Below are 111,668 nucleotides of genomic sequence, written 5' to 3'. Positions count from 1 at the left end.
GCTGCTGCCTCGTCAATTACTTTCCGTGGTTTCTATAAGGCTGCAGCACAACTTGTTATAAAACGGTTGCAGCTTTTCGATTAGGGAATGTCTATAAAGAGGCCATTTGCTTTTTTTACATGGAATTTACAACTATTTTTACTCATTAGATGGCAAAATGGATGGCTTACGTGAGTCACGAAGTTCAAAAAACTTTTTTTTTAGAACTTTGTGTCTAATCAATGATATTTTTACGACCGCTCATTTTGAAATTTAAGAGACAAGAATGATTATGATCTTTTTGTATAAAAAGCAAATGGTCTTTTGTAGATAAGAGACAAGAATGATTATGACCTCCTAATATAAAAGGCAAATGATCTTTTGTAAACAATCCCTCCTTATTATCCATTAAAAAATGATCTTTTGGAAAAAGTCCCTCCTGATTATCCATTAAATCTTCGAAATTTTTTGAAAGCGGTTTTGGCTCTCAAAGTATAAGGTGGTTTTTCCATTGAAAAAGAAGAGGGTATCAAAATTTTCAAGTACAGAAGAAACGACAAATGTTCAATGTTTTGTGTTCCCCGAATTTCAATGTAATGATTTGACAGTAAAGTACAAAGCAAGTCCCCATGAAAACCCCAACATGGCAACAATTTGGGAACTGAACCACCAGATAAGTAGTTTTGGATTCTGATGTAATGATTTGACAGCAAAGTACAAAGCAATTTCCCCATGAAAACCCCAACATGGCAACAATTTGAGAACTGAACCACTAGATAAGTAGTTTTGGATTCTGAAAAAGTGGTTTTGAATACGTGAGAAGGAGTTTTTAAACCAGCAAGGTGGTTTTCTTATCAGTAATTTGATGACTGGAAAATTACTTTTCAGTGAGGTTTCCTAGTAACGCAAGGATGAGCCGGTCGGCTGCAGGAACTAACTTACACAGTGGAAGGTGATGAGAAGGGATAAAAAAAATTTCAATTTCCGCCTCTTCTTTCCCATCCCGCTGACAACTAGATCTTTTTCAGATCACCGGAAAGTTCTATAATTTCCTTCTTTTTCGGAGGGTCGAGAATCAAAATGCAATGGTGTTTAAAAAGCCCGCCCATTTCACATGAAGCAGAGGCCCAGAATCTCTTTCCAATTCTTTCGGTAGAGAGAAGTCGGGGGTTCCCCTTCCAAAAATCCTCACTTTCAAATTAATTGATGGTGAGGAAGGCTGCCGAACTACTTATTAAAGTTGCACTGCAGCCTTATTCGAACATTTCCTTACTAAAATTGAAATGTTGATCAGTAATCCCAAATGCCCGCTACTCAGTCATCTTAATTCCTCTTAGCCAAAAGATTTTATACTTGTGCGGGAGTATATTGTCTATTTAGTATTTACCCCTCGGATAAAACCCAATTAAGAGTGATTTTAGGATCACAAATTTTATGGTTATGACCTCTTCAACCTATGGGTTAACTTCAACAACAAAAAAATCCAAATTGCACCCTCTATGATTAGAAAAATAATGTCTCAAGAGTGAAAAGAGACCATCCAATTTTTGGAGGGTAAGATTTAAGTGTTCGAATGCTCAAAATTCAAAATTTGTTTCCTTGAAAACAATTATCTAGTGATTTGAAGTTTTGTAATAATAGGATAAGAGACAAGGAAGTAATTAATATTGACAGTCAAGAAATACCAAAAGTGTTTCCTCTCTATATTTTAGATCGATAATCCAAAAAAATGGGGAGTTGAAGAAAATGTCACACATAGAATTAGAATTAAGTGGACAAAGTAAAGATGTACAACTTGAGTTTTATGTAATCACAGTACACCATCTTAAGTAGATGTTCTGACCGAGGGAGTAAATGTACACTGCTCCAGGGGGAGCATATTATTCTTTCGACAAAAGCCAGATTGAAAAAATCATTCGATGTTGGAGTAGATGTATACTGTGCTCCCAGACGAGCATAGTATACATTCTCCAAAAGCTAGAATAACCCCTCGATTTGAATTCCATCTCCTCGCTTGCAAACCTCTTCGAACCACTGAAGCAAGCAACTGAGCCCACCTCAAACACATTTGCTCGTTGGCTTCTTCCCCAAAAGACCAGAAGACCCAACATTCGGATTTCGCACCCTGGGCTCTTTCATTGGTCTCAAATGTTATTTGATTGAAATTGATTAGTACCCCCGCTAAAATTTCTAATGGTGTCCTTGGATAAGATTTTTAAAATTTAATCAAAATAGTCCGATATTAAGTAGTTAATCCCTCGAGTCGTTTGAGAAATTTCCGTGAAAATTGAATCAAAGATGAATTATTCGTACTTGTCAATCTTTTCATCAGCAACATAGCTTTCATTTATTTCTTGTCGCTATAAACTGGATAAAACCAACTGCTGTCTGGTGATTAGAACCCAAGAAAAGAAATGAGAATGAACAGAAGCTCAAAATCGTTTCCTCAAAAATATTCTACAGTTCACAGCCATTACATACAAAATTCACTGATCAGTCCAACATCATCACATTCCATCTCCAATATCAGCGTCGACCTGAATGGTCTGGATTAATTTAGTCAGTATCTCTTACATCCCACCACACTAGCCATAAGCACATTGATTTTGAATTATAGAGGTATCTAGTGCAGGCAAAATCCTTGCCCTAAATACACGAGCTAAGTCTACAATGTCACCCTGGTTTGCCGATCTACGGTCATCTCTGCGTTTTCTGGTGATCCGGTTTGTTATATCAATGGCTGATCTTGACATTTCTCGGCTGCTTGTTAAGCTCTCCAAAACAAGCTTAGAGTAAGTGGGGTTAGAAACCAGTCGACACAAAAGAATTAAAGCTTCTCGAATAAGCAATGTCCTGTCCATTAAAAGATAAATAGGGCAAAAAAGTAAGAACCAACCACAGTCAAGAATAATGATTAGGAATAGGCCTCGGCCAGGTGAATTACATAAATGAAAAATAAAAATAAAATAAAATTTTGAAAAATACAATGAAGCTACTAAAATTTAAATAAAACCAAAAACAACATTAAAAATTCCAAATAAGGTTTAAAAAGTATAGAAAAATGAATAAAAAAAATGATTTATAGTAGGGGGCATATTAAAAATTCAAAAAAATAATAAAATAGAATTTATGCCAAAAAAAACTCACCAATATTTTCCAAAACATCCAATTTATATATAAAAATTTATAGAACAGTCCCATATCTTTTACAATTTTTGCAGTTTTTTCAATTTTTTTATGTGTCGAGTTGTACACAACTCGGGGTAACTCAGCCTCACCCTACTCTTCCGAGTTCGATTGGACTCGGGGGAGTTCCGTAATACTGGTCAAGAATAATTAGCAAAAAGAGAAATAGAGTTATTTGTCATTGATCTTAAGAGAATACAGAAAATTTTCCAAAAAAAGGTGTTTCTCATAATAATGCAAGGGATTCCTGCTTTTATTTTTCCAGAACAATGTTCTTCACAAGACAAGGTTAATAATATACGAAAAATATCTTTCCTAACTCAAATTTCAGTTTTTAGTTTTCTAAGCATTTTTTTTTTAACCTAAGGGGAACCAAAATTTCGAAAAATTTCCCATATAAAAAGAATTTCCGAAAACGAGATTCATCCCAGCTTTTGATTTTTCTGACATTTTGAAAGGAAAAGTTTTATATGACTATGTATGGAAAAAATTAGTTTGTGGGTCTTTGCAACGTTAATAAATGTATAATAAGTAATCAATAGGAGATTGATATACAATAATAGAGATTATCCAAAAGAGAGTAAGAAATAAACCTCATTAACATTTTTCATATAATAATTACAGCAAAATACAATTAGAAAACTAAAATGGATATTAAAAGCCAATGTCTCAGTGGATGGCAAGAAAAGTTCATATTACAAATGAACAGTAGAAGAATATTATTTATATCTTCAGAAACTTAAAATGCAAAAGATAAAATCCACCTCTCTTTGGGTGACACATTTGCAGTTATTTCTGCTTCTTCAGAGTCCAGTTCCGATGTCAATATCTTCAAGAGTGACTCTAAAAAGTTGACTTTGATAGAAATTGCACAATTTAATAAAATTCCAGTGCCACTTTTCCCAGAAGCCGCAATAAATGCCATGACATGGATTGCATGCCTACGAAGTATGCACTCCTGCAAATTTCAAGAGAATTCACAAAAAAGAAGACTCTCTTTCGATTTCTTGAAGGGACCTCTCTCTCTCTCTCTCTCTCTCTCTCTCTCTCTCTCCATTTTTCTAATTGTCTTCACATTTTTTCTCACCAGTTCTTTCTCTGTTTTTTCAGATTTCCTTTTCTTTCCATACATTTTCTTTCTTCTCAGTCTTGTTGCCATTTATTTGTTTTTAACCTTCTATCAAAATGAAGACCGCCACAAAAACCAAAAGGTGCAAAATAAAAAAGTCAAAGGTACAAAACAATAATGGGGCAGTGCCCTAAAAAGAAACTCATCTTCAAACTTGGCACTTTCGGTTTTTTTTTGCTTCAGCATTCAACCAATCACCTTGTCAGTTTTTTCTCAGATTTTTTTTTCTTTCTAAGCTTCAAATAGGAAATTTCTAATATAGAAATAAGATGACTTCAAAAGTTAACATACCTTTGTCCCATTCCCATCACAACACAAGCACTCTGCCAAGCCTTCTAGAACACAGACGAGTATCCTAGAAGCATCTTCTGGACCATGATGCGAATCATCTGCAGATCCACCATTAAAGAGTTTCAGGAGCCCTGGGCCTGAAAGGAAATCAGAAAAATTAATATTCAAACAAAAAAGAAACAAAGGGAAAAATGATTCTGCATATAGGGAGGAAATAATGATTTTCCTAAAGATTTGAACATAAAATTGCCGTTTGATTTTAGCAAATGAATTTCTCTTTTGTACCATAATATTGAAAGACGGAAAAAGTTTATATAAAGGTGAGGCCCTAAACAATTAAATAAGGCGCAATGCAAAATTCATTAGAAGAAATTGTTTTGATGCGCAAAAATCCTCAAATCAATCTCATTTTAACCTCAAGATGTATGAACATGAGAAAAAATGGATTTCAAGTCTTGAAAATAGTGCACTTGTAATGCGCTTTCTAGACCATCAATTTTCAAGTATTCGTAGATTTGCTCGATCTACAATATTTTTTAAGCTTTAAATTTTATAATTAGAGATGAAAATAAATTTCAGGACATCACAAAGATTTTCAGTACTAAAATGTCTTTCAATATTATTTGAAGGTGAGCCTCACTGTGATTCTGCAGCCTTATACAAACCCCACCCTTGAAAGAAAGATCTTAGGCTTTTCCTTATTAATGACATAAACCTCAAAATATACAAGGGAATTATCAGATTTTGAAGAGCTCACCAAACATCTACTCTTTCAACAGAAAATCTGCAACCACCACTTCAAAAAAAACCTATTTCCATAAAACGTTCAACAGAGAATTGCATTTAAATGTATATGATAGTAGGTGAAATAAGATTATCATTGGAAAAAACAAAGAAGATCAACAAATTTAAGTACATGGGCTAATCAAAATCCAATTTGAATGCAGACCTACAATTCAATAGCAGAAAAAGTAGTCGAACCGCCTGCAACCGAACAAGGATTGCTGCTTTCATCTTCAAAAGCTTTGAGATGTTCTCGAACATTGATACAGTCCCAAAGCTGCCATGGGAAGGACATTTCTTCAGGGAGGGAGGGAGGAGGGTGTGTGTGTGTGTGAGAGAGAGAGAGAGAGAGAGAGAATTAAGTTCCCAAAAACTAGTAGATAGACTAAAACTTACGTCTCCCTTTCCATGTTGGGTTCACTTCTCATCACAACCAAGTTCATTATGGATATTGCTTCCAATTGTACACTCTGACTCGTATTTGCCACAGCAGTTTGATGTAATTTCTCAAATAAACTCATCCAATTTATAGAGAATACATCTACATTGTTGCTCAGATTTTCCCGCTTGTTCTTGAATGGAGCTTCAAAATCTGAGCACTTCACCCTTGGAGAAAAATAATCTAAAGAGGATGCTTTCTCTGGGCCAAATATAAACCTGAAGCGCTCTTTCCATTTCTCAAAATTCTCCTCTCTTTTTTCCTTCAGAGAATTTGAATCTTGGCGATGACCCACCTCATCATTGCTCCTGAGATGTGTTCATGCACAGCATAAGTCTTAAGAGCAAACAAGCACTTGAGAATGAACATTCAAGGCAAAGCATACTAAAATTCAAACGACCATAAATCACCATCCATTGAAGGCAATGGATGGCAATGGATAGAGAGAGTGGAACCCATCAAATAAGGCATTCCCCAGTGGTTAAGTTAGTTTAATGGGACACATCTGAACTGAGTTTTGGAATCTGACTCAACTAGAAAATCAGTCAACTTGGGTACTAGTCACAAGTCATCAACTATAACCGGAACAAGAGATACGATAAGATAATATATGATTATCCAACTAAAAAGTTACAGAACAATATTTTCTTTGTGAGAAAGTTACAACTACAAATAAATAAAGTGGCATAGCTAGTTACATGCTCAAATATGTTACCTACATCATATAGGGTATCATGAATTTACAATAAATCAGTGTTGTGCTAGAGCTTGAACCTCATTTCAAATGCAAAAATTAGCACTTACCAAGGTCAGCCATACAAAGTTGAGCCACAAACACACAGTGCCTCCCTATGTGTGTGTTTTTTTTTTTTTTTTGATAAATGTTGACTTTTGTATTGCTATAGAGAGAGAGAGTACAACTTTGGGATTAAACCCAAAACTGTACTCTATCTCTGTATAGCAATACAAAAGTCAACATTTATCAAAAAAAAACACATAGTTCCTCCCTCACCCCACCCTACCCCACCCCACATGCGCACACACAAAAGATACGTACACTAGGCCATTGAAAAAAATGAAAATCTAATCAGTCTTTCCCAGACATACACAAAGGATATATCAGGTTTATGACCAGTGATTAGGAAGTGATTAACTGAACAAAGTACATTACAGTTCTTGTAGAAGTATATTTAGGAAAATTTACAAATCCACAAGAAGCAGAGATAAAACGGAGCATAAGGTACCTTTTCATATATTTCGTGTCAAAAGCAAGAATGTAGTGCAAGATGAAATGCAGAATACGTAGTGAGCTACAGACAACATCAACCTGCAGGAAATAAGAAGATAAGGTACCATTTCCGGCTTCATAAACCTAGTATTATCCACAATGTAAAATCACATAAATACTAACCACTGAATTCGTGCAGTTCAAATTTAGCCAGGAAGACAAGAAAAAATTTCTATCGACTGATAGGCTAATAGCATGATAAGACTTATGAAAGACAACATCTCCTATTAAAATGAAAATTACAAATGATAAATGGTTAACTAGCTCAGACCATTAGGAAGTATATGCATTTTTTTTTTACAATATTCGTAGTGCTAAAATTTGTGTAATGTATTATATCCCCCTATTTATTATTGAGAAAATACGATACTGCTTGGAACCATGCATTGATCATGTAACTTGAACTATTAGCGATTTCTCAAAATATCAGTACTTGCCTCGTAAATTTTTAAATGACTATTTTACCATGGTCCGGTGGCCAAATCACTGTACAACATGTTTAAAACCCAAAGGGTGATATAGTTGAAGATATTTTAAGAAGATACACTGTGCTTTCTACATTGGTGTACAATATAAAATTAAACGAATCATAATCTGTGAAAAAATCATGACACTCAGGGCACGTCTTTTTTGCGAAAAAGCGCTCTATAAGAAAGCGCAACTCACTAGCTGGTAAGATGCTTCCCCAATCTTTATCTATTTTTTATGAGAAAGCGGCTTCAAACCTATCTAGGTGTGAAAACGCTTCCAAGGCTGCTGCAAAGCTCTCTTGTGAATGAATTTTGGAAAGCGCTTTTAGAAGAAAAAAACAAAGTGAATTTCAAGTTTTTTGTTAGATGCCATGCTAATTTTCAACCAAAAAAAAAACTATCACAAAATGACGAGCATCTGGTCAATATTTTTTTTATATTTAAAAGTACCCCACAGAAGTAAAAGAATCTTGCAAAACAGCCTATCTCTTATGACTGTAATACTGTATGCATGTTAATTTCTAAATAAATAAATCAACTGTACACAATGTAATCATTTAAGTAACTGATTGAACTAGACAAACATACTAAACCAATTTTTGAACTCACATTTTCAAAGTTGCATAGGTCAAGTATGGCATCCACCAAAGAATCTAGCCCAGCCATCTCATTATTCATCTGTTGAATCCACAAGATAAAATAAACAAATAACTATTCTAGAAATTGATGAAAGCAAATCCAAGATAAAGTGTAAATACCAAAAAAGCAATCTAGATAATCCATATTCATGAGAAGAGGACGGAGGGGGGGGGGTGGCAGGGATGAGAGAGAGAGAACTATTTCTAGGCAGTAGTCAGGGTGTCAGGGGACATAACATGCTGTCTAGAATTCCATTCTCACCAGGTCCCAAGTTAGCATTCAGAGAGAAACAGTTTCCCAGCAGTAATCAGGGTGGCAGGTGCCACAGCGTGATGTCTAGAGTTGCAGAGAAAGAGAGGGAGAGAGAGCACATGAAGCAAAGTCCCCAACAATCAGCAAGTTTTTACTACTATTTAAGTGATGGAAATGATCCACCAATCCTCCATAATTTCATATTCTAGTAAAACTTCTTGCTTATCAACAGACTCGTGAGGCACTCCACATGTATAGCTAACTTTCCATTTATTTTAGAAAATTAAAGATCTGCATATTCAAAAGGCACATATAATATGTGACGTTTCAAGCATTAAGAGATATAAAAGTCTGGCTTGGGTCGAGATATTTACAGTGCCAATTGTTGCAGCCCTACATCCCAAGTTCGAATCCTATCACTGAACTACCTAAAGAAAGTATATAAGAGGCAGTTAAGTACAAAGTACATAGATTGTTTGGCTACTGCATGTGTTTTGGGTCAGCTTCTGCATCAAGTTCTATAAAAAGTTCCCACTTTGCATTTAGGGTTGGACCTGGTATTTCTATTTTTTTCACACAAAGTAGCAGCCATTCTTGCGTGTGTGTGCACCTAAAAGGGCTAAAAAAACTGGCTTCAAAAGCAGCCACAATTACATATTCTGGGTGCTATGTAAAAAGCCACCCAAAATACACATGGCACTAGTTTTGAACGACATCCAGACAGACCCTTACTCTTAACAATATGTACCATCCACCATTTTCTTCGAGCCAAGCTAAAGATGAGAGCTACCGATATTAGAGTACTTACTTTAGTTAATATTGCATAAAGACGACACACTTTTGCAGCCTCAACCGATTGACCAGAACCACCTCCTTTAGCCACAGGGTCTAAATTATCGGAGGAGACATTAGTCATGCATCTAAAAAGCACATGCAAATCTGTAGCACAAGTCACAAACAACTTTGACACTAAGTTATGCCCTGATCTATTATCAGTCGGGGAGTGCCAGATTTGGAGCAACTTGTTTTGGATTTCATACTTCTCAGAGAGGTCATCATTCCTTCCAAACTGACAATCACCCAAATCCATATCAGTCTGAACTCCTATTGCTTCAGTGCGCTTTGGTTGTGCACTAGTCTCTGGGCAGATATTGTCTTGTGCCTGAAGGAAGATATCTTCAGAAAATTAGCACAATGGAAGTATTTTTTATGAGCTCAATTATCAGAAGAACAAAGTCATTGTTAAAAAGAAAAAAATCATTCATAAGTCAGTCTCTATATCACTACAAACTGCTGTCCTTTGGAAGATAAGTGCGGCTAATTGAATGCACGGCATGGAAAAAAAAGAAGAAGAAATGGTAACGTCTTTAATTACCTGAGGGCCGTAAATGCCATGACTTGGCCTTGAAGCTGAAAGAAATCAGATATTAATTATACCCAAACAAGGCACTTTAGAGAAAGACTCAATCTTTGGGAATAAAATAAGAAAATATTTCATAATTCACTGGGTCATCACCAACCTTTAAAACCATGGACAGTAATGGAGATAGAGTGGGGCACACCATTTGGGTCATGTCTCCTCCCGTTGGGTTCACACTTACTGTCCATCACTTCAACAGATGGTGGATGACCCAATAAACCATGATTTTTCCATGGTCCATGGGATTCTAGCATACTTCCCCAATGCATCAAAACATAAATTTTTGAAAATCTAAACCTTAATTCCCTAAATATTTACCCATTATAACCATTCAAAAAAAAAAACTTTATTCATTACCACTTTCAACTAGATGCCGGCTTTTTAATTCCAACCCAGCAGATAAATTGGGTGTAGAATCCTTTCTATTAGGACCATGACTGTCAAACAACTGAGACCGTGAAGAAGGCTCTCCTATTGATGTATCTAAACTGCTCATGTTCGTCCTAGACAATCTTTTTGATGTCCCCTCTCTAATCCATGGGGTATTAACAGTGATGCTGATATTATCAGTAACAGGATATCCAGGCCCAATCTGGTCATGACAATTGCCTGTGGGAGGCAATGGCAAAGAAACCCGACAAGATTCTTCCCCACAAGCTTCTGTTTGTCTGCAATCACGCACTACAAATTAGAGTCCAAATTACCTATTTACATTAATTGGATAAACTGGAACCACAATGAAGGAAAAAATAATAATTAGGAAATATCAGCAAGCAATTAGCAGAAGAGCACTAAACACTTTGTCCACTCATGGGCATTTGGTCGTTGTCATAGAATAAATCAATAAATAACAGTTCTACTCACAAGCTTGTCCTCTTTAGTCGCTGGATTTCTGCTTCCTTTTCCGCAGTTTGGGATAAGGCATTTCTGAGCTGCTCATCCTTCTCATCTCTCCTTTTTACAAGCTCCTTGTACTCATGGTCCTGAAACCATGATATTTCATGAACAACTTGGTACGAAATTATATACATAAAAAATATTTTAAAAAATGATTTCAAGATTCCAATGCCAATATCGATGAAGGACAAGAAGAGTTAAATTAAAAATGAGAAAATTAACTTTTTGTTCTTCATCCTTTTAAGTCATTGTTTATAGACAGGTCTTTCAACCCTGTGGGTCAGGATTGCATAGTTTCATGCATCCATCAATCATAAGAAAGCATGATATATAACAAAACAATGGCATCATGAATGAAAGAGTTCGATTAATTGAGGTTTTCCTCTATGATAGTCAGCACATAAGGCAAGGTACACTTGATAATTATCTGCAACTGTTCATGGAAGAGAACCAATAATAAAACTAGAGATTCTAGTGTGAAGGAGTGATTGTTATTGACAATGGGCATGGTCTCCCTCCCTCCCTCCCTTCTCCCTCCCTCGCTCCCTTCTCCCTCCCTCCCTCTCTTCGTAGCACTAATAATAAGACTAATGATTATTGTGTGATGAAATGATAGTTATTGCCAACAGGCATGGTCCCCCTCCTCCCTCACTCTCTCCCAAGAACCTGAGGTAGCATTCCAACTTGTACAGCTAACTTTTCTAGCATTAACAAAAGCCTGTATCATATTAAACAAAACATACCCGATGAGCAAGTTGCTCAGAGAGGCATCTCGACTCTGCCTGCAAATTACAGAAGAAGCCAGTGTTACCATCATATAAGTATGAAGAATATTAAAGCAATATAATCGATGCATACAGACAATGCCATTGGCAAGCAACGTGCATCATAAATGTTCTGATTCTTTACATGTGCTTCCAAACTGATATGTTAACGCTTAGCAGGGAAGAAATCCTTTGTAGTTTTTTGATAAGTGGAAGGAACAAATAGCATATTAGCATCCCAAATATTTCCAATGCATTTTGACCTTAGCAATAAAGAAGGAGGGGCGAGGTTCACAGGAGCATTCTGCAGGGAAGAAAGACAATAATTTCTTTCATGAGGGATAGAAAGATGGAATCATCCCATATATTCCCTATCCATTTTGATATTAGCAATGATATATACTAGGTGGCACTTCGTAAAATCATAAATGCAGAGGAAAAGAAGGCCTATATGATAATAGGCCTCATATGCCTGCCGATGATGGAAGGCAACCATCTAAATGTGATAAGATTGCTTGAGGAGCTATCAGGTTGGTGCATATGTCCATGATGTTCCAAGCTCCAGCTGCAATGTGGTTTAATGTAGTCCTCAGGGCGCCAAGAAGTCGAAATAGAATAATTGTAATAAGGGACACCCAGAGGAATGGGGGCTAGAAATATGAAGTTAAAGGGGTTAGGAAGGGGACAAAATGATTTCATTGTTACAAAGTCATATATATGGATAAGGAAAGTCAGGGCTCATAACCTGACAAGGATATTAGTTACTTGGGGTAATGATGGATCACTTTGTTTCCTCATTCAATTAAAATTTGGAGGAAGATAAGGAAAGAATGAATGTGCTAATAAGAATTTTGAGGAAAAATCAGGTGGTTAGGAAACAATTGGTAAGATGGGCGTGTGTCATCCTAGAAAACGTTATATATCAGGAAAGAAAATTCCAAAACACCTGAGATGGAATAAGCTTAGTGTAACTGATAGTGTGATTAATGAAATAAGGAAATCTGGTAGAAAGAAGGGGCACATTCTCAGGAAAATTAATACATTAAGGGATATATAAGAGGGAGAAGTGAACTTAAATGATAGAAAAGTATGGAAATAAAAGTACTAGTGTAAAATAAGAAATGATAGAGAACCCGTTAACTAAGCAAGTACATGAACTACAAGGGTAGGAGGGTTGGGGTGAAAATTCATTAGAAAGGGAGACCTGGGTGGAAATACTAAAAGGTGGTTGGTAGCAGTCACATTGGGGCTATTTAAAGCAAGCCTGAGGATATTGAGAGATGAAAGTCTCCAATGTCCCCACCAGAGTAATGCATTTGAGGGGTACATATTAGTACAAAGTAAGAAGTAAAACTAAATGGATATCGTGAAACTTAAGAGGAGAAATAAATGTGACAAGGTTCCATAAACAGAGAAGGAGCTGGGGTTACTAAGACCATGCAAAGCTTCCTTGAAGTTGTTTATATAGTGTGCCGAATGAATTCCTATACACAAGCCCTTCGAAAAACCAACATGAGTGATTAAGGATGAGCATGCTTCCTTCAATGTGGAATGGTGACCACATATAGCTTTCCAAGGAGTTTCAATTGCTCAAGTCCAAGGCTAGAGAATGGGATAAGGATGTGTTTGTGGCATGAGAAAGGTCATACCCTTGGAATTGTGAAGATCGACAACAAGTTGGAAGAAAATGGGAAAATGTGACTTGGTGGAGAGTGTGGAGAAGAGAAAAATCATTTTGAGAAGCAATATTGTGGCAGATGAGATGAAGTAGTTTTAGCCTATACATACCTGTTAGAAACAGATAATTTCTACTTGAAAAGACTGAATATTGTTTTGCGTGGATTCATCCATCAAACTATTTAGGAAAAGTTAATAATTAAAGATTTCAAGCTTAGTTTTCACTATAGTAGTGCCCGAGTTCTCAATGGTTTCACATATGTAGATCCCATTTAATTCATATACAATAATGTAAATAACTCTGTTACTTAAATCAACAACATGAATCCATATCAAATGAATTACCAAAACAAGAGGCAAGATAATAGAATCACTGCAACATACAAACGCATGATTTCACAGTAATAACCACTTCCTAGAACTCAAAAAACAATACTAACTTTTCACAGAAATCACCCAATTAGCACAATCAATCAAACCAAACTCCATAAAGAACTAACCATCAAAGAGCATAAGACACGATAATATAATCATTACAGACATTCATGTTTATTGTAATAAATACTCACCCCACTACTGCAAACAATCAAACTAAACTCCAACATTGACAAATATAATGAATCCAAATCAAATGAATAACATAAAACTGAAATCTGGATCTCCTTCAAAAATTTCGAATTAAATAATTCATACCTTCAATGCTTCGATGTCCTTCTCCTTTCCCTCAAACCCAACTCGACCACGGCCCCCATTTCTTGGTCCCAATCCAGCCCCACCAAAACACGAACCATTGTTCTTCTTTTTGGGTTCTTTTCCTTTGGTAATCTCTTTAAAACTCTGTGAAAGTTCCCTCGGGGGAGAGAAGCCAGTACTAAAATCATCTAATATGGGTACTTGTGTTGAGTTTTGGTGATCATTTGGGGTAGGATTCGTAGGAATGAGAAGTGATGTGAGAGAAGGTGAAGGTGGAGGAGGAGGAGGAGGTTGTGTAGCTTTCTTTACAGCAATGAGCTCCTTTTCTTTACGAAACAGAGCTTCTATGAAATCCGGGTCCGTCCAATCACCATCGTCTTGGAAGCTGAAACACAAGTCCATGTCGGTGCATTTGTGGGCTCTCTCCCTCTCTCACGAGTATATAGATTGGTGGGTTTGATGTTTTCTCAATTTATTCATCCACTCTCTCTCTCTAATATAGCCGCTTAGCAGAACCTGGATACCTAATCGCGTACATGGATAATGGTTTTGAGCGCGGTTTGCAGAGAGTGTAGAGAGAGGAAGAATGCGCCATTAAAACGAACGCGTAGGTTTTGAATTTGTGTAGTGAGATATTATCGTTCGCCCTTCCTCTCTTATTTAGAGAAGAGGGAGGAAGAGTGTACAATGAGATGTCTACATTTGTACAAATGTAGTCCCAACTACTCTTCACTATTGGCTATTGGATGTGAAATTAGTTGGCCACCTTTTATACGAAGCTTAAATTTCAAATGAAATTCTTTTCGAACTTCGTAATATACCCAAACTATCCGATTTGACATAAGATGATTATATGTAATTATGACTCTTTTGTATTAAAGATAAATGATTTCATTATATACAATTCTTTAAGAGATTAGTGAGAAGGTTACGCACATGCCCCTCAGAATTATAGTTATTTAAAAAAGTAGCCCTATCAAAACAGATAAAGCCACATCTCATAACTCATTGAAAATTACAATTTAAGTATTAAAACTATATCAATCTTTTTATCTTGAACATAAAAAAACCAATTTTTTTAAAAAAATTATTATCGATATTGAAAATTGATTTTAGAGCTATAATAGAGATTTTTGTTGCCAAAAGTGCTTTTCAGTTGAAAATTTAAGGTGAGGCTTTATTTTATTTTCATAAGCCTAGGCCTTATAAAAACTCATCTTTTAAAAAATCTCATGTAACTTCTATCTTTACTGTTTTTCTTTGCAAGAGATTTTTATTGAGAACATGAAAAGGGTACAAATACAAGGAAGAGATAACAAACAAAAAACACAAAGAAGGAAGAGAGAGGTAGAACTTAGAGAGGTTACAAAAAGAGAATATTTATTTCGTATTTATTTTTAAATTTTAAAAAAATCTAAATTACGCTACTTTGGATCTTCTATTTTTTTTTGGCTCGTAGACTTGCTTCGGACCGAAGTAGTTCCAAATATGTAATTTGGACATTAAAGGTCTTAAGTTGGATTTTGTCTACATAGCTATTGATTTTATATCTTTAAAAGAGAGTCGCAATGTCCATTTCTTAAAAAATATGGATGATGAACATGCACTAAATAGGCCTTGACTTATATAAAATTGATATAAATAAGAATCTCGAAGACCCCATTACTCAATCTCCCTCAACAGTTGGTAAAAATGGTTCATTTGAAACTAGTATGCCACATAGAAGCAAAAGAACCAGGCACCCGCTACCACTTTAGATGAATTTTATGTGTTCATGGATGAAAATAATTATTCTCCAACAAGTGAAGATACAATAGATGAATCTCAAAGCTACAACGAAGCTACTAGCTCACATGATTCAGTTGAATGGATACAAGTTACAAATTGATTTCATTAAAATTAATCAAGTTTGTGAGTTGGTTTATCTTCCTAAAGATAGAAAAGTTATTGGTTGCAAATGGGTCTTGAAGAACAAGCTTAAATGTGAATAGATCTATATAAAAATATAAAACTATATTGATAGCTAAATAGTTTACCTAAAGAAAGGTATAGATTATATAAAGATCTATTCACGTGTAGCCAAATTTAAAGCTATTAAGATCATCTTAACACTAGTTGTATATTATAATTTAAAATTATTTCAAATGGATGGTAAAACAATTTTTTTGAATGGAGAATTAAAAAAATATATTTCTATGGAGCAATCAGAAGGATATATAGTTAAAAGCAATAAAACAACATATACAAAATTAAGAAATATTTCTATGGTCTAAAATAGTCGTATAGCGCATGTTACTAGAGGGAACAATTTTATAATCTTATATTTGTATGTGGATGGCTTTTTGTTTGCTTACAATGACTTTGGCATGATGAACCATAACAAGTATCGGCTCAATTCCCACTATGAGATAAGAGATATGAAATAAGTCTCATTTTGTACTAGGCATTAAGATAAGAGATAGAAGTTCAAGGTTATTGTTTTTATCTCAATAAAATTTTCTAGAGGGCATTTTAATACATTAAGGGATTGTATACAATGAGACCATTTACCTTTGGTGTAGAGAGATCACAATTACTTACAACTATCTGATGTAAAATCTGATACTTGGATGTCTCACAAAGTTCGAAAAAATTTATTTTGAACTTTGAGATTGATCAATAAAATAAATGCAGCTACCCAATTTCACATTCAATGGTCAATATTAATTGTGACCACCTTGTATCAAAAGTAAATGGTCTCATTATATATTTTCCCATAAATTAAATATAGAAAATTGTAAACCTGTTAATATACACATTTGTAAAAGCTTGAAATTACTAGAGAAAATGTGTCCTTCAAGTGACAGTGACAAAAATTGAATTGGAAAAAATTCCATATGCTGAAGTTGTAGAGTATATGATACCTGTCATATTATGCACAAGAGCTTATTTAAGTCATGCATTTGGTCCTAATGAGTAGATTTAAGAGTAATCCAAGATGATTCATTGGCAAGCCCTAAAAAAGATACGCAGATATATTTAGAAAACTAAAAACTACAAATTGTGCTTACAACCTAATAACTTAGAGGCTCTTGGGTACTCTGTTGTAGGCTTTGCAAGAGATGCATGTGATAAAAATCAACCTCATAATATGTAGTCATCTTTTTAGGCGGTTGTGTTTGTTAGTTCAGTAAGAAGTATGGTTGCATATCTCGGTGTACTATGGAAGCTGAGTATATTGCTTGTAGCATTGCTACTACTTATGCTATCTCGATTATAGACTTCACAAATGCACTAAAACTGTATATAGCCGACATACCAGTTTAAATTTTTTGTGATAATCAGACTACCATCTTATTAATTGAAATGGAGTCAGGCTCCAAGGGCAAGCATATTGAAATTGACCATCATTAATTGACTATCATTATATTTAGGATACATATTGTATAGAGCCGAAGCTCTAAATAATCAAAAGAAAGCACGCCTTCAAATAGTATCAAGAAATGTGGTTTCAATATTGGAAATTTGTGTGATCGTCTTATAAAGTATATTTTTAATCTTTAATTATAAAATTTAAAGCTTACAAAATAGTGTAGATTGACCAGATCTATAAAAACTTTAAAAGCTTGAAAATTGACAGTAAAAAAATGCGTTGCAAGATGCCCTCTTTCCAAAACTTGAAAATCCATTTTTTTCTTATGTCCATGCATCTTGATGTTGAGATGATTAGTTTGAGGATATTTGGGCATCAAAACCACATCTTCTAGTGAAATTTTTGAGGTGGGTTCTAATTTGATTGTTTAGAGCCTTGACTATCTATAAAAAAAATACTTATATTTATGATAGTATTGAAAATAATGAAATAACAGCAGTGATTTCATACAACGGTTGTGTCATAGTAAAATGCAACCACACTTTTAGAAATCCATGTGTTGTGGTATTTGTATGACCCAAAATTTTGAACACACTCTCAATAATCAATTTAATAAAAAAACTAATTTGTACCCTATATATGTCAAAATGAGCCCCCTCCAATAATGAATCTAGACCGTCCATTTGATGAATTTTAAGATATAGGCCTTTATGAATTCAATTTTTTTTATTTTAAATATTATTAATCTAATGATAATAACATTATCTAAAAAATTTGGAAAGAAAAAATATCATTCTAAGACCTAGATCTAAACAACTCATCAAAATGAATGGCCTAATATTAATTGGGCTAAAAAAATACTTTCTAGGTTTTGTTTTCAATTTTTTTTTTTTTTTGTGATTGTTCATTAGAATGAAAATAATGTATATTTTAAAATTTGGATCAAACAAATGGCCCTAACCTAGTTTTTGAAGGTTGTTGCATTGTATTATTATACAATCATAGTATGAAATCACTACCCATGAAATAATTGTAAGTTTTTACCATCAACTGATATAATTGGAATACCTCTGATAAAGGGATTAAGTGTTGAAATTTTTTCAAAGCATGTAAATTTGATGGGACTTAAGAATATCTAAGTTAGAAACTTGCAAAATAGATACTTTTGATGTCTTGATCATAAGAGGAAACACTACATCAGTGTGAAAAAAAATCATGTCAAGAGATGTCTATATATGTATATTGGTCATGAGATATGTAGCCATAATGATGTGTAAAGCTTAGTAACAAGGATATGCTCGTAAGGTTAAATCCATTAAGTGACAAGGCTTTAAGGTATGTCAATATGTTTGGCTCTAATGGTCAAGTGTGAGATGTGTAGCCATGGGCCCTCACATGTACCTTTGTGAAATTTTTATTTTTGTTAAACTACACATTAATTAATTACATTTAAAAGTTGCAAATTTTAATAAGAGAAAGTCATTCTTTACTATGTCCCTTGTGTACATTCCTTGCTCCTAGATTTTGGGGGCCACTTCGCATATATTTTAGGAAGGAAAGCTAAATGTTGAAAATGGCCTCCCCCTGTCAGATAAAGTTTCATGACCATTAAGAACACACCAAAAAAATTGTTGTTCTGGAGAAACCCTGGTTTCTTTGCAATATAAAATCTAATGCATTGCCATCAAAAAATAGGATTTTGGTGAGTTCATAATCTTCCTTATCCTTCACTTTCAAGGGCAAGGGATACTTACATTTAAATTGAATGCCGAGTTGAATAAACATGATAAGAAACTTGTGGGGTTCTAAGTTCAAATAAATTCCATGAATAGGCGTTTTGCCCAATAGAATGTAGTTTACAGTATGCTCTAACTGGAGTGAATATCTTTTTTTCCTATTAATTTACATGTACATGACTTCATTTCATATAATAATTGCATTTCAAATAGTAATTGGTCTTACTCTTGCCAGAAAAGCATCATGTAGAAATGTAAGTCATCGCTTGAATGTGTCTAGTGTTTGAAAATCCAGTGATCTGGATTGAGAATCACCCATATGGATTAGAAAATGGCCGGTATCAAACTAGTTTTGGAAAGGAATTAGTACCAATCCAGTCCCCCCTAAAGCTCCACTTTATAATTTTTTTGCCTTTTTTCTTTTAGGATATACAATGTTTTTTTAGGCTCCTCCTAAACTCCCAAACTGCTCACCCACGCTACAAAATAAACCCTCATTCTTTAATTTTTTAAATATTTTTTTTTAAATTGCATATTGAAACAGATTCAAACTGATATGGATCGACAATCTGACATGAATCTATGGGTTAGACAAGCCACCAACCGACTCATGATTTCAATCACGCCTCCAGACAAAGGAGTTAGCAGACCCTCTACCACAATTAAGATATTTTGAAAGCCGCTGTGTAGATTTTGCAAAAAAAATTTATAGCATTATACACTTATAATTTGTACTTGAAAGGAAATGAAAATTAATAATTAACATGTGTTCTATTGCTAATAAACTATAGAAGTTATATAGATACTATATACAATATTTAAAAATGTATTTATTATATTCTACAATCCTTAGTGTGGAATTAAAGTTTATACCTAAAACACCGGATAATAATAGACCAATGCATTGAAATCAAAAGATAAAAAGAAGGGTGTGGTTTTTTATAACGCCGAGGCTCTAAACCATCAAAATAAGGCGCGCCTTCAAATATTGTCGAAAGATGTTGTGTCAATATTGAAAGTATTCGTGATGGCCTGAAAATTTATTTCATATCTAATTATAAAATTTAAAGTTTTAAAAATAGTGTACATCGAGCAGATCTATGAACACTTGAAAATCTTGAAAATTGATGGCCCAAAAATACATTACAAGATTCACTATTTCCAATACTTGAAATCAATTTTTTTGTTATGTTCGTACATCTTGAGGTTGAGATGATCAATTTGATGAATTTTGATAATTGAAACAACCTCTTTTAATAAAATTTTGAGGTGCGCTTTAATTTGATTGTTTAGAGCCTCGCACTTATATAATTTTTTTTCATATTAAATTTTAAATCAATTTAGGAATTTTTGGGCTAGAAGGAATGCTGAGTGGATTTGGTGTATAAAGATGTGAGAATGTCTTCTAATATCTAGTTATCTTCAATCCCTCATTCTTCCCTGTGCATACTCATCTGTGCTTAAGCTCTAATCACCCACCCAAGCTGTTTACTTGAGCACTAATTACCCGATATTTTTACTTAAGCACTAATTACCCACTTTATCTAGTACATGAGAATGTTAATCTTTCACCATCACAAACCGAACCCCTTGTCATTATGTTTTTCAACTAGTTCAACAATAAAACTTAGGATTTTGTGTTGCCATGGCCATCCATCACAAACCGAACCCCTTGTCACTATGTTTTTCAACTAGTTCAACAATAAAACTTAGGATTTTGTGTTGCCATGGCCATCCATTGCTCAATGAAGCTCTAGCCCCAATACAGCTCCTCCAAACTCTTTATAGGCAACCCATACAGCATTTAACAGTGCCATCATACACTATGGGACCGTTTTATCTTTCTTACAAGGATGTAACTATTACTCTTAGCTATTAGATGTCAAATTGGATAGTTTGGGATATGTCATTAAGTTCAATATATTTTTTTCTTTTGAACTTTGAGTTTAGTTAGTGACATGTTCATAATCGCATGAAAGATAAGAGTGATTATGGCCTCCTTATGCTAAAAGTAATGAGAAATGTTTATATGATTCCCCTACAACATAGAAGTTATATCCTTCTCCTACCATCCAGCCGTCCAATTTTGATCAAGAGAGCCACTTACTGTTTGATCTTAGATCCGACATCTCAAAGTATTTTATTTTTAGCTTTTTTATACAAATTGCATGAATATGAAATTTGGTAAATTGCATGAATATGAAATTTGGTAAATTGCATGAATATGAAATTTGATACGTTCCATCTTCTCATTAAGGTGCACCTATAAAAAATAATAAAAATAAATTTTCAATAAAATATAATGACCAAAATACCCCTTAAAACTTTTAAGGGTATTTTGGTCATTTTATTTTATTGAAAATATTTTTTTATATTTTTCGCTAGTGCGAGTTTAATAGAGGAATGGACGTCCAAATTTGGTGTTAAAATAGTTTATAGAAAAAAATATATAAATAAACTGGTGTAGAGACGTGACATTGTGATTGGGACAATCTTAACCCTCCATTTAGAATTGACGGTTGGATAAAGGGGATCATATAACTTCTATGATGTAGAGGAAGCATACAAAGCTTGCCAAAAGTAATTGACTCATTGTATATTTTTCCTTTAGCATAAATGGGAGCTTTAAACATTTAAGAAGGTCAAAAGACGCTATACTCATACAAGAGTATAATATCTGTTTGCTCCCTCAGATAAAAACTCATGTAGGGTTAATTTTTGGATCCCAAATTTAGGTGTGTAACCTCAACTCATATATCAACCTCAATATAAAAAAAAATCCTAATTGCACCTCTATGCACTTGAGAGGAAAATATCTAAAGACTGAATAAAGACGATGGAATAAAGACCATCCATTTTTTAGAGGGTGGAATTTAAGCGTTAGAAAACTCGACTTTCAAATTTTTTTCTTTTGAGAATAATCATCTAGTGATTTTTAAGTGGTTTTTCAAAATTTCATAACGAAAAGTCCTCTCAAGTAGGTCTTCTAGTTGAGGGAGTGGATGTACACAATGCTCTCGCGGGAAGCATAATACCTACATTTAGAAAACAAGGTATCATCGTCTAGGGGTGACAATGGGCAGGGTGGCCTGGCCTGGCCTAGCCCCAAAAAACTAGGGCTTAGAGCCCTAGGATGTAGCCCAAGGTCAGGGTCAGGGCTGCCCTTATGGGCCCATTGCCTGTCCTACCATCGTCAAGACAAAAAAATACATAGTTTCAAAAGGTTAAAAAATAATAAGAGGGTGAGGTTTGTATAAGGTGTCATCTCAAAATTATGTTGAAAATGCTTTTTCGGTGCTGCAAACCTTATTATAATATAAAAATCAATTGTTACTTTTAATTATGAAGTTTAAATATCCAGAAATAGTGAAGATCAAGTAAATCCATAAAGATTAAAAATCTTGAAAATGAACGGTCCAGATAATGTGTTAGAAGATGAACTATTTTTAAAATTAAAAATCAAATTTATTTTTTTCATATTTATGAATTGTGAGGTCGAGATGATCGATTTGAAGGTTCTATAGCATAAGAACAACCTTCTCAAGTGAGATTTTTAGATATACCTTACTCCTACACGTTGACACCTTAAATAAATTTTTTTCTACTTCATTCATGACAACAATTTAAAATCGCGAATTCGAATTCGAATCACCCAATTTTTGGCATCGGTTTATATGTGGGCAATCCAAGCCTATAAACTCTAATTCCTTCGCTTTAAATATTTTATGGAAAAGTCGATCATCAGTCAGCGGGTGCATGAGACCTCTGACTCAACAATGTGTAGGGCTTATGCGGTGTAGTTTTTTTTTTTAAAAAAATTGCATTTTACACATTAAAAATTTTATTTTATTTTATTTTTAAAAAATCATCGGTCGAAGCGCATTCTAGGCTTTCACAGGTTCATTTACCTGAATTGACAAGCTACTTTCCTCACCTCTCAAGGGCAATATCGTCATTGTACAAATGGACACAATTCCAATAAAACCGAAATCTCCCGCTTAATTTTCGTCGCCTTTATATAGAGCTAAACCACCGCTTTCGATACTCGCATGTTTCGGCAATTGCAACGCGTGGAAGGACCGCTCTTCCGCCTTTGAAGTTCTCTCTCTCTCAATTTTTGCCATTTCTGGGAAGAAATGCATCGCCACAACGACCCAAACCCTTTCGATGAGGAAGAAGTCAATCCATTTTCGGTAAGTTTTATCCAGATGTAATGGATTTGCGTTGCATTTGCTTCTAAATCACCGTTAATTTGTCGTAGTTTTGGTGTTGCTGATTTGCCCTATTTTTATTTTTTACTGTTTTTTTTATTCCATATCATTTTATGCATGCCATTGTTAGTAAGTTCTATTTAAACGAAGACGATTATTCATCTTTTTGCTGAGAAATTCAGTTGTTTTTTCTCATCGTTTTTCATGTTAGTGGTTGCCCCTTATTTTTCTCATCCTTTTCGCTGGCATGGTTTGCTACCTGTTTGATACCTTGATCTGCCTATTTGTGGTGATTTTCTCAAAATGGAATCGAATTTTATGAGTTTCCCTTGAAAATCGCTCCCAGTTTTTCAACATTTTTGTGCTAATTGTTTGCCCTAGTCGTATTGGGAATCTGTAATAATGTCTTGTTTATGTAGCATATCTTCCCCTTGATCTGATAACCTATTTTTTGTTACGATTTCCTTTAATAGCATCATTTCAGTTAGGTTTTGCTTGAACTTGTCTGTTAATTCTCATCATTTTTCGTGGTACTCATTTGGCTTAAATTTATTCTCATCATTTTTCGTGGTAATACATATTAACAAGTTTTTCCCATGTCTCGTTTCTCGGCCCTTTTACTCCCTTGATCTACCCTAATTAAATTTATTCCTTGAAATTCCTCGACCAGTTGGAATTAGCCCATTTTTGTTTATTTAACCATGTATTTTGTTGATCTGCCACAGTCTTCCTCTAAATTATTAAATCATTCTAAGCAATGGATTTCACTACTAGGAGTGAAAAATATCTGATAATCTATCTATTATATATTCTACTGTGATCTGCTTGTTTCCTTGAAATTTTTTGTTAACTTCTAAACCATTCATAATTATTAACTTATAAACCATTTATGACATGGTTTTGTCCTAGTCGGGTGTAATTTTCATCAATTTTTCAACTATATTCAGAGCTGATTTGACCTTTTTTCTTGGAAATTCTATCAATTTCCTGACTGTCTGATGCTATAGATTCACATAATGTATTGAAGGCTCGAATTAGTTTATCCCCCATTTTATACTTGTTGCCGAGCTGTATTTGAAGATTTCTATTGATTAGTGAGCCATTTATGTTGGACAGATAGTTTTTACACTCAGCCTTTATTAAATGCACCCAGTCTGTACAATTTAAACCCCATCATATTCAAATGTTCTATCAGATGGAACATTCTGAATTGTTGTGCAGTTAATAAATAAGCTGGTGTAAAAGCTAGCAAGCAGTCTGTGTTATCTAGTACTTATGCATTTTTCACTTATCTAATAAAGAACATCACCTTTCATAAATACAAAAGAGAAGAAGAGAAAAAGAAACCTCCCCCAGGTGCGTTAAAGCTACAACTGAAATCATCCATTAGAACCTCTCGTTTTTGTGTTTACAATTTGCCTTTGTTTAATTATGCCACGAAGCTCTTATGCTCCTGTTTTTTGTTAACTAGGTTTTCTCTTTCTAGTCTTCTCATACCGTTCTCTTTCATATTCCATTGTCTTTTTTCATATCATATTTTTGTCAATCAAGTCAATGTTTATCGACTTATGAATTTGTGTAGTTCCTTGAAATTTACATGCTATTTGTTCTAATAACTGGAAAAGTACTTTCTTTGGGGGTTTGACTTGTTGAAATGGATGTCTAATTCATGTTGGCCAACTTTTTCTGTTTCAATTTACCTTTTTTCTGGTTAAATTATTTTTGTACGGTGGCAAGTGTGTACCATTGATTTTTTGTTTGACGGTGTATCATGTGGCTCTGAGTTATTTGACTCTTCAATTCCACCTAGCTTTTTTGTTTTTTTATTTGCCAAACTTGAAAGGTTGTTAGGTTATTCAAAGCAGCATTATCAGAACCTGACTGATGGAAAACTAGATCTTGAGAAAAACTATATTTTTAATGCAAGTTATGATTTTTTGTTTTACATCTTTTATGGTTTCAATAAGTTTTCATCAATTCGGATCATTTGATGACCGTTGAACTGCTAATCGAGACAGAGTGAACACTTTTCAGGATGGGATCTAATGGTGGACACATGGATTACTTTGTGAGAATTCTCAAAATATAAAGATTGCACTAAATTAACATTTGACATCAATTTTTTATACTTAAGGACAAAGAAAACACACCTGTCAAACCCTGGCTGCCTTAGTCCCCCAAAAAATGATGTTTTAATTTAATTCTAAGCCCGCAAATCATCATTATTTACATATGGTTCAGTTTAACTCACACAATAAGCCAAAGTTCAATATTTTGGTACTGGAGGATGACATACTTAGAAATGTGAATGTTATGTGATGCTTTATTTAACAACTGTAGTATTCGTCACATATTGCGTTTGATCATTATTTAACAAAATGTTCAGATTGAATAGTGGATTTGATGTAGGGAGAAGATGAAGATAGGAAATAAACAAACTACAAGGATAAAATAAAAATAAAGGATGAGAGATTGTACCATTTAAGTTTACGGGGGAATCTACCCCAAAGGTTGAGAGATTTGACGCTTTAATTAGGTCTGCAAGGGAGTCCTTAAAACGATCTTTTTAGACCCAAAATAAATTATTCTTATCTGATGTTTTCTTTTGTCCAACACATATTTATAAGAGAAAAACATAAAACCTCACTTGTTTCTTTCAACACCCTAACCACTATTAAATTCTAGTCCGTCATATATTTAACATTTAACTTCCAATTGTACCCCTCAATTCTCTATAACTAAAAAAGGACACATATATCACAAAATAAAATGACACTCAGACCTAATTTTAGTATCCTAAAATATAGTAAAATAAAAAATTAAAAGCCCATTACATCATTCTCCCAGGGTTGGGAGGAGAGCTCGACCTCGAGCTTGTTGTGTTCATCGCATCTTTTAAGGACCATTTCAATAGTTGGTGATAAGTCCTACTATTTGCCTAGATACTATGTCTTCTTCAATGAACCTATTAATCCAACACTTAAAGTGCAACTTGTATTGGAACGTTGGGATGTCAAGTATAATCTAAGACTTCTCCTTCCAGCTCCTTGTGAAACATGGGGAGATCGACCTTGATACTGAGGTCACTTGGATGTTTCTTAGGTTATGGTGCTTGCATCAAAATTTGCTCAGTACGTATGGGATTAGCCCCTAGAGTCGGTCATGGAGCTCAATTTATCCCTAGGGTAAGATTTGGTGCCAGTTATATGAGAAGTTAACCTTTATTCAAAAAAAAAAAAAAAAAAACCTATCGTAATCATTTAAACTGTTGATTTAATTCACCAATTTCTCTTAGAAGTTCGACGATTTCTCCTTGAAATTCTTGGATCTTGACTCAAATATCTTCCATGGTTTTATTTATGTCATGATTCACAATCTCCATGATATCCTCGATCATAAGAGTCATTTTTGGTGGCATTGTGATGCATGGATTTTCTGAAGCTTTGATACCAATTGATGTGGGGAAGAGGGAGGAAAAAAATGAATAGACCAAAAAAATAAAAAATAAAATAACCGAATGAGAGAATATACCTTCTCTCTGGGTCTGTAGGGGTGTCCACCCTAGAGAAATGTTTTTCATAAGGCCCAAAATAATTTGTTCTTCTTTTATTTTTTGTCTAACACTGCATATTTATAGAAGAATAACTCTAGAAACCTAACTTGCTTCTTAAGAAACCCTAACCACCATTAAATCCTTGCCCTTCATCTATTTAACATTTAACTTTATACTATACTCCTCAATTCTTTGCAACTAAAAAAGACGCATGTACCATAAAATAAAAATAGAACCCAAATAACCCTAAACCTAATTTGAGTATCTAAAAAACTAGTAAAATAGAATTAAAAACCCGCTACATCAGGATTTAATTTTTGGGCATTGGATGGAATTCATAAAAAAAAGGTACACCGGATGGAATATGGTAATTTTTTTGGATAATGATAAGAGTTGGATTTAACTAGTATGGATTCAATTATTTACTAAAGAAGTAAAATACTATCCAAATACAGCATTTATAGTCCAAATACATCATTTATACTGTTTTGGTAATTGTTGTTTTATGCAACAAGGAGATCCCTTTGGACTTAATTGTTTCTAACTCTTGATTGGTATGGTTTGTGCTAACTCTTCAGTTGTATGATTCATGAGTAAGTTTCAACTGTGTTCATTAGAAGAAAAAAAATGTTATTAATCCTATTGATAGTAATTTCATTAATTTCTCATGAACCATAGTAAAATGAAAGAAACTACATCATATTGAGGACATGCTCTTGAACGTTATAAGACGTAAATGTTGTTACAATGGATTTTAACGATCATAAAAACTGGAGGTCTGTTGATTGTAGCATATAAATATACATTCCTTCAATAGTTGTTATCAAGGTTGGATATTCCAATATATTCACATGGTAACTTTGGTTTATAATATATATAAATATATATATATATATATATATATATATATATATAGGATAATGAGTATTATATAATCAAAACATGGTTTCTATCATGGAATTTGGAATTATATTGGTAACTGGTCGAAGAAAAAGAAATGTTTTTGAACATCAGAAATATTATCTCTGGAGACTTATAGATACCATGGGAGAGATACGTGACAGCAACCATGAGAAGCTTTTTAAACTCCAAATACATCTTTAGAAGTACTAGTGACACAACAGATATTCCTTTTGGTTTGGGAGGCAGGGTTAAGCTCTTTCGTAGGGAAGAATGTGGATGTCTTGTGAAACAGGTTACCACTTTCCACTGGTTTACTTCCATATTGGTTCCACTGGTTTACTTCCATCTTGGTCTCTGCCAGCTATGATGTGACCTGATGTATCTGTTCCTCATTGCATTTATCATTAAAACAAGAACACAAAAGTATGATTGCTAAGTTGTGATTAAATTTTGAATCATTTAGACAAATTCCCCATAAATGAGTTTGCAAAATACATATGCCGAACTGTTTGTGGCAAAAATGTCATCTTTATTCATTCACTTGATGAGCTGGCTTCTGGCCAACCTACATTGCTCAAGGATTATATAAAAAGACTACTGTTGCTGGAGTCTGCAAGTTTAATACGATTGCTTGCCTCTAAGTGTGGAACATACCTTTTATCATTGAATTGCTCAGGAATGTAATCAATTTCAAATCTGTGTTTCTGTTGAATGATGTTTTAAATGAAGTTTCTTGATCGCCTTTATTGTCTGCTCATAAACCAGTGAACATGCTGCATGTCCATTTTTTATGATTCTTCTTGTGTGAAGCACTAAAATTAGTTGTTAACTCCTTCCCAAATCCTTGAATTGCTGATAGTGTTTCTGAGCTACTAGATATTGGCTGTCATTAGTATCTGATATGATTCTTAAATAAGTTAATGAGGTTGCAGATTGACTTTAAGAAGAAGAGGTAGTAACTTTGCAGATGGTAGGCTGGTTTGAGGTTCACAAAATTATGCAGAAGAAAGGTGTGGACATGTGACAATGTGCTTATTTAAGTCCTCGGGACATGCTTATTTCAGTCGAAGTGACATTGAATGTATGATCTCAATGCACGTTTGAAACTCTTATTTGGTTGAAAGCCATTTCATTTTATCGGCTTTATTTTAATTATTACTTTGTTATATTTTTATTTTATCTGGATAAACTCTAGAGTTACATTGATACATGTTAAACCGATTGGCTAATGTTATTGCTCCTAATCCCTGGTTGAAGACTTTAAGCAGTCTTTTACGCGGAAGGTCTAGCTGAAAGTGTTTAGAGAAAAGATTTAGCTAAAATAGGCTTGAGATCAGCTGTTTATGTTGTATTTAAATGGGAAGTCATTGGTTTTTGAGGTATTAATTGTTAATTTTTCTGCTTTATTTATGTGATAATAACTTGAAGAATGATGCAACTTGCATGGAATGTTAGATACTTGACACTTGTTCTTAGAATTGTGAAATGTACTGAATTTGAGGACCAGTTTACTTCTAGGATGGGATAACTAATAGGAATCTTTGCAGCATGCAAGTGCTCCTCCAGGTTCAAGATCCCGCCTTTCTCCTCTTGCCCATGAACCTGTTGGCTTTGGCTATAATCAGGATGCAACAGTTGACATACCACTGGACACAATAAATGTATGCTGTTATTTTCTGTTTTTATTTATTTATATTTTTTATGAGTATGGTACAATATATGAATATGTCCACTCTATAAAGTTTCATAGATTGTATTTAAATATGCAGGATCCCAAGAAAAAAGAGAAGGAGCTAAAAGCATGGGAAATAGACTTAAAAAGGAGGGAACAGGTTATTTTTTTTTTTCCTTTGAAGCATTTTATTTAATTTTGGCTTTTGGATTGAGTTGTGGAAGTAAGTCAGTAGCTTTATTTATTCATCATCTTTTGGTAATTCCCATGCGTTGATGTTCCAAAACAGGAAAGTCTCTAACCAAAATTTATATATTGCAGGATATAAAGCGAAGGGAAGAGGCTGTTGCAAGAGGTAAACCAGGAAGTTCTGGTTTGATGTGCTTGTTGATAAATTAGTTAGTTTTTTTACATTATTTTCAGTTTATATGGTTGAACTCATGGTTTGGATATCGATGATACAGCTGGAGTGGTCACAAACGAGAAAAACTGGCCGCCATTGTTTCCTATCATTCATCATGACATCGCAAACGAAATACCACCTCATGCTCAGAGGTTGCAATATGTGGCCTTTGCGAGTTGGTTAGGTATGTTGTGGCATATTGTTTTAAACATTTTGATATGATCTGCTATAGATAGATGTTCTGGTTTCCTATTTTCTGGCTCCCTCATATATGGCATTTTTGTTAAATAAAATTATGCTATTGGGGAATGGAACATTACTTGGGCAGTGCACACTAGTACGCAAGCTTTTGGTTGCCCCTAATCAAGGGTGATTTCTATTTCGTAGAAAATAGGAAAATGCAATCACTTTGCATTTTGGAATGAACTGTCAAGTTAGTTTGCAATTTTGCAATTGATATTGCATTTTTTTGTTACGTACACTGCCTATTTCTAACACAGCGTTGCCTTTGCAGGTATAGTTCTCTGCCTTGTATTCAATGTTCTTGCAGTGACTATTAATTGGATCAAAGGAGCAGGTGAGCATTAGTTTAACTTGTCATTAAATGTGGCTAAATACTTGGAGTTCAGGTTGTTTGTAAAATCTGTATTCACGGGGGATTTCTTATATTCATTGAAATGATGACAGGGGTTAAAATCTGGTTCCTTGCTGTCATTTATGCTTTGCTTGGATGTCCTCTTTCATATGTGTTGTGGTACAGGCCTTTGTACCGTGCCATGAGGTAAGATTTTTTCATTATGTTTTCATATAAAAGTTTGGTGGTTACAGATAAACTCTTTCTGGTTAGGTCTGTTCTCCTTGATAGACCATCACATTTGTCTGCATTCTGAGTTGAAGAGAAACATCGTATGGGTAATAAACGACATAATAAGCTGTTCTTATCTGTAATTAGCTCTGTGTCCTTGATTTCTTGAACATGGAAGACATGATAGCGAGGTTGTATGAGAACTTGATATTGGTGATATAATATCTTAAATTATTATATGTGCTTGTGACCATTTTAAGACTATTCCATGTTCTTAACACAATAGGAAATGATTAGAGGTTTATAAAGTTCTCTGTTTTCTAGAATTGCATCCTTATTTATTTAATGGCGACTAGCATATGAACCTTTTTCAGCTACTGGTATTAAATTTAGCAGACCAACCTGTGAGCCACTATCAATAGGTATAACAAACATTGGTGAAAGTGGATTCATTTTACTATTAGGAATGCTGGCATGAAACCACATGACCAGTAGGTGTTTCTTTGTGATTTGATTTGGCTAATGAACTTTCTCATTTCATATTATTTTCTATTCTTTCAACACGTAGTTCTTAGGTTATTTATTTGAGATGTTATTTATCAGCCATAGGTTAAAGTCTCCCACTGCTTTTAGCAACCGTTTTTTCCCCGTGGTGCGAGAAAAGGTTATCTGTGCCATATATCTCCTGTTAGGGATCGAGATGTGGCTGGTAGGCATGTCATTGGTAGATATGTTGGGAATCGCATGTTATAGGCAATTTGTTTTCAAAAACAGTTATTCTGATGTGATGCATGCTTGCTACAATGTGCAGGTGATTAAGAAATTTTTTAGTACTTTGTGACGTCACTAACTGGTGTTATTTATTGCTACTTATACACAGCTTTCTTTGCGTCTTTGATATGCGTGAGTTGGACATGGTGTTATGACATTCATAGATGTGGGAATCTTCTATATTTACATCATTTTGTGAGCTAGAAAGTATGTGATTTTATGATCAAAAGAAGACAAATTGAAACTAGAAAAATAGAAGATCAGTGGTAAAGCATATATTGGTAGTAATTGATAATAATATTTTGGTAGTTTTAGACTAGGAGTGTCTATTGTAAATTTATTTTTCTCAATTGCAGAGTTTCTTCTGTGATTTAACCCCATGGGTGTTTCAGTTTTTTTTTTTCCCCTTAACGGCTACGGTAACTAATTCGGCACCAAGTTTTTACATTTTGTTGGCTTGGGTTAATGTTGTCTTATCTACAAAAATTTTTAGTTTGAGAAACATTGTTGCTTTATTGATGGAAAGTAAAGTAACAAGAGATTAACACTGGTTTGTCTGCAAGACAACATTACTTGGTATGGATTGAGATACTCATTATCATGACCAAATTGGAGTGGGACTCTGGGAGGCTGACTATTTCAATGACATTTGGGATAACCCACAATTCTTTTAATCAAGGCATTTCATTGATGAATGTGGTCTAAGCAAGTTTTGTTTCTGATTATCCAGGACGGACAGTGCCTTCAAATTTGGCTGGTTCTTTATGTTGTACTTGGTGAGTTTATATGCACATGTGTAACATGGGGTAGTTCCCTTCCTGTCCCATTATTGACAACTGTTGTGGTGCAGTTTCACATTGGCTTCTGCATATTTGCTGCCATTGCCCCTCCTCTCTTTTTCAAGGGGAAGTCATTGACGTAAGTACTTTTTATTCGTTTTATTTTAAAACCATGTTCAAAGGTGTTGATATAAGTTCTATATTCCAATTGATGACTCTGCGCTTATTATCTCTTCTTGATGCTACACGCTGGACTATTTGTTGAATATATTTTGAACAGTTATATTATCTTTTGGGCAAGTTTTTTTTATGGATGGGCTGTCCATTTTTACTGCATTGAAGGACCCCCTTAAAAACTGTCCATTTGTTGGACGGCAGCTGCCACTCTAGCTGCAACTCTGCACTGTCCATTTGTTGGATTACAAGATCTAGACTTTTAAGCTCTCTCTCCCTCTCTCTCTCTCTCTCTCTCTTTCTCTTTCTCTTTCTCTTTCTCTTTCTCTCTCTCTCTCTCTCTCTCTCTCTCTCTTATGGAATTGATCACAAGGTGAATCGAGAGCAGTTTGCAATATTTCTGGTCCTATGAATCCTCCTAACATGGTTTTTCAGTGGTTCGTCAACACTTTAGAAAGGGACAGCCCTGTCCTTTGGAAGTATTTATTTGTTCTTTTATATTCCAATCATAAAATCACAGACTTTTACCTCTTTGGAAATCTTAGTTGGATTGGCATATCCTGCACTCGAGGCCATATCTCTGTTTTGGCTTCATATCCTGGATACATCAGTCCAAAAAAGTTGTAGTTATTTGCATATCAAACGATTTGCAAAATCCAAGTTTGGTAAATAGAGTTAGAGGAGTTAGAGGGAGAAAGGGTGTGATTAGAGACGAGTTACAGAGAGGGCATTGTGAGAGAGGGGGACAGGAGTTAGAGAGACAAAGAACACTATTAGAACTAGAGGAGCGAGAGAGATGGCCTGGTTAGAAAGAATGGAGTTGGAAAGAGAAAGGGCACTTCTAGAGAGAGGAGTTAGAGAGAGAAAGGGCACACTGTTAGAGAGAGAAAGGCCAGAACTATATAGAGATAGAAAAGACATAGATAGCAATGGCACAGTTAGGGAGAGTTAGAGAGAGAAAGGGCAAGGTTAGAGAGTGGAGTTAGAGAGTGCAATTAGCGAGAGTTCGGAGAGGGAAAGGGCATAGAGAGAGGATTTAGAGAGAGGGCACAGTCAGAGAGAGAATGGGCAAGGTTAGAGAGAGATAGGAGTTAGAGAGAAGGGGCATGATTAGAGTGAGAAAGGAATCAGAAAGAGCATGGTTAGAGAAAGACGGGTTGGAGAGAAAAATGAGTAATGCTCAATGGGTTTAACTGTCAAATGCCATCTCAGTTTCAGCCCTGCAGTACACAAATGCACCTCTTTGGGTGAGGTCCTCTTGGTATCCTTGTAAGAGTCGTAATGAAGGCAAGCCATCTCTTTCTATAGCCACAACCTGGGTGGACTCATTCATTCTGTTGAACATCCATTTTATTAAATTTGAGTACATCTAAAAAGAGGGATAATGCCTTTGTGGCCACAGAAGTCCCAGTGCATAGGGTCTGAAAAGCTCCAATATCATTTTCCTTGAAATAAGATTTTATTTGAAGCTCCAAACCCCCCAGATCTGCATGCATTTAAATGGACGCTCCAAACCTAATAGGGTGGCAGCTTATCTGGAGTATTTTTGGAGCTCTGAATAATTGTTTTGGGAGGATATTGTTTTTGGAGCAGAGTTGGATTTTGGAGTTCTTTTTGGGTTTCTCACTCTTATCACAATGTAATGAATGACGTGAGGCAACACTGGCTATTGTTGTTTCCCTGGCAACAACAAAGCATTTTTCATAAAAGTCATTTATGAGAATTTTAGAATACACAAGGTGAATAAGTCATTGTAGAATAGCAGTTTGATGCATCATTGTATTCATGCCAGATGCCTGGTTTTGATTACCCAGCAAGTTGCACATTTCCATTTATATATATCACATTGCTTTTATTTTCTTGTTCAGAGGTATTCTTCCAGCCATTGATGTCTTCTCAGACAGTGTCTTTGTGGGGGTAAGTTTTCCAAAGACTCTCTCTCTCTCTCTCTCTCTCTCTCTCTTCTTTTCCTATTTGAGATAACATTAATTTTTTCCTTCGAATTTCCTTTTTTCACTCTCAGATTTTCTACTTGGTTGGGTTTGGACTCTTCTGTTGTGAGGCGCTGCTAAGCATTTGGGTACTTCAGGTTAGCATGGGAATTCCCCCTTCTCTCCCCAATTTTGGAATTAGTGACTGTCACTTTCCTATATTTTGGAATATATTCACATAATGATAAAAGTCCCATGTAGTTTACGATTTAGAAATCACCAATTGAAGAATAATCCTGATTTTAGTTTTTGGATGGGGTTTGGGTGTGTCAGCTGGCACACCTATTCAAATGTGTTGTCCTCCAAAAAACCGTCTTAGATATGGATTTCAGACCTAAAATTGTATTGCTTGATAATGTCGATTACTACGGTCATGAATTTGAAAAACGAAAAAAGAGAGAAGGATTTTGAACTTCAATAGACTATTTTAAACTTTGTTTTTGGAGTTCAATCGTTATTCATTTTAATTCTTTGCAGATCATGATATTTGCACAATTTCTTGTGTTGTAAGATCACTAATCCGAGAGAAATTCATCTAAAGTGGGACCTAGGATGTGCTTTGTATTCTAGACTCTAAATCCATCTCTAAGATGGATTTTAGAAGGTTTTTTTTTTTTTTTTTAAAAAAAGGATGGATATTAGAAGAAGAGAACATTTAAACAGAACCTCATTTAAATTTTTTTCCTAGTGTTTTTTTTTTTGCTTTGCTTACCTTTACTGGCTTTAGCATTCGTTTATATTCAGCTTCAATTGTGAGTCAAATGCTTTGGCCTTTCTCATATATTCTACTCCGTTTCTCTTGTCTGTTTTTACTCTCTCGGATGCACGTTCATGCACACACATCAAAACTCTCTCTCTCATGCACAAATACACATGAGAAACTCCCCCTTGCCCCCAACAAAAGATAAAAGAAAAAGAGACATCAAACACATTTTTACTCTCCCCATAGGGTGGATGGAATTTTTTGCTTGTGTTAGGCAGCTTTTGCACTCTCACCCCTTAACGTGGGTGGAATTTTTTGTTTGTGTCGAGCAGCAAGTATACACATACTTCAGAGGAGCCCATAGGACGTGAGCCCTCCCTGTAAATGTGGATCAGAGGTTGTGCTGCTACGCTTCTCTGATTATTGCAATATGCCACTTCTCGAACACACCCTGCCACTACCCAAACACATTTCCATCATGGGCTCTCGTTTCCTAGTACTGTTGATATTTGATTTAAATTTGTGAGCTGTTTAGATGTAAACCGCAGATTAGTCTTGCTTTTTCTTGCTCTTTCTAGTTGCAGGGTGTATACGGGTTTTGTGTATCTATTGTTTTACTGCCATGTGCTGCGTTTTGTTACATTTAATTGAGAACACATTGAGCTTGGGTGGCGTAGAGCACTTGGCCCTTCTCTCTCTCTCTCTCATTCTCATTTTGGCAAATTTTGCCCCACTATTTTCCCCAAATAGTTGATGATGATGATGATGTTTATGGGGAAGTATAAGATCACTGTAGCATGGTGAAATGTAGGTTACAACTAACATCAGTTGCCGTTTATAGCCAGTGTTTTAAAAATTGGATGGTCTCCCACCATTTCGATTTAGATCGGCTGACAGCTCAGCCGGTTAGGTGAATTTATACAAGGTTTTTGAGATCTCAAGTTAATCTAAAAACAATGTTTTTATGATACTTCTGAAACCATGATTTATAGGGTGGATTGCTCCAATTTTGTGGGAGACTCGGACTGGTCCCCAGACTGTTTTAAAGCTGGCTCAGGTGGTTCTTAAGTGGGCTCAATGTCTTTTAAAATGCTGTTTACAACAATAGATCATGTGAACGCTCCCCTCCATTTTGTCAAGGTTCTCTTGTGGAATGATCATCTTTGAATTGAGGTGGCTGATATTACCATGGGACGGCTTGCTAAAGTCTGTCTTAAGATTTGAAATGGCTTATTCATGGGCTTTTTATATTTGAAAAGCTTGATTGGATTCTCCATTTTATGCAGATAAACCAAAAAAGCACAGGGAAGTTTTTATTAGTAACATTTGCATTGAAGATCCACCTTACCGAAACAAGCCAAAAATCATTTTAGAAAACTATATTTATTGTTGGATTCATTCATGATTTTGGTCCCTTTTAGGATTCCAAGTACGACTAAGTAAACATGGTTATTTATTAGACTTTGAAGTAAACTTGGGCAGCCTATACTTCCTAATACGTGGTTTGCATGCTAGGAACATGATACCAAATTCATTGATACGTTATCTTTGCTCTTTTATTTACTGTTTTGGAGCACATAGATATCTCGAAAAAGTGGACATGGTCGAAACAAATTTTTCATGTCAGATACAAATCCTTTTAACAATATTTGTTCTCATATAAAAAACACAAGCTTTCATTTTCTGGAATTTGCAAAATGAAAACATGTAGAATTGACTAAAGAAAGGAGATTTATACTATTCATTACTAAATGTAATTAAAGTTTATTAACAGTCTTAAATTATTACAGCATCTCGCATTTGGGTTGAGCTTAAGGCGTATCGGTCTAACCATGCCATCATGTAGAATACTACGTACGATCTTCTTTTTTTAATTTCTTGATTGCTTGTTCTTGATCTTTTGTTTCTAGATTATATATATATATATATATATATATATATATATATATATAGGGTGTTAGTATTTTTTTATTTGAAAAATACTTATATCTATTTAAAAGAACACTATGGTTTTACTGTTCTTTCCTAAATTGCTTTATAGAGAGAGATGTGGGTTTGAGTCCCACATTGAAGACGATAGAGTTTATTTAGCTGTATTTAAGAGCATGTATTCTCATGCAATATACTCTAAATACAAAAGAGAGAAGGTGCATGTATATGCGATAAAATTACGATTGTATTTGATGCTAAAATTTATGGAATTGTATATAATGAGACTATTTACTTTTCATTATTCCATTTTCCCAAGTACGTAAAAACAATTCAAATTGAAGTAAATTGATAATAATCTTTTCAAAAAGGAAACTGACCCAAATTAAATACCTACTAACCCAAATTCAAATATTCAGAATCTTATTCAATTTGGAAACTACTACCTACTCCTAATTCAAATTATGAATTTCCTAACATTCCACCCCCCTCTACAGATTAACCTTGTCGTAAGGTTGGAAATCTGGAAAGCGTTCACACCATCCATGATACACCTACCATGTCACATCCTCCTTAGGCAGGTCAGCCCACAGAACCAACACTTCAGGCATTGCACCATCTGCCTGTGAAGTATAGCTTCAGGTTGAGGAAGAGCTCTATCCTTCGCCAATGGTGGCAGCTCTGGTTCGGCCCAACCTCTAGTCCAAGCTTCTTCTCGCCTAATGATACATGAAACATCGTATGCAGTTTCGATCCTGTAGGAAGATTGAGCTTGTAGGCAACCAACCTAATGTGCTGAGCAATCAGAAATGGTCCATAATTCCGCGGGGCCAATTTAAGGTTGGGACGTAAGGCTAGAGAAGTTTGTCGGTATGGCTGCAACCTTAAATAGACCATGTCTCCCATTGTAAATTCAATTCTCTCTGAACAGTATCTATCGTGCTGCTCTTTCATTCGGTTACGAGCCATAGCTAGATTCTCTTTCAATTCCGATAGTATCTGGTCGCGACTTTGCAACTCTCAGTTCACCTCATCGACATATGTCATCCCTGGTTGGTGATTGTCTGCCATACACCACGTCGAATGGAGACATTTTTTCTTTTTGATAGAAAATAGAGACATTTTTGTTTTTTTTCTTTTGATAGAAAATGGAGACATTTTTATTGTTGTCTGATAAGCAATGTTTTACCACCATTCAGCCCATGGGAGCCATTTTGCCCCTTGTCGTGGTCGATTGCCAGTGAAACACCAAAAATAGGTTCCTAAACAATGGTTAAGGACCTCAGTTTGCCCATCCATTTGCAGGTGGTAAACGGTGCTCATTCACAGTTGTGTTTCCTACCATTTAAAATATCCTTGCCAAACCTCACTTATGAGCAACCAAAACCATACCCGCAATGGTTTAAAAAACGGATCGGTGACCCTGATCGGGCTTCCAAAAAACCGATCCGGATCAGCGAATCGGCGATTAGGATCGGGAATCGGGTGAATCGATCAGAATAAAGCTTAAAAAAAATTCGACAAAAATTATTAAAATTCATTATAAATATTGTTTTTTAGGAATTCAATAAAAAATGAGGGTACTCCATTAAGAATTTTCATGTTTTTGAATGAATATGCGAATATTGATATGTTCTTTCCCTGCATGAACCGCCATTCAGCATTTAATTTACAGTATTTCATGCTCATCCCTACACTGTTGCTGTTGGGACTCGATATGTGAATAATATGGCTGGGATAGGGTGGCCTCAGAATCATCATCTCTCTCATTTTCTCTTTGAATAATATGGATTTTAAAAAAATAATAACAAATTTTCAAAAAAATCGATCATGGATTAAAAAAAAAATCACAAATTTTCAAAAAGTTCTATCATGGATTACAAAAAAAAATTCGATCATGGATTAAAAAAAAAAAATCACAAATTTTCAAAAAATTCAATCATGGATTACATAAAATTCGATCATGGATTACATAAAATTCGATCATGGATTACATAAATTCAATCATGGATTACATAAAATTCGATCATGGATTACAAAAAAAAACAAACAAAAAAAAACAAAAAATTCAATCGTGGATTACAAAAAAAGGAAAAAACAGTTCGATCATGGATTACAAAAAACTCTATCATGGGTTACAAAAAAAGCAAAAAACAAAAAATTCAATCATGGATTACAAAAAAAAAAACAAACATTTCGATCATGGATTACAAAAAAAAAACAAACATTTCGATCATGTATTACAAAACATTCGGTCATGGATTACAAAAAATTCTATCATGGGTTACAAAAAAAAAACAAAAAAAGCGATCATGGATTACAAGAAAAGAAAACAAACATTTCGATCATGGATTACAAAAAATTCTATTATGGGTTACAAAAAACCAAAAAATTCGATCATGGATTACAAAAAAACAAAAACAATTCGATCATGGATTACAAAAAAACAAAAACAATTCGATCATGGATTACAAAAAAACAAAAACAATTCGATCATGGATTACAAAAAAATCGATCAAGTATTACAAAAAAATCTATCATGGATTACAAAAAAAAAAAAAAAAACCGTACGGACTCGCCGATTCACTGTTCGGACTCGCCGATTCCGTACAGTGAATCGGCGAGTCACTGTACGGAATCGTCCGGTTCTCTCTAGAACCGGATGATTTCCAATTTTTCAACCGATCCGGTCCCTTTTCGCGAATTCCAAGTCGAACCGGGCGAGTTCGATTCGACTCGGCGTTTTTTAAAACGCTGCATACCCGTAACCCAAGTTAATTCGCGAGGTTTCTTAAATCTGCTTGTGAGATAAGCATGAAATATGTACAGGATCATCATTAGAACCATCATACTTGCCGACCATTGATGAACTGATCAGATTAACTAACCAAATATTACTTCAGTCAGTATACATTGAATAGAGGCAAAAGCCTCTCTAACCGTTAAAGGATAGTAAAAAGTCATAGCAAAACCCGTAGTAGCTACTTGTACTATTCCCCCACACTTACTATTGATTGGGGCATCCCGTGCAACTTGGCAACATCACGAATAAAAGCATAGGCCACTGATACCGTTGTGTAGAGGTGGGAGAGAGCGCAAATGTGAGCATACTTAATAAGCCCATCCACCACAACCATTATTGTGCTTTTATCGTTTGAAAAAGGCAAGCCATCGATAAACTACGTCTCCCAAACTTGCTTAGGAATGGGTAATGCTTGCAGCAGCCCTGGTAGAGAAATTGTCTCCTTTGGCACATGTCACACTCTGCTACAAAATGCTTCACATCTTTTCTCATTCCATGCTTTGGACAACCCCTTGTAGGTCCTTTAGTAACCAGAATGACGTGAAACAAGTTTAGGAATGCCTCCTTAAATTGTAATGCGACTATAAGGGCCAATCACCCTTTGACCTACATAATGTGTACCCCGGAACAACCATCGGGACTAATATTAAGTTGTTGAGTGATGTCCCTTGTCTCGGCATGGTCTTGACCATTGCTAGAAAAACCGGGCGATATCACTAACAGTATGTGATTAGAGCAGAACCGGTCATTTGGATAGTTTTGGAGATTGATCGGTATTTAAAAAAAATTTCAAAAAAAAATATTTAAATTCCCAAATATAAAAAATTTCGTTTGTAATGTATTTTTTAATATTCTTTATATTATGATAAAAATTAAAATTTGTCTTTACCATTAATACTCTAATTCAAACATCGATTCATTAAAATATATTCTTTTTATTAATTTTCGACTTCATTTGAATGTATTTTATTTTAATCATTCATTATATACTTTTCATATTTGAGTAGATTTTTATTTTATATATTTTTTATTTTTTCAATACTTCTTTTTTACTACTCGAGACTTACCCGGTTAGAACGATTGAATCGATCAGCTTATCGGTTAGACCGGTTTGACTGCTTCCGGGCCCATATCCAGTTAACCATTCCGTTTCAATTTTGCGAACACGACACTCCCTTCCAGTATCCTTGGCAAAAGAGAAAACTGTGGCACGGAAATAGCAGCTGCAATCTCTCCTTTAAATTGCCAGGATAAAGCATCAGCTGCCAGATTATCCTTTCCCTGTACACGATCTCATAGCATACCTAAGGTGTAAACTTGCTACTTCAAAGAATGAGGTTTCAGTGATCCGTCCGTATTTGGATCCAATATCTTTGAAAATACCAAAATACAATACTAAATAACCTAAAATAATAATAAATTAAAGGACATAGGGGTCCCCATGAGGGCTGATGTCACCCTCATCTTAACCATGGAAGAGGGTGGCATCATCCTTACCATGGAGATGACATGTAGACATTCATTTAAGCCAGGGACTGTCTTTGATCGTCATTACCTCAAAACAATTTCAAAAAAACGGATTTTTTTGCCTAGATAAATCGAGAAAATTCACATAAATCCATAAAAATCATTTTAATGATTTTTCATCAAAACAAATTATTTTGACATTGATTAAAAACATTTACAAAGGAAATTAAGATCATTGGAGTCGAATTACAAAACGAAATACTCCACTCGGCTAGACCCAAAATCCAAAACAACTTTCTCACAATAACCAACATATAATCACATACTTATGATTTTAACCTATCAAAGTCAAATCGATGTGCGACTCTGAATCCCCAAGTTTAAATAAATTCCAAGTACACCCCCTAAAGGACATACACACAAGATGCAGGAGTTCCTCTCTCGATGCATATGCGTATCCCTATCCAGTGAATCCTTGGAAAAGCGGCTTCCCATACATTACGATTGTATATACATACTACAAAAAGGTTTGTAATAGTCGGGAATTTAGGCCAATACCCTCTATTGACCCTAATATTCCCACACATGATTTTTAGTCATCAAGCTCATATATAAATCGTATTGCCCTGACCCATTACTCAATCAAGAGGCACAAACATAACAACCGATCCTAACTTAGAAGTAACCCTCAACCCTCTCTGTACCTCCCATATATAAATCATCCTCATGACCTAATCGGGGTTCCATGACTGTTGGTCCTAGTATGTCCAGATCCTAAAGTCATGTTGCTCTCGTGCTCCCGCTGAAGTCAAAAGCCATTTGAAAATGTTGAAATTTAAGGCTAATTCCAACATATAATCACCACGTATTGAGGATCTTTCCATCATTTACATTGTTAGCTAAACTATTATGGGGCTTAAGAAGTTCTTCCAGCCCCATATTGTAATATACTTTCACATAAATTAATATGGTGGAGTAATTGAACAGATGAATATCTATAAAGTTAACATTGAGCATTTCATTTTTAGAAAATCATACTTAATGAGTTTCATTTAATCACATAACCTCTACTAATAATTATTATCACAATTCGAACCAATGGACAGCTCTCATTATCTTTACATCATGATTGATTGAACAGTGACACAAACCAGTGACCATAGATTTTATAAGCTCAAATGCATTCACGTGCATGCCAATAAGTGCCTAATATAAACAGCCAAATCTTTATAACGAGCCATCTCTTTTTTCATGCTTATCAATAGAAAGTGCAGCACACATGCAATATACAAGATAAATGTGGTTGAGATAATACGCACACTCCTTTTGATGGAAAACAATAGACTTTAAGAGGAGGTGTGTAAAAACCTCCATTGCATGTCTCCATGATAGATGATGATACTATTATACTATGCTATACATGCTTTCTTGCTCTGCATAACTTCAAGTCATCGTGTTTGCTTATAAAGTAAATGTTTTGGACGCTGGTAAGTGGTAATACATACATAAAACAATGTCCAACATGGCAAAATCATTAATGCTTGAGCTCACCCAATTGCTGTTTGATTTCAATTCGATGGAGAATTCTGTAAATCTCATGCTTCACCCACCCATAGGATCCACTCCCAATAAAATTTTCCAACATGAAACCTCTGATATGAAACGACAATGATCCTCATAAACCTGCTCTTCATAGACCTACCCTGGTTCCACGACAACAAAAGCAGTGCTAGGATTGCATTTTAAGTGAGATTTTTTTCTTCTTTTGTTGTTCAGCTTCAACTCAGAGGACCCATTTTCACCTCCCAAAATTTTCTCCACCGCCACTCATTTAGATTTTTATTCATTACAAATCATGTGGATTTTTTTTGTTACCATTTTTGCATCATCGCCTAAGCAAAAGGAAAATAGGAAGCATTCAGTACCAAATCACAGGGAAAGGTATACTTTGCCTACATCATAAATGACACCTTTATGGTATATTTTAATATACCACAAGGAGGAGATGACCTCATAATTTGCTCAACAAAGTGGCTATGCATGGTATGGAATTCAAGGTCAAGAAATTTCCATGTAAATATAAAAGACACGAATGAACCTTCTAATAAAATCAGTAAAGGGAGCGCCTGCAATCTGAATGTAATTCCCATTGTTAAGAGGGGAAAATATAGATGTGTGTCTCAGTAGATGAAACATGAATTCATCCCCAATCTGCATGTGAAACATAAAGCTACAGTTTAATGATAAATTTCCCCAATTTCTCAAAACAAGATATAATTAAGAATATACAAGAGGCCATTCCCTTGACAGCATAGGTAAAGGGATTGAGCAAAAAATCATGGCAGATTATGCTGAAGGAAAAGTAGATCTTAGTAAAACAGAACAAATACAGCTAAGCTTTAAAGATCCAGAACAGAAAGAAAGCAGATGAGCTCTTACCCTAGTTAGGAGAAGACTCCAGGCTGAAGAACAGAAAACATCTATCATGGGGCTAGAGCTGATCCACTGCAAACTAATGATAAATGATTAAGAGCGAAACCTTTGTCTCAACCAATCGCCTAGTAAAAATTAGACAACAATTCCAGTACCCAGTTAAAAATCAGCAGAACATCTCTACAATTTTGATAGGGAAAAAGGTTATATAAGGTTGAGGCCCTGAACAATCAAACTAAGGCGCACCCGAAAATTTCACTAGAAATTGTCTCGATGCTGAAAAACCTTCAAATCTGATCATCTCGACCTTGAGATACATGAACATAAAAAAAAATTGGACTTTAAATCTTGGAAATAGTGCATTATCTAGACCATCAATTTTCAAGATTTTAAACTGTTTATAAATCTACACTATTTTTTAAGCTTTAAATTTTAAAAAAATTATCACGGTCTATTTAGAAAAAATAACCCTCAACTTTCATAAACCTCGCCCACAACCTTTTTCTTCAATTTTGGGTTTTTTTTTCCAAAATAACTTTCACGGTAATCGTATTACCGTGAAGCACCATTACGGTACTGTAAAAATTAACCCATGTTATATGGAATTTTATATACCATAAGGAGTTGAAGTATTATTACGGCACTCGAAATGCCGTAATAGAATCGTACCCTATAAATCCTACCCGAAACCCTTTTCTCTTTTATGGTTTTGTTTGTATTTATCTCTTCTTTCTCTCTCTAATTCTTTTCAATATTTATCTCTTCTTTCTCTCTCTAATTCTTTTTAATATTTATCTCTTCTTTCTCTCTCTAAACCGCTGGAGAGAGAGATTTAGAAAGAGAAAGAAGAGATAAATATTAAAAAGAGTTAGAGAGAGCAAGAAGAGATAAATATAAAAAGAATTCGAGAGATAAAGAAGAGATAAATACAAACATAACCGTAAAGGAAAAAATGGTTTTTGGTAGGGTTTATAAGGTGCAATACTATTACAGCATTTCGAGTGCCGTAATAATTCTTCTACTCCTTACAGTATATAAAATACCGTATAACATGGGTTAGTTTTTATAGTACTTAAAGTACCGTAATGGTGCTTCACGGTAATACGACTACCGTGAATGTTATTTTGGTCAAAAAAATGCCAAAAATTGAAAAAAAAAAGTGTGGGTGAGGTTTATGAAAATTGAGGGTTTTTTTTTTAAATAGACAAAAGTTAAGATATATTTGTGATAATTTCCTTAAATTTTATAATCAGAGATATTGTGATAATTTCCCTAAATTTTATAATCAGAGATAAAAGTAAATTTTTAGGTTATAATAAAGATTTTCAATGCTAAAACGACATATTTCAATACTATTTGGAGGTGGGTCTTACTTTGATTGTTTAGGGCCTCAGCCTGATACAAACCACACCCTTTTGATAGATCATAATGAAAAGAAAAAGCTCTGTGCTTCAAGACAGATGGAGCAATAGGTCGCGCCAGATTCTCAGTTATCCAGATTGCAAGTAATTTTAGTTTCTCTGTGCAGAATATTAATTGAGCACCTTCTTTTGTGAAACGCTCAATTAGATCGATGGCAAGAATCTTGTGTTTTGTTTTGGAAAATGCTATATATTATTTCAAAATAATATCTCCTTTTTGTACCATGGTATTCCAGAAAGAGTAATGTGTTGGAAAGTATATTGTCTTATTTATAGAAAGATAGTGGGTTTATGTATCCTACATGGGAGAATCGATTGAGGGAAGCCTTTCCTTGTTTATCCTCTTCACTTGTGAATTAAGAACCAATGGGAGATAAGGTCTTCCAAAGCATGAGCGTGTGCGAAGGTGCACGGGAAGTTAATGGTGCACTTCGTACCTCGCACACTCGCATCGGCACATAAGGCACCCTTTTCCAAGCACGTGTGTGGATCGGGCTTGTGGCTCGTATTCTTTTCACTGCATGCCACTGATACATTGTGCTCTCTGGTAATTTGGTGGTCGAAAGGCATTCCGTGGTTTGATGCGCTCCCGTGAATTGTGCCCAACAAGTGAAGAAGTGCATACAAAGCATGCGCTCCGGTAGTTTGTGTTCCACTAGAAGAGACGTGCATAGGTAGCATGATAGTTGGTTTTTCGAAACGCAAAAAGACGGTGACTTTTGGCTCACACGTGTAAGACATGGTGGCTTGTTTCCAGGAACCTGAAGAGACATCATGTGACGTTGGCTATTATGGTGCATGTCAATTGCAGCAAATACACCATTCTGATGATTGAGATTTCAATAGACACAATTCTTGACCTAACGCTTACTTGAACAGTCACACGACATAAGTAAAAAGGCACTTTATCTCTCTATAAATAAGGACTTGTTTCTTCCAATCTTCATAATGAAGTTTTCTTACTTCCTAATGTTTTTATGATAACTCTCTCTCTAAAAAACCAACTCTGATGCTCTAGATCCTGTAGTACTTCTGCATCTGTATTGGCAAGATAACTTTCTCAATCCTCTGCTCCCATGTATCATGAGCACAAATTCACTTGATAGAAGCTTAGATGCACAATGATTGTTATCGATAAGGCATAAATATTGTCTTGAGAAACTTCCTTTGTTTCATTCATCATTTATTTTGCCCTATTTCAACCTTCATTTCAACAATTCAATATAATATTTCGGATGAAACATGGAGTCTGTCAAAATTATGAACACATTGTTTAAAAAGAATGTTATGAGATAAAGATTGAAAAATTAGGTTCATCACTCTCTTGGTGTTGTGCTTTTTTTTTCGGCTTCCTTTTGGATGCCTCCATGTAATATGCACTGAAGTAACCTAGATGAAAGGCCCTAGTGGCTTAATAATAAATCTATGTTCAATTCCTATCATGACCTTGCTATTTTCATTTTTTCTCACTTCTTTTAAGGGACTTTCTAGCAATAAAGTTCTTATTATCATGTGTTAAGCATATCGATATTGCTAACGGATTGATTGTTTATATAAGATTGAGGCCCTAAACAACCATAGTATATATAGATAATATATATATATATATATATATATATATATATATATATATATATATTTATATATATATATATATATATATATATATATATATATACACGCACACATATAGGGGCGCTACACCTGCGCTCGCATATACATGCAATTTGTATGTACGAGATCGCTCCTTGAGCAGCACTCCCATATACATGCAATTTGTATGTACGAGATCGCTCCCTAAGCAGTGCTCCAAAACGCTCCAAGGGTAGGGACCTTTAGCCTACTGCCAATCCAGGGCTCTCGCACCCACATCCGCACCTGCACCCGTTCCCGCTCCCAACAACTAAGATATAAGTTGAAGAAGGGGGAGGGACTCACCTTTCTAAAGTGCAAAAAAAGGACTACAAACAATAGAAGAAGAAAAAGAAGCACCACAACTCCACCAGTTCAACCATACCAAGAGCTTCATCGAGCTATAACATATTCCAAAAAAATCCAAAAACCCGAGATCCAAATAGAGCATCTACAAGCCCTAGTGAGCATCTCCATGATCTTTGCCCCCACCTATTATTGGATCCACATCGTCATCAGCATCACCATCATTGCCTATCACTAGATCCACATCATCATCAATATTGCCATCTCCATCGCCTTCAACATCACCATCACCATCACCATCACCATCACCATCACCATTACCATCAACTTCATCTTGATCTACATCTTCTTCGTATTCACCATCACATCCTAGGCAAACCTCTAGGCCAGCAATAGCATGAAGCTCTCAATGTGTAAGATACCTTGTCCATCGCTCAGCACACAACCTGTCCAACTCCATTCCGCATTCATTCATCTCAAAAGACAAAACTGTTATGTAAAAACGTTTTCGGTGGCAAACTCGTCAGAGAGGTCACTAACTTGGGATCTAAGGGCATCATTTTCCTGGTCAAGTGCTTTCACTTCTACTTCCCTCCTCTCTTGTACACGAGGATGAGAGGGGAAAAATGAAGGCCTCATGAGCCGTGATTACTTAGCCTCTTTCTTCCTAGGTTGTGCAGCACCTTCAAATTGGAGATCAAGGGCGTATAATTGTCGCCTCGAAAGCACTTTGGCTTCCAATAACAATGATAGTGACAATATAAATGGGGAGGGCATTCCCACTAGCTCGAAGCAACTCTTGTAGCACGTCTTTGTCTGACGTTAGGGCAGCAAGGTGGAAAGTCCGATTTGTTGTTCGATTAGCATAAGAGGAAGCTATGTGGAAATTGAAAAAAATGTATTTTACATGTCATAATCCAAAAGCAACCTCAAGTATCTAAAAATACATAAATATGAAGAATATCATATCTTAATACTATGGACGTATTAATACTATGGACGTATTGGTCATGATACCAAAGAGAAGGGCTATCGGCATTGCTTTTTAAGCATGCACAATAGCGCAGGTCACTATAGAATGAACCCCTCGCAATGATAACATCCCATGTCCTAAATTAAATGCTTTTAGGCGCTTAAAAAAGGATATAGAACATTTTAAGAAAGGATAACACTTTTGAAACCTAGCTTGGAGTAAGCTATTAAGAGAATGTGAAGATACTCAATTGAGAGTCCACGCAATAAGAACCATCCAAGTCCTAAATTAAATGCCCTTAGGCATTAAAAAAGGACATGAAACATTCTAGAGAAGGTATAACGCGTTTGAAGTTTAGTTTGGAGTAAGCTCTTAAGTGAGTATTTTCACGCTCAATTAAGATATTATTATAGCCACAGATCTCCAAAATGAATACTTTTTATCATTCATTAAGGAGATTAGATGAAAAGCAAAAGCCAAATAACATTAAAGCTTGCAACACGCACAGCTGTCACTAAGTCCAGAGTACAATGTTGTGTGGTACATATAAGTAAAAAAAAAACATATATATGATAAATCCATCACAAATCCAAGTCCCGATAGTACAACCCTTATTACAACATAAAGACAATTGTACAAAAGAGGACAACACTCGTCTTAAAAACAGTGATAAAACATAAATAAAAACTAAGAGATCGGTGAAGTTCATCTATCACGTCCTTAATAGTCTCTCTACATTCTTATTCAAAACACTATAGATTTCTTTGACAATCCTATTCAATCTTTCACTAAGATCATAAATACGATGCTGAACACAAATCAAAATAAGAACAAAACCTAAATGCAAGTACTATCAAACATAGAACAGTTTATGGATCATAGAGCTCAATTCTGTTATCACAATGCTTATTTCAGTGATAACAATATGCTCCTCAGTAGTCCACATAAACTTCGACCAACTTCATAAATCATGACATGTATCGCACTTAGGGAGGTGCAAAATTCCTCAACTCTAGGAGGATTGAGGAAGCAAAAACACAGAAGCATAACAAACACAAATATAAAATGCATGAATACAAACATAAAAGGTGAAAAAAAACTTGCCTTGAAACAGTGATTCTGTAAACCAAAATTGTGATTCCGTGGAACCTTGCATTAGCCTGGAGCTTGACATTCAATGAAGAAAACGAGGAATTTCATAGGGGGATAGTGAGCTGCTATATAGAGCAAAGCCCCACACTACACTAGGGTCGATGCCTCTATGCACCTAAGGAAAATTTGGAAGTCCAAAACCAATGTACAGTTACAGTCTCTAGACATGAAAATATGCTTGAGTGACCAAAGCAATGAATAAATATAAGTGAGGCACGAAGTCGAAAGAGTAAATTTTCTATAAATAATAACAAGATTTATATAAAACTCAAGAGTGATTTGTGTTAAAATGCATACTAAAAGTTAATAATTTAAAAAATAATAATCAAGGAATAGATTTAGGAAAGAATTAAAGTGAGATGCAGTAAATGCTAGAAATGATACATAATAAACTTTTTAATAAATAAAAGACATTAAGGTGAGTGCGACATCCAATAAAAGATTTTGTACTATCATCCAAAATTTTGACAAAAAAAAAAGAGAATAAAAAATGAAAAATGAAAAAATGATCACTTTCAAATACATTTAAATAATATACAAAATCCTCAGTTGTAAAAAATATAAATAGATGAAAAAAACATTTTGTTTAAAAAATATATAATTTATGAAATCTTAATAACTAAAACATCAAGTAATAGATTTAAAGAAGATTTGAAGTGAGATGCAATAAATGCTTGACATGATATTTAATAAATGAAGAATGTCATCATCTTCAAATACTTTTCAATAGTAAAAAAAGTGTATCAACACTAGAAACTATAAAAAGATAGACAAGAAATTTTATTCAAAAAATATAACTGATGAAATCTTAATAATTAAAGAAATCAAGGAACAAATTTAAGGAAGATTTGAAGCGAGATGTATTAAAAGTTCGAAATGATATTAAATTAATTTTTTAAGAGATAAAAAACAAATGGAATTACAAAATCCATAAAATATTTTTTACCATAAAACAAAATTTAATCATGAAATTTAGGAGAATAAATAGATAAATTAAAATACCATTGCTTTCAAACACTGCTAAATAATATAAAATAAAAAACCGTCAACTATGTGGAAACTATAAAAATATATATATACATATAAAACATTTTGTTTATAATTTTGTATGAAATCTTAATAATTAAAAAACCATATACTTGGTATTCTTTGTATTAAGGTACATTGAATTGTGGAATTAAATTATGTTGCTATTATTACTATAAGATGTCTCATAGACTGCACTACATATTAGAACTGAGTTCATGGATTGTATACTCATTAGCATACACATCATTTTTTTTTACAATAAAGTACATTGATAAAGTGGATTTAAAGTTTTAAACTGATGTTGATAGTCAGATCATATTACTATAAGATTTCTCGTTGACAATGCTACAAAATATAAATGCGTACATGGACTATATACTCATCAACATCAGTACCACTACAAGATTTCTCAAGGACTATGAACTCGTTACCATCAGTGAACGAGCACATGCATACAAGCCCTTAAAATAGATTGTACTGATATGGTTATGCAGAAGCAATACAATTTTGGGATTAGGGTTTAATGTTTAAATCTGGGTAGGTTATACTCGTATTGCTGCATAAGATAGATACGACATTTTGTTTAAGGAATATATAACGTACGAAATCCTAATAATAAAAAAACGATATACTTAGTATTATGTATATTAAGGTACATTTATATAGTGGACTTAATTTAATGTTGATATAATTATATAATATTTCTCATGGACAATGCTACATAATTGAAAATGAGTTCATGGACTGTATACTCACAAGCATATACTTAGTATTTTTTATAATAAAGTACATTGACAAAGTGGGAAGGTGTATAGTATTATTATAAGATTTCTCTTGGATTGTGTTCAGTCATTTGTTCACGTTTTGGAGGCTGATGGTCGTACTGCATATCTGTGGATCATACTGTATTATTTATAAAATGGATGGAGATAATGGCACCTACAATCTAGAGAGCTATGCCATGTAGGATTTTGTTATCTGTGGATCATTCATAGTTTTGATCAAAGAAAAATTTCAAGTGATCTAATCTAGCATGCCACAAATTGGTAACACTCACAAGATACATGGAAGAGTTCTCTATTTCATTACTTAAATCGGGCTTGAACATCACATTAGATGTATATCCTTTGACAACAAAGACATCACTCTCGGTCAAAATGGCCTTATCACATCATATGATCATTCAAGAACTATGAGCAAATAATCCGACACCAGGTTTATCCTCATCTCCGGCACATAAAACACGTTCTCCAAAGTGAGAACCTCACCTAAACAAAATGTCAGGTCCACTATGCCTTTACCAAGCATCCTTGCCAAGCTTTGGTTTCCAATTTAATTGACTTCCCATCCTCCACCAGCTCATAGGTCTTGAAATAATCTAGGTTATTACAAACATGAATGGTAACAACTGTGTCTACCCACCAACCTGAATCATTTCCAATTAAATTTGCCTCAATGATCATAGCCATAAATTTCTTTTTCGGTGGTTAAGTTTGCTTGGTTTAAGGCCTTTACAACCCTCTTTTCGTGTCAGCACACCTTAAAGTAGTGCATTAGTTTTCCCACAAAGGTAGCATATACCTTTCAGTTTACACTTTTTGTCTTTAGAGATGTCTTTTTGCTACTCGGGAAAAAAAAGACTTCTTGTTAGGAGCCTTGTCCTTAGACTTGTCCTATAAAAGGTTTGCCTTGGACTAGAAGTCCCTTGTCAGCAAAGTTTCCATGATAACATCCTTCTGTTTTTCCTTTTGATGGAGGTAACTTATGAATGATGTTCCCACTTGGAAAGCCTCATTCAACTCTATTCCACAACCTTGATGTTCACTTACAATAACCTGCAACTCATATACTTGACTCAGTATAGTTCATTTTTAGTGAGTTTAAAGCCAAGATAATTGGAAATCAAAAATATTTGGTTAGCTGACTCTTCAGTCTTGTACTTCATTTCCAATTTATTCCACACCTCTTTTGTTGCAGACAAAGACCATACATGTCGAAGATGGGGTCGTGAGTACGTCGAGGATGCGTGCATTTGCATATGAAGTCATCCTTAAAGCAATTCCAACTAAGTTTTGACTTTTCCTCTCGCTTTTGTGGTTGTTCCATTGTCTCTCCTTCCACTTGTGGTGGCCCCTCTAGCATAAGATCAGTGAGAACATAAACCACCATGACTGTGGTCATCAAAGATATGAGGTTTTGTTGCCACCTCCAAAAGTTCAATACATCAAAGCGGTCGATATTCATAACTTTGACAGACTCCATGTTTTACCCAAAATATTGTCCTAAATTGTTGAAATGAAAGGTGATACAAGAAAAAATAAATAATGAATGAATAAAAGGAACAAAGGAAGTTTCAATCTCTCTGATCCCAGGCATGAATGATCGCATTCTCAAGATAATATTAGCCGCTTATTGATAAAAATAAGTGTGCATCTAAGTTTCGATCAGGCATATCTGTTATTTGGATATATGGGGGTAAAAGATTGTGAAAACTATCTTACCAATACTAATTAACAAGTACTACAAGATCTAAAGCACCAAAATCGCCTCAATCTAAAGAGAGAAGGTTCTCACAAACACTTAGGAGTAGAAAAACTTCGTTATGAGGATTGGAAGTAACAATCCCTATTTATAGAGAGAAAGTGCCTTTCACCTACTATGCATAATTGTTCGAGTACGCATTAGGCCAAGAATTGCATCTCTCGAAATCTCAATAGTCAAAATAGTGGATCTACTGTAGCTGACATGCAACAGGGTAGCCAACAATCACGTGGGGCTTCTTTGAGTTTCGGGAACGTAACTGTCATGATCTATATGCGTCTTCACTTATGGAGCAGAAGGACTGGAGCGCACCAATCCACAGAAGCTGTGCATCGTCATTGATGGGGCTCAAATCACTGGTGTGCACCAATCCATCGAAACCAATGGGGCACAAATCACCAGAGTGTACCAATAGACCAAAACCATGCATCTACCAATGGAGTATAGATCTCACTTGGAACAACCCTAAGACCACCTTATGGCTTTGCTCATTGAGCCAAAAAGATAGACAAGCCACAAGCTCTTATGGCTTTGCTCATTGAGCCAAAAAGATAGACAAGCCACATGCCCGACCCGCACATATGCACAGGCAAAGGCGCCATATGCGTCAATGTAAGCATGCAAAGTGTAAAGTGCGCTATCAAGCGGCCTTGCATTTCGTACACGCACGTGAGCATTTGCACACTAAGCATACTTTACAAGGCCTTCTATCGTATTGGTTCTTAGAACACAAATAAAGAGGATAAACTCATATGTAAAGAAGGCTTCTTCATCCCATTCTTCCTTTCGGGATAAATAACCCATTACTTTTTTCTCTATAAATAAGACAAATCACACTTTTCAAAACACTATGGTACAAAAGAGATATTAATTTAAAATAACACAATATTTTCCAAAGCAAAATCCATCAATAGAGAGAGATCTGATGTAGAGAAAGAGGTATTGATGGAATAAGGGGAAGAGATAGTTAGCGGAATGGTGAAGACGATGCGATTTCAAATAGGGGTTTCCACTGCTATGTCTTGACCCCTCTTATGTGAATTCTTTAGGGGCTCCACAAGCGTGAAATTTTAGAATGTTAGAATATACATATATTTGTGTTAATTTTAGAATTTATTATATTTGAAAATATTGTAACATATTTTTTTATATACAAACATATGACATATCGCATGTTGAGAATAAACTTGTTCAAACTTTCAAAATTCAAACCATACAAAATTTAAAAGTCTAATAGGATATGTATTAGTAATAGTCTCCAACTCTCCATATTTCATAATAAGTGAAAAGGTTTAGGAAGCTTCTTCAAACCACAAAAAATACTTTCGATTCTCAGAAACCGGTATAGCTAAAGAGATTGAAGGTTTATGGAATTTTTCTTTTAACTTTGGGGGGTTTAAAATAACCCCCATAACCTATTTAAACCTTTTTGAGGGTCAAAGTTACCCCATTTTTCCTTTTGGGGTTTGTTTTAAAGAAAAAGCTCAAGTCCGCCCACCTAGGGGCCCACCTAGGCGCCCACCCAGGTACATCCACCAGTGTAGGGCCGCCTGGGTCTGGGCGTGAAGTATTTTGGTCTAGGCTGCCTACGTGGGCGCCTAGGCACCGGGCGGACCGTTTTTTAAAACATTGTATGTGATAGGAAAAAAAGGAGTGAAAGGTTAGAGAGAGATGAAATGTTTTCATAGGGGATAGAGACATGGGAATAAAAAAATTCAAAAAATCTTAAAACGCCTTGGGAGTGAAATCCTTTCAAATTAGGAGCACCCATGTCCTTTGTGGAGTTGCAATCCCCCATCCATAGGGATCATGATCCTTTTCAGCCAAGGACCTTTTAAATTAGGAATCGAGATCCCAGTAGGTAGGGATCGAGATCGCTTGACAGGAGGAAGGGCTCCGGCTCCAAATCGAGATTCCTAAGAGGGGATTGCCACCCCCTGGCCAAGATCCCCACAACTTATCACCCAAAGAAGACCTTTGGATTAAATAAAGGAAAAATTTCACATCAAAAAACCAAAAAACAAAAAAAAAGCAGCATATACGCTTTGGTTTCCTCCCTTGTTCTCGTTCTTATTGATGAGAAAAATTGAAAAGTCTCTAAAAATCGTTATGGTATGTTCATCTTCTGTATGTCCTACCTCTAACACTCTATCACACTTCATAACCTTTCTCCTTCATTTATTTCTTCATTTATAAAAGCTTTTAGGCAATTGCTATAACCTCCAAAGGTGTGGAGGGCACATGGCATCTCATCCTTCCTTTTGGAGCTTTGTGGTCCTACATGGCAAGGAATGTGGATGACTTGGATTATTGGACACATGGGAAACTTATAATTGACTTGGGACCTTCCCATCATGTTTCAAAATGAACAAAGTACGCTTGAGTCAAATAACAAATTTTTAATTAGAGTTCTCACATTGATCCCATGGTTAAGACATTTTTGGCTCATGCGCATTGATATGATACCACTATTTCTAACATATTTGACAGATTTTCCAGTGTATGAAATGATATAGATCTCTTCTATATGCGGCATACCAGGATTCTCCATCACAATTGAGTATTCAGCACTAAAGCCATCTTACACATAGATATTCGGCTATAAAGACATCTTGTGCATTGATGTTTGTGATTCATCCTATAGCCTAGTATTAGGGCACTTTATTTCACCATTAAATACTTTGACGCTTAAGGTATAGGACCTATACAATTATCTGCCAGCGAGTACTTAGGAAATCATGGGAGGAATCTACACATCCATTCCACCATTAAGATCTATGGCATTTGCGATATCAAACATGTTGATGTATGCCACCATTAAGCACTCGAACGCTAGGGTTGTTGAAAATTTTCACCTCCATTATAAATATTGTGTTTTGCCATAAAATACTAAATGTTATTTCAAGATAACGTCATCTTTGAAATATAATGCTTTGGAAAGTGTATTTTGTTTTATTTGTAGAGAGAGAAATAGTAGGTTATTTATGCCACATTAAAAAATGGGGTGAGGAAAATCATGCTTAAATATGGGGATATCCTCTTCATTTGTGTTCTAAAGAATCAGGAGAGAAGGCTATGCAGAGCACGCGAAACGTGATGTGCACATACATGTGCGAGGACTCAAGGGCACTTGAGACGCACTTTACACTTCACACGCTCACATCAGCGCAAGAGGTGCCCTTGCCTTTGTATGAGTGTGGATCGGGTTCGTGGCTTATATACCTTTAACCGCTATGAAGAAGGCCACCTGCTGGGACAAGGTACGCTACTAATAATTTGGTGCCAGCCAACAATTGTGGTAATTTGGCACTCACCAGTGGTGTGCATCCAGCGCATGAAGTGTTGATTTTTTGGGAACCCGAAGAGACATCTTGAAATCTTGTAACGGTTGGCTATCCAATTGCATGTTGGTTGCAATTGATGAAGCATTTTAACAATTTTGAAGAAGCAAAGAGTTACAACTCTTTATTTATCCAGCAAATTGAATACTCACATTAAGTGGAACTGAAAAGGCATTTTCTCTCTATAATTAGGAACCCATTTCTTCTTTTGACTAAAAAGTTTCCTATTGTCCTAAATATTTTTATGAGCTTTCCCTCTCTAGAAAAGATGTGACTCTGGTACTCTAGATCTCACAGTACTAGTGTATTCTGTATGACAAGATAGTATACGCAATCCTCTGTTTCCTTGTATCTTGAGGACAAATTTGCCTAGAGAACTCAGATGGGCACTAATTTATATCCGTAATGGGCAAATACTGTCTTGCGATAGCGATTTATTAGTTCTTGAAAATAGAGTGATTGAAATTCCTATTTTATTACATAACACAAGTTGTCTTATTTTGCCCCATTTCACCTACCAATTTCCAAAAATACAAGATAATATTTAGGGTGAAATTGGAGTCCATCAAGGTAATGAACATCGACTGTTTTGATGGGTCAAACATTTGGAGATGGCAACAAAAGCTCTAGCTTTTGTTGACTACAACCAAAGTGGAATATGTTCTTACTGATACTATGCCAGAGCTACCACGACAAGTACGAGAAATTGGAGAACAAGCATGCCTGCAATAAGAGAAGTCAAAGATTCACCAGACGTGGATCGAGGGTAATTTCATATGCAAAGGAAACATCCTTAATGTGTATGCACAAATCCCATCTATGACACATATGGGTCATAATCAATGAGAAAAGAAATATGAAATAAATTGGAGATCAAATATATAACCGAAGACTCAAGTAATCAAGGGTTTTTTCATTTCCGTTTATGTAGACTTTAAATTCACTGAAACTAAACCAACACTTTGCTGGAAATGGTGCGTGCAATGGGGCAAAAATAGAAGTTTGAATTAAACAAGGAAGTTTCAGTCTGTTTGATCCCATGTGCAATAAAATCCCTTTCTCAAGACAATATTTGCCCCTTACTGATAAGTATCAGTTTACATCTAAGTATCTACCAAGCAAATTTGTCCTCGAGATGCATGGGAGCAAAGGATTGAGGAAACTATCTTGCCAATACAAATACACAAGTATTGCAAGATCTTGAGCACCGGAATTGCCTCTATTCTAGGTAGAGTAAAAGTGGGGAGACTTCACATGTACGCATGTAAGCTTGTTGTTAGAAAAAAAGAGAAAACATGTCCCTTAATTATAGAAAGGTATAGTGCCTTTTCACCAACTATGTGTGACTGTTCAAGTACCCAAAATAATCAAGAGTTACGTCTCTTGAAATATCAACTGTCAGGACAGCGCATCTATTACAAGTAACATGTAATAGTATATCCTACTAGCACGTGATGACTCTTTGGATTTTGGGAAACTAACTACCGCACTGATTACATGTGCATCCACAATCACAAAGTGTCTAATTGGTATTTGGTAAACCAATTGTCACGTGCTTTGTACACGTCTTCACCAGTAGGACTTGAATACCAGAGGCACCCATCCATCAGACTTGCACATCTTCATTGGATTGGTAAGATTCTCCAAAACGCACTATTCCACAGGAACCATCTGATGCCGCACAACTCAATGGAGTGCACAATTCCACTGGAGCTGTGCAAGTTCACAGGAGGCGTACATTACCGAGATGCTACTCTATAGTCTTACATGGCAAAAATAAAGATGGGTCATGAGCTTGACTTGCACACATGCTTGAGAGAGGGGCGCCTCATGCACCAATGTGAGGATGCAAAGTGCAAAGTGGCCATCAAGTCGGTGTGCACGATCGCGTTCACACAATGTACATATTCCACATAAGCCTTATCTCCCTTTGATTCTTAAAATACAAGTGAAGAGGATATCCACATATTTAAACAAGGTTTCCCTTTTCCACATCTTCAATGTGGAATAAACAAACTATCACTTCTCTTTCTACAAATAAGGCAAAATACAATTTCCAAATAGATTGCATCTTCCAAAACATTAGTAACCAATAACAGTGGAAAACTAATCTAATCTTTGTTACCTCAAGAGGTCTAGATTTAAAGTGGTAACAACAAGTAGTTTGAGCGGTCATTGTATCACTAGACATGATTAAATATTTTACAAGCACCCATTTTAGATGGATCCATTTAATGGATAAGTCTAGTGGAAATATGTATGAATGGAGGTTGACTTATGCTCTTAATGATATCTATAGTTGGTATCAATTGGAGTGTTTTATGTACATGAGCACCCTTTATAGATGCACATATGTAAGTGTGGAAGTTAGGTTGCCATCTATGAGATTGGACCCGTTTCCAGAGCGCTTATGAGATTGAGATATAAGCTCAAAGCCTGTAAAACGCTACATACCAGAGTTTTTATGTTATTTGTATGTTGTGCTACTAATGTGTTAAACAAAAAACCTTGGTTCAAAGCTATATGCTACCATAGAGCTTGAAGTACTTTGTAGTACATACATTAAAGAGAGATTCAAATAAAAAAATACCTCCATATTATGAAAATGACATATGGTTGTTTAATATTTACATATTTCCAACTAAGTGAAAGAAATTGTTGTATTTGTTATAAAAAATACTAGGTTTTATTTCAAAATAATACCTTTTGTATTTTGTCTTATTTATAGATAGAGAAGTGAGTTATTTACCCCACATTGAAGAATGAGGTAAGGAAAGTCATGCTTACACATCGACGAATGAGTTAAGGAAAATCATACTTAAATATGGAGATATCCTCTTCACTTGTATTTTAAGAACCAAAAAGAGAGAAGGCCTATGTAGAGCACGCGAAGCATGTGATACACATGTGCTTGTGCGAGCGCACAAGGGCACTTTGCAACTCAGATGCTCACATAAGCGCACAAGGAGCCCTTGCCCGCGCACACGTGTGAGTCGGGCTGGGCTTGTATACCTTTTATTTTTGTGGGCAAGGCATATGGTGGGACAAGGGACATTATCCGTAATTTGGTGCCTTGGATAATTTGCTAATTTGGTGCCCTCTAACATTTGTGGTAATTTGGTGCTCACAAGTGGTTATGGTAATTTGGAGCCCACCGGCAATTGTCGTATGCCTCCACCATATGAAGCATGACAAATGATTTTTTAGTACCACGCAGAGACACCTTGGAACTATATTACTGTTGGCTATCCAATTGCATGTCGGTTGCAATTGATGAACCATTTTAATGGTTGTAATTAAGAATTTATGAGTTATTGATTTTTATCTATGAAGTGAATTGAAAAGTCGCATTGTGTTGAACTGAAAAGATATTTTCTCTCTCAATAAATAAGAACCCAATTTCTTCCTTGGATTACAAAGTTTTCAATTGTTCTCAAGTATTTTTGTGAACTTTCTCTCTCTCTAAAAAGAGGCAACTCTGGTACTCTAGATTTCGCAATACTTGGGCATTTTGCATTGGTGATATAGTATACAAAATCCTCTACCTCCTTGCATCCTGAGGATGAATTTGCATGGAGAACTAGATGCACATTGATTTATATCAGTAAGGGGCCAATATTGTCTTGTAATAGTGATCCATTCATGCCTGAAAATAGAGTTATTGAAGTTTCTACTTTGTTACACAACAAAAGATCTTTTATTTTGGCCGGTTTCACCCACCAATTCCCAACAATAAACACTCTAAACTTTGGTATACAGACTTGATTCTGCCGCTAATAAATTCTTAAAATTGTTTTAGGATAATGCTTAGACTATTGAACTCATTCCTCTATTATGCCATCAAGCCCTCGGTTGTTTGGGTTACATACCTATTCATTTATACTGCCATTAAGTGCTTAAAAAATAACTTGGGATGCAAAACCCATAAAACAACCCTCAGATAGTAAACCCTGAATTGAATGCCTAATAATATGTAAATAACAAAAATAGGGGGACATAAGATAAATTGTAAAAATAAATATAAAACTAACATTGGGAACAACACATATTTATTGGGAATACAACAGCAGCATATTAGAATGAAATCATTTATCTAACAATAGGATTTACCAACCAATGAGAAACTCAAAGATGTATGATTGCGATAATAATATCCTTTCAAAGCAAAAAGACTACAACTACATACAATAATGTCAAAATGTACCTTTTCATATTTTACACACATCACATTAGGAGAAGATGAAAACCTGTATGGAATGCAACTTTCCATGTCTATCACCCTCCTCACAATCTGAGATGAGAAAGTACAAATAAAAAGATTGTGTAAGAGAACACTCCTAAACTTTAACCACCATCAATAATCCATAATCCTTTTTATCCAAAGTCCAAAGATAAATATGACTAAATCCTATCTCATATTTTTAGTTTTACTTTTTTTCCCCCTTATAGATGCTAAACACTTTAACGTAAAATGGTACTGTGGTCACATGCAAGGGTATCAATCAAATATACATTGCACAAATGACCAGCACATATTATCATGTACAACTCCCATAACAGTCATACATGTGAATGCTTATGATCATACCATGCTCAAATAGCACACATATAACACCGCAAGAATCTAATTTATACAAAAAATATATGAGTTTTAAAAGCGAAAAATTGCCTCTTGTAAACACTGAAAATATTGAATGGCAAGAGTGAATCTGGCAATACAAGATAATTGAATAGAATTAAAAGTCGTATGCATACTGAGAAAGCACATTATGGAAAAATGATCACGATGCTTGTGTAGAAAGAGGAAAATAAATATCCTAATATGGGCATCATTGAAAGTGTTAGGCATCTTGTATAGTTTTCATATTATATTATCATCTGCAATTGCATATTACCCATTATAAACACCCAATTTCACTTATAATTCACAATAAAAAATTCAATAAGACCTACATTCCAACTATTTATTCTCTCTACATTCCAACTATTTATTCTCTCTCTCAAATGAAAAAGACCAGCATTTCAGCAATATCCCCATGTTAAAAAAGAGACACCCTGAGTACCCAACATTCTATTTTTCTGGCAATTAATATAGTTCCCCCAGTCCTAAACCACCATTACACCCCGAAATCACATTAACCCAAACACATAATCCAAATAAAAGAACCCAAATCACAGAGAAAAGACAACCAATACTCACTTGCTCCTGAGTCCACCTGACATGAGGACTAAATGGTAAAGATAGGTCTGGAAGCAAATGAAGAACAGCAAATGAGCGTGAAATTAGGGCACGATAGTCCGGGGGGTCCCCATCTCTGAGGATAAAGGCCATGGGATCACCGCTGCAACCTAAGCACCCACGCCCTTTGCACCTGCAACCTGTGTGAGCCCCTAGGGTTCCGCCATTTTGAAGTGGAAGCATGGATAATATGACGTTTCCTAGGGTATTGACATACTTGTCGCCATAAACTCTTCTCATAAATTCAGGAACTCGACGCTTTCTTTTCTTCCTTTTCATTGTAGCGAGCTCTGGTTTTAAAGAAATGGATGTCGCCATGTCTAAAAAGTAGGCCCTAAGTTGAAGTAGCAGGGCGCATTAAACTGTTATGGAACGCGCCGAAATTTATATAAGGTTGCAACCTTGCAACGCATGGCCTAGACCAGCGTTTAAAAGGAACGGTTCGGTAACTCGAATCGGTCTCACCTTGTCGGATCGGGCGATAGGTTGATCGTATCGGAATCGACAGAATCAGTAATTTTCGTTATAGATTTTTTTTTTTTAAATAATTCAAGAAAAAGTTGTTTATCCTTTTTTTCCGCTCGACTCAGTGAATAATTGGTCAGAAGCACCCTTTTTTATTTATTTTATATAGCAAACAAAATTTCATTGATCTAATTCCGGACATTCCGATACATCTCTACTTTACGAATATGTCGAGGCAAGACTAAGGTTTCAGTCCTTATATTTATGTAACCATCGAGGAGCCGTAATGACGTACTCCTCCTGTTCGAGCTAGAGTTTGAAACCAAACTTCTCCTCAGGATGATAGATGGGGCAATTCATCGATGAAGAATAAGACTCGATGAATAATTGGTCAGAATCGATCTAGACCGTTCATTTTCAAGATTTTCATATGTTTATAGATATACTTGATTTTAACTATTTTTGGAGTTTAAAATTTATAATTAGATGTGAAAATAAATTTTCAGATAATCCTAAAAATATTTTACACCACAATTATATGTTATTATAGGATTTGGAGGTGCGCTTTAATTAGATTGTTTTTTGTTGCCGTCTTATAGAAACCACACCCTATAGGCAACACATCTATATTGGAAAAAGTTTATATAAGGTTGTAACCTCGTAATGTAGAGCTATGGATGCACCTCAAAATCCATCGAGAAAGGTAGTTTTAATGTCGAAAAACCCTTTGATTGATCATCTCGATATCGAGATGTATGATCATGAAAAATAAAAAGATTTTAAGTCTAAAAAATAGTGCATTTTATAACATTATAATCTACACCGTCTATTTTCAAGATTTTTGTAGGTTTAAAGATCTACTTGATTTTAATCATTTTTAAATTTTATAATTAGATATAAAAATAGATTTTGAGATAATCCTAAGAATATTTTACATCAAAATTATATACCATGATAAAATTTGAAAGCGCACCTTACCTCTACAGCTATGGATGCATCCGTATGTCAACTACACCCATCTATATTTATACTGCATTATTAAGTTGGACTAAAGGGGTGGACATGTATTACAAGAATAAAAAGAAGCTCTATATATAACTATAAAATAAAACACGTGTCCTAAAAGATATATAAAAATATACACGATAGCTTCTAAATTTGAAAAAATGAATGTAAAACATGAAAATATAAAAGATACACTCAAAATTTTGTATTATTAAGCCAGAATTAAAAAGTAGACACAGGTTGCAAAAATAAAAAAATTCCCTAAAGGGATAAAATAAAGCACACGTCTCAAAAGATATATAAAAATATACACGATAGCTCCTAAATTTGAGGAAACGAATGTAAGACATCTAAATATATAAAAGGTAGCATGGAGAAAATGAAGGTAAGCTATATAAAATAGTAGGAATTAAGATATTTTAAAAGATGAGGGTATATAGAAAGAGAGATAAATCCCAAATTTAAAAGAATGAAATATATGAAATTCTACGGGTTTGAGAGATTTTATAAAATGTGGGTAAAGAGAGAGACTTTAAGGAGAGTCTCATATGGGAGAAGATAAGCGATAAGGGGATATATATATATATATATAAATTATGAGACTCACCTACACCCATGTGAGTAGTATCCCAAAGAATCACCATTAAAATTTGACACAGATCTCTTGAAAAGTTATAACATGGGTGTGGGATTTGAGTGAATGGGTTTTCTAGAGATCTATGTCAAAATTCAATTGAGATCTATGTGAGTAGGAAAAGGTTCACCATTAAATTTTGGCACAGATCTTTATAAAAGTTATCACATGGGACTTGACTTTTCTAGAGATCTATGTCAAATTTAATGGTGACCCTTTAGGATCCTACACATGGGTGTAAGAGGGTCTCATAGTGTAACAATCCTAAAATTTCAAAAAAAAAAACAAAAAAAAAAAAAAAAAAAAAAAAGAGAAAAAATGCTTTTAAATAGGTGATGGTCTGATTGAGTATGATGGTCCTTGAGGACCATCACTATTTTCAAAACTTTTTGCTTGGTTTAAACTTTTGCTGCTGCTTTTGTTTGCAGCCTTTGCAGTTGCTGCTTGCAGCTGGTCACGTCCTTTAGCGGACGTGGTTTTCGTATGTTAAAAGCAGACGCTTAACGCGACACCTCAGGTATGAGGTAAAGTTTAATAAAATATTATAATAATACGTTATAAAAATTTAAATAGGGGAAGTGAGCACTCCCACCCTAGAAAACTTTTGAAATCTTTCCCTTTCTGGTCGAAACACAGTGAGCTCCTCTCCCTAGCCGAATTTTTATCGGAAGCTCCCTCTCAAATATTTTAGGTACGTGACATCGTCTTTCTGAAAAATAGTCTGTTTTTAATAAATAGTGATATTTTCGTCCAGGATCTTTATTTTATCAGTTTTATGTGTAAGTGACCTCATTGTCTCGAAAAATAATCCATTTTTTTTTAAAATAAAATAAAATAATTATTTCTGCTTATTATCATGAATTTTAGGTGCGATAAATTTTAAAATATGATTTCAGTGATATATTGAGTACATGATATTGCTGCTTTCGAATGTTTAAATAGATTTAGAAATAATTTAAGTATGCAAGTGAACTCATCCGGTTCGCCGGTGAGGTATAAGTGGATCTATCTGGGATGCTGGTAGGGATTAAGTGGACTCATCCGGTACGCCGGTGAGGTATAAGTGGACCTGCAGGGATTAAGTGGACTTATCTGGGACGCCGATAGGGATTAAGTGGACCCATCAGGACACTGATGGGGTATATAGGTGACCTACTTGGGACGCCAGTATGGTATTTTGTGAAATCCTTTGAATTATGTACTGCCGTTAAAAGTGTTATAAGCATTTCAATTACTCGGATTATACTTAATTATGCATTTATTGAAAGTGAAACTGTTGATGCATTTCTGTTAATAGATCTTATTTTGGAAAATATTGATATCTTTCAATCATAATTATTTTTAAAATTATGATGATCACTTACTGAGTAGCCAAACTCATCAAACTATGGTAAACATTTTTTTCAGGATAACTGCGGATTCATTTTGAGTACTAGTCAAGATCAACCTTGAAAGATACTGTTGTTGTGCTAGCTTTCTTTATTTACTTTGTAAGACCTCGCCACTGTAAATTTGTCCTATCAATAGATGTATATATGTTTTGTCTGTCACATCTCAGGAATAACAGTATTGTAAATTCTTGGGGTGTGACAATTATGGTATCAGAGCATAATTTCTTTAAGGGTATTATGAGATTCCGAATTTGTGTACCAGCGGACTAAATTTAATCGTCCGCATCATATTTAATCTCTTGTTGGTGAGAAGACGATTTAAGGGTATCAGGTACACAAATTTAGAGGACTAAATTTCTTTAAGGGGGGAAGAATGTAACAATCCTAAAATTTTTTTTTAAAAAAAAAAAAAAAAAGGAGAAAAGATGCTTTTAAATAGGTGATGGTCTGATTGAGTATGATGGTCCTTGGGGACCATCACTATTTTCAAAACTTTTTGCTTGGTTTAAACTTTTGCTGCTGCTTTTGTATGCAGCATTTGCAGTTGCTGCTTGGAGCTGGCCACGTCTTTTAGCGGACGTGGTTTTTGTATGTTAAAAGCAGACGCTTAACGCGACACCTCAGGTATGAGGTAGAGCGTAATAAAATATTATAATAATACGTTATAAGAATTTAAATAGGGGAAGTGAGCACTCCCACCCTAGAAAATTTTGAGATCTCTCTCTCTCTCTCTGGTCGAAACACAGTGAACTCCTCTCTCGAACCGAATTTTTATCGGAAGCGCCCTCTCAAATATTTGTGAGTAAGTGATATCGTCTTTCTGAAAAATAGTCTATTTTTAATAAATAGTGATCTTTCCGTCCAGGATCTTTATTTTATAAGTTTTGTGTGTAAGTGACCCCATTGTCTCGAAAAATAATCCATTCTTTTTAAAAATGAAATGAAATAATTATTTCTGCTTATTATCATGAATTTTAGGCGCGATAAATTTTATGCGCACGTGACCTCATTATCTTGAAAAATAATCTTTTTAATAAAAATTGTGATATTTTATCTATGTTAGAAATTTTGAATGCTGTAAATTAGGAAAATAAATTTATTTATTTTTCTTGTTTATTGTTAGAAATAAATGTGATATTTATGCTTTTAGTAAAATTGTGATATTTCTTTCTACTGTTTTGAATATTTAAACATTGTAAAATTTATGTGCAAATGACTGCCTTATTATTTAAAAAAATTGACATTTTTGCAATTGATTATAGTATTGTTGTGAAATGTTTATTTGTGAATTGATATCCCATAAATTGTGATAATTCCGTATTCTTGAATTTCTATAAGAGTTTTTCTATACATATTAAATTGGCAATTATGCTAGAACGTCTTTACGAACTGCTACCTTTCTAAATTTGAGCCCAAAATATTTGATTGGTTATTTTAGAAATGTTATTGAAAGTGACTGTTATTAACGGTTTCAGTGAAATTCATATTAATTATTTCAGTGATATATTGAGTACATGATATTGCTGCTTTCGAATATTTAAAGAGATTTAGAAATAATTTAAGTATGCAAGTGGACTCATCCGGTTCGCCGGTGAGGTATAAGTGGACCTATCTGGGACGCCGGTAGGGATTAAGTGAACTCATCCGGTACGCCGGTGAGGTATAAGTGGACCTGCAAGGATTAAGTGGACCTATCTGGGACGCCGATAGGGATTAAGTGGACCCATCAAGAAGCTGATGGGGTATATAGGTGACCTACTTGGGACGCCAGTAGGGTATTTTGTGAAATCCTTTGAATTATGTACTGCCGCTAAAAGTGTTATAAGCATTTCGATTACTCAGATTATACTTAATTATGCATTTATTGAAAGTGAAACTGTTGATGCATTTCTGTTAATAGATCTCATTTTGGAAAATATTGATATCTTTCAATCATAATTATTTTTAGAATTATGATGATCACTTACTGAGTAGCCAAACTCATCAAACTATGGTAAACATTTTTTTCAGGATAACTGCGGATTCATTTTGAGTGCTAGTCAAGATCAACCTTGAAAGATACTGTTGTTGTGCTAGCTTTTTTTATTTACTTTGTAAGACCTCGCCACTGTAAATTAGTCCTATCAATAGATGTATATATGTTTTGTCTGTCACATCTCAGGAATAACAGTATTGTAAATTCTTGGGGTGTGACACATAGGATTATTACTTATATATATATATATATATATATATATATATTAGGCTATACCACTTACACCCTCAAAGTGCTCAACATTTTTTTATACTAAAATACCCTTGAATTGTAATAAATTTTTTTTTAAGTAGGGGCATTTTTTGTCATTTAGAAGGGTAAAATAGATATTTTATAAAAAAAATAGTGGCATTCTATTAGTATTTAAAAACAATTAATGCATTTTGTGGGTGATATCACACACCATATCGGTGATGTCATTATCCACTATTGTTAATAAATGTTTTTATTTTTATTAGGAATTTATAATTTACCCTTGATTAATTACTTAAAGTACCCCTAAACAAAAAATTACTATATTATTTGGATACCTAGAAATATATTACTATTATCACACATTATTGCGTAATACGTTACCTGCAAATGAATTGTTACTGTTTGGGTAGTATTCAGATGCAACCTGGGAAATACATTCCTATTGTTTGGCTATGTCTCGAAGAAATATGAGAGATACATTACCAACATTTTTACCAGCACTTGCTTATAAAATATTTTTTTTTTTTTTTTTGTGTCACAAAATTCCACTGACATGTGGAATTAAAGTCATCATCATACCATTACACAAAATTTTCTAATAATAACATCATCACCATTCCAAAAAGATTTTTTAATAATAGCTTGTACTATTCTAAACTCATCGTTACACCATTTCCTACTTATTTTGTATGCTTTTGGCATTTACATGGAATCACATGTCTTCTAACCGACTTTGGTTTCAACATGATAAGTAATTGGAATAACATATTTTTATTACGATAAGCATTATTTTTATTTATTTTTTATAGAAGTCTTTCAATTGTCTCTATATAATTTCAATAAGCAATACATTTATGATAACAAATTCAAAAATTTTATCGTACAAGTTAAAAAATGGGAATAAGTTTGATTAGTAAACTAGAGGGTAGACTAAAAAGATTGGGCTTATCCACATCAAAATAACTAGTTAGAGAAGGAGCAAATAAGTTATACCTTATGCAAATCAGTTATTAGGCTCAACAGAGAAGAAACGACTTGAAGAGGGAGGGAACACTTATACAAACCCAATTATTGAGGTTGAAGAAAGAAGGGACGGGCTTAGGGCTGAAGAGAGAGGGCGGGCTTAGGGCTGAATATAAAGGGACTGGGTTAGGGCTGAAGAGAGAGAGGGGGTGGGATTAGGTTCAATAGAGAGGGGCGGGCCAAGAGAGGGAGGGAGTACCTATTTATTATGGCTAAAAAAGGGAGTGAGTATGGCTTACAGAGTAGCTTGGTAAGTTCCTTAAGTTTGAGGGAAGGAAAATGACTTGTCCACATTTTTTAGCTTGGTAAGTTCCTTAAGTTTGAGGTAAGGAAAACGACGGGTCTGCAATTTTTTAAACAGAGGAAGTTTTTTAAACAGAGGATAGGACAAAGAGAGTCGCATGAAAGATTTTTCAAAAATTACCCTTCAAGAGCTAATACAATTTTTACCCTCATTTTAATCTATTGTCATGTAAGAGATTTCGAGGTATAATGACTCCAGATAGGAGCAAGGAGGCCATGTTCAAAGAATGTTGAGAGAGAGAGACAAAGCCTTGCACCTCCCATTATGTAGAGCTGGGAAAGGGTCGGGCTTGGGATGGGCCAGCCGTGGCCCTTACTAGTATTGGCCCTAGCCTAATCTTGGTCTTTATAGAGCTGGCTCGAGTCTAGCTAAGCCCGGATAGGCCCTAGGAGGTCCTAGCCTTGTCTAGGCTGAACCGGACCTTATAGATCCAAAGTGAAACGTGGAAAGAAAACTTAAGGTAAAAGAGGGCCGGGCTCGGCCACCTATAAAGGCTTTGGGCCTCGGCTATGGTGGTTCAGACCTTGCGTAGCCCTCTGGCCATATTTTCTAGCCTACGCCCTAGCTTTTAGGGCACGTATACATAACCAAGCCAAGCCACCTTGTATATTTGCCAACCCTAGCTTCTTGTTTCGTTCGTTGTTTTCACATTAGCTTCTCTATTTTTTTTTTTTCGTCGCTCAAATGGAAGTCTCAACGTTAGCTATACGACGCACTTGAACACAAAAAATCCATGGTCACAACATACAGGAGAAAAAAAAAAAAAAAAATTCATCTAGAGAGAGATGCTTTTATTGGTTGAATAAAAACAACACCCCATATTGGGTCTCGAACCGACCATACACCACGGCCGCCTCGAGACCCTCTAAACCACTCTCAACCATTGACGACCCTAACATCATAAAATGATAAAAGACTAGAACATCCCTAATTAACCATCTCTCTCTCTCTCACACCAGGAGGTATGTCGCTACAGCACATGAGACTGTATGGTATTGCAACCATCATCTCAAATTCTAAACAACCTGATGAAGTTTAGAAAGAGATTTCCCTACTCCCATGGGAGTAGAGTATTTATTTACTCCCTTGGGCAAAATACATGCTAGGGATGCATTTTAGATCTCAAAACTTGGGGATGTAATCTCTACATATACCAACTTGGGTAAAAAAATAAATTGAAATAAGCTCTCTATGTACTAGAAAAAACTGATAACTCAAGTTTGAATAGAGACTGTCCAATTTTTTTAAGGGCTAGATATGAGTGTCTCAAAACTCAAAATTTATTTATTTATTTTCTTTTGAAAATAGCATATGGTAATTCTTATATGATTCCCAAAATTTTAGACCAAATAAATCTTCATAAATAAGTGTGTTGAATGAGAAAGTAGTTACAAACTATGCTCCTGCGAGAGCATAATATACGTGCCCTTATTCTATATATCAAAGGATGAGATTTTTAGAAGGCGTAGTCTTTATGAAAACAAAATAAAGCCTCACCTGAAATCTTCATCCGAAAAGCACTTTCGGTAACAAAAATATCTATGATGGCTCTAAAATCAATTTCCAACACTGACAATCAAATTTGAAACTCAAAAAATAGTACAAAACACTTATTATTATAACAAAATGGATAATTTATTATAACATACATTATTTTTAGAGCTTAAAATCTTTTTTTTTTTTTTCACAACCATAATATTCAAGTCAAGATGATCGATGCAAAAGCTTTCCAATACTTGACTTCCACAAGTAAGGATTTACTATAGAGCTGCAGCCCCATCAAACCATTTTCCTATATGAAAATCTGAAAACTAGTTGGATTGGCGTACGGGGAACACAATGGTCAAATTGTAACTTACCCCAAATAAATAAGACCTAAAAATCTTTATTCTTATCACTTGAAGACCACCAAGTAACATTTGGTCGTTATTGGAAAATCCTTCATAACAAAACAAATGCCTCTTAATTTGGAATTGTGAAATGTATTGTTTAATATTGGGCCGGCACAAGAAACTACTTTTCGAGTCCATCTCATCTCTTAGGATGAGACAACCACAATAAATGATGATTCCAATGCCACGGTATTGAAATCATTAAAAATGATGAGGTTTCTATAGGACTTAGGTTTTATGAAAAAAAAGTACTGCCTCACCTAAAATATTGGTCTTGAAAGCACTTTCGGCAACGGTAGTCTATATGATGGCTCTAAAATCAATTTTCAATGCCGACAATGAAATTTGAAATTCAAAAAATGGTATAGATTTCACGGATCTATGAACACTTATTTTTAGGGTGAAATAGACGATCTAGACAATTTGTTACAATATACGTCATTTGTAGAGCTTAAAATCCTTTTCTTTTTCACAACCATAATGTTCAAGCCAAGATGATTGATATAAATGTTTTATAATGCTTTAGATGAATTATGACCTGGCGCTTTATTTGTTTTGATAAGGCTGCATCCCTATCAAACAATTTTCCTAAAAATAATACACACTTTTGAAGTGCATGTATAGTATAATCTTACATGACCAGGATGTACAGCTTCTCCCATGGGTAAATGATTGGTAGGATTTTTTTCAAATTGGAATTTTGGGGTCCATTTTAGGATCGTCGGGCAAATGTTTCGCTTTAGACTTTTAAAAATTGAGTTTCTAGATGCCTAGATCTTATCATCCAAAAATTAGATGCTCTAGCTAATCTTCAGATATTGAGTACATATATAGTACATGTGATTTTTTTTTCTTTTTTTTTACTTAATGATCATTTCTAGGTGTAAGAGGTCAGATCTCCAAATTTTGGGGTCTTAAAAGTGCTCCTCAAATAGTGTTTCACTCGAGGTACTGAATGCACAATATGCTCCCACAGGAGCATCCAATACTTTTGCCACACAAACATGAACGCAATTTCACTATATATTAAGAGTATAATCCCCATCACCAGGCATAACCAATATCAATCTCATAAGTCTAATAGAAGAATCTTGGTTGATGCCCCCTATATAATCACCATGCATTGAGGCTCTTTTCATCATTATCATCGACATTACTACTATGGGGCTTAAGAAGTTCTTCACCCCCCCTACTGTTCTACCTCTCCTAAGGCTCCTTACTTTGATCCTTGTTGCCATTGGAACCGTTATTATTGCCACCAATTCAATTGACATCGGGTATTGGAACCTCACATATAGATACTACACTACCTATAGGTACCTCCATCCCCATCTTTCCTCTCATTTTTCATAGGGCTACTTTGATTTGGTATTCCATTAATACAAACCCCAAATTGGGTTTGTGGTATGCTATGTATTGAATTCTCTGCTGCTATTCTTTTGATTTATGTGTTTTAGTGGAGAAATGGGCCATGGAAAGAGAGGTATTAAAATATGAGACATTTATCAAAATATGCATAACTTGTCAACTATTTAACATTTTAGTAATCTTCAAGAATTCAAATTCATGATTATGTATATTTTGAGGAAATGTATACAATGAGACCATTTATGTTTTATATAAGGTGGTCACAATCATCATTGACCATTAGATTTGAGACCGGGGTGGTTAAGGATGCATCATTGTTTGAGCACAAAGTTTAAAGTAAAATTTCTCGAATGTGACAATAAAATTTTATCTACTGGATTTCATGTTCAATGACCAAAAGTGATTATGACCTTGTACCAAAAGTGAATGGTTTCATAGTATACGATCTCATATTTTGATGGCTATTCTAGAATTAAATCCAAAGATATAGATAAAATGTTAAACAATTTATCTATTAGGTATACTTTGATAAATTTCCCTAAAATATTTTGAGTAAAACTACTTGTTTCTTATTTGCTTTTTCTAGGACTTTCAAAGACCAAAAAGCTCATAAAGCCCAAAATTATTTTTTTGTGTGTTTTGTGTGTCAATTTTCATTTGCCTTGTCTTAGTTTTAGGGCTTATAACTAAAGTCAAGTGAACTTTTTTTTGCAGATATGTGTTCACAGTAGGGGTCATAGTATGTATATACACCGTTATTCAGTTGCCCTTCGCCACAGTTTATGCCATCACCGGAAAGCAGTTACTTCCCGATGGATTCACAACCTATCTGGACTGCATATTGGATACTGTGAGCTTCCTTTTTGCTCCCTTTCTTCCATATTTTTGTTCATAATTTTTCCTAGTTTTCCTTTTTACAATATCCGATTGATTATTTAGAGAGAGAGAGACTGATTTATGGAGATAATTATTGAGGAAAACAAACTAAAATTTTACACTACCCAATGTCATATTCTTTGGGGAAAATGAAAGGCAGATTAGTTTCTGCATATCCACAAAAAGGTGCAATTTTTTTCTAAAATACTAAAAATAACCTTTGTATTCCCTATCTAAAATCATAATTCCAAATAACCCTCAAATTCATGGAAACCGACGGGCTAAAAGAAACTGGCGGTTAACTCCATCTGCAATTTTCTCATTATCCAAATTATAATATTTATCATTTTGGTGTTTTTAGTGACCCTTCATTAAGACTTAAAAAAGCTTCCCTTTTCTTTTACTTTTTTTGCGCCTCTCTCAATCTCCCTTGAGCCCTCATATCGCTATCCGATCTCGTAAACTTCATAATGAGGTTAAAACATCATCTCAAACTCTATTTATAGGAAGTATTGGAAAAAGGAAGAGGGTAAACATTATAATTTCGATAATAAAGAGATAAAGAGGGGGTTAAACATCCAATTTTTTTTAACTTGGAGGGGGTTGTGGGCTTTCTATGAACCGAAGAGATTATTTAGGATATAATTTTGGATAAAAAAAATGCATACATGTATCTGAAGACTATGAAATCTTTAGTTTATAATCCAATTAATAGGACGAGTACCAGAGTAAATGTCATGATGTCTAACTCTAAACTCCAATTTACAAGATTCTATGATGGGTTCTATAAAATTCTATTCATTTACATTTCATTTCTCCATATGCCATGCTCCCTTAACAGCAGACTATACATTTACTCCCTCTGGTAAAATACTAACTTTGGATTTTTATTTATTTATTTGGAGTTTTGGGATCCATCCAATGATAATTAGATGACTATTTTCAAATAAAAAATTTAGATTTCAAGTTCATAAACATCTAGGTCATTCTCTCAAAAATTAGACGGTTACGGTGCAATATTGGGATGATTCTTTCATTTTTTTTTGGAAAAATAAAGAGTGAGGATTTATTTTATTTTTTTCTTTGGGATTGTTTGCCAAATTCTAAAGATCACATGCCCAAAATTTGATATCAAAAAGATATTTCTAGCGTAAGTTTTACCCCAGGAATAAATAGATAATATACTCCTACAAGAATGGGAAATCTTTTGGCACTCTCTAATCGTCTCCAATTATATCGCGAATGTGCACACGATCCTGCTTTCTTCTCGTCTTTTTCTTTGTTTCTTTGGTAGTATGTTGAACCACACTGTTCATTAGCTTCAATACTATTGGTTTATTAAACTATACTGACGTTCAAATCTAGGTGTTGAGAAACTAAAATCTCGTTTTTGGGGTTTTAAATTGCTCATCTCAATTCCCACAATTCAATCTAAAACCTTTCCCTTCAAACTCTATGAAACACAAAATCTCTCTCTCTTCCTTTCCCTTTAAACCAGTATAGGAAAAATCGGGCAGTTCAAATTCTAACCACCCGGTTAGATCACAACTGGCCACTAGCCTGTTCCAGTTTCGGCCGGTTTTGGTGAACCGGCCAAGTATATTTTAAAAAAATATAAAAATCTAAAAAATAAGGGATTTTGTTTGTAATGTTTTTTTTTTTTTTTAACAATTTTATTTTATCATTTTGGCAAAGATTGGAAATTGTTTTGGCCATTAATATTTGTTTTTACATTTTTTCATCTTTGTTAAAAACTTTCAAAAATATCTTTAGATGCAAATCGATAATTTAAAATCCATTTTTTTTATTTATTTTTCAACTTCATTTGTATGCATTTTAGTTAATCATGTTTTAAATATACTTTTTATATTTTATTAAATTTTTATTTTTATTTTTTTAACGCGTTGTTGACCGCCCGGGATTTGCCCGATTTGACGATTGAACCGGCCGGTTTACTGGTTAGGTTGGTTGAACCGTCCGTCCATATCCAGTTAACTGTTCTGATTCAATTTTTTCTGTACTGCTTCAAACTCTATGATACATTCTCTCTCATCTCCTAGTTGTAGTAGAAAGGAAATCAAACAATTCATCTTTCTCTCAGTGTCACGGTAGACTTTTTGGTCCATCATCCCTAAATTATACAGTTAGTTAAAAAGCACCATCTGTCTTTCTCTTTTGTTCTAACATCTGTCCTCATTTAAAGAATCGGAACAAAATTGAGCTGAATATATTTGGTGATCCACAGATACATATCTTTTTTATGGAACTTTTGGATCTCTTTATTGTCGTGTTAGTTGCTTGTTTCTTGGGGTTTGGGGTTTATATAATGAAATTTCAAGGTATCCGGATTGCAGCCCCACAGAAAATCTCTATTCTTGGTCATTGGTGTTTGGATCCTCGAATTTAATTGGTTTGATTTTGGTTTCTTCTGTTTGTAATGACTCAGTAGAACTACAGTTTTCAGGGGTTTCAGGATGATAATTTTCCTCAAAAGAGATGACTTGTATGAAGTGTGAGGTTTGTAGGGTGTGATCCTCAAACAATCAAAGTAAGTCTGCACCTCTAAATCTTAATAAAAGATCTGGTGCAAGAAATCTTTGTGATAACTTAAAAAATCTATTTTCACTTCCAATTATGAAATTTAAAGCTCCAAAAATAATATAAATTAACTTGATATAGAATCCTTTAAATTTTTTGAAAATAAACGATCTAGATAATATGTTACAAAATGCACTATGTTTAAGGTTTAAAATTATATTATTCATATCCATACATCTCAAAGTTGAGACGATCTTGACGTCATAATAATCGTGTCAGATATATTTTTTGAGGTGCATCTTGCTTCTACACTATAAGGTTGACACCTTATATAAGTTTTTCCATGGTAACGACATAAATGCACTTTTTCAGGTGTCATGCTTTATGTTATCGATCGCGGCTTTTGTGAACATGGCGGTTTCTGCAGAGCTTCGGAAAACATGGGACGAATCGCCAAAATTTTCCGATTTTTTCAATGTTATGAAAATTTCAGCGGGGTTGCTCTTCATGGGATTTCTTTGCATGGTCCTACTGTGTGCTTTCTCAGCTGTAAAACTAGCACGGAGAACTATGAATGCCCCACAAGAATAAATTAGCTCTCCAGCTGTAAAACTAGCACGGAGAACTATGAATGCCCCACAAGAACAATTTAGCTCTCCATATGTCTTTATGATAAACACAATTTACTTGTAGTGGATCGCAAGACTTTAACAAACTTCAGGAGAGACAGAGAGGGACATAAAAATAACAACTTGGTGGTGCGTGCTTTCTTTAAAGAGAGAGAGAGGCCTAACAATAGCTAAGTTGGTGGTGAGTCATTTTTTGGAGGAGATGTCTTACACTTGCATTGTTAATCCTTTTTTGAAAGTGAATATTGTCTTCCCCAGTGGTTTAAAAAAAGGGTCCGTGCCTCGGATTGGGCACCCCAACAATTTATTCGAATCAGTGAATCGGCGATCTGGATAAAAAATAAGACTAATTGGTCGGATTTAGTCTTAAAATATATCCGAAAAAATTATTAAAATTCATTATAAATGCTGTTTTTTAGGAATCCAATAAAAAATGGGGTTACTTCATTAAGAACTTCCAATTTTTTACATCAATATGCGAATATTGATATGTTTTTTCTCTGCATAAACTACGGTTAGCCATTAAATTTATATCACACAAAAGGATAAGCATAGAATTATCATGGATGAAGTATATCATCATGTACGGATTACAATATAGAATATATTAAATCGATGAAAAAATGGTCACCAAAATCTCGAATTGGCAGAAAACTCCAATCCACTAAAAAAACCCAAATTATTACAACCTAACTAACTATTATTCAAAATTATTACAACCTAACTAATTATAATATTATATACTTAAATTGAAATTGTTGGTTTACATTTTATAATTATTTTACTATACAAATTAAAACAAATCCAAAATATCTTATAATATTATCTAAGTTAAAATATATTATTGACAACTGTAAAAAAAAATAGTACATTGCATAATTATAATGCAATATTTTTTTTCAAAAATCTAGTTTTTTAGGTTTCTATAATAAATTTAGTGGAAGAGATTCTTAGTAGAGAGAGAGAGATAGATTTTTCAAATTTATGTTAAAAACCATCATGTTATAAAAATAAAAAATTTGTTTTTGATAAGAACAATCAGAAGATGGTACATTTTAATTTTTTTTAAAAAAATGAATGCTGCCCTTGAAAATTCGAACAAGAAACCTCCACCATCAAAGACAGACATGATAACCACTACGCCACAACGCCATTTAACGTGTTAACTTTCAAAATAAAAATATATATTACCTTTCGAAACTGTTACCATGGGAATTGTCCCACATTGAAAAATTCAAGGACTAGTTATGGGTATAAAAGACCTGAGGACGCTCATCAACCACAAATGTATAGGTCGTGGGGCCTCCTGATGGTCGTGGTGACTCCCAATAATGGGATAACCCCCATTTTGAAAAATAAAAAATAAAAAAATCCTTCAAAAAATATCAAAAAAATATCCTAAGTACCTTAAGGCGGTTTACTATTGGGATTCGGGCAACGACTCATCGGAGTCTATGCTGACTCGACGATCCTTTTTCGGTAGAACCGAGGGCGGTTTACTGTACAAACTCGGGCAGAAAAGAACCGGCAATACTGTGGAATTTATTGGAATTGACTCGGGGTGATCGATTCCAGTGACGACTCGCTCGAGTCTGTGCCGACACGACGATTTTTAAATCACTAGTCTTGCCATTGTAATGTTAATTCTCTCCATTTTAATTGTGAATATAAAAAACAAAATACAATAAGATATTTTTCCAATCGAAATCTTTCATGGTAGAGATTCATATTAAACATTTGCTAATTCACGAAACACTTTTTTTAATATAATTATTATTCCTATTTTTATTTTATTTTTCATATTCATGATCTCTAGGTTACATATTATATATTCTTTAAAGATGAAGATCAAATTATTTTAAAAAAATATATTTATCGTCAAGCCTGCATTTCTACACTATGCATGCTGGCCGAATAGAAACGTGTCCTTGACTAATATAATATTTATTCGACGGGGCATATATTTGAGGGATTATAAAATCTCTTGATTTTATTTTATTTTTTATTTTTTTAGGTACTTCAGTAGGGAAGACAAACCCTCTTGTTTCAAATACTTTAAGAGTTAGTTTTTTGAAGGTGTTAATGGGATAGCGTGAGTCGAAATGGAAATCACAACGTGACCACTATGGTGTGGAATTTTTTTTTTGTATCTTCAATACGCTTCACCCCTCTACAACGACAATAAGTGACTTTTTTTTTTTTGAATGGTAACGTACGACTTATCATTAATTCATATGTAAAATACAAGATGTTCAAGTAAAGATACAAGATTACATAAATGAAGTAATTAACAGAGAGAGAGTATGGACTCCTCCTTTGGCAAGAATATCGACATTTTCATTCACCTCTTTATAATAATGTTGGACCATTGCTATAGATGTTGACAAAATATCCCAAATTTGATGAAAAATAGTCCTTAATCTCCAAGGAATTTGAGCCTTTTTCTTACTCTAGGCAATGACATTTGCCGAGTCTCTTTCGATAATCCTGCCCCATTCCAAAGCGTATAGCAATTTCAAACTTTCTAGTAAACCTCGTACTTCTGCCTCATTTGCTGTTGTGAACAACAAAGACCCCAGTAAGAAATTATAATGTGACCCAAATTATTTCTGATGAGTCCATCATAGCCAGCTTGCCTTGGATTGCCAAGTGAAGTTCCATCAAAATTAAGTTTAAAGGAATTCACTTGTGGTGGTATCCAAACAACCTCACTATGAGTGTTCGTGGCAACACCCATAGTCGCCACTGCCAAAGGATTGCTAATAGTAAGACTTTTAGGAATAAAGCCATATCCTTATGTGCAAGAAACTAATCAGCTGCAACTGCTAAAATGTTTGATTTTAATATAGACAGATATGCATTTATACTATCAAAGACTCTTATATTTCTCTCCTTCCACACATTTCAAAGAAGGCTAGCCCAAATAAATCTCAAAAGAATAGTTCCTATCTTTGAAATATTGGGTGTGATCTATTGGTCAAGAAGAGCTCTAACATTTTGGAGCAAACATAATGACAGATTGAGGCAATGTCAAGCCCAATCCTAAAGATATGTAACAAAAATGCATGAGAGGAAAAGATGATGCGAAGTTTCATCACTGTCATTGCATATGAAACATATATTGGTGATAATAAACCCCGTCCTTCTCAAGTTATCAAATGTTGCTAATTTATCTGAACACAAGATCCATAAGAATAACTGCATTTTAAGATGCACATGCAATTTCCTAATATTGAATAAAACAACATCCAACTCTTTTTCCACAATAAGTGACTTGTCTTCTCTTCCTTTCCACAAGGTTTTGCTAGACCTTTCCACAAGAAGTGACTTGTCTTCTCTTCCTTTCCACATGGTTTTGCTAGACCTTTCCAAAGTCATGTATTTTTTTTCCTTGAACGTACCTTTCAAACTCATTTCCCCCTAAAAATGCATCCAGAATTGGTAAAAGGGTTGATTTTTTCCTAATAGAAGATTCTGGCTTGATGCCCCTCCCTATATAATCACCATGCATCGAGGCTCTTCTCATCATTATCATCGACATTACTACTATGGGGCTTAAGAAGTTCTTCACCCCCCCTACTGTTCTACCTCTCCTAAGGCTCCTTACTTTGATCCTTCTTGTTGTTGCAACAGTTATTATCGCCACCAATTCAATTGCCATTCAGTATTGGAACCTCACATATATACCTATAGTACTTTTCCTCTCATTTTTCTTAGGGCTACTTTGAGTTTGTGGTATGTTATATGTTGAAAACTCTAATTCTGTTCTTTTAATTTATGTGTTTTAGTGGAGAAATGGAACATGGAAAGAGTGGTATTAAAATATGGGAAATTTATCAAAATATATTTTACATTTTAGTAATTTTTAAGTATTCAAATTCATGATTATATATATTTTGAGGAAATATATATAATGAGACCAAGGAGGTCACAATCATAATTGACGGTTAGATTTGAGATCGCGGTGGTTGATGATGCGTCATTGTTTGGATACAAAATCCAAAATAAAATTTATCGAATGCTAAGAATACAATTTTTTGTACTGGATTTCATGTCCAATGACCAAAAGTGATTAAGACCTTGTACCATAAGTAAATGGTATCATAGTATACAATCCCATATTTGATGGCTATTCTAGAATTAAATCCAAAGATATAGGTAAAATGTTAAATAATTTATCTCTTAAGTATACTTTGATAAATTTCCCTAAAATATTTTGAGTAAAACTACTTGTTTCTTATTCAACAATTCCTGCATTTGGGAATTTGGCAGAAAATTTGTTTTTTCTAAGACTTTCACAGATCAAAAAGCTCATAAAGCCCAAAATTATTTGTGTGTGTATGTTTTGTGCGTCAAATTTCATTTGACTTGGTTTAGTTTTAGGGCTTATAATTAAATTCAAGTGAACTTTTTTCGCAGATATATGCTCACAGTGGGGGTCATAGTATGTATATACACCGTTATTCGGTTGGCCGGCCTTCGCCGCTGTTTATGCCATCACCGGAAAGCAGCTACTTCCCGATGGATTCACAACCTATCTGGACTTCATATTGGATACTATAAACTTCCTTTTTGCCCCCTTTCTTCCATATTTTTGTTCATGTTTCTTCCTATTTCTTTCCTATTTTTCCTTTTTACAATATCCGATTGATTACTTAGAGAGAGACTGACTGATTTATGGAGATAATTGCTGAGAAAAACAAACTAAAATTTTGCCCTACCCAATGTAATATTCTTTGGGGAAAATGAAAGGCAGATTAGCTTCTGCATATCCACAAAAAGGAGCAATTTTTTCTAAAATACTAAAAATAATCATTCATATATCCCTATCTAAAATCATAATTTCAAATAACCCCCGAGTTCATACGGACCCATCTAAGTTAGAAGAAATTGGCGTTTAACTCTATCTGCAACTTTTTTATTACCCATATTACAATATTTATCATTTTGGTGTTTTTAATGACCCTTCATTAAAACCTAGAAAGGCTTTCCCGTTCATTCTTTTTCTTTTCTTTTTTTTTTTTTTCTTTTTCTTTTTTTTTCTCTCTCTCTCTCTCATTCTCCCTTGAGCCGTGATATCTCTATCCGATCTCGTGAACTTCATAATGAAGTTAAAATATCATCTCAAACTCTATTTATATAATGAACTATTGGAAACAGGAAGAGGGTAAACATTATAATATAGATAATTAAAAGATAAAAAGGAGGTTAAAGATCCAATTTTTTTAATTTGGAGGGGGTTGTAGGCTTTCCATGAACCCGAGGTTAATTGGGATTAAATTTTGGATCAAAAAATGCATATATGTAGCTGAAGACCACGAAATTTATAGTTCACAATCCAATTACTAGAACGAGTACCAGAGTAAATGTCATGATGCCTAACTCTATACTCTAATTTACAAGATTCAATGGTGGGTTCTATAAAATTCTACTCATTTACATTTCATTTCTCCGTATACTATGCTCCCTCAATAGCATACTATACATCTACTCCCTTGGGTAAATCACCAACTTCGGATTTTTTTCTATTTGGAGTTTTGGGATCCGTCCAATGATAATTAGATGACTATTTTCAAATAAAAAATTTAGATTTCGAGTTCATAAACATCTAGATCATTCTCTCAAATATTGGACGGTTACGGTAGAATCTTGGGATGATTCTTTCCTTTTTTGAAAAAATAAAGAGTGATGGTTTAAAATTTTTTTTCTTTGAGGTTGTTTGCCGAATTCTAAAAATCACATGCCCAATATTTGATATCAAAAAGATATTTCTAGAGTAAGTTTTACCCGAGGGAATAAATACATAATATACTCTCACAAGAATAGGAAATCTTTTGACACTTTCTAATCTTCTCCAAGTTATCACGAAGGTACACACCATCCTCCTTACTTCTTATCTTTTTCTTTGTTTCTTTGGTAGTATGTTGAACCACACTGTTCATTAGCTTCATTACTGTTGGTTTATTAAACTATACTGACGATCAAATCTAGGTGTTGACAAACTAAAATCTCTTTTTGGGTTTTTAAATTGCTCATCTCAATTCCCACAATTCAATCTAAAACCTTTCCCTTCAAACTCTATGAAACACATAATCTCTCTCTCCTTTCCCTTCAAACTAGTATAGAAATAACCGGGTAAACTCTATGAAACACATAATCTCTCTCTCCTTTCCCTTCAAACCAGTATAGGAAAAACCCGGCAGTTCAAATTCTAACCAGGTTAGATCACAACGCACTATTGGCTGGTTCCAGTTTCAGCCGGTTTTAGTGAACTAGCTAGGTATTTTTAAAAAAATATAAAACCCAAAAAATAAGAGATTTTGTTTGTAATGTCTTTTTTTTTATTCTATTATTATTATTATTATTATTATTATTATTATTATTATTGTTATTATTATTATTATTATTATTACTATTATTATTATTCTTATTATTATTATTATTATTATTATTATTATTATTATTATTATTATTATTATTATTATCATTTTGGCAAAGATTGGAAATTGTTTTGGCCACTAATATTTATTTTTACATTTTTTCATCGTTTTGAAAAATTTCAAAAATACCTTTAGATGCAAATCTATTCTTTAAAATCTTTTTTTTTTTTTCAACTTCATTTGGATGCGTTTTATTTAATTATGCTTTAAATATAGTTTTATATTTTATTTGTTGACTGTCAGGATTGAACCGGCTGATTTACTGGTTAGGCTGGTTGAACCGTCTATGTCCGGTTAATTATTCCGGTTCGATTTTTTCTACATTGCTTAAAACTACAATCCATGAAAACAAGAAAGAAGAAACAAATACAAAAGAAAGAGACAATCAACCACAACGCAATGATATACGTGGTTCGGCAACGTGCCTATGTCCACGGGAGATTAGAACTTCTTTACTGGCAATGGAGAATAGGATTACAAAAACTTCTTTACTGGCAATGGAGAATAGGATTACAATATCTTATATATATATATATATATATATATATATATATATATATATATCGATTTCCAAATAGATGATACAAATTACCGAAATACCTTTGTACGGATATTCGAAATTTTCCTCGGAGCCTGCCACCCCCAAACCCCTGCAGGGGCCAAGTCAACCGAGTCTACCTACATCGGACACTCCTTTGGCCCTGAAGCCCTTCAAGCCTTCGGCCCTCAGGGCTTTTAACGACCATCTGAAGTTGTTCTTTTGACTTTAACTTGACAGCTCTATTTCTTCAGAATACAAGACATCAATCCTTAACAACACTCTCTCTTTCTCCTCCTTGTTCGAATTCAATTTTTTTTACATTGCTTCAAACCCTATGATACATTCTCTCTCTCCTCCTAGTTTAAGTAGAAAGGAAATCAAACAATTCATCGTTCTCTCAGTGACGCGGTAGACTTTGGTCCATTCTCCCCAAATTATACATTTAGTTAAAAAAGCACCCTCTCTCCCTTTCTCTTTTGTTCTAATATCTGTCCCCATTTAAAGAATGGGATCAGAATTGAGCTGAATATATTTGGTGATCCACAGATACATATCTTTTTTATGGAATTTTTGGATCTCTTTTTTGTTGGGTTTGTTGCTTATTTCTTGGGGTTTCAGATAATGGCTTTTCAAGTTATCCAGATTGCAGCCGACCAGAAAAGCTCTACTCTTGGTCATTGTTGTTTGGATCCTCGAATTTAATTGGTTTGATTTTGGTTTCTTCTTTTAATATGTTTGTAATGATCTAGTAGAACTACAATTTTTAGGGGTTTCAGTATGATAATTTTCCTCAAAATAAATGACTTGCATGAAGTGTGTGGTTTGTACAAGGTGTGATCCTTAACAATCAACGTAAGTCCGCACCTCTAAATCTTACTAAAAGTTAGTTTTGGTGCTAGAAACCCTTGCGATAACTTAAAAAATCTATTTTCACCTTTATGAAATTTAAAGCTTAAAAAATAATATAAATTAAGCAGATTCAGAATCTCTTAAAAAATTTGAAAATAGATGATCTAGATAATATGTTACAAGATGCATTATATTTAGGGCTTAAAATCGAAATGATCTTGACGTTATAGTAACCATTTCTGACATATTTTTTTAGGTGCATCTTGCTTCTACACTATAAGGTTGACACCTTATATAAGTTTTTTCCCCTGTAATGACATAAATACACTTTTCAGGTGGCATGCCTTATGTTATCAATCGGATTTTGTGAACATGGCGGTTTCTGCAGAGCATCGGAAAACATGGGACGTATCGCCAAAATTTTCCATTTTTTTCCTTGTTATGAAAATTTCAGCGGGGTTGCTCTTCATGGGATTTCTTTGCATGGTTGTACTGTGAGTCTTCTCAGCTGTAAAACTAGCCAGAAGAACTATGAATGCCCCACAAGAATAAACTAGCTCTCCATATGTCTTTATGAAGGTATGATGAACACAATTTACTTCTAATGGATTGCAAGATTTTAACAAACTTCAGGAAGGTAAGAGAGAGAGGGACATAACAATAATAACTTGGTGGCGAGTCCTTTCTTTAAACAGACAGAGAGGCCTAACAATAGCAAGTTGGTGGTGAGTCAGTTTTTGGAAGAGATGTCTTACACTTGTATCGTTAATCCTTTTTTTTTTTTTTTAAGTGAGTAGTCTTACCATTGTAAACGTTTATTCTCTCCGCATTAATCATGAATATAAAAAATAAAATACAATAAAATATTTTTCCAATCGAAATTTTCATGGTAGAGATTCATATTAAACATCTCTAGATTCACGAAACATTTTTTTTAATATAATTATTAATTATTAATTTTAATTTAATTTAATTTTTCATATTCATAATCTCTATATTAAAGATTATATATTTTTGAAAAATTAAAATCAAATTATTTTGTAAAATTATATTTATTGTCAAGCCCGCATTTCTACATTATGCAGGCTTGCCGCGTAGAAACGTGTCCTGGACTTGTTCTACATTAATTGGGTTCCTCACGATTGGGAAAAGATTTTTTGGTGGTCCTACAAGCGCACCACGTGAACACATATTTCCTGCTTAGTACGCATGAGGAGTCTTGTTTATTTCAAATAAATTCAAATAGTCTTCACTCATTTCCCACTTCGTTCGTCTCTTAAGAAAAATGAGAAAAGGTTTCTGGTTTTGGAGCTCAAAAAATGCTCCAAGACTTACTCCCCTCACATTTTGAAACTAGACCGGCCATTAGAGGTAGGGCTGTAAGCGGGTAAGTTATATCCGGTCAGGTCCAAGTCTATAGCTAAAAAAATAAAAAAAAATATTTTATAGTATATATTTAATATTATTTAATGTTTAAAAAAACATATAGGTGACCCAGATTGTCCATCTTAAAAATCGGTCCAAATCGGCATATCGGCGGTCTAGATCGGCATTTAGTTGAGAGAACCAGCCAATAAAAAAAAAATTGAAAAAAAAAGGTGGGATTCGTTCAATCAGAGAATCTGCCAGTTCTCGATATTTTGCAGGAATCAGATCGGGCAATTTTGATCTGGATCACCAGTTTTTTAAACATTAATATTGTTTATGTGTATTTTATAATATATATTTTAGGTCATGTCTTGGACCCGACCCAATAGAACCCAAGCCGGATCTAAACCTAGATCCAACATGTGTTGGGTCAAGGTCAAGTAGACCTAGACTTGATCCGTTGGGTCCAAAGCCAAACCAAGTCAGCTCCACAAGTTAACCTGACCCACTTCTCACCCTTGTTGCAGGGATGATCAGACCTAGGGTTAGGGTTTTAAGAGCTCAAAGCCTTTGTTTCTTTTCCCATATTTATTAGATGAAGATCATCGTTATCATCATTTGAGTCGTATCCTAATTATTTAGAGCGGACTACATGAATCCTATTATGCGATTCTATTCTACCATGAGCTATAAAGTCAGTTAGACCATAGATCCCTATGACTCTTCTTACTTGATATTTTTAAGGCACCAAGAGTCATTTTCGAGATTTGTTTTGGTCACCGGGACGTAATCAGCATTTTTAAGATTTATCTTGGTCACTAAGACGAATTTGTCATTAGTTCCTTTTTTGGGTCCCAAGATATGTTTGTCATTTTATTTTTGTTTGTTTAGCTATTTTTGGGATTTATTAAGGTCTAGAGAATTTGGTGTGGAGACAAATAATTTGTTCGGTAAAAGTTTCCACGAGTCCAACGTCAAAATGTGTGGTTTTAATGCTTAGAAGTTTGCTTTCATGGGAAGTAAGGTGCATGAAAGTTGTATGCAAGTATGGGAAAAAGGCACACCGGTAATCTAGTTATTTTCACATCTTATTAGGAGTATTTTAGTTATTTTCTAGTTCCAGCAAACTGGTTTGTACGAAGTATTGCTGTAACAGTTAGTTTTTGTTGTTAACTTGATAATAAAAATCTTCCGCCTTTTTCAGGGTGCAGAGATGAGAGAGAGAGTGAGATAATTCTCATCCTTGTATACCGAGAGTATCTTGAGTTGGAAGGTTATCTTTGTGTACTTGCACAATCGGCTCTTGAAGAGAGAAAGTATAATGCCAAACTTCCAAAACTAGAATATACTATCTTTTAGCTTATATGCTTCTCCATATCCAACCGTCCATTCTGAATGGAGGGCCAAAATTGCCCCAATCATACGGTGACGTCTCTACACCATTTTTTTTTTTAAATTTTTTTATATATAATATTTTGACACCAAATTTTGGGCATCCAATTTTCTTTTAAACTTACACTTGTAAAAAATATATATAAAAAAAATTCTCAATAAAAAATGACCAAAATACCCCAAAAAGATTCAAGGGATATTTTGGCCATTATATTTTATTAAAAAATTATTTTTAATATTTTTTATAGGTACGCCCCAATGAGAAGATGACACGTACCAAATATCATATTCATACAGTTTTTATTAAAAAATTAAAACTAAAATACTTTAAAGTATTAGATCTAAGATTAAACGATAAATGACTCACTTTATCAAAATTGGATGGTTGAACGATAGGAAAAACATAGATCTTCTCTGCCAGAAAAGTATAGAAACCTTTCCATGGAGAGAGAGGGAGACAGAGATGAGAGAGGGCTTAAAATCCGACACGTGGAGAGAGAGGGAATTAAAGACGAAAGATACTGGATCAGGACACTTATTGCCAATTAGAGAGAAATAAGCTAAAAGATAGTATATTCGACGTATAACATCCAAATTGATCTTTGTATAAAAAACTCCTAATTCGACCTTCTAAGAACATGAGAAAAAAAAAAGAAACATCAAACATTGACTTGAAATCGTCTAATTTTTAGAATGTGAAATCTAAGTATTTGAAAACTTAAATTTTAATTATTTTTTTTGGAAAATAGTCATCCAGTGATTTTTAAGTGATTTCCAAAATTTTAGATTAAAAAAATCTATTTATCTGGACCAAGTAAAAGTAAAGTACGCTCCCAAGGGAACATAATATAGGTGCTCGATGTTTCTATAAAAGTTCTATATTTCTCCCCATCTAGCTGTCCAATTTAGATCAAAGAGGCTATTGACCGTTTGATCTATATATGATACCTCAGATTATATTATTTTTAGTTTTTATTTTACAAATTATATGACAATGAAATTTGCTACGTTCCATCACCTTAATGGGGTGTACCTAAAAATAATATAAAATCAATATTTTTAATAAAATAAAATAACTAAAATACCCCTAAAAGTTTTAGGGGTATTTTAATTGGGAATATTGTTATATTTTTTGCAAGTGCGAGTTAAGAGAGCAGTAACGCCCAAAAGTTGGTGACAAAATATTTTGTGAAAAACTTACTTAAAAATAAAATAGTGTAAAGGTGTGATATTGTAATTGGATCCATCCCAACCATTCATTTAGATCTGACAGCTAGATAAGGAGAAATATATAACCATTATACATTAAGGGAGATATAGAAAGTTTGCACCTCAAAAAAAAAACGGGACTTATAAGGGGAAGAGAGTATGGGTGAGGTCTATTTAGAATGTAGAGTGGGGGAGTAAGCACCTTAGCCTGCTTGTTTCTCTCTTCACTATATATCCGTGTTTTTTTTTTTGGGTAAGCTTTTTATATATTTTTTAATTTGTAGTTGTTATATACTTCCCTTTATTTAACCATCAGATTTGAGTGAACAATTGAGATGGATCCAATCACAATGTCATACCTCTACACTGTTTTATTTTTACACCAAATTTTATGCGTCAACTCCTCTCTTAAACTTGCATTTGTAAAGCATATAAAACAAATATTCCCAATGAATAAAATAACCAAAATACCTTTAAAAGTTTTAGGGGTATTTTGGTTATTGTATTTTATCAAAAATATTTTTTTTAGGTGCCGCATGTACCAAATTTCATATTCATATAATTTGTAAAAGTAATTAAAAATAAAATATTATGAGACGTCGAATCTAGATCAGACGATCAATGACTCACTTAGTCCAAATTGGATGGCTGGATGAGGCTTCCCGACTGATTCCACCTTTTTCTTAAGGCTTTCTATTAAAAATCACGTGTTGGCGTCCCACAACCTCAAAAACCTCAGAACTCTTGCGTCATTTCCTTCAACTTGCACATAAGCTTGCACTCATTGTTCGCAAAATCGCCGGATCTAACCGCTAATCGCCCGGTTAGATCGGAACCGGCCAGTGGCTGGTTTCGGTTTTGGGCGGTTAGGGTGATCAACTGGTACTTTAAAAAACTAATTTTAAAATATATATATATAAATTCTCAAAAATAAGGAATTTGATTTGTAATGTATTTTTAATATTCTTTACATTGTGGTAAATAATAAAAAAAATTTTGGTCATTAATACTTACTTTTATATTTTTCCATCTTTTTTAGAAAATTTTAAAATAACCATTGGAAAATATAAAATGGTTTAAAATATATTTTTTCCATTAATTTTCAACTTCATTTGAATGTGTTGTTTTAATCATTCTTTATATATATATATATATATATATATATATATATATATATATATATATATATATATATATATATATATATATATATATATATATATATATATATATATATAACACTTTTTTGACTGCCCGGGACTTGTCTGGATAGCGCGGTTAAATCGGTCGGTTTACCGATTAGACCGGTTAAACCGCTTTCAAGGCCATGTCTGGTTAACCATTCCAATTCGATTTGCGAACACTGTTTGCACTGCTTTCCACACATACCTCATCATGGTGGTGATGGTTTAGCTAATATTATTAATATGAAGCTATTAGCTTATGAGATTATAATTAATACTATGTTATTAACTTATGAGATTATATAATTAATACTAGGCTATTACCTAATTAGGATTAAAAAGAAAAAAATATTACTAGCTCATAAGATATTAAAAAACAAAAAATAATACTTACACTAATTTATTGACCATTAAAAAAGTACTAGTTTATGAGATATTTTAAGAGAAAAAAATAAAGCTAGCTCATACCACTTTAGAATTAGTTCAAATAACTTTATCGATTATCCCACATTGCAAGTATAAATTTATTTATTTTTATTTTATTTTATTTTATTAAAATATGCTTATAAATTCATGTTTCTATATTTTATATTTTGTCCATACTATTTATTACACATTAGATTTATTTATTTGTGAGGGTCATAGCCTTGTTTTTTGAATCACGTTTATTATAATATTACAATTAATTATATATTTACATTACAAATTATATAATATATTATTTTTTGTTATAATGGTAAATTATAATATTTTTTAAATTACATAATATTATAAGACAAATTTTAAATTTATTCTTATTTACATAGTAAAGTGACTATAAAATAAAAATTAATAATTTCAATTTTAATATATAATATTATAGTTGTTAGGTTGTGATCATTTTAGACGAGTAAAGATAAATTAATAAATGTTAAATGTGATATTGAATTCACTTTATAGGAGATTTTTATAATATAAAAGTATTGCTTAATATTTTTAAATTATTTTAATACAATATTACAATACTATATTATAATTAACAATTATACAGATATCCAAACAGAAAATCAACATCTGAGTATTCATTTGTTTTTACAAAATAATAAAAATACATAATGCACAACTTTTAATTTTTTTAAAAAACTAAAAGAATACTATTCTAAAATTCTTATAGTGATATTTTGAATTTGTTTGGAACAAAATTTATCGATTCGACCGATTCTCCAATCCGATCCACCAATTCCCCAATCCAACACGGGCCTGTGACCGATTCGCTGGTCCGTTTTTTTAAACAATGGGTTTACCTTAGAAATGGCATAATGGTCCTTCTCTCTCTAAGCGCCATATTTCCATGTCCCCTCTGCATAGATTCGAGAAGCTCCATGAAAATGGCGTCTTCATTGAGACAATTCTCATCTTTGCATTATATTATGAGTTTATGACCATTGAATTATTCCTGTCCATTGGATTTAAATATGAGATGTGAGTTTTCAAGGATCATACTCCTCTGTTTTCATGGCGCTGGCTTCTGCAACTTCATTCTATCCTCCACTTCAAGGCCCTATAACAAGAGAGCTGAGGACAAGAGCTCATAGGAAAAAACCCATTTTGGTTAATGGCTTTTGGGCTTTGTCCAAGAACCACGGATTAAGAAGAAGCAAAGTGCCCATAAGTTTAATTGGTAAAAAACCAGTGACTTTGAGCATGGATTTCAATAAAAAGGAAGCTTTGAGAGAGGTTCTTGTTGAGGCATCTGCGACGAACAGTGGTGGTGCTTCTCATTGGTTCCAAAAGGTACAGTTTTGATTTGGGTTTCTATCTCTCGAATTCAGTGGTTTGTTTGTGAATTAGACTTGAGAAGTCATGGGTTTTGAGAGGCATGTAACTTTTGACTCTCTCGTGTTCTTTGGGATGGCCTAGCAAAATTTGTTTACACTGAGTTTGAATCAGCTTTCAAAAAACCGACTTGTTTACTCGGATGAATCGAGTAACTCACTCAACACCAACTCAATTTTTTTAAAAAAATTAAGATAAAATGTTTTTAATATAACATTTAACTTTTTTAATCAAATATTAAATAACATGTTGGTTAGATTGCCTGGTTTTAAAATATCTTTTTACAAGAGGTCTCGAGTTTGATTTTAGGGATGGTTTGAATAATTAGGAACAAATTTGCTTTTATCTCACTAAAACAATTGGTATTATTAATTTTGAGCTCTTTTCTCGAGTAATGGGAAATTCTTTCTTTTAACTCTCTGTCAAAAGGAAATCTTAGGTCAAGAAAATGACCGCAACATGCACTCTAGGCAAAATGCCATTTAGATATTTTTTAGACTTAAATTTGACCAATTAATATCTATCCTTTATAAGAATAGTGAATAAAGGCCGATGCCGAGTAACTTGGCCAATTCCATATGGCCAAATTCAAATTCGTGTTTCTCTTATTAAAACAATTGGTATTATTTATTCTTGGGTAGAGTAAAAAAGGAACTTAGAATTGTTGGGTATTAGGAAAGTGCTTTTTACCCCTTTTTGTTCGGGGAAAGATAGCTTTCTATGTTCTCCCTACAATATAAGAGTTCTATCATCCCCTTTATCTAACCGTCAATTTTTCAATGGAGGGTTAAAATTGTTCCAATCATAATGTCATGTCTCTACATTATTTTTTTTTTAAATTTTTTTTTTATAAACCGTTTTGACGCCAAAGTTTGAATGTCCATTCCTCTATTAAATTCGCACTAACAAAAAATATTAAAAAAATATTTTCAATAAAATAAAATGATCAAAATATCCCAAAAAGATTCAAAAAGTATTTTGGTCATTATTTTTTATCAAAAAATTATCGTTAATATTTTTTATAGGTGTGTTCCAATGAGAAGATAGCAAGTACCACATTTCATATTCAGAAAAATTGTATTAATAAAAATAAAATATTTTGAGACGTCGGATCTAAGATCAAACGGTGAATGACTCTTTTGATAAAAAAATGGACGGTTGAAGGGTAGGAGGAGGATAGAATTTCTATGTTGTAGGGGAACATAGAAAGCTTTCCTTTTTGTTCGTGCAATATCAAGAATGGGATGATTTGAGTTGTGTTTGAATGTTGATTTTGTTTTTCTCTTATCTTTGAATGTGTGGAAGCATCTTGGATTTTGTAATATGATAAAATTATACTGAAGCATCTTTCATTTTGTGAATTACGATACAATTAGATTGCTTCAGTTGAGGCTATCAGAATGATAGGGTCCTAGAGCTTTTGTACAAAAACAAAAAAAATAAGGGAAGAAAAGGCAAGAAGAGCCCACTTTGAGGGGGATTCCCCCAATTAATAAAAACCTTCATTAAAACAAATGAGTCGCAAGCAATTTTTTTTAATAGCTTAATATCTCCCTACAAATTAGTCTAAGAAGGGCGAAGGCTTTAAACTTTCACTTAATCAGCTTGAAGCTTGGGTTAAGGTGGTGAGTTGTGTTACGTAGGCAGTCAACATAAAACTTTGCCACAATTTTTCATGTAATAGCAGACTCTAAATAGTTGAAAAAAAGTTTTGATGATGATGATGATTTTATATTATATATACTGGGTTGTGTTTAAATTTGGACCCGGATCCGACCTGTTAGGTCCATTATTTGGGTCTAAGCTCATACCCGATTAAGTTGACCCGACCCATTTATCACCCTTGTTGGATGGATGATGATCCTTGGGTTTAGGGTTTTAAGAGCTTAGGGCCTTTGTTTTCTTTTCCTTGTTTATTGTGCAGAGATAGTCATCATCATCATTTGAGTCTTATTACAATTATTTAAGGTCGGCTATACGAATCATATTCTATCATCCTGTTCTATCAAGAGCCATACCTTCAGTAAAATCATAAGTCACCATAACTCTTCTCACCACTTTTATTCATATCATTTTGGTCATACTCCTTCCCCTTATAGAGCTTTTCACTTGAACCAAATTGTCCATCATAACGAGTGTTATTCTAGATTAACGCTGCACATGGCTAAACTACATAAGTCTACTTTTTCCCATCCTATCGTCTATTGGAGGTATCCAGATGTATTCATATTTATTGTGCAAAGACAATTCGAAAACTTTGAGAAACTAAGGATTCTTCTTAACAAAGTGGTCCTCTATATAGTACTTCAAAACTTACCAAGCCAACTCCAAGGTCCTAGTTCAGAGGCAAAGCCTTTGACCTGAACTTGGTCACTTAAATCCTAATTTTTTATATTAAAAAATTACTAATGTGAATCAAAACTCACTTAAAAATCAAGCTTGGGCTTAAGTGGGTTGTGATTAACCTTAGCAACACTATTTCAAGTTTGATTCCTACTACTAATTTCTTCAATAGTTCCATTACTTTACAAAGTTGAACAATGCCACTCAAAAAACTCGACAATGGGGACCCCCGAAAACCTAGGTCACACGTGGACAGAGAGACGGAATTAAAGAAAAAAAGGTTGAGTGGTCAAGACACTTATTAATGAAAATGAGAGAGAAAAAGAAACTAAATTATATTTTACTTTATTGGAAGTATACTATCTATTTACCGGTAAAATCTTATTTAGGATTACTTTTAAGATCCTAAATTCTGGGGATATAATCTTTTTAACATAAATTAAACTCCATAAAAAACTTTCCTTAATGCATATTTTAAGAATATGAAAAAAATAATATATAAAGGATTGAATTGAAACTGTCCAATTTTTAGAAGGTGACATCTAAGTGTTAAAAAATTCAAAAATTTTAATTTTTTATTTTTGAGAATGATCAGCTAGTCAATCTTAGGTGATTCCCACAATTTCAAATTGATAAAACAAAAAAAATCTCCCAAATAGGTTATATGATGGAGTAGAAGTAAACTATGCTCCTGAGGGAGCATACTATATATGCTCCAGAAAAAAAAAGGGGGAATAATAATGTAATCATTAGACAGAAACAAGAACCGGCAACAGGTCGGGTCGCACCTGTGCCAAGGAGACCCTGGCCCAATCAAGGTAGGGCCGGGCTGGGCCAATAAAATAAAGAAAGAAAAGGAAAAGAAAGAAGCTGAAACGATTTGACCTGACCCAAGCTCTAGTTAGGCCCAGGCCTGATCTGACTTAGCCCTCATACTATAATAGCCCAACCTTAACCCGACCCCCGTTTTACATTTTGTCACCAAGCCCTGAATTTTTAAGGCCGGTGAGGAGGGGACACCGGGCCAAATTTTGGTCCATTCCGTTATAACAAACCTTAAATCCGATCCCTACGTTAAAAAAAAAAAGAAAAAGAAAAAAAAAAAAAAATGGACCGCGAATGAAGAGAGAGAGAGAAACAAGCGGGATAAGAATTAAGATGGTCACTCCCCCGCTAGAGGAAGGGGGTGGGGGCCGGAGTGAACCGAAAATAGAACGTGGGGGCCGGCGTGAACTGAAAAAACTTAGCGGGGGCGGGCGTGAACTGAAAATAGAGAACGGGGACAAAAACATGTTAACAAACTCTTTGCCTTCCCCGCTAGAGAGAGAAACATGCCCAATTTTTTCCTGATATAGAAAGGGCACAATGGTCATTATCTCTCTAAGGGCCATAATTCCATGTCACCCATACGAAAAGTTACGACGCAAGGAACCAATGGCAATAAAAATATTTCGATGAAAATGGGATCTTTATTGACAAAGGACGGTTTTCATCTTTTAATTATTAATGTGACCATTTGTATTATTCCTGTCCATCGAATTTAAATATCGATGCGGTTTTTCATGGATTGTACTCTGTTTTTTCATGGCGCTGGCCTCTGCAACTTCATGCTACGCTCCAATTCACGCCCCTATAACAAGAGAACTGTGGAGAGGAGCTCCTAAAAAAAAACCCACTTTGGTTAATGGACTTTGGGCTTTGTCCAAGAACCCCGGATTTAGAAGAAATGTTCCCATAAGTTTAATTGGTAAAAAACCAGTGTTTTTGAACATGGATTTCAATAAAAATGAAGCTTTGAGAGAGGTTCTTGTTGAGGCGAATGCGACGAACAGTGCCGGTGCTTCTGATCGGTTCCAAAAGGTAAATTTTGATTTGGGTTTCTATCTGTAGAATTGAATGGTTTGTCTGTGAATTTAGAGCTGAGAAGTCCTGGGTTTTGAGGGGCACTCTGGCTTTTGATTCTCTCTTTCTTCTTTGAGATTGACTGGAAAAATCAGTGGATGATGAGTTTGAATAATTAGGAACAAATTTGGGTTTCTCTCACTGAAACAATTGGTAGTATTTATTTTTCGGTAGGTCAATAAGCGACTTAGAATTGTTGGGTAGTAGGAAAGTGTTTTCTACTTCTCTTTGTTCGTGCAATCTCAAGAATGTGGTGGTTTGAGTTGTCTTTTAATGTTGGTTTTGTTTTTCACTTTTCTCTTATCTCTAGTCTTCCTTTTAAGTTTAATGAGAAGAATAGCTTCTTGTGTTGGTCTGCAATCTGGGCTTGTGTCTCTGGAATGTGTGGAAGCATCTTGCACTTTGTAAATATGATAAAATTAGATTGAAGCATCTTTCATTTTGTAAATTACCTCCGTCTCCTCCTTCTCCTTCCGGTAGTTCGTGCAATCAATATGGTGCGTTGAGTTGTCTTTTAACGATGGTTTTGTTTTTCACTTTTTCTCTTCTCTGAGTTCTTACTTTTGAGTTTAATGAGAAGAATAGCTTCTATGTGTTGGTCTGCAATTTGGAAATGTATCTATAGAATGTGTGGAAGTATCTTGTATTTTGTAAATGTAATAAAATTAGATTGAAGCATCCTTCATTTTGTAAGTTACGATTAAATTAGATTGATTTAACTATCTGCATTTGGGGTTCTCATTAGAAGTAAGATGGTTTCTTAGCTGCAAGTGAAGAGTTCTTTTAGGCATGGAGAGTGATCTCCTCCTCCTTCGCTGCAACCACCTCCTCTTCCTCCTCCTGCTCATCCTCATCCTTCTCCTCCTACTTTTCCTATTCTTAATATCAATGTTTAGGAAATTGCCTCAGGCCAAGGTACACGGTGGTGCACTCCCAAAAAAGTTGTAATAAAGTAAAAAAAACTAAAAGAATTCTAAAAAATATTTAAAAACAAAAAACAGATAAAAGAAGTAATAGAGTGCATTAGAATACTAAAGAAGATGACAAAATCTATAAAAGATAGAGGATTGAAAAGCTTGATTTATACCCTGAATATTTCAGAAAAGTTTAAAAAAGGGAAAAAACATAAAAGTTCCCAATTATCTTAAAACTATCAAAATCATCTAAAAACATATTAATAACTAACATATTGATGTTTTCTACTTTTTTTGAAATTTTGATTTTTTGGTATATATGTTTTTCAGGTTTTTAGGGCAGGGCGAGTTAGGCACCCAACTCCCCTCCCCAATAGCGTGAGACTGACTTACTCGCCGGAGTCTAAGTGGACTCGGGCGAGTCCAAAAACGCTGTATGATATCATTGATGGTATAACTTTTGATGGTATTCGTATGATTTCAGATTGCTTCAAGTGATGTGCTTTTTCGAGTTCCCATTTAGCCTGTGTCTTAGTCCTTGATTACATCTGTGTATTTAGAAGTTGGGTGTTTGGATTTTTAATGGAAATGCAGTTTTTCTTTAATGACAATGACATAATTGTAGGGTTTCTTACCAAGAAAACAAGTCTCTTTTGTTTCTCCTTGCTTAACTGTAATTTAAACTTGGGTTCTGAAGTTCAACGCAAAAGAATGCGTAATTGTGTGAATCCATTGCTTCCCAAGAATCCAAAATATTTTCACTTCTTATTAGAATTATAAGCGTTGATTGATTTACTTGACTACCATAAACTCAGGATCTTCATTGGAATAGTCACTTCTAGCTGTGTAGGATAACATGTGGTAACATACATACATCCCACACACAATGCATGCAGGTATGCATATATTTGTGTATGTATGATTTGAAGTATGTTTTTAGATGTATGCATATCTGTTTATATATGGGGCGTCTAATATTTCTCGCAGTTTAGTAGAGCTAGACATTTACGATGGATGATTGATTACCAGGTGGTTGGAGTATGTCACTTGCTTGTCTCTCTGGGGGTCATACTATCAATGGATTACTTTTTGAAGAGGGCCTTTGTAGCTGCTGCTATCAAGTTCCCAAGTGCTTTATTTGGGATGTTTTGTATATTCTCTGTTCTATTGATATTGGATTGCTTTGCCCCACCAATGGCCATCAAAGCCATGGCCTTCTTTGAGCCAGCCACCATGTTTATACAGAGGTGGCTTCCTCTATTCTATGTTCCTGCAATGGTGGTCTTACCGTTGGCAGTTAAGGATATTCCTGCAGCTTCGGGGGCCAAGATCGTGTTCATTATTGGTATGCAAATACAATGATATATATATCGAATCTATTGGCTTTATGGGTGTCCATGTCAATAATTTTTGTTTCCTGTTACTATCCAGAAAAATTCCCCAGGATTTAGTTTTTATTTTCTTGTTTCATGGTAAGCCCAAGATTCAGATGTATCAAACAATGGCCAATAAAAACAATGTTAAACAAGCTTTGAGTGAACATCATTTTCTACATCTTGTGTCCAATCCCTCTTTTTCTCACAAGCATTTTGGCAAGATTTGTTATACCAGCAAACAACTATAGCTTGTTGAGTGTCAGAGGTTAGAACTTAAGATACACACACGCATACGACATGCAGAGAGAGAGAGAGAGAGAGAGAGAGAGTTCTTGTTCATCCTGGTCCAAATTATTTTCAGTGATGTTGTATTTCTTCACACAAACTCCTTTTTGTTGGCAGTTGGCGGTTGGCTCGCCTCGTGTTGTGTAGCAGGGTACACAGCCCTTACTGTGAGAAATATTGTAAAGACGGAGATGATACCTGCTGAGCCAATGGAAAAACCTCCTCCATTTTCGACCTTTGAGATTGCATCTTGGTCTGTGATTTTCCTCGTATTCTTTATAATTGCGTATTTCTTCCCAATTGCTCTTGGAACAACTGCAAGGACAAGCCTCCCATTTTTACTTGCAGCTACGGTCTTGGGGTATATGATTGGTTCCAGGTAATGCACAGACCTTGTTTACCTTCCATCTTAATGCGAAAGGGCAAGTATGCCATACACCTATAGTGTATGATATATCATACAGCATAAAGGCATTGAGTGCTTGTCCTGATGATGATCAGTGGAAATCAATTATAATTCTTGATTATGAAATTCATCTGGGTATGTTTAATTTCCAACATCTATCATCAGTAATACATAGTGGATAACTTTGTATGTACCATATAACGTGCATCAGTGTTGCATGCTGTACTTCCCCAAAGCTAAATGTTTTATAATGAGAGTGCTTTTTGATAAGTATAATAAATTATAAATGTGTTTTATGAAGTAATTTTCCCTTATGAGAATCAAGCTTGGGCTTGAGTGGTTAGCAACTGATGATTAGCAATGCTAAATCTCAAGTTTGATTCCTACCACTGAAGTACCCCAAAAAAGAAAAAGCAGGTAAATTTCCCTGATGAAATAATGCTCTTTTAGAAACCTCATTAGTTTCTGAAAGCCTTAAGGTCGTATATTGTGTCGGGTTTGAATCTACGATCTCAAAGGTTGCAAGAATAAGCACCTTTCGATAAAGCTAGTGGTTCAAACCCTCTCCTTTACTTGCAATGTTTTGTATTGGTGTAATTATTTTCATTATGTTTTGAATGCAACTGTGTAACTTTATGTTTATTATATTATTTTTAACCTCTATGCAATTTGAGATGCAGGTTGCCATCCAGTGTCAAGAGTCTTCTACATCCGATTGTATGTTGTGCATTATCTGCAGACTTGGCAGCAATGGCGTTTGGATATGTCTCGCGCATTGGACTGGATGCTGTTTTAGGTTAATGACCTTTGTCTTTTTAGTGTTTTTCTGTTCTTTATTCTTCAAATTCTCTCCAAAATCTAATTTTAATGCAAAGAAAATACCACTGAGATTGTAAGATGGTTAGTTAGAGAAAATGAAAACATGTCTATATCATTATCAGTAAACATTCTCAAAGAAAAAGAAACTCTTGATTAATAATAGTTGGAAAGAAAGTTGCTCACATAAATTTAACTTGGATTGTTGACCGGACAAGCTATGAACATCAATTCTGAGATGATTATTGTCCGTGCAGGAGACTATCTCACCAAAGTACCATCAAATCCTGGAGCTGGTGATATTCTGATGGGCTTTTTAGGATCTGTTATCATTTCATTCGCCTTTTCAATGTTCAAGCAGAAAAGGGTAAGTCTCTGGTTTCTGTCTTTGAGATTTTATTAATTTTTCTCATATCCGAAGCCAACTTTATAGTTGTACTAGAAATTTCATAGTATCTATAAATTATAGTAAGAAGTAACCAATTCTAGTGACCGCCTGATTTTTCTTGTGCATTCTTTTATAGCTTGTCAAGAGACATGCTGCAGAGATATTCACTTCAGTGATACTTTCCTGTATATTCTCTTTGTACTCGACTGCTTTTGTTGGGCGAATTGTGGGATTAGAGCCTGCTTTAACTGTATCCATTTTACCAAGGTGTATTACAGTTGCTTTAGCACTCAGTATTGTCTCACTTTTTGAAGGTAACTCTTTTCTTCCCGCTCTAAGATTAACTCTTCTTGACATGTCTTTAAAAAATGACCGCATTAATACATTGCATCTACTGATTGTGGACTATCGTTTTGAGCAATTATTGCCAAATTGGTGCATGGTGCCCCCTTGCCTTGGTGGCACTCATGCATGGGCACTTGCATGCACATATATAACAAGCATTCATGCATGCACGAGAAATATCTTTTTTAAAATCTAATAGATAGATATGGGATTGTATATCTTTTTCAAAACCTAATAGATATATATAGGATTGTATACTATAGGACCATTTATCTTTGTTAGAAGGAGGTCACAATTGCTACTAGACCTTGCATGTCAAATTGGATGGCATAGGATGTGTCACAAAGTTCGAGAATTTTTTTTTGAACTTTGAGTCTTGTCAATGACACACTCACAACTATTCGATTTGAAATTTGATAGACAAGAGTGATTTTGATATCCTTCTATTAAAAGTAAATGGTCTCTTTGCAGCATCATCATCAAAGCATTTTCCCAACTATTTGAGGTTGACTGAATGGTCTTTTTGTATACTTTTCCTACAGACAATCACGTGCGCATAAAATCTCCCTCATGTACATGAGGGGGTATACAAGAGGGATTCCCACACACGCACACGCACACGCACACGCACACGCACACGCACACGCACACGCACACGCACACGCACACGCACATGTACACGCATGCACTTATGCACACACACATGCACTCACGCACGACACACAAACACACACACACATATAAAGGAGATTAAATAGGAGTCTAACTTATAAATTTGTTACATCTCTTATTTCCCCTCCAAGTATCCTGAGTTGTCTCTCTCATTTTCTATCTCTAATCTCTCACATGTAAAATTTCTTTGCTTAAAATTCTATTTGATTTGTTGTAGAAATCTAATGGTAAAGTTGCAAAAAAGAGAGGTATCATCTCTCTTTCAAAAAAGACATTTTTGTCTTATCCAAATCTTAATTTAAAAATTTCTATTGGAGAGAAAATAGAGGAGCAAACGAAAAGAACAAAATAAAAATTGAGAAATGGCTTTTATAAGGTACTTATGATTACTAAAAATAAGACTAATAAAATGTTTAGCTTATCGTATACATGAAAACTCGAGAAAAAACTTAGAAAAGGTTAAATAGAAAAATTAAAAATCGATAAAAAATTACTAAAGAAATTAAAAATGAAAGAAAATAAACTCTTAATTTTTAAATACATATTTAAATATTTATTTCCATCTTTCAACTGGAGCATCTTGTGATGCACATGTCATTAGCTTGTTGATTTATAAGGTGGAGACACCCCGTTTGGTGCTTGTACAAGAAACCATGTCATAAGGTCAAATTAATTCAAATTACTTTTTAACTTGCTGAACTATTGAAAGTTCTGTTGTGGTTTTCTTCTAGGTCACGTTTACCTACAATAAGCGATGGCGGAGATTTATTTCAAACTCTTTCCTTCAACTTGAATTTTGACCTGCCTTCCAACTCTTCTGCTCTTATGCTTCTTGCCTCCTTGTAAAAAACATTCTGAAAGAATTATCAAGTACTTCTTTTTCCTTCAAGGGGATTTGTGAACAGTGTAGTATGTGTGCGTGTGTACTTGTATTTCAGTTGTCTATAGTTCGAAGAAAATGAAGCTAGAAATATTTGTTTCAATTTTGGAATCCCCAAAAGTAAATTATTTCAACTTTGGAACTGAGTAAAGCGTAAAAACCAATGAATAGTTTGATAGCTGTTACTGTCAAGAAAAGAATGGACCATATCAATGTGTCTGTCTTTTATCATTATAGGGAAGACCAATTGATAGTAGTTTTGTTGTTTCAGGTGCCAATTCATCCCTCACAGCTGCTGCAGTTGTGTTAACTGGGCTGATAGGTGCAAATTTTGTGCAAGCTTTGCTTGATAAACTCCGCTTGAATGATCCTATTGCTCGAGGAATAGCAACAGCCTCTAGGTATGCACATCAATCTTTATATAAGAAAATGCTGAAATATATCTCACATTATATTCATTGGTTAAGTTTTGGCAGATGTTGTTTAGAATGGACATATAAAATTGTTAACGTGGAATTAAGAGACGATATGTGGGAATAGATAGTGCATTTAGTCGACATCGTGGAAAATGTCTCTTTCAAGAAAAATGTCTGCCTTAATACATAATTTTGAAAAATAACTTTTGGCAAAAAACAATCAGCTCATCAGAGCTGAACCCCTCTGAAGCACAAGCGAATTTACTTTTAGTTGGTACCCATCTCCATTAGACAAACTGTGAAGATTAATTGTACATGGGTTACTTCTTGAGGGGGGCCACTATGTTTAATCTCCACTGTCCATCAACAAGAATGTATGGTGGTTGCTGTTAGTAGAACCATAGAACAAACTTTAATGGTATACATCCCCTTATGATTTTGTTTACTTACTGGGGTCGTTCTTGATTGTGGTTCTAGTGCTCATGGATTGGGAACAGCAGCTTTGTCGGCAAAGGAGCCCGAGGCCCTTCCATTCTGTGCCATTGCCTATGCCTTAAATGGTATATTCGGTTCTTTGCTCTGTTCTGTTCCAGTTGTGAGGCGCAGCTTGACTTTAATAGCAGGTCAGGTGTTAATGTAAATACAACATGTGATATATTATGTGGTCATTGTATCCAAATATCCAATTATTTATATTGAGGAGAACAGTTATTTTCTTTTGTAAAGTATATTGGTTCAATCTTCTCTGCCCTTATGAATAAATTAGGCGATGGTCAGAATATATGATTAGATGTGGGGACTTTTGCACATCCCATGAGATACAGGATTATCTGGTAAGTTCAGTTCTCTGGCAACATTTGTTCCATTTGATTTGGTTTTTGACCATTTTTTAAATTTCCCTTTAGAATCTCAGCTGTCCCAGAGAGAGAGAGAGAGACTTAAAACCAGTGGATAAAAAACTAATGTAGAACTGTGTGGACATAGAAAATCTTACAGTGGATAAAAAAACTCATTTAGAATTGGAAAAAGGTTGCCAGATTATACTTGACTCATAGTTGGGGTGAGAGAGAGAGAGAGAGAGAGAGAGAGAGAGAGAGAGAGAGAGAGACTTAAAACCAGTGGATAAAAAACTAATGTAGAACCGTGTGGACATAGAAACACTTACAGTGGATAAAAAAACTCATTTCGAATTGGAAAAAGGTTGCCAGATTATACTTGACTCATAGTTGGGGTGAGCTTTGTAACTAAAAGGATGGGGTGTCCTATTATTTCATTATGCATAATTTTCTATATTTAGCTTTTCTGTATTTAATATGAGAAATGAAAAGGTGTTACCACTGTGGTATTGGCCATGACCGCGTTCGACTCCAGGTTTTGAGCTTTTGAGAGTGTTACATGGATACTAAGACCGGGTTTGGTGTCTAAAAGTGTTTTAAGTGTCTGGTACGTTGGTCTAAAAGGTTAATACAGTTAGACATGTCCTATTGTGAGCATGTGAATTAAATGGTTGGAGAAGTCCAAGCTTAAACTTCAAAAGAAATTTTTTTGAACTTCGTAACACATCGAAGCTATCAAACTTCACATCGGATAGTTGTAAGTAATTGTGACCACATTGTATCAAAGGTAAATGGTTTCATTATATACAATCCCATAAAATATTATATTAAAATATGTAATTTAGATGTCTCTTTCTTAACATTCAACAACTACTGGGTGATGTGGTAGCTTATTACGTTGTGGACAGTTGGAGAAGGCCTTCATTCACAACATAAGTATGGTATACTTTTAAATTGCTAATTTAAATTGCTGGATACGTTAAAGGGCTTTCATTCACAACATGAGTATGGTATGCCGTTTTATTGTTTTGCAATAAAAAGTTGCAAGACACTTTAATTTGAAGTACCGATACTGTACTGGAAAATGATGACTACTTACTGCCATATGTTGGACTTATGTTGTTTCTAAGTGTCGACATGTGTCAAAGTAAAAATGATTTCTAAATACAAGGAGGAGTCCTTGCATACTTAGTAGCATTCCAAAAGAGAGAGAAAGAGATGATCATGGTGGGAGCAAGTGACTTTGAAAGCGAGATCTGTATTCCCAGTCATAAGCCATTTGGATGTGCTAACACTTGAAATATGAAATCAGAAATGTTCGAACAAATATGTCAGATAAAATGTGTAAAGGTTTTGAGAGAGAGAGAGTGGGAGAGAGAAGATAGGGAAACCGGTTTGTTTCAGGAAGAGAGAGATAATCATGGTCCGTCAAGTGGCTCGGAAGGCAAGATCGGTATGTATTAGTGCAAGCCCTTGGATGTATTAACACTTGAAACATTAGAGGGGAGATATTCCAATAAGAATCTCTGTTATATGTGCACCTGTGTCCACGCGTGTGCATGAGAGAGAGAGAGAGAAAGAGAGAGGAGCATGGCGGGAGCACACAGCTGCCAACCCGATTGGATTCACAAAAGATAGCCATTTGATTGCCCCAACACTCTGAAAAATGTTAGGTGAGTACATTGGATCTGCATCACCTCTACAATACATTCTCCACATACAGCATAAACTACACATATTATGATCTCCTGTGCTAAGGATCTTTAGACATTTAAACTGAGAATTCCATATTGACAATGGAAAAGTCGACTGATAAGCACAGACTTAAGAGAGAGAACTCATAGGGAGAGAATCCTGTCTTGATCAAACTTTGGCAGTCTCCAAAGTAGCCCCTGCCCTGCTAGCTACAATTTGTTCATAGAGGTCCCTTATTTTCAACCCAACTATGGTTTGGAAGAGACCTGTGCCATTGTTACTTCCTGGGAAGTCTACGTGTTTAAGCATTTGTTGTGTGACTTCGCCATAGAATTTCGTGGAGAGGTTGCTCAAATGGCTCTCCACATATATCAGTTCATCTAATCTATCAAACTGTCCATCCATCTCAAGAATAGAGACCTGATAAATACAAGAGAAGAAGTATTAAACCCAATACAAGGCCATTTGATGATTGATCATTTGTGGGGTTTATTCTTTATACTAATTTTTCTTTTTTTAAAAAAAGAATGATAAAAAATGATACCCCATGATAAAAAATGATACCCCATGAAGTGCAAAGGGTGAGTTATTATTAATTACCTCATTGGAGAAGTAGGCGTCTGGGCCATAGAAGAATTTGATGCCTGGATAGGAGCAGGTGAGCTTCCTACCACATGGTATCCAGGAAATGGTGGATCCTTCATCAAAGAGGTAAACCGGACTGAAGTATTTGACCCCTTCTTTCATCACAAGCTTCACTCTCAATATCTTCCCTTCATTATCGTCGGGAATGAGCTGAGTCGGCAGGACTTCGATGACTGCATCTGCGTATTGCTTCTGCGGATCTGCACATGAAGGAACAGGAACCCACATCAATTGAGAGAGGATTCTGATAGAGGAGAGACAAAAATGAATTTTAAAGGGGATCACTTGAGAGAGGATTCTGATAGAGGAGAGTCAAAAATGGATTTTAAAAGAGAAAGAAGGGGAATTTTTTTTTTTTCTGAAGAGAGGTGAAGTTTGAGAGAGGATTGAATAGCAAAAAGTTTTTGTCATGAGTGTGTGTGAGACAGAGAGAGTTCCTGAGGGAGGGTAAATATATTTTTGATAGAGAGAACTGAATAAAAGCATTTGTGCGTGTGTGTTTTGGGGGTGGGGTGGGGTTGTGTGTGTGTGTGAGAGAGAGAGAGAGATGATCATGAGTGGGTTTGGTGGGACCCTAAATGTTGGTCAGGTTTATCCAGATGAGGATAGGTTCATACTATTCATAGACTGCTGACAAATAAATTGATCAAGTGATGGCAATCGGTTACAACTTATCATCTATCGTCATGGACAATGGATATTCTAACTGACACACAGCTAATTTCCACACAGAGAGAGAGAGAGAGAGAGAGAGAGAGATGGGGTTACCAATGTAGGCATCAAAGTCTGGCTTCCTTGCTTCAATACTCGCTTTGATACTCTCAAGACTGTGCCCACGTTCGGCCATGTCTCTCTGCAACACCAAAACTCGAAAGTTGAGAGACAAAGCAGCAAGTTTAGGAGGAAAATTTGAATTCTGTTTTTCATTTTAGACCTGAATTTTCCATGCAAACTTCACTTCATTGCTGATGTCCAAGTAGATGCTGAAATCCAGAAGCTCCCTCACTCGTTCATCATACCTACAAATGGAAGTAGCATCTTCAGCTCAGCCCTATACTTTGTTTTCACTGGTTAAAACCAAATAGAAAAATCATATGGAATAATATTACAAATGGGTGATGAGAAATGAGCATTAAATCATGCAATGACTTGAAACAAAGAAATTGCTGAAAGAAAACAGTGACAAACCAATTTAGTCATGAAATTTAGGCCTCCTGGGAAAATTTCACAAAATCTTTGTGTTACTTTTGCCATGCAGTTGTTTGAAATCCATCAACCTTAAGAATTTGCAAAGGAGGCCAAAAATATTTTTCTTACCAAAATTTAATATCTTTCATCAAATAATAATACAATGCATCTAGGCAAGCAAGGGGATTTAGGCAAATGGTATGGAAGGGCATTTTAGGAATACTCTAATATACCCTTTTTTTAAGTAAGAAAAAGTTTATACAATGTTATAATCTTACCGTAGACGCAATATTGCCGTATCCATTTTATTTGGACGGTATACATTTGACACTATCTTAAAATAGTGTCTTAAAAGATGCATCAAATACACATGTCTAACTAAAATAGACGGTACAAAACTTCACAACCTTATTTCTACGAATATGATTACAATTTTATGTAAACCACATCCTTTTTAAGTATCATCCAAATAGTAGTGTTGGCTTCCACTTTCCACATCCTAGAATACTCCATACTCTTGAATTGTGGGTGCCTGACTAGTAGTCATCATCATCATAGTTTTTTTTCAAACCATTTGGAGTGAGCTTGATTAGGAGTATTTTCGATGTTTATACATCTTTAAGAATTATGAATAAATAAAAATTGCTCTTGTTAACAATTTTTTTTAAAAAAAAGAAGAAGAAAAGTTGCACAAGAAAGGAGGTTATCCTTTTATGAAAAGGACTGAGTTTTTGTTTTTTTTTTTTTGAGATAAGTAAGGACCGATAGAGTGACAGTTTTGTTATCTAGAAACGTTAAGCCTTACAATTTATTATTACTATTATTATTATTTTGGAATTAGTGGGAAGAGGGCCATCCAAATTATCAAGCGCTAACCAATTAGGCCCCGACTCTTTTCCAAAAAAGAAAAACCTCATTTCCTCCGGATATCAGGAACGCATAAGTTATTGTTCACGATAGGCCGGAGGAAGAGGCTCTCTAAAATTTGATATTAGGGATAGAAAACCATATAAAAGAAGGCAAAAGATATCCTACTCTCTCAGGAGTATATTGTCTATTTACTCCCTCAGATAAAATTCTATTAGAGTTAATTTTAGGATTCCATATGTTGGAAATATAACTTTTTTAACACGTAATCTCAATAATTTTTTTCCCCCTAATTGTACCCTCTAAGCAATTAAAAAAAATGACGTCCCAAAATTGAATAGAAACAATCTAATTTTCAAATAATAAGATCTAAGAGGTAGAAAATTCAAATTTCGAATTTTTTCCTTTGGGAATAATCATCTAGTAATTGTTAATGGTTCCCAACATTTCAGATTGAAAAAGTCCCACAAAAAGGTCATGGAATGGAGGGAGTAGAAGTAAATCATACTCCTGAGGGAGCACAATATACTTGCTCATAAAAGTAACATGGGTAATTGGTTCGTTATCAGGGGAGAGAGGACGCAGCAAAATTGCAATTTGTTTTGATCTTCGTCTTAAAATGCTCACCAAAATAATTTTGAGTTGGAATAGTTGAAAAAAATGTGAAATACTAGATAATTAAAAAATAGAGTATTTAAATAAATTTCCTGTAAAAAAAAGGTTCAAAATGAGGATAATGCTCATCACATTGTAAGATGAATTTGTTTCCTATATAAGAGCTCCATAGAAAATGCTCTAGAAATTAGAAGGACAAATGAAGAAACCACAGCAAGTAAGAAGAAGACCTTAGAATTTTGTTCAAGTTTGTAAAATATATCAAAAAATAAATATAGTAATAAATATAGCAATAAATATAATATGATTCTTTATTGAAAAAGTGGTTAAGGAGCTTTGAACCCTTGTCCTCCCCAGCAAGCTGCAAACCGATGTCCAAGTGATTATTTTAATAAAAATATTACTTTATTGTTTAATAACGTACTGTTACTCTCATGTTTCATAACATAGATGAAGTGTAACAACGGGGAAGAATATCCCACCATAAACAACAAGGAGAATAATAAGCACCATTAAAATAACATGATCTCCTAGATTATGAGTAATCAAATGGGGAACACCAGTCAGGTTCATACAATACTGCTGTTAGAGAGAGAGAGAGACAGAGAGCTCAAATTGTGAACTTGAATATGAGAGAGAGAGCTCAAATTGTGAAATTGAATGAGAGAGAGAGAGAGCTAAGTTATCAAAATTGAGTGAGAGAGCTCCAATTGTGAAATTTGTGTGTGTGTGAGAGAGAGTGTGTGTGTGTGAGAGAGAGAGTGTGTGTGTGTGTGAGAGAGAGAGAGTGTGTGTGTGAGAGAGAGAGTGTGTGTGTGTGAGAGAGAGAGAGTGTGTGTGTGTGTGAGAGAGTGTGTGATATATATATATATATATATATATATATATATATCGAGAGAGAGAGAGAGAGAGAGAGACATCTTCCCAAAACAGAGAACAACAACATGAAGAGAGGCTACTAAAATAAATAATCATCAAATTGTATGAAAAACTCACATGGGGTGGAGTCCTTCAATGACAAGGATCTTAGGAGGCTGAATAAGCTCAGGAGGATCCAAAAGCCCACTCACATGGTTATAAATTGGCTTCTCCACTGCTTTCCCCTCTTTCAAAGCCTTAACCTGAGTGTACATCAGATCAAAATCATTTGCTCTGGGGTCAAGAGCAGTCACCCCTTTCACTTTCCTCCCATTTCTATCCAATGAATGGTAATCATCTAAACAAATAACAGTTGTTGTATCACTAATCAAAGTATTTGAATCTGGGTTTCCTCCCTTTGGGGGTGCAGCATCTCCCCCAAAAACACTTGTGAGCCTCCTCATGAAGGTGCTTTTTCCACATCCTGAATCAGCAGCTAACCCAATCACTACAGTCTTTGGATATTCAGGAACTGAGCATGTGATTGTAGAGAGAGAGTTGGGTCTTTTGGTGGTTCTTTTGCAGAATATGATTTGGTTTTCAGGTCTGAGTGGAGATTGGTGGAGAAATCCTATGCTGGTTTTGGAGATTGTGCCTGAAGAGGAGAGAGAATGGGTGGTGTAGACTGTGCAGGAGGCCATGGTTCTTTGGAGCTGATTTTGGGGTGGGTTTTTGGTGATCTCTCAAGGGGAGATAGGGATGGATAACATTGGAGTGGAGAATAAAAGCCCAAGGGGTTGGACTACAACTGCATGGGGTGAGGAGAGAGATTGGACTGGTGTTTGGATTGGTTAGAGAGAGAGAGAGAGAAATGTTACATTGTTATTGGAGACATATTGGGGTGGCTGTGTGAGAGAGAGTGTAGAGAGAGAAAGGGAGAAAATAGAGTGTAGAGAGAGAAAGGGAGAAAATAGAATTTGATTTGAGAGATATTGGGGAGAGAGAAAGCTTTGACTAGATTTGAGGAGAGAGAGAGAGAGACTTAAGGGCCTCTTATTGATGTATGGAGGTGAATTAATCACAATAAACTGACAAAAAAAACTTGTGGGTGGTTTCCAGGTAGAGAGAGAGAGGCATGGGTTTGTGGTGGAAAAAACAAGGGGCCTTCAATTTCATTGAGATTATTACTATGGGAATTAATTTCTTATGGGTTTACAGTTAAGGAATGGCATTTCTTTTTATTTTATTCTGTTTTGTAAACTATTATTTCTGATGGAAAAAAAAATCTAGGGGAAGAGTTCAAGTTTCATAACCATGTGGATAAAGTACTGCCACGTGGCACTGTGGTGGTGGTGGGATGAAGATGAGGGGGAGGAATGAGGGGTGGCTAAGAGATATGCTCTCTTCACTTAATTAATGGGCCTTTTTTTTTCTATTAGTCTTTCAGGTTTGTTCTTTGTTTATTCATTTGTGTTAAAAGATTACCTCCCTAGGGAGTATACTATCCATTTCTTCCCTCGGGCAAGACAAGGGATACTTTTTAGATCTTAAATTCTAGGGATGTAATATCTACAAGGTAAGCTTTATACGTTTCTCCTACAACATAGAACTTATTGTCCATCTTGAATGAATGGTTAAGATTGTTTCAATCACAATGTCATGTCTCCACACTATCTTATTTTTAAATTTTTTATATAGAACATTTTGACACCAAATTTTGAGCATCCAATCCTTCACATTTGTAAAAAATATAAAACAAATATTCTCAATAAAATAAAATAACTTAAAAGTTTTAAGAGGCATTTTGATCGTTTTATTTTATTGTAAAATATTTTTAATATTTTTTATAGGTACCCCCCAATGAGAAGATGTCATGAACCAAATTTCATATTCATACAATTTTTATAAAAAAAATTAAAAATAAAATATTTGAAGGTGTTGGATCTAAGATCAAATGATGAGTAACGTACTTGATCAAAATTAAACGACTGGATGGTAGGAGAAGTATAAGTCTTCTATACTATAGGAGAATATCGAAACCCTTCTTATATCTACAACCCATAGAATAATCACAAAAAAAAAAAAAAATCAGAAATAAAATCTCTATTGTAATAAAAAAAACTAATACCTCAAGACTGAAGAGTAGATGTAATGTCCAATTTTTGAAAGGCTAGATCTAAATGTCCAAAAACTGATAATTCAACATTTTTATTTTAAAAATAATCATTTAGTAATTGTTATATAGTTCCCAAAATTTTAGAAAAAAAAAACAACCTAGCTAGCTGTTTTGACCAAGAGAGTAGATGTGTAGTGTATGATCCTGCAGGAGCACAGTATATGTACTCTGCATTTATTCGAACGTGTAAAGAAAACTTTGGGTAGGCCTCATGGAAGCACATAGGAAGCAAAAGTTTGGTTTTTGTAAAAATAAACCAAAGAGCTGAGAAAAACAATGGTGCATTTCCGGTGTTTGAATAAATTAAAGATTCTAATGTTTTACATCGGTTCGAAAGAAACAAATAACACAGAAAAGCTTATTTAATTTAGTAGTAGTGATGTGCTCAAAAGAGAGGAACAAGGCCGCATGCATTTTCCTAGAGAGAGAAAGAAAGGGATGGGAATGCCCAGGCTTCTTCACTTTAGAGAGAGAGAGAGAGAGAGAAGGGGACAATGGGATCACTAAGCCCAAGCTCATTCAATAGGGAGAGAGAGAGAGCTACCCAAACACATGTTAGAGAGAGAAAGTGAGGTAGCCCAACAAATGTTTGGAGAGAATGAGCTGCTACTCAAACACATGTTAGAGAGAGAAAGAGCTACCCAAACACATGTTACCTCACCTCAAACGCTTGTATTACAACGAGACATGCATCCCTATCGTGTGTACTCAATAAATGTAAAAAATAAAAATACAAAAAATAGGAAGAATATTTTTTGGAGTAAAATTAGAAATGAAGTTAAAAAATAGCGATAAATGGATTTCGAAAAAAAAAACAAATTTGTTATGAGGGTGTTTTAGAAAGAAAAATGGTTTGAGAGGGCTGCACCCTTTATCAAAACATGTAAAGCCTCACCTCATAACTCATCGAAAATTGCAATTTGAGCGTTAGAAAACTTTTAAATAGAACATTATGGTTGTGAAAAAAACAAAGGAAGGATTTCTAGCTCTAAGGATAGTTTATATTGTAACAAATGATCTAGATCATCTATTTTGCCCTAAAGTTTAGTGCTCATAGATCTATAAGATTTGTATCATTTTTTGAGTTTCGAATTTCATCGTCGGTGTTGGAAAATGATTTTAGAACCATCATGGAGATTTCCATGGTCGAAACTGCTCTCTCGCCTAGGATTTGAGGTGAGCTTTTATTTTATTTTCATAAAACCTAGGCATTATAAAGACTTCATCCATTTAAAAATAATTCAAAAAATATATATATAAAAATAAATATTTATAGCTGAAACACTTTCCATTTTTTGCCAAAATAGAAAACATAAATAAAATATTACAAATGAATTCTTATTACTTTGGATTTTTTCATTTCTTTTTTTTTTAAAAAAAAATATCGAGTCGGACTACTCAACTCAAAGATACTCAAGAGTCATCAAAATGTAAGTCCGAGTTACTAGCTTCTGAGTTTTTGTACACCGTAACATAAAAACAGTTTGTTTTAGAGAAGGCAATATGTGGCATATGGCGTTTGATAAGTAAAGCATGGTACAATCACCCGATACTAGAGAGAGCGTCACAAGGTTGCATACGCTGTGTCTCCCTCCACTCGACTTGTTCGATAAACTTGCGGTGGCGATAGTACTGTCACGTCCCTCGACGAGGTCTCTGTTGGGCT

At 34.5% G+C, this 111,668-nt stretch overlaps 6 protein-coding genes and 1 long non-coding RNA gene across 39 annotated transcripts; 3 read left to right on the top strand and 4 right to left on the bottom strand.

The window, feature by feature from the left end:
- Positions 1-2,400: 2,400 nt before the first annotated feature.
- Positions 2,401-14,650, bottom strand: SUV2 (protein dimerization). 12 transcript variants are annotated; one of them, XM_088860990.1, is made up of 14 exons: positions 13,908-14,541; positions 11,517-11,555; positions 10,741-10,859; positions 10,234-10,544; positions 9,832-9,866; positions 9,497-9,618; positions 9,265-9,344; positions 8,175-8,243; positions 7,052-7,134; positions 5,765-6,115; positions 5,539-5,645; positions 4,586-4,722; positions 3,930-4,123; positions 2,401-2,832 (listed from the first exon to the last, which is right to left on the bottom strand). In XM_088860990.1, exons 6-14 carry the CDS (start codon positions 9,513-9,515, stop codon positions 2,565-2,567), a joined length of 1,308 nt encoding a protein of 435 aa, XP_088717116.1. In that variant the 5' UTR covers positions 9,516-9,618; positions 9,832-9,866; positions 10,234-10,544; positions 10,741-10,859; positions 11,517-11,555; positions 13,908-14,541; the 3' UTR covers positions 2,401-2,564. The 12 variants fall into 12 exon arrangements, 8 of the variants coding, with proteins under 8 accessions (XP_088717116.1, XP_006854095.1, XP_088717111.1 ...); XR_016051372.1 differs by having other exon boundaries at positions 5,535-5,645; positions 9,265-9,618; positions 13,908-14,650; XM_006854033.4 differs by having other exon boundaries at positions 9,265-9,618; positions 13,908-14,650.
- Positions 14,651-23,042: 8,392 nt separating this feature from the next.
- Positions 23,043-35,636, top strand: SCAMP5 (SCAMP family protein). Of its 3 annotated transcripts, none has more exons than XM_088860984.1 (13): positions 23,043-23,188; positions 28,595-28,743; positions 29,210-29,323; positions 29,432-29,494; positions 29,656-29,689; positions 29,799-29,921; positions 30,252-30,314; positions 30,425-30,518; positions 32,044-32,089; positions 32,164-32,231; positions 34,135-34,183; positions 34,290-34,355; positions 35,293-35,636. In XM_088860984.1, exons 2-13 carry the CDS (start codon positions 28,714-28,716, stop codon positions 35,329-35,331), a joined length of 789 nt encoding a protein of 262 aa, XP_088717110.1. In that variant the 5' UTR covers positions 23,043-23,188; positions 28,595-28,713; the 3' UTR covers positions 35,332-35,636. The 3 variants fall into 3 exon arrangements, with proteins under 3 accessions (XP_088717110.1, XP_088717109.1, XP_011626934.1); XM_088860983.1 differs by having other exon boundaries at positions 28,580-28,743; XM_011628632.3 differs by lacking the exon at positions 28,595-28,743.
- Positions 35,637-39,751: 4,115 nt separating this feature from the next.
- On the bottom strand, positions 39,752-41,012 carry LOC148782915 (uncharacterized). The gene is made up of 2 exons (XR_016051371.1): positions 40,760-41,012; positions 39,752-40,213 (listed from the first exon to the last, which is right to left on the bottom strand). It is a non-coding gene; the product is annotated as an uncharacterized LOC148782915 (long non-coding RNA).
- Positions 41,013-42,385: 1,373 nt separating this feature from the next.
- Positions 42,386-61,585, bottom strand: LOC18443854 (telomerase reverse transcriptase). Of its 20 annotated transcripts, none has more exons than XR_016051360.1 (7): positions 61,188-61,585; positions 60,235-60,278; positions 56,656-56,710; positions 52,069-52,240; positions 43,599-43,671; positions 43,258-43,370; positions 42,386-43,051 (listed from the first exon to the last, which is right to left on the bottom strand). XR_016051360.1 is itself a non-coding variant. In XM_088860976.1 (6 exons), exons 1-6 carry the CDS (start codon positions 61,542-61,544, stop codon positions 43,045-43,047), a joined length of 954 nt encoding a protein of 317 aa, XP_088717102.1. In that variant the 5' UTR covers positions 61,545-61,585; the 3' UTR covers positions 42,386-43,044. The 20 variants fall into 20 exon arrangements, 10 of the variants coding, with proteins under 10 accessions (XP_088717102.1, XP_088717103.1, XP_088717104.1 ...); XR_016051362.1 differs by having other exon boundaries at positions 43,599-43,664; XR_016051361.1 differs by lacking the exon at positions 56,656-56,710 and having other exon boundaries at positions 60,192-60,278.
- A 9,653-nt stretch (positions 61,586-71,238) lies between these two features.
- Positions 71,239-75,667, top strand: LOC18443855 (CASP-like protein 4D1). Its single transcript, XM_020673248.2, has 3 exons — positions 71,239-71,486; positions 72,253-72,388; positions 75,325-75,667. Exons 1-3 carry the CDS (start codon positions 71,332-71,334, stop codon positions 75,541-75,543), a joined length of 510 nt encoding a protein of 169 aa, XP_020528907.1. The 5' UTR covers positions 71,239-71,331; the 3' UTR covers positions 75,544-75,667.
- An 18,632-nt stretch (positions 75,668-94,299) lies between these two features.
- LOC18443857 (plastidal glycolate/glycerate translocator 1, chloroplastic) lies at positions 94,300-101,847 on the top strand. The gene is made up of 8 exons (XM_006854038.4): positions 94,300-94,582; positions 96,568-96,883; positions 97,317-97,578; positions 98,286-98,401; positions 98,679-98,788; positions 98,946-99,123; positions 100,978-101,107; positions 101,600-101,847. Exons 1-8 carry the CDS (start codon positions 94,307-94,309, stop codon positions 101,760-101,762), a joined length of 1,551 nt encoding a protein of 516 aa, XP_006854100.2. The 5' UTR covers positions 94,300-94,306; the 3' UTR covers positions 101,763-101,847.
- A 1,730-nt stretch (positions 101,848-103,577) lies between these two features.
- PRK (phosphoribulokinase) lies at positions 103,578-108,581 on the bottom strand. Its single transcript, XM_006854039.4, has 5 exons — positions 107,965-108,581; positions 105,233-105,317; positions 105,067-105,151; positions 104,254-104,498; positions 103,578-104,073 (listed from the first exon to the last, which is right to left on the bottom strand). Exons 1-5 carry the CDS (start codon positions 108,525-108,527, stop codon positions 103,822-103,824), a joined length of 1,230 nt encoding a protein of 409 aa, XP_006854101.1. The 5' UTR covers positions 108,528-108,581; the 3' UTR covers positions 103,578-103,821.
- Positions 108,582-111,668: the final 3,087 nt, after the last annotated feature.

Source organism: Amborella trichopoda, chromosome 3 (assembly GCF_054954075.1).
Source record: "Amborella trichopoda isolate Santa Cruz 75 chromosome 3, AtrichopodaSantaCruz75HAP2 v2.0, whole genome shotgun sequence".
NCBI classification, from domain to species: Eukaryota; Viridiplantae; Streptophyta; class Magnoliopsida; order Amborellales; family Amborellaceae; genus Amborella; species Amborella trichopoda.
This window is presented reverse-complemented; position numbering and strand designations above follow the sequence as displayed.

Coding starts and splice junctions, on each gene's coding strand:
- SUV2 (XM_006854033.4), bottom strand. CDS start 14,309: ATGGACTTGTGTTTCAGCTTCCAAGACGATGGTGATTGGACGGACCCG. Junction 9,867..10,233: donor CCGGCATCTAGTTGAAAGTG/GTAATGAATAAA, acceptor GATTTCTTTCAG/CTTCAAGGCCAAGTCATGGC. Junction 7,135..8,174: donor ACCTATGCAACTTTGAAAAT/GTGAGTTCAAAA, acceptor TATTTCCTGCAG/GTTGATGTTGTCTGTAGCTC.
- SCAMP5 (XM_011628632.3), top strand. CDS start 23,132: ATGCATCGCCACAACGACCCAAACCCTTTCGATGAGGAAGAAGTCAAT. Junction 34,184..34,289: donor CAGACAGTGTCTTTGTGGGG/GTAAGTTTTCCA, acceptor TTTCACTCTCAG/ATTTTCTACTTGGTTGGGTT. Junction 34,356..35,292: donor TAAGCATTTGGGTACTTCAG/GTTAGCATGGGA, acceptor TGTGTCGAGCAG/CAAGTATACACATACTTCAG.
- LOC18443854 (XM_088860975.1), bottom strand. CDS start 61,544: ATGGCGACATCCATTTCTTTAAAACCAGAGCTCGCTACAATGAAAAGG. Junction 60,279..61,187: donor TCAGGTGGACTCAGGAGCAA/GTGAGTATTGGT, acceptor TTCTCATCTCAG/ATTGTGAGGAGGGTGATAGA. Junction 43,371..43,598: donor GGAGTCTTCTCCTAACTAGG/GTAAGAGCTCAT, acceptor TTTCACATGCAG/ATTGGGGATGAATTCATGTT.
- LOC18443855 (XM_020673248.2), top strand. CDS start 71,332: ATGGGGCTTAAGAAGTTCTTCACCCCCCCTACTGTTCTACCTCTCCTA. Junction 71,487..72,252: donor AGATACTACACTACCTATAG/GTACCTCCATCC, acceptor TTTTTTTTGCAG/ATATGTGTTCACAGTAGGGG. Junction 72,389..75,324: donor TGGACTGCATATTGGATACT/GTGAGCTTCCTT, acceptor GCACTTTTTCAG/GTGTCATGCTTTATGTTATC.
- LOC18443857 (XM_006854038.4), top strand. CDS start 94,307: ATGGCGCTGGCCTCTGCAACTTCATGCTACGCTCCAATTCACGCCCCT. Junction 96,884..97,316: donor CAAGATCGTGTTCATTATTG/GTATGCAAATAC, acceptor TTTTGTTGGCAG/TTGGCGGTTGGCTCGCCTCG. Junction 101,108..101,599: donor GGAATAGCAACAGCCTCTAG/GTATGCACATCA, acceptor TTGTGGTTCTAG/TGCTCATGGATTGGGAACAG.
- PRK (XM_006854039.4), bottom strand. CDS start 108,527: ATGGCCTCCTGCACAGTCTACACCACCCATTCTCTCTCCTCTTCAGGC. Junction 105,318..107,964: donor ATTGAAGGACTCCACCCCAT/GTGAGTTTTTCA, acceptor TTCCATTTGTAG/GTATGATGAACGAGTGAGGG. Junction 105,152..105,232: donor AGTTTGCATGGAAAATTCAG/GTCTAAAATGAA, acceptor TTGGTGTTGCAG/AGAGACATGGCCGAACGTGG.